At 34.6% G+C, this 121699-nt stretch overlaps 14 protein-coding genes and 1 long non-coding RNA gene across 32 annotated transcripts; 9 read left to right on the forward strand and 6 right to left on the reverse strand.

The window, feature by feature from the left end:
• Window positions 1-896: 896 nt before the first annotated feature.
• LOC7464816 (uncharacterized) lies at window positions 897-5077 on the reverse strand. Its single transcript, XM_002307529.4, has 9 exons — window positions 4919-5077; window positions 4179-4357; window positions 3982-4070; window positions 3758-3896; window positions 2429-2503; window positions 2129-2250; window positions 1970-2045; window positions 1825-1884; window positions 897-1295 (listed from the first exon to the last, which is right to left on the reverse strand). Exons 2-9 carry the CDS (start codon window positions 4290-4292, stop codon window positions 1167-1169), a joined length of 804 nt encoding a protein of 267 aa, XP_002307565.1. The 5' UTR covers window positions 4293-4357; window positions 4919-5077; the 3' UTR covers window positions 897-1166.
• A 7527-nt stretch (window positions 5078-12604) lies between these two features.
• LOC7464660 (BTB/POZ domain and ankyrin repeat-containing protein NPR1) lies at window positions 12605-16749 on the reverse strand. Of its 2 annotated transcripts, XM_002307530.4 has the most exons (4): window positions 15349-16736; window positions 14390-15131; window positions 13687-13890; window positions 12605-13069 (listed from the first exon to the last, which is right to left on the reverse strand). In XM_002307530.4, exons 1-4 carry the CDS (start codon window positions 15895-15897, stop codon window positions 12804-12806), a joined length of 1761 nt encoding a protein of 586 aa, XP_002307566.2. In that variant the 5' UTR covers window positions 15898-16736; the 3' UTR covers window positions 12605-12803. The 2 variants fall into 2 exon arrangements, with proteins under 2 accessions (XP_002307566.2, XP_024456453.1); XM_024600685.2 differs by lacking the exon at window positions 12605-13069 and having other exon boundaries at window positions 13715-13890; window positions 14304-15131; window positions 15349-16749.
• Window positions 16750-23847: 7098 nt separating this feature from the next.
• LOC7464661 (photosystem II repair protein PSB27-H1, chloroplastic) lies at window positions 23848-24627 on the forward strand. Its single transcript, XM_002306720.4, has one exon. The coding sequence runs from the start codon at window positions 23980-23982 to the stop codon at window positions 24505-24507; it is 528 nt and encodes a 175-aa protein (XP_002306756.1). The 5' UTR covers window positions 23848-23979; the 3' UTR covers window positions 24508-24627.
• A 2136-nt stretch (window positions 24628-26763) lies between these two features.
• Window positions 26764-28488, forward strand: LOC7464817 (40S ribosomal protein S12). The gene is made up of 5 exons (XM_002306721.4): window positions 26764-26875; window positions 26986-27037; window positions 27163-27469; window positions 28098-28163; window positions 28262-28488. The coding sequence occupies exons 2-5, from the start codon at window positions 27030-27032 to the stop codon at window positions 28319-28321; spliced, it is 441 nt and encodes a 146-aa protein (XP_002306757.1). The 5' UTR covers window positions 26764-26875; window positions 26986-27029; the 3' UTR covers window positions 28322-28488.
• Window positions 28489-31031: 2543 nt separating this feature from the next.
• LOC7464818 (disease resistance protein RPV1) lies at window positions 31032-36717 on the reverse strand. The gene is made up of 6 exons (XM_002307531.4): window positions 35458-36717; window positions 33610-34705; window positions 33241-33513; window positions 32222-33136; window positions 31481-32109; window positions 31032-31288 (listed from the first exon to the last, which is right to left on the reverse strand). Exons 1-6 carry the CDS (start codon window positions 35943-35945, stop codon window positions 31234-31236), a joined length of 3456 nt encoding a protein of 1151 aa, XP_002307567.4. The 5' UTR covers window positions 35946-36717; the 3' UTR covers window positions 31032-31233.
• Window positions 36718-36852: 135 nt separating this feature from the next.
• LOC7464663 (DExH-box ATP-dependent RNA helicase DExH6) lies at window positions 36853-46065 on the reverse strand. Its single transcript, XM_024601850.2, has 14 exons — window positions 45635-46065; window positions 44793-44883; window positions 44338-44650; window positions 44058-44132; window positions 43771-43815; window positions 42314-42404; window positions 42143-42201; window positions 40820-40978; window positions 40419-40471; window positions 40152-40185; window positions 39941-40030; window positions 38843-39847; window positions 37647-38738; window positions 36853-37501 (listed from the first exon to the last, which is right to left on the reverse strand). Exons 1-14 carry the CDS (start codon window positions 45783-45785, stop codon window positions 37109-37111), a joined length of 3651 nt encoding a protein of 1216 aa, XP_024457618.1. The 5' UTR covers window positions 45786-46065; the 3' UTR covers window positions 36853-37108.
• A 223-nt stretch (window positions 46066-46288) lies between these two features.
• On the forward strand, window positions 46289-53992 carry LOC7464664 (WD repeat-containing protein 26 homolog). 4 transcript variants are annotated; one of them, XM_052453017.1, is made up of 7 exons: window positions 46521-46770; window positions 47440-47614; window positions 48221-48307; window positions 48787-49683; window positions 50745-50846; window positions 51230-51859; window positions 53621-53992. In XM_052453017.1, exons 4-7 carry the CDS (start codon window positions 48886-48888, stop codon window positions 53834-53836), a joined length of 1746 nt encoding a protein of 581 aa, XP_052308977.1. In that variant the 5' UTR covers window positions 46521-46770; window positions 47440-47614; window positions 48221-48307; window positions 48787-48885; the 3' UTR covers window positions 53837-53992. The 4 variants fall into 4 exon arrangements, with proteins under 4 accessions (XP_024457624.1, XP_002306758.1, XP_052308977.1 ...); XM_002306722.4 differs by lacking the exons at window positions 46521-46770; window positions 47440-47614 and adding an exon at window positions 46290-46479; XM_024601853.2 differs by lacking the exon at window positions 47440-47614.
• Window positions 53993-54687: 695 nt separating this feature from the next.
• On the reverse strand, window positions 54688-56337 carry LOC7464819 (oxygen-evolving enhancer protein 2, chloroplastic). Its single transcript, XM_002307534.4, has 4 exons — window positions 55923-56337; window positions 55456-55688; window positions 55239-55289; window positions 54688-55007 (listed from the first exon to the last, which is right to left on the reverse strand). The coding sequence occupies exons 1-4, from the start codon at window positions 56164-56166 to the stop codon at window positions 54747-54749; spliced, it is 789 nt and encodes a 262-aa protein (XP_002307570.1). The 5' UTR covers window positions 56167-56337; the 3' UTR covers window positions 54688-54746.
• Window positions 56338-60961: 4624 nt separating this feature from the next.
• LOC7464665 (reticulon-like protein B8) lies at window positions 60962-64440 on the forward strand. Of its 4 annotated transcripts, none has more exons than XM_024600704.2 (7): window positions 60962-61246; window positions 61622-61785; window positions 61898-62087; window positions 62182-62362; window positions 62459-62600; window positions 63668-63737; window positions 64098-64440. In XM_024600704.2, the coding sequence occupies exons 2-7, from the start codon at window positions 61771-61773 to the stop codon at window positions 64265-64267; spliced, it is 768 nt and encodes a 255-aa protein (XP_024456472.2). In that variant the 5' UTR covers window positions 60962-61246; window positions 61622-61770; the 3' UTR covers window positions 64268-64440. The 4 variants fall into 4 exon arrangements, with proteins under 4 accessions (XP_024456472.2, XP_024456473.2, XP_002306759.3 ...); XM_024600705.2 differs by having other exon boundaries at window positions 60963-61246; window positions 61622-61722; XM_002306723.4 differs by lacking the exon at window positions 61622-61785 and having other exon boundaries at window positions 60964-61246.
• Window positions 64441-65912: 1472 nt separating this feature from the next.
• On the forward strand, window positions 65913-67222 carry LOC127905305 (uncharacterized). The gene is made up of 2 exons (XR_008059200.1): window positions 65913-66588; window positions 66668-67222. It is a non-coding gene; the product is annotated as an uncharacterized LOC127905305 (long non-coding RNA).
• An 8732-nt stretch (window positions 67223-75954) lies between these two features.
• On the forward strand, window positions 75955-78982 carry LOC7464822 (uncharacterized oxidoreductase At1g06690, chloroplastic). The gene is made up of 10 exons (XM_002306726.4): window positions 75955-76311; window positions 76896-76987; window positions 77068-77108; window positions 77214-77378; window positions 77467-77489; window positions 77670-77741; window positions 77973-78140; window positions 78360-78442; window positions 78519-78581; window positions 78715-78982. The coding sequence occupies exons 1-10, from the start codon at window positions 76095-76097 to the stop codon at window positions 78898-78900; spliced, it is 1110 nt and encodes a 369-aa protein (XP_002306762.1). The 5' UTR covers window positions 75955-76094; the 3' UTR covers window positions 78901-78982.
• A 3203-nt stretch (window positions 78983-82185) lies between these two features.
• On the forward strand, window positions 82186-85015 carry LOC7464823 (uncharacterized oxidoreductase At1g06690, chloroplastic). The gene is made up of 10 exons (XM_002306727.4): window positions 82186-82530; window positions 82945-83036; window positions 83133-83173; window positions 83263-83427; window positions 83523-83545; window positions 83709-83780; window positions 83933-84100; window positions 84322-84404; window positions 84492-84554; window positions 84659-85015. Exons 1-10 carry the CDS (start codon window positions 82311-82313, stop codon window positions 84842-84844), a joined length of 1113 nt encoding a protein of 370 aa, XP_002306763.2. The 5' UTR covers window positions 82186-82310; the 3' UTR covers window positions 84845-85015.
• A 2559-nt stretch (window positions 85016-87574) lies between these two features.
• On the forward strand, window positions 87575-92534 carry LOC7464824 (transcription factor PIF4-like). 5 transcript variants are annotated; one of them, XM_052453390.1, is made up of 9 exons: window positions 87575-87981; window positions 88695-88786; window positions 88884-89751; window positions 89832-89936; window positions 90017-90082; window positions 90602-90667; window positions 90752-91048; window positions 91186-91315; window positions 92267-92534. In XM_052453390.1, exons 2-9 carry the CDS (start codon window positions 88716-88718, stop codon window positions 92269-92271), a joined length of 1608 nt encoding a protein of 535 aa, XP_052309350.1. In that variant the 5' UTR covers window positions 87575-87981; window positions 88695-88715; the 3' UTR covers window positions 92272-92534. The 5 variants fall into 5 exon arrangements, with proteins under 5 accessions (XP_052309350.1, XP_052309347.1, XP_052309348.1 ...); XM_052453387.1 differs by having other exon boundaries at window positions 91186-91311; XM_052453388.1 differs by having other exon boundaries at window positions 87575-87976; window positions 91186-91311.
• A 10293-nt stretch (window positions 92535-102827) lies between these two features.
• On the forward strand, window positions 102828-107115 carry LOC7464825 (polyamine oxidase 2). Its single transcript, XM_002306729.4, has 9 exons — window positions 102828-103386; window positions 104045-104252; window positions 104334-104447; window positions 104870-104957; window positions 105241-105326; window positions 105418-105520; window positions 105681-105778; window positions 105892-106321; window positions 106453-107115. The coding sequence occupies exons 1-9, from the start codon at window positions 103344-103346 to the stop codon at window positions 106762-106764; spliced, it is 1482 nt and encodes a 493-aa protein (XP_002306765.2). The 5' UTR covers window positions 102828-103343; the 3' UTR covers window positions 106765-107115.
• A 3009-nt stretch (window positions 107116-110124) lies between these two features.
• On the reverse strand, window positions 110125-121259 carry LOC7464826 (protein DETOXIFICATION 41). 7 transcript variants are annotated; one of them, XR_008059142.1, is made up of 8 exons: window positions 120793-121247; window positions 119928-120472; window positions 119748-119834; window positions 119602-119658; window positions 119195-119433; window positions 118987-119105; window positions 118629-118806; window positions 110125-110385 (listed from the first exon to the last, which is right to left on the reverse strand). XR_008059142.1 is itself a non-coding variant. In XM_052452692.1 (8 exons), the coding sequence occupies exons 1-8, from the start codon at window positions 121102-121104 to the stop codon at window positions 110314-110316; spliced, it is 1518 nt and encodes a 505-aa protein (XP_052308652.1). In that variant the 5' UTR covers window positions 121105-121259; the 3' UTR covers window positions 110125-110313. The 7 variants fall into 7 exon arrangements, 6 of the variants coding, with proteins under 6 accessions (XP_052308652.1, XP_052308649.1, XP_052308651.1 ...); XM_052452692.1 differs by lacking the exons at window positions 118629-118806; window positions 118987-119105; window positions 119195-119433; ... (1 more) ...; window positions 119748-119834; window positions 119928-120472 and adding exons at window positions 110477-110563; window positions 110743-110861; window positions 110951-111189; ... (1 more) ...; window positions 111503-111589; window positions 111686-112230 and having other exon boundaries at window positions 120793-121259; XM_052452689.1 differs by lacking the exons at window positions 118629-118806; window positions 118987-119105 and adding exons at window positions 110477-110563; window positions 110743-110861 and having other exon boundaries at window positions 120793-121248.
• Between the last annotated feature and the right edge of the window lie 440 nt (window positions 121260-121699).

The raw sequence follows: 121699 nt of genomic DNA on the forward strand, positions 1-121699 counted from the left end.
AGATAGTTTAGGCCCAAAACCCAAATTTTAATCTATTATCATCTAAAAACATAAAAAAAAAAAAATTTAACATCACATTAACCTATTTTCAATTCCAAATTAAACACTCTATCTCAATTCTTGAAATCAAATTAAACAAAACAAATTCTAGGGATCCTAATCTACTTTTTCCATCATTATTATAGGTCCAAACCCCTTAAATAAATTTCTTTTTTAAAAGCAAACCAATTAATACCAAGATTATTTTTGTTTTATGGCATACCAAAATCTTTTTATCCTCTACCTTTCCAAATACTTTCTCTCTATCTCAATATTAAGGGAAACCCCATGGAGTTAGTCTAGCATAGAAGAGTTAAGACTTGGTAGTGTATTCCTGTCCAAGATCACAAGTTCGATTATTGTCAGGTGCAAACATTTTCATGGGCCACCTGACTTGGGCAAAGCCATAATCAAGGGTTGCTCATAGTCTCACACATGCCTTAATGCTTTAATGCTCTCTCTTAAATTTCATAGCATCAAGGGTTGCTCGCTCATAATCTCACACATGCCTTAATGCTTGCTCATAGTCTCATGCATACTGAATGGAGAACAAATTAATTTATAGAATACTTGCGAGGTATGATAGTTCCAGAACACGTTGCGATCTTCATAGCTTGCAAAATTCCCTGCTGCATCCCTGATTTTAAGGGCTCTTTCCCATATTTGCCCAAAGAAGAAAGCCATTGCATGAATTGTTTTGACTTCCATACCATTTCACTATTCACTTATCTCTTACCATTGCTTCAAGGTTCAAGCTACTCTGATCCAGTATTTAATATTTTATTGTCAAAGTCGAGCCAATAATACATGCACAAATTTGCCGTCCTCATGTCTCATCGTTTCTGTACACTCACAGCTTCGAGCAGTAAAGTTTCTTATTCAATTTCTTCTATAGAATTGGATCTACATTCAACGGTAAACAAATAGAAAAAAGAATATATATATATATATATATATATACTTTTTTAAGAACGCTTCCTATTGTGGAAAAACCATTTACAAGTGTGCATGTGCACAATAACGGGGGAGAGAACGCACAAAATAAACACACCAGATGAGTAGCACGAGCCGATGTATATGCAGCAGCCTACTTCCTTGTTTGCACAACTACAGTTTAGATATGTTATTCAGTGCCGCTTTGCTAATGTTTTTTTCATTCCTTTGAAAATCTTCCAAAACCACATCAAATTCATGACAGATAGCACTACTGGCACTACCAGTGCCAGGAGTCGTCCAAAGGAGTGCATTTGCTTGACCTGTGGGGAAGGAACAAAAATAGCAATTCACGGCAAATTTTAGTCGTCAAGGAAGCATTCACCTTTCCAACATAAATCATCAAACATTCATCTTAAATTTGTTGATCATGTCGATCTGTGAGAAATTACTATACTGGTAAAATGCGGTCATTCTTTCTCTTTTGTGTTCTTTTCAACAAGATTCTCTACGTTGTTATTAAGCTGTTTGGTATATGGCATGATGAAGCACGTCCTTAGATCTGACAGAAACACAAACCAGCTCCTTCCCATTTTAGAAGGCACAAAATGACCACTTCTATGTTCTAATGAAAAACAGGTTGCTTGCAATATGATGCAAATGGGTTGCATACATCAACTCGACTAAGCCTTGCAAATGATCAATCTTTTGAGTTCTGATCTTATAGTCAAAATTAAATTCAACTAGTTATGTTTTAAATCTGACATTTTAAATTCTTATAAGTTATGCTTCCCAATTCTGCATCACAGTCAGAATCATAACATGGAGAAGTTTTGCAGGTGTGGTTATTACCTGATATTGGTGCAGGAAGACATGGTAAAACAGGTAGATAAACAAGAGTATCCTAGCAACCTGCACATAGTTTTATTGTTAAATAAGCATGTTTAGGAATTAGTAATGCGAAATGGGTGCTTATTTCAATTCACAATTCACTTACAAACCAAGCGAAGAATATCACAACCCCGTTTAAGAGATATGCTTTAGACTTCTTCATTCCAGCTGTGTCAAGATACCTTCACAAAACCAAGCTGAATATCACAATCCATAACAAAATCACAATGGATGGTCATTGAATCATTATAAAATACAAAATTACCATCTCAAATTGATTCCAGGAGTAGTTGTCTCAGAGATAAGAACCATGTAGGTGTAAAGTTGCCCCTCCCCAGTCAACATCGAATATGCCACAGCAATCAGGGAAAGAGAATGATGAATCACCTGACATGATGATGTTATCATCGTATCCATGATCAATTCCAAGTTTAGTAACAACTTCCTAGCTGACATGTCTTTTCAACTAGGTTGTGCTTGCAGAGGAATAATTAAACAAAGCTTGAGGAGAGAGGAAACATAAAGTATTGGGCTCAATTAATCTTTGCACAAAATAATCACTTACATATTCCATCCCACCCAGAGAAGGATAAAACCAAATAATCATCCCAAGGTCAGCAATGAAATAACCAGCAGAAACCTGTCAATATCACATCAGAGAATGAGGTGAAGGAAACAGGACACAGAAGAAAATGATATTATTAGGCAAACAAAAAGCAAGTCTAGACATGCGCATCCAGACTTTTGGCTAGACTAATCTATTGGGTAAAAACAGCCCCACCCACATATAGCAAATAAGTTTTGCTTAAAGCCACGGGAATGGCCATCAAGAGGTTATTTGCAAGCAATGAAATTCCTCCATCAACAATATAAATGTATAAAGAAGGTAATTTAAGATTCAGAACTATGCCATCACTTCCTTGCATGTGTACCATAATGCAGATGAAAGAAGTTAGAGAGATGCTTGAAGACTTTTAAACTTATGCGGTAAAATCCATGTTTACAGAATTCAAATTCGAGAGAGAGCATGGAAATTCTTCGACAAGGATACACTTCAAAGGGATAACTTGTGCAATAAACCAAATAGCCTGGTTGACTTTTTGAATCCAATTTGTGTGTTTAAAAGCTGAAAGATAATCTATGCTGTAAAGATTTGCAGTAACCAATAACTTAGAACATTTGCTTTGTTCTCCATTCAGAAGCTAATTAGCTAAAAGGGACTGGATATTTTCCTGTTGTTAAGTATACAAGTGCAGGAGCTAACAAACTTTCCCAAAGCTGAACAATTGTCTTAAATCAAAGCATACCGAGGGAGGGGGGGGGGGGAGCTCAACTGGGTATTCTGGAGAACTATGTGGTCAAATTAGGATCCGAGGTAGAAAAGAGTGTTTTGTAATCTTTCAAAAAGCACATCAATATAACCATCACTTTCATCATTTTGCAACATCAAACAGTATCCACGGAACAATTCCCAAACAATTTGAAAAAGTTGGTCAGGCCATAGTGTGTTAAATCAACTCTTTTCTGTCACTCGATTGCAGTGCCATCGACACAAATTATATAATATCACCCTCAAGACACTGCAGCTCACTTGTATTGTAAGAAAAAGATACCAGTCTTTCCCATCTATTTGTGGTTTCCCACAAGACATTGCTCTGTCATTTTCAATGGTAACTGAGATATTTTAACATGCCTGAACTATTAGGTCTACAATAAGGAAAATTTGGCCCTGATGCGCGTGAAGTAAATCGTATGTTGATTTCTGCCTACCACTGCAGAGATGACACATCACTAACGTCCCTCAACATGTCCAAAAATCAACGCAGTTTAAAGCATAAACATGCTAATAAACTTGGTGCCAAGGATAAATAAAAGCAATCTGGAGCATCCTTACCCCCAATGCAAATGTAGACAGTGCAGAACTCCGAAATGTAACAAGGCCAGCGTGAGGTTGGTCAGAGAAGAGATCAGAGCAAAATACAAAGTATAATGACATCATTGTAATGAAAACAGCATGGAAAGTGGATATAGCACTGCATTGATGGTTGAAACCAAATTAAAAAAATTCAAAACATAAGGCAATAAGAACGTTAACATTAATCGAAAAGATTCAATCACCGGTTGTTCCATTCAATACGTTGCAAATTGGTGAGGTTGGAATAGCTCTTAAAATAAACAGCACTGAACAAGCTGGTAAGATCATAGACCTAAAAAGGAGCAAACGGCACACAATTAAAGCTGAAGGGAACAAGACCAATACTAGGAAAAAGTAAATTTTGATAGAGGAAAAGAATTCAAGATTAATTAAAACATACCATCTTGCAAGCAAAAATGCCACCTGTGATAGAAGTGTACGGAATCAAAGGACCAGCTAGTAAATATTCCTTCAGCAGCAGCTCCGCGTTAATTTGGTATGATTTCATCGCCATGACAATCAAATTATCCCAGCACCAAGAGTAAAGCAAAATCCTCAATGCAATTCCACTTCCTCCGCCTAAAACACCGATTAACATTAGAAATTAATTAAAAAAACACAAATTACATTATGCAAACAGAAAATTCACGAAACTCGTGAGAACGTGTCAATCAAACATTTCAGACAAGTAAAAAGAGTCAACAAATCATATATCAGAAGGCAATTTTCTTGTTCAGCCTAATTAAACGTGTCAATCAAACACTTGAGACAAGTAAAAAGAGTCAATAAATCATATATCAGCAGGCAATTTTCTTGTTCAGCCTGATTAATAATGATTAAAAAAAAACAAAACAAAACAGAGTAATCCTATTGTTGCCTCACTACTACTACTACTACTGCTTCTCATTGATCACTTATGCTTAATTTTTTTCCAGCAAATAATAGTTAAAAAAAGAAAATATGAACATCCTCAATCACTCCAAACACAGAGCACGTAAGAAGATTATCACGCAGTCACGAGTGTGTTGAACAAGGAAGTAGACATAAAAAAAGAAACAGAAAAGGACAGGTGTTTGTGAATATAAAGAGAAGAGAAGAACAAGGAAGGACGACTTTCCTTTGTGTTGTTGATGTTTTTACCTGAATCGGAAATCTCACCGGATGTTGCGGGAGAACTTTAGTCGAACCGTTTTCTGTCTAAGCGTTTGGGTAACAAAGAGGGGGAGAGTCTTAAGTTTCGTGTCTTTATTATTATGTTTTGTTTTCCGATGGAATTCAATAATTAATTATTGTTTTGTTTAGAAGAGTAAATTAATTATTATTGAGAGGGTATTTTACAGTGATTTGTTTTGAAAGTATTTTTTATTTAGAGAAATATTAAAATGATATTTTTTTTTAATTATTTTTTACATCCAAACATTAAAAAAAAAAGAAATTAAAACTTATTCCCAAACATGCCTTAATTAAGAAGGATTGGAAGGTTCGGGGAAGGATACCGTGTGCAGAGAAACAAGGGAAAGGACCAATCGGAGTTAACCCCGGCTTGCGCGTTACGCTAACTTACTTTAATAAGCTCCCTACAGTGGACTTGGAATTGTCCGTTCTGTTCTTTTCTTTTCATTTCTTTTAATTAATACTCTCTTTTTCTTTTTTTTACTTTTCATTGTTTTTTTATTTAAATTTTAATTAACATCTTCTCTCTTATTTTTTAAAAATGATCTAGCTCATTTTTTGAAATAGCAATTAATTTTTAATTATTTTTTAATTTTAAAATGCTTCAAAAGAATTACTTAGATTTTTATACTTTATGTGAACAAATTATGCAATCTTAACAGCTCAGATTAGCTTCTAAAATAAAGGAATTAAAAATGTATAAAATAAAAAAAGACAACGGGATTAAAAATATTTATTTTGATTTTGTAATTAAAAAAGCAATGATGTCTGAAAAATATTTTTTATATATTAAGAATTAACTATTTCCAACGGATCAGCGTAGTAGTAATAATTCAGAAGAGGGAAGGAAGGAGGACTCACACGGTATGAGTGAAAAGCCAACACACAACACATAAGGCATTACACGTTCAACAAGTCAGCATTGTAAGAAAGCGGCGTTCATTTGTTATCTATCTATCAATCATAAAGCCATGGCTACGCTTCTCTGTTCTGGGGTCCACGTTCGATTTTCGACCTTTTGTTTTTTCTTCCATTTCTGTGGCTCGAACATCAAATTCCAACAAACCCTACTGCTCTAGTTGGACACGTCACATTATTTTGGTCCCACCAGACCAACCTCATCTATCTTCATTTATTTTTTTTCTTTTTTCTTTTGAAAAATAGACAAAGAGACAATAACATATATATATATATATATATATATATATACACACACACCCATATAAGCACTATCCAACAAAGCAACCTTTAGATGATGATGTATAAGAAGATTTCTCAATCATGCACGAGAAGCTGGGGTGTTTGTGGATATAATAAGTACTTGAATTTTAATTCATAATTATATCTTTATAAAATATAAACCTAATCTAGTTAATTTTTTTGAATTTGGGTGGGTTAGATATATTAGGTTGGGAAAAACATTTTGTGAATATTACAAATATCCACGGGTTGGGTATATTAATTTTATTGTTCTTCGACAATCTAAAAAAATATTGGATTGCAACTATTAGAATTAGATAAGATCTCTAAAATACATATATTATGGACAACATAAAAACTATTATAATTTTCACATAAAAACAAAACAATAATCATAGTCAAACATTAAATCAAACAAATAGAGCGTAATATATATGATATAAAGACAGACTAGCAGGAATAGACTATAGAATGCTTTTAGGTTTGTGATTTGAATTGGAAAAATAAAAGTTCAATCTGAATTCTTGAAATTTTTATTTGTTTTCTTATGATCTCTTGGTTACCAAACAAAAAAAATTGGAATTGCAAAATGCACTACCAGATCAAACTTTAAAAAAAACAACTATAATTTTTGTAAAGATAAGAAAAAAAGAGAAAGGAAAGAGATTAAGAGAATGAGAGGTTGTTGTGGGTGTGAAGGCGAGAGAGAAGAAAATAGAGAGAGAATGAAAAATACTATCTATACCAAGTACTCATGCTACTTATATATATTAGGTTATACGAGCTGGGTCAAGATGACTAGGTTTTAAAAAATACAACTAACACCCAACTCTTAATATCTATTTATTAGGTTTTTTGATACACTATTATCTATATATAATATCTACATTATCCAACTTTAACATGTTAATTAAGTTGTGTAAGATAATATAAATATTACATAATAAATTATTTTTTTAACACCCAACCCAAATGAGCAGGATTACAGCACCATGGTCACCAATTGAACTTGCAAACTCAATACCTATCTCAATCTCAATATCCAAATAAACTTCAAAGAGAAAGCTAATCGGGTATACAACACGACAATCCCTGTAAATGCACCATATACAACATATATAATCAACTTTTTTCCACCTACCCATAAACATATATAATCATTATTTTTAATGTGCTTGTATTGCTTGGGCTTGGCCATATTTTAAATTTTTAATGGATGCCAAATGTTACCATCTTTTATAGTAAAATAAAAACGAACCTATAAACATAGTCGCTTTTATTCACCAAGGAAAACATAACTTGCAGCAATCTATATTATATATTGAATATGGTTGAGGCATGACAATGTTGCTGTAAATACATAATTTCTGTTAAGCCAAGCGTGGGATTGGAGCACACGCGGAGCTTGGTTCGAAACAAAAGTGAACGGTGGCGAGAGACACTCTTTGTAGATACATTTGTAATTTGGAGATGAGAGGGAATGTGTTGTGTTTGAATTTTTCCAGCAGCAACAAGTTCTCAGAGAAAATGATAGTCTAAGTCAATATGCTTCGAATGTTTGTGAGACACTGGATTGGAGCTGATGAAGAGAGCACTTTTGTTATCACAAAGGAGACTTGGTGGATTGGAGAGAGAAATACGACGATCGCGAAGGAGATGCTGTATCCAAATGACCTCAGCGGCAGTGGATGCAAGGGTGCGAAACTCAGATTCGCAGCTGGACCTAGAGACTATAGGCTGCTTCTTAGAACTCCAGGAAACAAGATTGGAACCAAGATAGAATGAGTAACCGCTAGTGGAGCGACGAGTCTCTAAACAACCAGCCCAATCCGCATCGGAGTATGCAGTAATGTCAAAGGAAGAGCAAGGATTTAAGGTGAGACCAAATTGAAGCGTACATTTGACATACCGCAGGATTTGTTTGAGAGCTTAGAAGTGCACCTCTGTGCGAGCATGCAAGAACTAGCTCACAGTGTTTACAGCATGGGTGATATCAGGTCTGTTGATGGTCAAGTATTTCAGTGCACCAACAAGCGATAGAGAGTAACAACATCACCTGGAAGAGCACCAGCAGAGGTGAGTTGTTGCCCCACAATCATCGGTATGGCCACTGGTTTGCATTCCAGAAGCTGTGCATGAGCAAGGAGGTCATGGGCATACTTAGTTTGGCTGAGAAAGAGCTAGTGGTTATTGGCAGTAACCTCAAGACCAAGGAGGTAGCTTAATTAGGGAGCCCGAATCTGTGGTGGAAAATTCTAAATTAATTTTCTGAATAAACTGAGTAAGTAGAGCAACATCATTGCCAGTGATGATGATGTCGTCCACATAAAGAAGAAGATAAATTATGTTGCGCTGCTTCTAAAAAACAAAGACAGATGTATCGGCATGGCTGCAAATTAAGGAAACCAAGCTGAAGAAAGAAGGTGTTGAATCGTTGAAACCATGAGCGAGGGGCCTGTTTCAGACCATAGATAGCTTTCTTAAGCTTACAAACATGGTTTGGAAAATGAGAATTGATGTAACCCGGTGGTTGTTTCATACACGTACGACAAAGAGTAGACTGAACAATGGATTGAGGTAAGGTATTTATTGAGGAAATGAGGTCAGTAGGCAGTGACGGGTCTGGAGTACGTAGGGATCGGTGATTGAAATGGTGAATAATCTAGAGAATGGAGGGGCCGCGAAGGGGAACTAGGAAGCATAGGGAAATTGGTTTCATCAAACCGTGCATGATGTGTGATGCAAGCCTTAGAGGTAATAGGATCAAGACAACGAAAACCATTATGAGATGGGCTATAACCTATGAAAATGCAAGGATTACTGCGGGGAGAATATTTATGAGAGGTGTAGTCACGCAAACAGGAAACACTCGACAACCAAAGGGATGGAAAGATATATATTGAGGAACCTTACCGTAGAGAACTTCGAAAGCGGAAATATTCCCCAGAAATGGTGTTGGCAACCGCCTGATGATGTAAGTCGCAGTACTGAAAACGTCTACCCAATAAGAAGTGGGGACATGAGAGTGAAATAAAAGAGCAAGACCCATGTCAGTTACATGGCAATGCTTTCGTTCAGCACTTCCATTTTAGGATGGTGTATAAGGGCATGACATTTGATGGTGGAATATTCCTGATGAGCAAAGATGAGATTGAAAACGAAGACTACGGAATTCAGAATTACCATCACTTTGAAATATCTTAATTTTACATGAAAATTGGTTTTCAACAAATTTCTGAAAGTTAAGAAAAATGTCGAAGAAATCATCATAGGGTATAACCAGGTAAATAGTCGAACAACTCATTTTTTTTTTTTTAGTTTAACGTGGGTGTTCGGGCCAGCTTGCGCGCACTTCGACTAATTCCACGGGCCCTGAAGTTAACGATCATGTAAGCCTCCAGTGGCCATCATATGAGCAACCACAGGGCTCGAACCTGAAACCACAGAGGAAACAAACCTCTTAATTCAAAGCTTTTACCAGGACCATCATCTAGATGGTTATCTATTTTCGATATTACAGGAGCAGGTCCCATATATCACAGTGAATAATGCCCAAAATATGATTAGACTGATTAGTAGTAGTTTTTATTTTTGTGGAAAACTGATTAGTAGTAGTTGTAAATGGAAGCTGATGACTTTTGGCAAGTTGACTTGTAGAACAAAGAGTAGGATTAGGTAGTAACGAGGTTAGATGAAGCTGTTCTTTTTTATTTAATAAAGATATAATGGAATAATGAACATGTCCATGACGTGCATGCCTCAATTCATAGGATGCCTTAAAGGGCAGATTTATTAAGGACAGATATAAAAGCAGCTTGACCACGCTCCAATACATAAAGACCATCATCACGCCTTCCAGTTGCCACCACCTGATTCGTGACGCGATTCTGAACAACAACAAAAGAAGAGTCAGTAAAAAAAAACTTCGAAAGGAAAATCAGAAGTAAGCTTGCTGATGGATCATAAATGTTTGGTTAACCGAGGAACAACCACAACATCGAGTAAAGGTAGATGTGGGATGGTTTGGGAAGAACCGATACGAGTGATTGGTAAGGAGGCCCCATTACCTACAATAACAGTGTCCTTACCAATTACCATCATATTGTTCAGAAGAATCCAGCGATGTCACATCTGGTGTCATGTGAGCAGGGGCACCAGTATCAAGGTACCAATCAGATGCAGAAGAGCCGGTGGTTGAAGAACAAGAACTTTGGAAGGCTTCAGCCAGATGTGCTGAAGAATCTGTCCGGTCATAGCTATTTTTGCATAGAGCAGCAGTATGACCGTCAGACTTGCAAATTTGGCTACGTGGATTGTAGGCACGCCGATTGTGATTTATAGCGAGGGGGGTGGCGATTGTTGCTACCAGCAGGATTATGTCCTGGAGGCCCTCGAGATCGACGATTTCTAAATTGACAACCACGGCCTGAGAAGTTTCGTGTGGCTGTGAAAGCTGCAGGGGCGAAAGAGTTTGATTCCAATGACTTCTGAAAAAGGTCATAGCTTTCTGCCAGCGGAACAAGATCATGGAAGCGAGGTAGCGATGATAATGCCAATTGAGTTGAAGAGAAACCAGAAAAATCTGTACCAAGGTCACGAAGGAAATGAGAATTGTAAGTTTCATCCACTGGACGCCCAATGGCCAGCAGCTGATCACACAAGTTTTTGAAGTCTCTAGAAAATTCAGCAACTGTTCGTGAGCCCTTCTTCATAAGTTGCAGCTCAACCTTCAATCTTATCTCACGTGTTTTTGATCCATGACTGAAAACACGTTCAAGAGCCAGCCAAACATCACGGGAAGTGGTAAGTCCAACCGTGACAGCCATGGCTTCTTCAGAGAGGGAGGAAAGAAGTAGGCTGAGAATTTGTTGGTCCTTGGCTTTCCATTCCAGGAATTTTGGATTTGTTGATGAAGAATTCTCAATGGTGCCAGTCGGCTGCGACAGGGATCCATCAACAAAACTTATATAGGAGGTTTCGACAATCAAGAAGGGAATGAGCCGGCTCTTCCAAAGCAAATAATTAGTAGCTGAAAGTTTGATGGTGATCATATGGACCATGGTATTGAAAGAGAAGGTTTCTGCCATTACCAAGAACGAAAAAATAAATAAATAAATAAAGATGACAGATCGAAAGATCTTAATCTATGGCAGCTCTGATACCATGATAATGTTGCTGTAAGTAACTAACAGTGCTAGGAAACCACCTTACTTTAAAAGAGGTGGAGCTGATCTATTTATATGGAAACGCAGTGAATTTATACAAGGAAAGTCTACAATAAATTAAATGAATACAATCAATCTGTAGTTATGACTAATGCCTAGCGCGGAGATTGACTAATTTACAGGTCTCTTTTTTCCTTTAAATCACACTGGTAAAAACTACATGAGAAATTAGATTAGATGAATGTTATGAAAATAGAAATACTCAATTAAAAAAAAATTAATTCATTTAGTATTCTTCTTAATCTAAGGTTATTTTTTATCATTTTTTTCTGTTTCTTATGTTTTATCTCTTTATGAGTTTCTTTTTGCTAATAATAGTTTTATATAGATTTTTGGTATGAAACATATCGCGGATTATGTATATATACACACACAAAAAATCAACTCATCCACGTATGAAATTAACACAAAGAGAGTCTACAAGCTCTCTTTTTCTCAGGTTTCTTTCATTTTTTTTATATTGATATCAAAAACATTTTAAAAAACAACCGGCAATCATATTTTTAAATAAATTTTAATTTATTTATAGCTACTTTTATTGCTTATCTTTCTCTTTCTTCCTATCCCTTATCTCCTATCTCCTTTATTTTTATCTTTCAATCTCATCATCTTCTCTTTTCTTATTTTACAATTATAGTGGATATGTACTTAAAGTCTCATATTTATTTTGATTCCTTTTTTTCTTAGACACTTCACTCTCTATTTTTTCTTTCAATTTTTTAATTTTTTTTATTTTTGAAAATATGCTAGAAAAAAAATTAAAATATACAAGATTAATAAATCAGTTTTCAAATCTTTGTTAAAAAAAGATATCATAAATATTATTGGTGGATTATCGAGAGAAAAATATGTTATCTATGCGCTTTTAATTATATGACATTTAAACTCGTTTTATTTTTATATTTATTTAGAAACTAATTTTTTACATTGATTAGTTTTAAATCTAGATGTAAAAATCTTTTTTCATTTTCTATTGAAAGAAATTTATATCTTCCAAACAAAACAAAAACAACTGCAAATGCAAAAGAAGTGAGAGGCTCATGTCGAGGGACACGTATGAAATTGATGGGCAATTGGCCAAGCATGCAGTAGCACTCCTAACAAATAATTTTTTTATGCAAGTGTTACCGAATTAAATGTATTTCTAGGGCCTTTTGATTCCGAAACAAACCTTCAAAACTGGCCTGTTGGTTACAGAGATGAAGAAAGTATGAAATTAAAAGAGCTATTGTTCACAAAGATCTTAAGTTTCTACATTGATTTTTCAAGCCACTACGAGATATATTACAACGTTCATGCTACTATACACAGAAAACCTAGAAAATTTGTTGTTAACGATATTGATGAGGAACGCCGTTTAAAAAAAAAACTCAAAGAAGCCTCGTGGGGTTCCTTGGAAGGGAAAAAAACAATGGCGAACGCAAGTTCTAGCACTTCCTCCTAGCCTTGCGTGTTACACCACTTTTTGGAGAAGATGAGAACGAAGAAGATGATGAGAGGACTGATCTATTTTTCTCCATGTCCTTGTTAAATGCCATCTGTACATCCTCTTTAAGTTCCAGGAAGCGCATCTTCTTGGTTTTCTGCTCTGCAGGAGTACCCTTATCTAGGTAGAGAGCATCAGGCACATCGTCATCCAGAAACTTGTCAAGAACTTCTGAGCAATGCGGGAAATAGAGCCGTCCCATCTCCACTGCCATCAAAGAAAAATCAGAGAACGCATCATGCAGCTCCTGTTTATACATACACTAACTTAGGCCTATCTACAGCAAGTTGCATTTGATTATTAGGGTCTTAGTGTTCATCTCGACCGATTTTAAGGATTTAATCCATAATCATTGCCCTTAAAATAGCTTTTTTCAGTAATCCCCCGAAGTTTCGATTTCACAAATGTCTTGTGAGTTGTCAAAGAGAACGTTCTGGGAACTAAAATTTCCCAAAAAGCTATAATATTCCCATTCATGTTGGCTTCATGAGAGCATATTTGAAACCTTTTTCTTATTCGCAAAGGCGACTCTTTATTATGCCCCATGTTTAGACCCGGCACTCATCGTTTTTAGGATTATTTTAGAACCTCAGCACGCAGATGTGATACCTGAAGACTCTAACTAGAAAGATCGATCTGCAAATTCAGATGAATATGGCAGGATCCGTAACCGATTTCTCTGAAATACTCGTCTGAAGACATTTACGGTAAGAAAACAATGCACAAGGAAAATCTTATAGCTTGACTTCTAAACTGGGAGTCACGTACTGTAGACTTTACTGGAAAACAAAATTGGAGTTTCTGACAATGGCAGTAAATTATACCTGTTTTACGCAGTTCTTGTAGTCTCAACTGGAGTCTTTTGTCTTGAACAGAAGGTGTCTCGTTCAAATCAACCTCCCTTGTGTCCCCACTTGAGCCTTTTGATTTTGACGCTGGAAGGCCAGTGTACATTGAGGTTGAATCTGCATTTGCCATGTCCTTAGCTAGCCGGGCCTCAGCAGGAAAAAACAATCGTGCAAACGCCACTGCCACACAGTAGATTGGCATTTAGCACTTACTTTGACGACATCAACCAAAGATTTAAAGTGCATTTTTCTCAAGAAGTTACAGATGACAGAGCTGGGGCTAAAACTAGTGTGTGCCCAATGCTTTAAGGCCCACAATCATGCCTTGCCCTATGGTATCTTTACAAATGTCCACATTTGTGTTCTTTCTTGATTGGAAGTGAACTTGTACTTTTAAGCAGTAAATTGAACCAAAAAAATGGTACGGATGCTGGAACGTAAAAGAATGAATAAAGAGTAAAGTAGAAAATATCTTGACAATTGAGACTAAAACTTGGTTTGGCTGAAAAATGTTCAACAAATTATAAAAACATGCTGCTGCAGAAATTCTTTTCAGACTATTACGAAGATGCAAAGTAACTAGTACTAATTACCCAAATTTGTGGTGCAAAAAAGTGAATGTATGATATCTTCAGCACTGGCGACAGGAAATTAGATGATACAGATAAAGGTTTATCACCTCTATCTTCCAGGTCGTCCGGCTTCATGTTCAAATCTGGCGATATCATCGATATGTTTGCAGACATTGAAGTCCTACGCATCTCTGTCTCCAAGATTTCAATGCATATCCTGTCTTTGTTAGATTCCTGGCCTTGCTTGGTGTTTGCATTATAATCCTTTGGCCTAGTCAAACTACGCCAGATTGAAACTGCATTTCGTCCATCCATTGTAATTTCTGATGCACGGGCACCCTTAGCTAGTAGTGCCACAAGGATTGATGACTCCTTGCGCCTTGCAGCCACGTGAAGTACTGTATATCCCCTGGAGTTCCTAAGATTGAGATCAGCCAAGCCTAAAGCAAGAACTTCCTTGACAACCTTAGGATCGCAGTAGGAAACAGCGTAATGGAGAGCATAAGCATCATCCAACGTAAAATTAGATTCACTCAAGAGAAGCTGCACCAGTTCAACATCATCTGACTCCAAAGCCTTGTGGATTCTACTCATTCTCTTTTCACGCATGGGGTCTACCTCTTCAACGCTACTTTCAGCTTCTTCCAGAGATTTTTTGCGCAGTAATTTAACCTTACTTGAAATTTCATGAGGGAGCTCCTTGTCGATGCATACACTATCAAGATCTGACCTTACAAGTCTTTCGATGCAGAGAGAGAGAAGCTGGTCTAGCTGGCAGTGGAAGGCAGCCATAACAATTGGGATTACATCTTCATCAAGAGCCTTGTCGATAAAACTCAGGAGACGCCGCTGCAAGGATAATTTATATGTTGAATAATATTACTAAAAAAAATAAGATTATCTTGAATATCCATAAAAAGAAAAGGAAACACGCATTTGATCTAGCAATTCAGTGAGTTGTCAATTATTCCCTATTTATGAATCACTGCAAGTTAGGATACATAGGAAAAACCTAACAATTTATCCATGAAAAATAACCTTAACAACAATCGGAATCACAGCTTACCTGAAAAAGCAAAACAAGCTCTTTCATCTGAAAAGTGGCAGAGGCATACATCAATTCCACTGCATAATTAATAGCAGGGCGGCAAGCATCATGGGCACAAGCGTCGTAAACACATTGTGACACTTCTGGCGGAGACGACTTGTGCTTTCCGGTATACAAATAATGTAAAAAAACATTAAAGGCTTCATATCCAACCCCACCATAAGGCATCAAATCAGACATGAGGTACCTTGGTTTATCTCCGCTTGTCGAATTACTATCTACCTTCTTAAAAAGCTCATGAAAGAACTGACTACGAGCAGCCAATATACACCTATGGACACCTACAGGGATGCCCTCAACAACAATTTCTGCATCGCTGTAATCATATTCCCCATCAAGTAATAGCCTTTCCAGATTACCACTAAGCTTGCTTAAGCTAAAGTTTTCAAGGCTTACACCAGGCTCGGGAACATCTGGGATTGGTACGCGGTGGCTGCTAGGCCCTTTTGATAAATAAGAAGATGAATCAAAACTAAAAGAAGATGTCGTTTCAATGGCATTTTCCATGATTTTGGATCAAAACGTCCCTAGTTAAGCCGAGCAAGCACTTCAATTTATCAAGAAACATGGAATTGACAGTATGAGAGTATCAAATTCGAAGGAATGGCCACACAAGAATATTGTTCACTAAAAATAGCCATAAATAGATAGCCTTCTTTAATCAGACAGAAGTCATAAAACCAGGGTATGGTAATTAAAAAAATTGTTTTAAAAGAAAAACCAGATAACAAAACAGAACAGATATGGTCAAGAGCTGTGACAAAAAAAAAAAAAAAGGGGGGGGGGGGGGGGACAGTAACCAAAGAAACTAATTACACAAAGTCACTCCACTCGAGAAAAACTCAAAACTTGCGCAAAAACATTGAAAAGAAGCTAAACCCAGATGAAGCCAAACCCTGAAAGAGCAGATACTCGAAGGAAAGATCAAAACGCAAAAAGTGAAGAAAACAAACTTTGATTCATTTAGAAAGCGATGAAAAAACAGCTCGGGATGAAGAACTACGGACAACAGAGGTTATCGGAGACCTTGTAGCTGAATTGCCAATTTGCTTGCAGTTGATTGAGTAAATTTTGGGTAAAAAAATACTCAAGAGGCGAGTTTAGACAAGATTACTGTGATTCGTATAGGTGTTTGCAATTATTATCAGCTATGGATATCCATATATTTCATGAAATCTAAAGTTGGAAGCTATACACACAGATCAAAAAAAGAACAAATGTACGACGTTTGACTTGCAGTATTGAATTTCTTTTTCTTTTTCTTTTTCTTTTTCTTTTTCTTTTTGCGACTACCCCTGCACGCAAGAGCATGCCAAGGAAAATACTTTATGCTCCACTGCCGAAAAAATTCCTCGCTGCCTTTGCTTTCTTCCTTCCATTATCTAAAAAAATATAAAGTTACTTTAAAAATGAGTATTGTTCTAAATCAATCATATTTCAGTGAATGAACTTATAGAACAGCAGAATTTGTATCGGATTGTTGGCTATGTTCATGGACGTTCATAAAGATATGACGGGACATCACTCTTCAGACTCTCTTTTTAAAAAAAAAACATAAAATATTAATTTTAGAATAATCATAAAATACTTTTTATAGCAGATCGTATTTTCACTTTTTCCTTATAGTTTTTGGAATTACAAATTAATTCAAATCTTTAAATCAGACAAAATGATTAAATCACCATCATATATAATATATCATAAATACCATAATTTTTCCCCCTTTTCCGTCAACACTAGCCACCACCTTTTTCCCTCTTTGTTGTATAAAGATAAGCCGATGCAAATTGATGCATCTTTGATCCCTCACCGGCCACCATCAATCCCAATCTCAATCTCAACTCACCCATGGATTTTGGCCATTAATTGTCAGATCAATTATCATTCACTCTTTAATGGGCATGTCATCTTCTTTGATTGAAGAAGCGGACGGACAGAAGAGAACTAGAACCATATCCTTCACATTGGGTATTGTTTTGGGTATAACCAGTTAGGTCTGTGGGTTTGGTGAAGAATTGCTATATTAATTGGTTTGGTAAATTAAGGGTGTGTTCCCTAGGTGTTCTAATTGAATGGGTCTTTTTTTTTTTTATCTATATTGAATATAATGTTGCAAATAATGATTTGAATGAAAAAGATAAAAAGGTGACCGAGAAGATCCAACAAATTGCAATGAAGAAGAAGAAGTTAGAAATGGTGGTTTGGGTTTTTTTTGTTAAATGGCAAAGTTGTAATAATAATATCACAAGGGATGTTTAGTCATAAAATAAAATATAATCACAAACTTATAAATATTCAAAACATTAATTTTTTTTGCAAGCAAGGTTAAGGATGTAAATTTTTATTTAACATGTATAACTCATGAAGTAAAGTGTAATTTTTTAAAGTATAGAGGGGAAGTGAAAACGCAATCAAGCTATACAAAGTTTTTTCTAGTTATATTTATGAAATATTTTGTAAGAAATAAGGATATATTTGTCATAATATTATTTGATTAAAAAAAAACTAAAATGCATATGGTGTTTCCTGTTAAGTTGACATTGTTCACCCATTCACATAATATTATTTTTGGTATTTGGAGTTGATGAAATGGTTTATAGATATTGGTGAGGTGTTTATGGGTTGAAATAGTTTGAAAATCAGTTTTTTTTGCCAAAAGACTAGCTCTCTAATATTCTAGCTACCACTATGGTGGCTAGAATCTTGACTTGCAAACGATATGTCATCGTCCTTGGTAGATGATGTGTCAACGGTTTATTATTTTTCAAAAAAGTAAAAAAAAAAAAAACTAAAATGACTCGCTAGCGCTCTTAGGCTTTTCATTTTAGTGGCCTAAGCATGTTGGATCATAGGCCCATGAGTCTGAGCTTTTTTTAGCTCTTTTTTAAAAAAAAATGTTAAATGTAAATTTTAAAGAAAATAGATATTGAACTCATTTAAGTTCATGGTTCGGGTTTAACGAGTTAAGCCACAGTAACCAAGCTATTTTTTATATTGCTTTTTTTATTGATATCTTTTTTATATATTTTTTTTAAAATAATTTTTGAATTTTTGTTTTAATTAATATCTCTCCTCTGTGATTTGTTTTTGCTTATTTAACCTTTTTGGATATAGATTGTTTTTTGATGATGTTGTGCATATTTAATTTTTGAAAATATTATTCTGATACATCTATAAAAAATTTTTTATCTTTTGTATACAAGAACTTTATTTTTTAAAATAAATTTTTTTTATTTTTAGATAATATTTCTGATATGTGTAGCCTTGTATATTATTTTTTCACTTTTATTTTATTTAATCAATTTAATATGTGTGTTTATTTTTAATATCATTTGATTGAATAAAAATAATAATTTTAAAAACAAATTCAGTAAACACAATCGGGTAAATGTTTCATCTTGCTAGATTAAATGTCTTTGATCTATACCTGTTTTTTATTTTTCTAGTTTTATTTTAGTTATCGTTAATACCTTTTTTTCAATTGTGGAACCACGCAGCATCACTATCACTGGCGTGTGGAATCACGCAATATCACTTTTGGAGGAGGAGCGCCTGATTAATCTGAAACTCCTATATCGTTAATTTACAGCGAAGTGGAATTATCCAGTGGAGCTTTCATTTTGATTCTATTTGCACTTTAATTGATATATATGGTGCAACTATTATTATGCTTGAAAGTATGGCTAAGGAAGGATATTCTAACTCTATACATGGAGAAGTTGGTGGTTGTTTGATTGTAATAAAATCTTTTAAATTTATATTCATCTTATATTTGATGCATAAAATAATGAGGATTATTGATTTATTTTGTCGAGCTTTGCAGCAAAAATCTCTTGATATCTTAAATGCAATAGATCTTGTATCAACTACTAAAGCATTGCTTCAAACTTTGAAAGATGCCGGATTTGATATTCTCTTTACACATGTGCAATCTATTTGCACACAATATGAGATTGATATACCACATATGAATACTTCATATAAAAAGGTTATAGGTCGTTCATGTCAGCAACAAAAATCAGTGATAGTTTACCAACATTATCATTATGATATATTGTAACTCAATAATAAATTTTATTCTGAAGATTTCAATAAACAAGAGATGTATGATTTGAAATCTCAGCTAGAGCATTATTAGATTAATATAATTCATCATAAGAGCTTTCAAAATATATTTATCATTTCTGAATTATGTCGAGAATTAGTTGAAACTAATAAGTCGCAACACTATCATTTGATTGACAAGTTAATTCGTCTTGTTTTGACTTTGTTTATTTCCACTATCACCACAGAGCGGACATTTTCAGCTATGAAACATGTTAAAACCGTGCTTCGCAATAAAATTGAAGAGGAGTTCTTAGCAGATTTTATGATATTTTACATTAAACGAGAGTTTGCTGAAGATATCGATTCGGATTCGATCATAAATGAATTATATTCTACAAAACAATGAAGGGTACAACTTTGATAGTGTTTTTTTTTTTTATGTATTTTAAATTTTTAAATTTTATGTTATGTATTTGGATTGAAACTTGATAAATTTATATATACAAGTTAATGATTGATTTTGAAAAATAATTTATATATATTTAATTTATAGTTTAGGATAGAAAAAATTCTTGCCTCGCCATCGTATATCGAATATCGTATATATAAAGTGACATATTATGACTGATAGAATTTGAAACAGAGTAGCGTGTTTAGTCTAAAGATCATCAAAGGTGAAATGAAAAAGGAACGAATAAAATATATGTACTTTTACCAGAACACTCTTATACAGTAAGCATTGCTTTTCTCAAATTTACGGCCATAATCCATGCAGAAGGAGTCATGGGATTTGCTTAATTTCCTGTTTTTCTTCAACATTAATCTTCAAGATAATACAGAACGAGCCCCGAAGGCTCACACTGATGTTTGATGTACAGGAAACAAATCAGATGCAGAAGATTTTTCAAATTTAAAAGATAACCATGGATTTTTCAAATTTAAATCTGAAGTTAGTGTTCCTACAAGCCTTGAGATCGGGTTGCTGAGAGACTGGAAACATGTATATTCCTCACGAACAGTATGAATTTCGAGATCGGGTTGCTGAGAGATTATCTGATAAAGACAAAAAAAAAAAACCAGTGATTTTACAATTTATACTGAGAATCACAATAAACAAACGCTATTTAAAATTTTAAATTATGTACCTCGCTTACTAACGGCTAGGCGCAGGCCTATGCCCATGGCCTGATATGTCTTTTATATATGTGTGTGTATATTAAATTATTAATCATTTAAATAGATTATTTAAAAAATAATTTGACAATTTTTCTCATTGGATATCATTAAATTTTTATTTTTTTATAAGATCATAGCCTGTTTATTCAAAAGAAAAAACATGATAGGAGAAATTATACTAAAAAATCATTTTGATTCAATAAAATTATATTTATTTCTCTTCTTACAAAAAAATTAATTTCCATGTAATTAAATAAAGAAAAATTAAAAGATTTTATGTGACCCAAGATTAAATATCTTAATAAATATTTATTTTTTAACTTCTCGACTGATTTTTAGTTATAGTTAACAAATCCTTTTAATATGATTTATATGTTTTGGATCGTTTTGATGTGTTGATGTTAAAAATAATTTTTAAAAAATAAAAAAATATCATTGACATGCATTTTAGCACAAAAAATTATTTAAAAAGCAACCACTACAACATTACCAAACACTCTCAAATAGCTAGTGGTGGGGAATTCGAATACGCAGGGTCAGCCCAACGCTCCGAGAAAGGTAAATTCTCGTTCACAAAACCCATCTCCTCGTAAAAAGATGTCTCATTTCTAGGAACTTTAACATTAATGGTTATAGAAGAGCTTTTTGAAATGATCTGAAAGCGACCACTGTCAACAGCATGAGAATTAAAATGAGACTTCACAGTTGGTGATGGTGTTTTTGGAGGGTTGAAAGTGGGAGGAACATGGTTGGTGTTTTTGGTTGCAATAGCAATGGAAGCCTGAAATGGGGTTGTGAGTATCCCCTCGCCGGATTGGAATTAAGGTCCCAAATTTGACCTAACTCTGGTTTAGTACTGATTCCTGTGTTGAGTCACAACAACAGGCGTCTCCGTGATTTGAAATGCTCACCGATTCAGTTGTTGTACTCTTGCAACTATACCCAATTCAACTAAAATTTCAATCACTTACCAGGCTCTCTCTCCCCCTTACAACACATCCTCGTTCTCTCCCCAGTAAACATCACACTAAAAAAAAATCCATGAATTCCAGCCGGAAGATTCGTTGCTGATATAGGATGCAAGGACCATAGAAGTATAAGGAACCTTGGCTGGCAGGTCCAGAAATAACATTGAGATGACAGACAAATTGAGAATTCCCCGAGAAATGGCAGTCTCATTATCGTTGTTCATAATACTTGTGTTAAAAAGGAAATTATTTGACATTTCCTTACAACTTAACAAAGATTGAGCCTCGCAATATTATGTGATTACCTGTGCTTCTTGGATACATACAGATGATATGACTGAATTGGCTAGGGTTTCATGTTTAGCAAAGAGAAGAAGTTTTTTTTTAACGGAAATTTCGTTATTTTAAAACAATATGGATTTTTTAATCAATAAATTAAATATAATAGCCAACCTATAATTAATTAGATATTTTTTTTGTCAGTGTTATATGAATTTATAAAGTTCAGAATATAAATTATAATTTTTAAAATAACCAAGGTAAAATGATAAAACTAAAATGTATGGTCATTTATCTATAACTACACTATAGACCTACACACAAAGAGGATAAGTGTCTGTTGGAGGCCCCTAAGGTTAAAAGACAAAGGAGTGGCTTCGAATAAAACTGTTGGAAATAATGAAGTTTGAGAGTAATTTCTTAAGGTTTTATCTTATCTTATATTATATAATCAGAGAATAATATATATCATATTTTAAGACCTCATCTAACAACTTAAGTTATTGAGTTGAGATGGTTTTTTGACATGATATCAGAGTCTTGATAATCAAGCGGTCACGAGTTCAAATCTCTCCATCCCTATTTATTTGATAAAAATTAAGTACAATCCTGATACGTTACTTAACAGCTTAAACTATTATGTTGAGATGGTTCTTTAAAGATACTATTTTTAAAAACATTATTGAAGCATTTAAGTCAAAAATATTTCAAATCTTACATTAAAAAAAAAAACTTTCAATTCCACATTTAAAACATAAGATCTTTAGTGTTTATATATTTAAAATTTTAATATAAATTAGTAACTAAAAAAAATGAAGAGGTAAACTTTTGATTTTTTATTTGTGTGTAAGGTAACATTTATACCTTTTAAATATTTTATCTTCAATAATAATTTATTTTTTATTCTTAAACTGACATCACGACAACAACTAATCACATAACAGCCCTTTAATTCTACCATTTATTTTTAAAATAATTGTTATATATTTTAATTCTTCTATTTATTTTTTTGCAGGCTGTTGCAGGCTACAAGCTTATATGAAAATCACCTGGCTTGAGACACCTGGCCTTCCTAGATTTTCTCGTTGCTCTTTTATTTGTTGTTTTTGCATCTCTTTTTTTTTAAAAAAACAAATACTTGTTAAATCCTGTTGAATAATAATATTCTTAATTAAAAATAGTAATAGTTTTATATACGCCTTAAATTTTATATTCTGTTTAATATCTTTCAAACACAAACTCCCAATTTATTCGTCTCTTTACCTTTGATTGAATTCGAAGACGTAAATTGTAAAATTAACCAAAATATATTAATATTAAAAATATTTGATGTAACATCTCAAATTTGGACAATAAACATTTCTCGGTAACAAAAATTTTTTTTCCTTTTTCTTTATAAATTTCATCTGTTTTTGTTTTTCAGTTTTTTAATAAGGAATTGAAAAATATGTTCATTTATTAAAAACAAAATAATATCTCTATTCAAAAAATAAGAATACATCAAGATTATATCTATTTTTTTTTATAAAAATTCAAAATCATAGAATATTAATTTTATTTCATTCAAATTAAAAATCATTATGAAAGAAATTATATCGTTAACTAAAAAGAATTACATTAGATTTATAATAAAAGTTAAATTTATAAAAATATGAGAATATAAAAATAATAATTTTAATATTTTAAATTACTAAAAAGTGTTTTGTGTATAAAATAGAAAATTATAATGTTTAAGTTTTTTTATTCGAAAAACATTGAAACATTTATATTGAAAAATTGTGAAGAATTTTAATTTTTTTTTCCAAACTCGGTATAAATTTGAAAAACTAAAAAACTTTGTTTTGGTTTCTTGAATTTTTTTTTAATAAAATATTACCTTGTTTATGAACAGTTGTCAGATTTCTTTTCTTTTCCTCCCAAATTTTTGGGCAATTACTTACGCATCATATTGGCTGGCCTGCTTATGCACTGTGATTGGGTATGGTCTCATCCATAGAACCAAGAATATGGATAAGGTGATAAGCCTACGTGGCAAAAACCCAGTCCCCTCCTCACAACTCCTCGGTAGAAAACAGAGACTCTCTATGCTCCTCTTCCCCCCCTTCCACCAAAAAACTCCATGGCTTCACCAACACTCCTAACCCCAACCTCCAGACTCAAACCCCTCTCTCCCATCAAACCCAAACCCACTCCCACCACCGCATTCCCACCACCGACACCACCACAGCAACAAATCCGAAACCACCTTCTCCGCCGCCACTTCTTGTCCTTGGCAACCGCCGTTCTGACTTCCCCACTGATCCTACCAGTCACTCCAGCTTTTGCAGCATCGGATGAAGAGTACGTGAAAGACACAGAAGAAGTGATCGGCAAGGTCAGGACCACCATGAACATGGACAAGAGCGATCCTAACGTGGCTGATGCAGTTGCTGTTCTAAGAGAAACTTCCAACTCTTGGGTGGCTAAGTATAGAAGAGAGAAAGCTTTACTCGGTCGTGCTTCTTTTCGTGATATTTACTCGGCTTTGAATGCTGTTACGGGGCATTACATCAGCTTTGGGCCGACAGCTCCCATCCCATCTAAGAGAAAGGCCAGAATTCTCGAAGAGATGGACACTGCAGAGAAAGCATTGTTAAGGGGCAGATAAATTAATTTAGATTTTGCTTTTTGGGTTTTTATTCAACTTCTATCTGAATTTTAGTTACTTTATATTTGTCTGAGATCACATAACGAGAGCAAAGATTCGTGATCTTCTTCTTTTCTTCAATCTTTTTTCTTCATCGTTTTTTTTAACAGATGCGCTCACCGATAATTACTGCTCGCTATAAAGTTTCACAAACTGTAGATTAATTTCATTTTATCTTTTATCAATTACCTCTACGAGGTGATTAATCTTATTACACTTCGTATATAAAAAATAAATGAAATGTTATAAGAGTAAACTTTTTAATAAATTACAATATATTTTTAGAGATAAAATAAAATTAACCCATAAGCTATAGCTTATGTAAAAAATAAAAAAAAAAATCCTAAAAAGTATAACTGGTCATATTCCTAGAAATTACCGGTTCGAGTTTTACAAATCTCAGGGTCACTGGAGACTTACATGCTTTTTACCTTCAGGGCCCGTGGGATTAGTTGAGGTACGCGCAAACTGGCATAGACATCCATGTTAATCTAAAAAAAATAGAAAGAAGGAAATTTTTATTAAGAATATTTTTTAACAATCGGTCATTATATAATTCAAATTATCATATGCAATATGATGAAAAGAAATTAGTGGCCGCTTACATGATTTGATTCAAAGTACCAATCTGTATATTTCATGCTGTCTATTTGATTACATTTATGTGTTATAAAATGTTTTTAAAATTATTTTTTATTTTAAAAAATATCATATTAGATAATTTTGATGTGATAATATTAAAAATATAAAAAAATATAATTTTAATATATTTAATTTGATTATTTTCTTATTCTAAAAAAAATCGAATTAGAAGTAGCCGGGAAGAACACTAGAGGTGTGTTCGAAATGTGTGGCATAATGATCGGGTTTCCCATAGGGTGAAAAACTGGGAATGGGCTGGATGATGATGAGATGGTCAAAGTTGATCTCATTTTCAAATCATTACCGTTTAAATTTAACTTCTTTATAGATGCAGCTTGTAATATTCTTTTTTTTTAATGTATTTTTTATTGGTTGATTTTTTTTTATTTTAAAAAGTAGTTATTATAAAATATTAATTCCTAAAAAAATACTTATTTTTTTCATATTTAACAGTGTTATGAAAACAATTTAAAAAATATTTTCTACCATAAAAAATAAACTGAAAAATAATTTTTTTTTAAATTTATTAAAAGATTCATGATTAAAATAAAAAAATGAATGAATAAAATTAATTTTATAAATTATTTTAAATGAAATAAATAATAAAAAAAATTTAATTTTTTAATTACTGTGGGGATGCTAACAACACATGGATAAACCATTGCTAAAGAACACTTTGACGAAGCCTTGTTTATTTTGTGTTTTAAAAGTGTTTTTAAAAAAATAAAAAAAAATTATATTTTTTGTTGTTTTAAATTAATATTTTTTGGTATTTTCTTATCATTTTAATATGCTAATGTCAATAATAATTTTTTAAAAATAAAAAAATATTATTTTTATATTTTTTCGAGTAAAAAATACTTTTCAAAGGAACCACAATACATTTCTAAATACACGGCCATTCCTAGGAACTGATAATTTCTGTAAACTCACTGTCTCTCTAACATTAACATGAAATTAAGAATCTGCATCTCTTGAACGTTGTTTGTAGGCTGGGATATTGATTTACTTTACATCATATCATGATCAATCCTTTGCTAATTGTGATTCTCCCCATTCTCTTCAACTCCTCGTATAAGAAGCTTGTTTTTCATCCAAAACCCTCGCAGAATCCATGAATCTACACCAAATATAAACTCAGATCTAATATTTTCAATTTGTTATATGACTTTCTTATTTTAATTCAGTTATAAAAATTGGATGATAAAAGTAGAATCCCCTTCTTGTAAACAAGAAGATTACTCCACCATGTTTTAGAAAGAAGAAAAAAAACATGGTTATTAAACATGATTTAATTTAATAGATTATTTTATGATTTTATAAATTTAAAATTTAATTTAATTTGTATTTTAAAATATTGTTTAAAAATTAATATGATATGATTTGATCGACTCTCAACTAATAACTTATAATTCAGTGAATTCTGACATAATTTTTTAATTTTTTCTTAAACGATATTATTTTAATTTTTAAAAAGTTAATTTAACATCGTTTTGATTAAACTTTGAGCCAGGTGATGGGCCGGACCGGTTTCATTATTTTGAAAAAAAGTCCAGGGTAAGGGTCAATATTGTAATTCAGAACTAGAAATAGGGTTTAACGCCCTAATATAAAAACGTATTTTGCTACTGCCCCGACTTCATTTAATTCCCTTCTCACGGAGCCTCCTTCGCATCTCGCCGGCAAGGTACCTCTCTCTCTTACACTAGCTTTCTCTTTGAAACGTTTTTTTTTCAATATATGAACATGTTTTCTCATTGTTTTGGGATCTGAATTGTCTTTATTTTTCTTATACAGCTTAAGACTAATTTAAGTCTCCAGATTTAAAAAGAATCATCATCATGTCAGGGTATGCTTTTTCTATGATTTTCTTTAAAGAAAGTTCAATGACATAAAGGGTTTTGGGTTTTTGGCATGTTATAGTCTTTACGGAATCCGAATCACTATTTTTCAATCTGTTGCATTTATTTTCAGTGAAGAAGGTGCTGTTCCTCAGAATGAGACTCCAGCTGTTGCTGATGCACCCGCACCCCTCGGTGAGCCAATGGACTTGATGACAGCATTGCAGCTTGTTCTGAGAAAATCACTTGCTCATGGTGGGCTTTCTCGAGGGCTTCATGAAGGGGCCAAAATGATTGAGAAGCATACTGCTCAACTTTGTGTCTTGGCCGAGGATTGTAACCAACCTGACTATGTCAAACTTGTTAAGGCACTTTGTGCTGACCACAAAGTGAACTTGCTATCTGTTCCAAGCGCAAAGACCCTAGGAGAGTGGGCTGGTGTGAGTATCTCTTCCGCTTCCTGTTTTTAATCTTACATCTCTTTTGATTAACTAACATGTCTGCAAACTCTGTATTGAGATTACTGTTCTTAATGTTAGTTTTGACTACTTGAAGTCATAGTTGTAATAGTTCAACTCGAGAATAGAAATCACTATCTGAAACGTTAGAGATGAAAATGTAAGTTTCTTACAAAGAGGGGGTTAAAATCGAGGAAAGGGAAACATTAATGGCATGTGTGATTACTGTCTGAAATTAAATGGTCAGATGGTAGATTGTACAAGCTCTTTTGTGTGCTCTTTTATGTTTATTCAATTAGCTTCATTTGGAGCTCTAAAGAAACAGTATTTGCTCTGTTGGTTTGTTTAATTTTAATGCGGTGAAGTCCATATTATTGTAATGCTCTGTAGAATGTTCTTTAATACTTCAAACTTGTTTCTAGCTTTGTTGATAATGGTATTCTAATTGTAGATCCCCTTAGGTTTCAACTCAATAAAAATTGTGCCATGGTCTGTTAGGGTAATTGTCATTTGGATTGATGGGTCATGTTGCTTTCTCTTGTGAAAATTTGCAATGTTTCTCCTTGTATAGTAGTTATTGATTTATCTAATATGGGCTCTTGGTATCCAGTTGTGCAAGATTGATTCAGAGGGGAAGGCCAGGAAAGTAGTTGGTTGCTCTTGCGTTGTTGTGAAGGTAGTAAAAATCAGTTTTGGAGTGCTGTATCTCATTTTTATTTAATTGATTGTCTTTCAAAAGGGATTCGTCATATTCTTTTGCTGACTGGTTTGCAGGATTTTGGAGAGGACAGTGAAGCTCTTAATGTTGTCCAACAGCATATCAAAGCTAACTAAGTCATTATGGATTTGATCCTTTTGGATTTTCCCGGAGTCCTTTAAGGAAATTGAGTGTATTTTGTTTTTCTTTATTGTTGTAGTTGAAACATCATCTATTTGCAGTATATCAAAAAATATTATGATGTTTTTCCCGGTCGCAATATTTTCAGCCTCTACTTGGTTAAGTGTGAATTGTACTAGAGAGGCCAAGTTTTTACTTAGAATGGGATGCTAAAATGTCTAGAGTGACAGAATTAGAGCACTTCTTCGTTCATTTTTCTAAATGATACTGTAGTGGGATATTAATTGTCTTTATTGATTTCAACAGGCAATGTTTTCGCCCAGGATTTTCTAACCTAAGACATCCTGTGAATTGTCCGCCTCTGATTTCCATGCTTATTGTTAATGTTAGTTTTGACTAGTTGAATTTAGGTTATAACTGGATGAAACTTGAGTTGTCACCTGGAAGAGGTGAAAAGAAGATAAATATAAAACAAAATGTGTCAATAATGTCTTTGTTTTTGTTTTAATCTGAGTTCATTAAAAATGGCTCCAGTAAGGGAGAAAAAGGGGGCAAAGCCCACTGTACACCCAAAAGATAACTGTACAAGGAGCCTTGAACTAGACACCGTGTCAATAAAGGGTTGAGTTTCTACAAAATGTGGATAAAGTTAAAGATGATAAGATTCTCGAGTTCCTGCTGGAAGCTTAATAGGTCCTGCTCCCCCCGATGGTCAACCTCCAGCTTGATGCTGTTATATCCAATGGAACATTGTTTTGCTCAGGTGGGGCTGTTGATTTCAGTGTATGACGTTATTCATAAATGAAACTTGTATTGCCATGTGGAATGCATGTCTTTCTATCCTTGAAACATTTTTGGCGTTGATAACAAGGTTGTCAATTCCGTTTTAATAGGTGTTTTGTTTTTTCAATTGAAATGAAATGTTTAAGTTTCGAAGAGTTTCGGCGTACCGTTTCGGGGTTGTACTGTTCATATATATATATATATATATATATATATATATATATATATATTCAACAAACATAATTCAAATTCAAGATAAATTAATTATAAATTATGCAATACAAACACAATGCCAAACAAATATAATTTTAAAATTTAAAATATTTCTAAATAGTCAAGATTAAATAGATCTTTAACTTAAAGTAATTTAACTTAAACAAAATATCAAAATATTATGAAAGTAAAATGTTTTAACACAAATATTTTAAATATAAAGTTAGGTTAATGTTATCAAGGCTAATGGAATCTAAAACATCCTTTGTTTTGCTCAAATTCCTAAGTATAAACATGAAAAAAACAACATGAATATAAACCATATATATTAATGATAAATCTAATTTTAAAGAATTAATATTATTGTTAATGAAAATAATAATAATAATTTTCAATATTATTATTAAAAATTATAATGAAAAAAAACTTTTTATAATTGGGTGGTTTAATTAATTAAATTGAACAAGGTTCAATTTGATTCAATGACTTTTTAAAAGCGGAACGGAACATGTGGAATGAAACAGTTCCGGGTGGAATTTAGCTGAAAAATCCGGAACAGACCAAGATTTAAAATGAGATGAAATTTGTTCCGTTTTGTTTCGTTTTTTGAATTGATATGGAACGTTTCGGCCATTCCGAGCGAAACGGAACAGAATTGACAACCTTTACTTATGTTTATGCAGATGGTAGATAACCTCAGGTTTTTGCCGTCAGAGGATTAACATGGATAGCAAATATAGAGCGGCATCAATGAGAAGCAAGGAGTAACTGAAGTAGATAGCAACTACATCTACGGAACTGAGCATGGTTAAGCAAGACAAACAGCTCAAGAAATCAACAAAATATTATGTCCTAACAAACTAGAAACTAAATGAGATTTGCTTCTCTTTACAAGCGAAGCACAACTCCTTTTTTTAAGAACCGAACTGATCTCCTTTGAACCAACGAATGAATTCCTTCGCTCAGCGTAGAGAGCAACAGCTTATTGTGGATCGACTTCCAACTTGGGTTATACTCTCACCTCTCTAATGTAACGCAACATAGCACAACAGTTGCAAGGTTTATATCTTATGATGCACAATTTGAATCTAGCTCTTTCAAATGATTGTTCATGGACTTGGAGAAAATTGCTAAAATTGAGAACTGTAACTTGGGATCAAATTGAGCATGTAGTGGGCAATGGAGAGCATATCTTTCTCTGGTGGGACCTTCGGTTAAAAAATATGGCCAAATGATCTTTTCTGAGTCTGGGTTGCCCTCAACAGCAAAGCTTTCACAGGTGGTGAATGGAAATGGCCTTTTGCCAGATAAGATGCTATGAAGGCTATTCAGCATGCTATGGGTGGTATTCTATATCGTACTTGTGTACAAAAGGGTAGTGTCACTTGGAAGCTCACCATCGACGGGCAATTTCCAGTCAAAATTTCTTGGGAATAGATCAGGAAAAGGGGGAACAGAGTGGCTTGGTTTCAGTTGATCCGGAAGCCATTACATATTCCAAAACACAGCTTCATGTTTTGGCCAGCTATTTTGGACAGCTTAACTACGAAGAGAAAGGAAGATTAAAATGGGAAGGCGTCAATCCTATTTGTGTCCTGTGTAAAGTAGATGATGAAGATAGGAATCACCTCTTTTTCACGTGAATATTTTCTAAAAGAGTATGGCTGCAAATTCTTCAGTTTTGTCGAAGTGATAGAACACGGCTTCTGGTTGGAGTTCAGAATCTTGTAGGGCAATTCAGAGGGCCCATCATTCTGGCTCATCAAATGAAAGCAGTACTGTTAAGAATATGGTTCAAGCTGTCCAATTAAGGCTACAGGATACTAAATTTCTAGGAAGCAATTAATAATCCAAAGATAACAAGATTTCGTGATCTTTGGAACTTCTGTAAAGCTTAGTTGTTTAAATTCTTTCATCGATAAAAATCAGGTAGCTCGTTCACCCTTTGCTCCCTTTTATTTGACCATCTGCCAAGCAAATAGAGAGAAGCAATTAAAACTATACTCAAACTTTTGGAGACTCTTGAAACTATTGAAGTCTATTAGGACACTCTTTCTAATGTTATTTTTTGGGGGGCAAGTAATAATGAACCGCTTTGGTATAGCGAGGAAAAGAAAATCTCAAAATGATGTAATGAACTTGTAATCTGTTATGCTTACCTCTTGAAACTTTGTACATCATACCACCTTCGAGTAAGTGTTACTTCATGGCAGTTGCGATTGAATGTCAACCACAGACGACTTGACATCATAAACCTCCCATGGTGTCTTGAAAAGGAAGCATGTGAAATAGCAGCTAGTATATCATTTGACTGGGAACCCTGTAAATCGTTGTGATGGTAAAGCAAGTGGATGCCACACCTTTTCACGACAATTCCAAAACCCATGTCAATCAAGACCTCCAGTTGATCCCCTTCTTCCACCTCATCCTGAAATCTCCAGCTCATATCTACCACGTCTTTCTCGTTTATTTCATTCTCAAACAACCAACAGCTCAGCCACATCATATCCTGTTCGACTTCACATGGAAAGAAGGTGACTCGTGGGTCATAAATCCAGTCAAAATTTCTTGTTCTGTTAATAACTGTAATGTTAGGGGATAAATAGCAGGATTCAAGGGAATCTTCCCATGCATAAACTACCGATATAAGAAATCCTGTTACTTTACAACCAGGATCAAGTGCGGGCACTTGCAAGGATATTGTGTCTCCTTCATTCTGATGGCTGAACCGTGTTGGAATATCCTTCACTGGTAAAAAGATGCTGTAAATAGATTTTTCACAAAGAGCCTGTTGCATTAGAACCATAGGATCAGTACATAAACAAGCCAAACAACCATATCTGTGTGTGCTAGCATCGGCATGTGAGCACGCAGTCACATCAGAGGGAGAGATAAGAAACCTGTAGAGGGCTAATTATAGCAGTTCTTGTCAGATTATTAATTATATGCACTTCAACAGCTGGGAAAGGTTTTTCCGTGACCAAGCCACAAGTTCCAAGAATTTTTTCCACAACGTCCACTCCTAAGGGTTCCAAGTTGAAAAATCCCTGCAAGCATTTTAAGTTTCGGCAACCATTCAATTTCAGCTCTCCTCCTCGCCAGAATTTCATGTTAATAAATTGCAGCCTAGGGCAATCATTTGCATGGAATGTTTCCAAGCTTGACTGAAGCTCTGGGATGTACTCCAGTCTTTTGCAGTTGTTTAGCAAAAGTTTTGTAAGCTTAGGAAGGTTTCCAATGCTAGCTGGTAAGCTTGTAAAGTTGTTCCCGCATAATTTCAAAGTTTGCAGAAGGAATAAGCCTCGAAAATCATGCGGAATCATGGAATCAGATAAGTTGCAGTGTCTGAGATCTAGTTCTTGTAAAGAAGCTGGGAAGATGTTCATTGTTTGTGGAAATTTTCTTGGGGAAAAGATAAGATGACAATCATGAAAAGACAATATTTTAAGTTTTTCTAGATTTCCAATGGTTTCTGGAATAGTACTTATTGCAGTTCCATCAGCAAGAAGAACAACCAAGGATTTCAGACTCCCCAAATCTTCAGGCAATCCCTCAAGTTTCAAGCAACCTGACACATTTAGCTTCTTAAGTGAGCTTAGAGCACAGATGCTCCCTGGAAGAGTTTTAAGGCTCTTGCAATTTTTGAAATTCAGAAGAAGAAGACGACCAAGAATTCCAATGGAGTCATGAACCTCTACCAAACTAACGCAATCTTTAAGTATCAATTTTTCAAGACAAGGTAAGCCTTCGAAGTTAGGAGTCTTGGTGAGCTCATGGGAGTGGCTAAGGTTGAGGAATTTCAGCTTTTTAAGAGACTGCGATAATAGAACATAATAAGATATGAGTAAGATGTTAAATGTTTACCCTTTTGAACTAAATAATATGCTTGTAGGAAAATTGAAAAGATATCATAAGCCACCTTTATTTCCTCCGAAAACTGGTGTAGACTGCTATAGCGCATATCTAGAGCAATCAAAGTTTCCAAATAAAGATCAGGTGGTATTGATTTCAAAGGGAATTCAAGCCAGCACAGCCACCTTAATTTAGTGGAAATATATTCATAGCTTCCTTCAAGGCATATGCAATTGAGTTGCAGCAGTCGTAGCTTTTTCATCTTTTTGAATGCCTTGGTACTAAACGACTGTTTTAATCCTGGCAGGTTTAGAATGAGGCCTTCAACTGCTTTTGTACCCTGATTGAAGAAAAATATTGGCTATTAAAACAAGAAACTAATGCATTCATGGATTTATTTTATAGATGTGAAAACCTTTACCAATGATTCTCTTACCATTCGGTCAGTTATTACATCGATGACATCTTCTTGGCGCCACAGTCTGCTACGTTCCCCGGGATCTGTAGAAGACTCTTGGCGAACGATCTCTCTTCCCATGTCCCTAAGCAAATCATGCATCGATAACTTATTATCAGGTCCAACTTTTACAATGCACCTCCTCATGAGAGTATTAATTCCATCAGCAGGAAAGAAACCACAATCTTCAAGTATGCTCATGATGTAATCCTTGTTAAATCCAATGAAGAAACATGCAATATCTAGAAATATAAATTTCTCAGTATCATCAAGAGAATCATTACTTATTTTAAGTTTGTTGTGGATGTCTCCGTTGCCAATCACTTTCAGCTTTTCCAACTTGCTATTCCATACATTGATGGTTTGGCCGCACAAAGAAGAGCCCAAGACTTCAAGAGCTAGAGGAATTCCTCTAACATAAGATACAATTCTTCTCATGCAATCCATGTAATTATCAACGGGATGGTGTTCATTAAAGGCATGTAAACGTAGGAGCTGAAGAGAGTCATCGTTATTCAGTTCCTCAACCTCGTATTGTAGATACAACTCTGATGGTTGTAGCAGATCCTTGATTCTAGTTGTTATTATCACCCTGCTTCCTGGAAAAAGCCAGTCGAAATTTCCAAGAATCTTATTCAGCTGTTCTAGTTCATCAATGTCATCCAGAACAATGAAAATGCGCTTCCGATGCAGCCTGTCTCTTATCACGTTCAATCCTCTACTAATGTTGTCTATCTTTTCATGTTTTCTTTTCAAGGTCTCCGAGAGAAGTTGCCTCTGTAAGCAGGCTATGCCCTTGGAAATTGATTCTTTTCTAACATTTTCAAGGAAGCAGCTACCTTCAAATTCATGGAAGACTAAATTGTAAACCTTCTTGGCAACAGTCGTTTTGCCTATACCCCCCATCCCATATATCCCAACTATACGGACATCTACTAGCTTTTCACCTAGCAATGAAATCACCTCTTTTGCACGAGAAAGCAAACCAACTGGGTGTGTAGTGACACTCAAGATTGTTCGGTCAAGTCTGTCTGAAATCTCCTTAACAATATAGTCAATATTTTTTGCTTCATGCCTGCAATTTTATGAATGAAGTGAATACCAAAAGTAGAGGATATAATGCATGTGAATCCAAAGTGTCCATAGAACACGTATTGCGAGCAGGAGCAACTAGCGAGGCGATAAATCCAAGGCATAATACACACATGACACGACATAGCGGCATAAACCAATAAGCTTAATTATAATATATCACTACATTTCGCTATGTGACAGAATTATATTATATTATATTATATAACACATTAAAACCAGAACACCATTCTGCAGCAGATTGGTTGCTTCAATCCTCACCCTTTGTGCATGCTGGACGTGGACTTCTTAACTCGCAAGAACTAACATGCTATTGCTAAGCTTCTTTGCTAATAGATTTGGGCGGGGGGAGGGGCACAGAACCTGGAGAAAATCGGCAACAGAAGGGGAGAGACGGCATGGGAAGGAGAGAGTGAGCAGAGGTAGAAGTTTGGTGAACCCAATTTTTTTTTAACAAGCATGGGCTAAGGAACAAGAAAGAAAAATGATGGGTGAAATACGAATAGTGAGGAGCAGGAATATGATTTTGTTGTAATAAATATATATCATGTAATTAATTCCTAAAGTTTAAATTCAATGGGTTTTTTCCAACACAAAATAAAAGTACTTGCTGTAATTTCAAAACAGAATGATTGATCAATGTAATTGCATGAAATCTCAAGTGATTAGTGCAAATCAATATTTTCATTTTTGCAAGAGATCAACGATGGCATCTTATAGTTGATAGCTACTTACCCATCCCAATGTTTTTGTAGATCCAGGCCCTTGAGGTAAGCAACTTCTCTGAGAGCATCCTTCCATCTCTGCACTTTATCCATGTCATCCTTGAAACTCTTTTCATGTTCAGCAAAAGCTTCTTCAAAACTCCCTTTCAGCTCTTCAACGTCAGATGGATCTATGTCATAAAAGACAGGCCAAACAGCATGACCTCCTTCTTTTCTACATTCGAGGATGTGCACAAGCTCATCAAGACACCAAGTGGAGGATGCATAGCCTTTTGAGAGAATGACAATAGAAAACCTTGACTTCTCAATTGCTTGAAGATACTCGGGTCCAATTTCTTCACCACTATTGATCTCATTAACATCTCTAAATGTGTGGATTCCATCTCGAACCAAAGCAGAATATAAATGGTCTGTGAAACCTTTCCCTGTGTCTGCACCCTTAAAACTCAAGAACACATCATAATCCCATTTTGATGAGTTGGAGTTGGAGGAAGCCATCGGTGGAGATGGGTTTGTGCTTTCTTTGCAGATCTTGCTTTTAGGTTTAAGCTCTTCCGCAATCTGCCCTAGGGCGTTTACTTGTCAGCCCAGGTATCAGGTTTTTGAGATGGCCAATGGTACTTCTTTACGGATTTATTACATACAACAGGCACCACCACGCTTGCTCGCATGACCAGGGGTGACAAAGTTGTCGGTGATGGTATAAAAGGGGTAGCTTAAAATAAATTCACCGATTAGTTAAAGTAACTAAATGCTTGTCGTCGTCCTCGTCCTCCGTGTCGATGTGATTCAATTTGTTGCCTATCCACCACGCCACTCTGCTTTTGGACTTCATTTTCTAGGTTCTGATTCTATCTCGTGTTCGTTGAGTGAGGTCGCGATGTTACTATCCTTTATTGGCTTTTGCTGCCTTTCAAGTTGTATGTTCTGTAAACCATTCTCTACGTAAAAAAAGAAAAAGAAAAAGAAAAAGAAAAGGAAGACCTTGCATGTACCTTATAGAGGGATGCATAGCCTTTTGAGAGGATGACAATGGAGAAGAGAACTAAGCAGAATATTAATGGCCTGTGAACCTTTTCCTTGTGTCGGCGCCTCTAGAACTCAAGATAGAGCCCTTTTGAGGTAGAAGCCATCGTTACAGATGGGTTTCTGGTTTCTTTCTTTCTTTATTTTTTTTTAAAAAAAACCTTTGTTCAGAAGAACACAAAGCCATTGGTTTATCTGAACAGATTCCTCTGTACTTTCAACCAAGCAGAGTAGGTGCCCCAAATGGCCAGATGATAAAATGATTGAAGGGAAATATTTAATTTACAAACGGACTCCGTTTTGTTTTGTTAGTAGAACACTTGATGATATCTTTTAAGTTTTTTGTATACGCGGTTTCTCGATAACATGGTTTCCAAAGTGGATCAAGCTCGACTATGGAGGGAAATTTATAAGTTTGGTACCCAAAAAAAAGAAACACTTAAAGAGTAGAGAAATTTAATCGACCGAAATGAAAAGAAGGAACAACACTAACAATATTGAGCAACAACTCGGCAACTTGTACATTAGCCCAACCAAAAAACCGAGGGACTGTTACACTAGAATATTGCCGGGACAAAGCCTAGTGAACAAGCCCATATCACTGTCATGAACTTTCTATGAAACAAGCTGAATCCCTACAAATAGCGTACGTGCTGTCTGGTTGCATTTCCACGCTGCCGCTTATAGGAATCTCCCCTTGGACCCGATGGCCCTTGCATACTGTGCCCAGCTGATGTGGAGCCTTGCAATGTAGGCCTTTGATTAGGACTCCTAGCATTGTGATAACGAGGAGCGGTCTGCTGTGTGTTGTTCTTCAGCGAGCTAAGGAAGCTATTTGGATTCTGACTGATCCCTCTCCTTCCAGAACAGGACTCGTCAATCTCAGTTGCATGGACCATTGAAGTCAGTGACTCCACGGATTCTCCTGGTAATGAAATCCCAGATAGCCCATCATTGGACAGAATACAAGCCGTAGTATATGTATAGGCCGCAAGAGCAGGAGGAAGTTCTTTGTGAGGATGTGTCACCTAAAAGAAAATGGATGACATCGTCAAATTAAGGTTGAACAATAAGGTTTGATGAAGGAGAAGACCTAGTATATCAGTGTGTATTGGAACGAATCCTATTCAGACTCAGAAAAGACAAGAAGGAGAAGGAAACTGAAGCACGTACTTTGAATAAGATTGCTGCAGATAATTGCTCTCTCAAGCAGTAAATTTGAGCAACATCAAGGGCTGTTGCTCCAAAATAAAGCCACCGATCCACAACAACCATAACTGAATTATCGGGAGAGGACATGATCCTCTCACCCTGTTGAGTGCCTAATTTGCCATGTATCTCCATTCCATCTTCATCACTTTCAGCTCCATCTGCACTATCATAGTCGTCGTCGTCCTCCTCATCATCCTCGTCATCATTCTCTGCAGGAGCGACTACAATCTCTGTTGCGAGTAGCAATAATGGCAGTGGACCAATGACAGTACAGTTCCTTATGTGCATACCCCCATCTCCTCGAGTTATCTCATCATATATAACCAATGGGTAGTCATTAGATTTCCAAAATGATAATTTAAAATTAAGGGACTGAGGGTGCAACCGAACTTTAGCACCGCTAGTAGTCTCCACAACACGCTTTCCATTTTTAGGTGGAAGGAACCTCCCCACCATTGGATACAGACCAGCCACAAGGACAGCATGGACTATACCTGGAACATGCGCATTTGTATTACAACTAGAGACATTTTCTGGAATAAACCCCTTGCGTATTAGTTCTCTCTGGAGCTGTTTACGCATGGCTTGCAGCATATTCATGGTGCTTGAAGAGATGAAGTATTGTGAACAAAACGATGCTTCTTGACCCCTATTCTTCGCATTGTTCCAGCACTCAAAAGCTGCTAAAACTGCTAGCTGATCACTGTGCCCACCATACAATGAAGCAAGCTCAAACTTAGCAGCAGCAGCTCTCTTCTTTTCATTAGGCAGCATAGGAAGGGTAAATGGATCTCTATAATCAGATGCACATGCCAGTGTCAAAGCTGGGTCAAGGCAATTCATCAATATGGCAAAGAAAATCATCTTGCTCGTCAATGGATGAACAGGTAGGCAACCGATCTTCTCTCCCAGTTCTGTCAATGTTTCATCCACTGATAAAGCCCCAATATCTAGAAGAACAGCAACAGCATTGCGTATGGTTTCTGGAACCGGAGGGTCCAATGTCTTTTGCAAGAAAGCTTCTATCTTGCAATGGGGATCAAGCAACTTCACCTGTAATGACGACAAGAGTTAAAGAAGGAAAGAGAAAATAAGCAATCATAAAAGCTTTCACAACCCATGCCTCCATTTAAAGAGAGAATTTATAGAAAAATTACCTGTAAACAGAGTTCCTCAATTGGCATTCTCTTGATTTCAGGAACTTGGAAATCTGGCAAAGAAGATTCTCTGAGTTTTGAATATAGATGATAACATATTCCAGGCTGACAGCGCCCTGCACGTCCCTCTCGTTGCTTTGCACTTGCTTTAGATACCCAGGATGATTGAAGAGTTGATACATTGTTATAAGGATCGTAACTTTTTTCTTTCATGCGTCCACTATCTATAACATATACCACATCATCAATAGTAATGGCACTTTCAGAAATATTAGTTGAAAGAATGATTTTTCGGCAACCCTGAGGTGGGCGTTTGAATACCTTCTTTTGCTCCACAGATGGAACCATAGAATGGAGAGAGATTATAATAAACTTGGAACCATCTTTAAAAAACGGGTTCGCAAGTAATCTCTCCCGCGTTCTATTTATATCATCCCACCCTGGAAGAAAAACAAGGATAGCACCATCTTTGGAATCAACACATATTTTCTTTATTAACTGCTCTATAAGAACCACATCAATAAGTTCAGGATTAATTGTTGCCATATATTTATCAAGAAGTTGCTGTTGTTCCGAGGAATCAGCCAAGGCATTCTGAGCATGTTTTCTTATTACTTCAGCAGCTTCTTCCTGGTTTTCTCGTTCAGCCCATTTCAGTGCTGTTAATCCACACTTGGACTGTAAATTGCAGTTTGCGCCCAAAGAGAGGAGCATGCAAACATCACCAACCCTACCCTTTCCAGCAAAGACCATCAGTGGTGTCAGTCCACTCACAGAATGCTGATAATCATACACCTTTGGGGTTCCTTCAGAAGAAACCAAATCTAGGAGGGAATCAAATTCATCATTTGACCAAGCCAAGTTAATAGCTTCATCTAAAGCAGCTTTATCTTCCTCTGTTAATTCATGACCTTCATCCAGGACATTTGGCATAGCAGAATCAAGATGATTATCATCTCTGGAATTTAAGATAGAAAGCACATCCTCCAAATGGAAAGCTTTGACCTGAATAATATTAAAAAAAAAAAAACCAACAATAAATGATAAGATTATTAAGGATAAACAATTTTAACTGACACACTATGAAATAATTTTTACAGGATAAGTGAACCCAGGAACGCGGATAATTGGGCAGCCACCAAAATATTGTGAAAATCGTTCAGCATCAAGAGTGGCACTCATCAATATCTGTATGTTTGATTATAAGAATACAATAATTAATTGCTAATCAAAATTGTTGAAGATAAGGAAACAATCCTAAAAGCGTTGATGGATCCTTTTAGAATAGAACATAAAAATTTAAACTAACCAGCCGAAGATGAGAATGTGAAGGAAGTATGTCCCTGCACATAAGGAAGAAATTTCAGAGAAAATAATCCAATAATGGAAAGTATACAAGAATTAGACACAAAGTGATAAAACATACAGTATTGATTCTAAGTATTTCAGAGTTATATCCAATGTAACAAATTTTCCTCAATTGAAAAGATTCGAGTTAAGGCTCAATTATTGTCATAGCTATTAAATTAAAGCAAGATAAAACTGCTTGAAAATTTTAAAATCATGTATTTAGTACCTAATAATTGCCAACATGAAATCAGAGAAGCGATCCCTTTCATGAATTTCATCCTGTACAGCAAAAATTGGGTCATTGGTGAGCAACCTATTGCATATAGATGTATTTATGAAGAAAGTTGAAATAATGGGGATCGAAAGAATCATCTGAGTTCATGGAATTATTCTGGAAAAGGCAATGCTAAAATCAGAGTCTGCTGAGTGCTGTTTCATTGTTCTGTTTATTATTTACATTTTACACACACACACTAGACTACAACAATTAACTATTGCCAAGATATAAAACCGTCAAACAGAAAATGCTAATCAAACAATGTCACCCCAAACAAATATAACATGATCCTAATCAAGTAAGAGACAATGATATTGAAAAGGAAGATTAGGAAGACTGTAGCTAAATACCACAATAATATGAGTTAAGTCGGAAACATTTTCCTTGGCCGCTGTATTAGCTTCATTCTGCGACCCAGTGATGCCCTTGGAAACCAGAATCCTCAATAGAACCCCATTTGTACAGAACACAATTGACGAGTGCTTCCCACCTTTACTTTCCAAACGAATCTAATATTTAAAAATTTAGTCAGCAGCAGTACAGTATATGAATGTAGAACCAATTCCATACATAAAATAAGATGGCAAATGACGAATTTAGGATCCAAGGTGAAGTTTGTTAATGGTTGCTATGCATGAACATGTGGGCAAGATTTAATGGATACAATATTCTATTTTCCAGATTTAGTGTTGCACAAACCCCAAGATAAATTAATAGTTCATGGTGAGACATCCACAAACCCCAAGATAAATTAATAGTTCATGTTGAGAAACAATACCAGGGGTAATTCTGGTGAGAAATGAAAATAACCAATCCAAGAAATACCTAACAGTGGGAAATCTAAAATTTTAACTATCGACATAGTTTAACTTGGATCAAATAGCTTGAGCTACCCAGTACCAACCCCAGTGAACTCCTGATGGCCATTTTGTTGCCAGGAATAAAAAACAGAAAAAACAGGGAATAGAAATAACAAATGAAGTCTCATTACTGCATTTGGTACATGTAGCTCGAAACCATAAAAGACTTGATAACAAAACCATGGTGGTACAGGTAAAGATAGGCAATAAAGAAAGAGTGCTTGTGCTAGTGGTGTGACAATGTGGAGTAGATGGTAGTGCTAGTGAGGAATGGGACATGGTGTAGACAATGTAGCAGGATGGTGATGTGGTTTTAGTGGTGGTGGTATGGTATGGGAAGGGGGTTTGATGTGGTGGTAGGGGAGACTATCATAGTGGTGGTGGCTAGTAGAGGTTTTGTGTGGGCTGCTATGTTAGCAATGGTATGGTCATGTGGGGTGGCTTTCATTCCTGTCCTCCTACACACCCACAACCCCTCCCCCACAAGAATGAAAAATATATTAAAATTTCATTCCCTAACATACACATTTGCATTCCCTATCTATCAGTATTGACTACCAAACACCTAAAGTTGGAATGAAAACTTCATTTCCATTCCCTGAAACCAAGAAGGTCCTTAGGGATAAGGAAAGGACGTGGTCTCTCGGGTATCTATCAACAAAAGTCCGTTAGAGACATTGTCTCCTAATGATTTCCAACCTTGTTGTCACTTTTATGAAGTACTAGTAATTAAGAGAATTTTTTTTACTCGTCTAATTATTCAAATCACCTAGTTCAAGGTTGTGACAGTCATCAAGAATTTGTGAGAAGTACCTTGTATCCAACGCTATCTCCAACATTTTCTCCTCTTTCATAAGAAATTCTCTCAGAAACTAGACAAAAGAATAATCAAGAGCATAAAATTAGGGCATAAAGCGAGGGAAGCAAATATGTTGGAAATATATCAACAGCTAGAACTTCACGTGCTTAGCAAGTGGCACAAACCTGATATTGCAGAGATACGTCGAGGTTGTGTACAAACTATTTTACATGCTTCACCCTTTCCCCACATGTGGTCCAAAAGAAATTGTGGCACCTGCGTCACATTTAACAAGTACAGAACTCAATGATAATGAAAATAATCATAGGTTTATTCAAGGGAATCAATGCCTCATCACATGTGCTTATAAAAGGAGCACCTATTCTATGTAATCATAGAACTTGAATAATGGAATTATGAGTATTTTTTGTTTAGTTTAAGGGGTGGCCTTGTGTTTTTTCTTCCTATTCTCTTTTCTCAAGTGCTCTTTTCTTCTTCCTTTTTCTTCATTTGGTCATTTGCTAGTAACAATCCCAATTCCACCTAAAACACATCCTAAGTGGATCTCAATTCCACACACATCAAACCCCCTAATTCCCACCTAAAATCTCTATTCCTCCAAACCTAGCTCACTATGAATCCTTTGTGGGATACCAATCCAAAGTTGTCCTACATCATCTTTATAGACAACATTCTAAGTTGTAAACCCAAAACCAACCTTTTCAACCAAGCAATTTAAACACATATTTGCCTAACCTATCCTGCAAAGTAGCTAAAGTTGGCAGATCTCAAGATTTTCCCTACACTACTAAAACCTGTACTCTTCTTCCACTCAATAACTAAATATGGTTTGATTGCAGAACTAAATGCTCATTTGTGAACTTTCAATTTATAAAATGCTCAATCAAGTCTTTCAAATTCACACAATTGGTTGTTTCCATATCACAATGACATATGGCAGAAAGCTCATATTAATTTTGAACACCTGAAGCAACAAAAGATGTGACAGGTGGCAGATTATGCCATGATATCAAATCTGTAGCAGTGAGATTCTGACAAAATCTTCAACACTGATTTTAATTAAAACAGAACTATCTTTGCAAACTTATTAAATTATAAACCAAAAATATGCCCCTTCGGAATGATGATTGTATCCACCAATGATCTGGGCTGCGACTATTTTTGGATCATTACCTCTGTAGCTCATTTTTGTAGCTCGAGGGAAAGAGATTTTTTCCCCTTGAGGCGGACTTCAACCTTGTTTTAATATGTGTTTGTCAATCTCAATTCTTATTAAATTTTTTGCAATATTTTTAAGATGGACTGATGCAGAGCAAAAACCAAAGTTCTGAAGCCCAAGGACCTATCCAAGTTTCTAAAGTTGAATGATGCAATCAAACATAGATGTAACATTAAGGAAAAAAATTGTCATTCGACCATTAAAACCAAATGGGACTTGGACATCCAAAAGACTAGTAGCAAAACATACCCAAAGGAAACATGATTGCATATCATGTTCACTACACATGCAATTGTCTATGTGCTGACAACAATAAAAAGCAAGAAAAGCTACTTCTGAAACACAGTTTCTACAAGCCATATTAGATATACCATAAAGAAGACAGAGCAGAGAATTGGTAACCTGTGTTGTCTTTCCACACCCAGTCTCACCAGAAATGAGAACAACCTGCATAAACAAATTGAGCGACCATTAAGTTTTGGAAAATAAGCTAAATTCAATCATCAAATGTCGCTCAAACAAGCAAACAAGGAATCAGTTTTTAGAAACAATTCCTTCCTCCAACTAAATCCACATTCAATACATATTTGATAGACATAAAGAATTGTCAATAATAAAGTTATGTCTAACGCAATTTCAATTGAGGAGCCAAGCAGACAAATCATCGATTCTAAAACTTTAGGCGTTACCTGGTGAGATTCTATAGTGGATGTAATGACATCCATAAAGGATGCAATCGGAAGCTTAGACCTCCCTTCAACAATCTGCACACATATGATGGAATCTCAGAAATCATTTACTGTCAGACAACTTCTTTGAAAAATTTATAAGATCTTTAAAAGGGAAAGGACAATAGAGCTTCACCAATAGCCATCACTAGAATGCATAAATCTTTAAGCTCTACTAGTAGGAGGACAGTAATAAAGATACAGCATCGAAATTCTAAATCAGTGAGTTAAGTTGCATAACCTGTTTTAACTTTACATCCTTTTCTATTCTAGAAGCAAATGATTCAACCTTCTTTGCAATTTCTGCTTTTTTTCTAGAAGGTTTAGAGAAGATATCATCTTTTTTCTCTCGTGTTTTACCAGCAGTTCCACTATGTTTTCCTTCTAGCTCTGCTCCAAAGCCTCCTTCTTCAGGAGGGTAGTTTGAAAATAGTTCTCCCAAAACCATTTTTGATTCTCCTGAAAATGTCAAATGAGTGAGGTTTTCCTTCCCCTTTACATCATCTAACTTCTTTGTGTTCTTGTAAACAGAAACACGTCGCTGCCCCCCGCGCCTATACATATTTCAGGTTTGTTAGAAACTATATTGGAATCAGAAGAAATCATTACGACCAAGTTAAAGATAAGAATTTGTACAGGCATATATTTACACTATTCAATGTCAGATAAAGCATAGACACATAAATAAGCACTCACCCAGAACTCTTGGACTTCATACCCATTTTCTTGCACACCTCATGTACCACAGCACGGTCATAGTTTGATAGGTTAGCTTCGAATGTGTAAACTGCATGCAGCATCCAAACATCAATATACTGATCTTCCAAAATAAATTCTCAAGTGGGCGATATCAAATAACCGCATTTTGTAATATAAGGATAGTAAAGACCATTCATTATGTTCTTCCTCGTAATGATAAAGTTAATGTTCTTCTAATTAATCAGGATTAAATTGAAACATATAGAACTAGACAAAGCCTGCATGATAATTTCTTGGTTCTAAACCGATAATGAAAAAAAAGAAAAAGAAACCTTCACAGCAGATTGAAAAAAGAAAATTGTTTTTATTTCATTACACAAACACTACGAAATTTAATTATATTAGCTTCATGATCAATAGGCATACTTAATGAACAAATACTACCAGGTTTAATTATATTAGCTTCCTCAAATTAAACAGCATATTTTCAAGGAAACAGGAAAAAAACAGAACACACCTAGCCAATATATAGCAACCAAGTAAACGGTATTTGTTTTTCTTTCTAGAATTAAAGAACAACATTCATCACAAAAGTGACAAGTGAATTACTTCTAATGTTTTCTTTAAAAAAAGTGAAGTACCACAATCTATAAAAAAAAAAAGAATTCCACCATTTTCATTACTTCAACTATAAAACAAAGAAAAACCCATATGAAAATTTTCAGTTTTAAACAATTCCCACTATAAGAAACACCCAGATTAAATAATTTAAGGAGAGAAAACAAAACAAGGGAGAGACCTAGACATCTTCAGGAGGTTTGTGGTAAAGTCAATAATACCTTGATCGGGGGCAGCACGGAACCTTTCAAGAATTTTCGAGATTCGAATAAGAGTAGCTTCTGCAACTCTAGGGTTTTGCTGCTGCGCTGCTTTCCTCTGGTTCTTCTTACCCATTTTTCCTTTCTGTGCTTTGGTTTCTTGATTGTTCATGTTTTATGTTTTTGTCTGCTGTCAAAATAAGGAAAGACTAGGTGTGTGACAACAGTCTTTCTTATGCACGTACACACAGTGTCGAAAAGAAGAGGGACGGAACAGGGGTATACTTTGAGGGCTCCCTCTCGATTCTTTTATTACGTTGTTGTTTGAAGGGCTGCACGCCTCTTCGTTTTTAGGGTACCTTCTTCTTGCTTTGGGGTTTTCCCTCCACCCCCACCTCCACCTCTTATTAATACAGGAAGGCTGAGTTTTGTTTTCTTCTTCTCTAGATTAGCTTTTCGAAATTCAGTAATTAGGTTTTGACATGGAAAACATGCTTTAGGCTTAAGAAACGAAGCCTAGTTACTAGTTAGTTTTACCCAATCCTAAACATAATCCTAGTCCAGTCCAGTCCAGCCAAGATAAGAAAATGGGCCACTCTCACAAACAATACCATGCCAATTTCGTAGCAGGGCCACAAAAGGGCTAAGAGTCCATGTGAAAGCAGGATTTGCAGACCTCCCCACCTCTCTCTCTCTCTCTCTCTCTCTCTCACACACGCCCTCTCTCTATATCTAATCTACGTCTCTACATAACCCCATTCAGTTTGTTTCCCCCACGCAAAGAGTTAACCAAACCCCCTCCTCTCTCTTTCTCTTCCTTCCCTTCTCTTTATCCTTCGCTTCTTTCTATAATACACAAAGCAAAGGTACCAACCCATTTCACTTTTTCTATTTTTTTTCATAAAATAAATAATAATATCACTATTTGCTGCTTATAATCACTAACAAGTATTTCCAAGTTTGTATTTAAAAAAAAATAAATTGGGTTTAATCCGGTGCGTGCTTTTATATCCTACTTTTAATGTAACCGACAAAGAAACAAACAGGAGACTCTATTTTACCTTTACCCATTTCTGATTATTTTATATCGGGTCCTCTCAATCGGTTTCATTTTCTCATGATCCGAATCGGCTACCAAACTTGATTTCGATTTCTGGGTATTTCAGATTTTGCTCTTTTAAATCCTAATTTGCACTTATTTTTTTCCTGATTGTGTTATATTTTTTGTTTGCTTTCATCTCTTGTTGTTTGTGATGGCTTGTGAGTTGGGTGCTTGGTTTTTGGAGTAGATTTGGTGTTTTGTGTTATTAAGTGATTGGTGATGGTGTATTATTGCGTTAATGGTTGTTTCTGATCTGGGTTTTAAGTTATTTTTTGCATATGAACTGAGATTAAAATGATTTTGTTATTTTTTCCTGGAAAGATAATTGCTTTTTCATATGGTTTTACGGGTTTTGAGTGTTTGTTGTATATCATTACTGTAATGTGTTGGTTCAATTATTATTTTGTGTTTCTTGTGCAATTAGTGTGGTTACTCGTTAACATTTTTGTTTCATGGCCTTTGTTGATCATGAAAGTTTCGGATTTTTCAGTTTGGTTCCTTGTTAAGGAACCAAATGAGTTTTTCTGGTTCTAATTGATGAACATGTCAATTTGACTTGCTGAAATCTATGCTTTTTGAGCATACATTGTCAAGAATTAATGCTGATAAAGACAATGCTTGGGCACTAGATTGTCTGTGGTCTCGGTGGCACTTTAGGACTTCAATTAGTTATCCTTGGAGATTGTTTAACATGTTCCATGACCGAATCAAAACTTTTGTCCAGGATAAATATTGTTCCTTGGCATTTGGTTTGCCTCAATGAAGACGCAAGTTCCAGGTTTTAGATTTCCTAGTCTCTTAAGAATTTACAATATCGGGTGGAAGTTTCAGCTATCCACACATCAAATGTCTGTCTTTAAATGTGGCGTGTGGATTGGATTTTTGAAGTTAATGGAAGTGTGAGTAATTCATTCCCTCAAAATTTATATAGGAAAAGATTGACGAGTTTTAAGAAAATAATCACTTTTCAAAACTTTAAAATCAAATGTAATTCAAGGACCCAGTTCTTCAAGTGGGGGTGGGGTGGGGGGATGCTGTTTTATTTGACTCAAACAACTGATACAAGTGCAGCATGATGAGCTATTGAATTTCTATTACTTTGGAGTCAATGTATTATCATATTCTGCACCATGACATATCAGAGTGTAACTTGATAGAGATAAAGAATAGTAATCTGTAATGTGCAGCTATCTGCCTACATTATCTGATTCCAGTAGATGGCCATGTTCTTAAAGCCAGCTATTATCTAGTCTTCCATTGCATCGCATGTTTAGATGATAACATATTCTCTAATTGATGTAGCTGTCTACCTTCAAAACCATCATAACAACATATTTCCCAGTTTGTTTTTGCAGAAATCAAATCAGCAGGGCTTGCTATTGATGCTAGGAAGTGAAAATTATAATATACTAAACCTCAAGTTGCAAGAAAAATGAAATTATTAAGTCCATCTTCAATATTGTTACGTGGGAAATTCTTATTCCTTCACTTTTGGCTTGATTCAGATAATGAAAAGTGAAACATCAGTGGAGTTCATTTGAGGTGTTATTTCTTCCTTCAAGCTTCACAGTTATTCTAAACTTATTCTCAAGGTCCGCTTCTTTATCTCTGCACTTTAGTTTTTCCCTCCAAAATGGTTTAGAAATCAGTTCTCTTGCCTATTTAAAACTGTGAACCAGCAGAAGTTACCAATCATTTAAAAATTCTGTCATTCTTATTCTTAAACGCTGTTAGGTTTATTGATGGATGCTCTGCTGAAGTTATACTTGATTCACCAATTTATCTCTTGAACAGAAGCATTTTAAATTTTATCTGAATAGTGAAATTTTAAGTTTCTAAATCTCATAGCAGTGACAGTAGGAGTGATAATTACAGAAGCTTGTGCAAAGAAACCAAGAGATGAGTTGACAAAGACATCTTTTGAGAAAAGTTGACCCATAGAATGACTCGTATAAGTGAGATTGTTGTTGATTGTCCATAAGATCAGATACTCAAGGGGAGAACTTTTTTATGACTCTATGTCTCATCCTTGCTCCCAGTTTAACAAATTTTACTTGTCTATGTTATGCAGGAAAATATTTATTGTGATACATTGGAGGCATTTTAAATTATGTATTCCTTAGTTGTCTAGCTACATTTGCTGTAATATATGGGCTGAGGTGCACATTTCATGGGAGGTGTAGACGATGATGAACCAGCCTTAAAACGCCTGAAATTAGCCTCCGGAAGGTTGACAGGTCTTTCCAACGGTTCATCTTTAACAGAACCCATAGTTGGATCTTCTAGGGATTTGATGGCTCGTCCCCTACAATCTGAAGGGGATGAAGAGGTTCTTGGTTCAAAAGGAGTTATTAAAAGAGTTGAATTTGTCAGAATAATAGCCAAGGCATTATATTCTCTTGGATATAAGAAGAGTTATGCGCGTTTAGAGGAAGAGTCAGGGATACCATTGTATTCATCTTCAGTAGATATATTTACACAGCAAATTCTCGATGGCAGTTGGGATGAAAGTGTAGCCACATTACATAAAATTGGTCTAAAGGATGAAAGCATTGTCAAGTCAGCATCTTTTCTGATATTGGAGCAGAAATTTTTTGAACTTTTGGATGGGGACAAAATTATGGAAGCTTTGAAGACCTTGAGGACTGAGATTACTCCTCTCTCCATTAACAATTGTCGAGTTCGGGAGCTTTCCTCCTGCATTGTATTTCCTACACATTGTGATTCAGATGGGTCTTCGAATCAGGGCTATGGAAGGACAAAGTCTCGGACCAAGCTGCTGGAGGAACTGCAGAAACTGCTTCCCCCAAGAGTTATAATACCTGAAAACAGATTGGAACATTTAGTTGAACAGGCTCTTACCTTACAAAAAGATGCTTGCATCTTTCACAACTTATTGGATAAAGAAATGTCTTTATACTCGGATCATCAGTGTGGAAGAGATCAGATTCCTTCTCGAACTTTGCAGGTTAAGGCATATTTTCATGATTGGGAACAGTAGCTTTATATGGAGGTCTTTTGCTATTTCATTCTTTGGCTTAAGATTGTATTCCATGCTGCAGAGTTTTTCTTCGTTAACTGTTAGTTTTTGCGTGGTTTGAACAAATTTTAGTTATGCAGAGCTATTATCTTCTTAATGTCAAACTGTAAAAAAATTGTGGGGTCAGAAGAGTAATCAAAGTTGAATAAATCTGTCACGTCATCTTTTTATTGGGAAAGTAAAGAGGGATAGTTTGATTAATGCGATTAATTTGTATGTTTTTAGTAATCCTATTCAAGTTTGAAATAAGTGCTTCTTGGTTAGATTTAAAACTTATTTTTAGTGACATTCGTAAAAAATATATATATTTTTGTGGAACTGAAAATCCTGAAAGTTCAATGTCTTATTAGAGAAAAGTGCCTGAATTTGTAATAATTTCTTCATCGAACTAACTAATCCCTGTTTAGCTTAGAGAAAAGTGCTTCCTAGCAAGTTTTAGAAGTTATTTTGAGGGGAATTCTGCTAGGAAGATACTTGAACTTCTATCTTCCATGAAGTTCATTTTATGACCCCTTTCTTCTTCTACAAGGATTTCATAAGATAACCACATTGTGTAGGTATTTCTTGATTCAGTCCCCATGTTAGATTTTTTTAATGCCTTTGTCCTTGGTCTACTCTTCATGCCTTTGTCCTTACACCTGCCAGATTCTTCTTTGTTAGTTCTTTTGTTCTTCCACCTTGTTCTGAAGAGTATAATATATGTGGTATACTCGGTATGTAGAGGCTGATGTACCCTATACTAGTCTTAATAGCATTAAAATGTTAGCCTGATGGCTATTTCTTTTGTGAATGAAGAGCATGCTTGTCTGCTCATAAGGATTGTGAACTGATGATTTTCTTTTATTCTATATTCCTCCTGTTTTGTTTTTGCTTTAGATTTTATTTCGATGGGCAGACCACTCCTTTTCATTTTCAGTTGCTTTCAATTGGCTTTCAATGTATTACTGGCAGCACTAGATTGAGTCTTTCTTTTATTCCCACTGGAACAGATATTAGAAGCACATTCAGATGAAGTCTGGTTCTTACAATTTTCACATAATGGGAAATACTTAGCTTCATCCTCTAGCGATCAATCAGCAATCATATGGGAGGTATAATCATTTATTTTTAGTATTTTATGCTGTTATTCAATTGTATTTTCATGTCCCTTCTCCCATATTTTATTTGGTTTTGTTTGCAACATTCTGCCTGGGATATTCAGTAATAGGTTTTTCATATGATGTCAGAAAAAACTGATCACTCTGTTTATGCATCCATAGTAATCATACACTATTAAAATTCTTAAATAATCAAATATTAATTCCCATTACTATTTCTAAGCTTCACAGGGTATGCCTTGTATACTATGTGCAACTCTCTCAACAACCATTGATTTATCCAAAGAACAAGGGACTGCTAAAGGCCCATATGCATCTATGTCATTCTGCTTATGAAACAATTTTATATGTGCCAATTAATTTGTCATGTTTTCCAGATTGATGTAAATGGTGGAGTTTCTTTGAAGCATAGATTATCTGGTCACCAAAAACCTGTCTCCTCTGTTTCTTGGAGTCCTGATGACCATCAGCTTCTCACTTGTGGGGTGGAGGAGGTTGTCAGGCGCTGGGATGTTTCTTCTGGTGAATGCCTTCAGGTTTATGAGAAAGTGGGCCTTGGCCTGGTGTCATGTGGATGGTTTCCAGATGGAAAATGGATATTTTCTGGCATCAATGATAAGAGCATCTGCATGTGGGAATTGGATGGGAAAGAGGTAGAATGTTGGAAAGGGCAGCGAACTCTGAAGATTTCTGATTTAGAGATAACGAGTGATGGGAAGCAGATTATAAGTATGTGTAGAGGAACTGCACTACTATTACTTGATAGAGAAGCTAAAGTTGAGAGAGTGATTGAAGAGGATCAAGCAATAACTTCGTTCTCATTATCAAGGGATAATAGGTTCTTGCTGGTTAATCTTCTGAACCAGGAAATCCATCTTTGGAATATAGATGGTGATATCAGGCTTGTTGCCACATACAAGGGCCATAAGCGTACTCGGTTTGTTATTAGATCGTGTTTTGGGGGACATGAACAAGCTTTTATTGCCAGTGGTAGTGAGGACTCTCAGGTATGGATTTTTTGGTAGCTTTCTTTTTCTTTAAGTTCAAAGGTATACAAGAAATTCAGAGGTTTTGTTCATCTATTTGATTACTTTTCCTTGTGCATCTTTTTCTTTAAGTTCAAAAGGTATACAAGAAATTCAGATGTTTTGTTCATCTATTTGTGCGTAAACCATAAACTTTTGTGTGGGAATATTTCCTTTTCTATTCTTCTTTAACCCATTTTATCTCGAAAGGTGTTTGGTAATGATCTGGTTAGGTCAATCAAGAGAAGGGCATTATTTGAATCAAATATTGCATGTTAGCTCTTGCCTTTTTTAAGAAGGTCAAGTTTTTTGTACATTTCTTAGGTAACTGATCGTGTAGTTTGTTCCTAAGCAGTTGAGATCTCATGTAGATCACAGCCATAGGATTGCCCATACTGTACTTTCTTTTAAATTTGTATGACACTGAAATTATTTATCCTGCCCCTTTAACCATGCATAAAAATCATAATGTATACTGACTAGTTCTAATTGATAACCCAGAGAATAATTTAGAGAAATCTACTTTTCATAAACAACACTTTCAACCCCAGAAAAAGCTTACAAGGCTTTTGTTTTGGTGTACATGTCCTGTGATGTTTCTGCATATTATTATATCAACAATTTGCCATACATGTATACTATTCCATCCTGTTCTTTTTGGAGGGAAAAAATGGAAATTACATTGACAGTTTTGTGACCAAAAACCTTTAGAAATAGCTCAGATGCGCATGGAGAGTTACAGGTATTTGTATATACTCATGCGTTTTTATAAATTTATCAAATGTCCCTATCATTTTTTTTTTCATAGAATAACATTCCTTTATATGGATAAAAACATACTTGTGAAAAAGTTCGTTCTTCACTAAAAACTAAATCACAAACAAAATGAGTAACCAGCCAAGATTAAGAAATCATAAAAGTTCGTTCTTCACTAAAAACTAAATCACAAACAAAATGAGTAACCAGCCAAGATTAAGAAATCATCCATTATCAAAATATAATAAAATAAAATAAAATAAAATCTGAAGGAATGGAAAAATGTCTTGCATTTCAGTTTTATTTTTGAATATAAATGTGTAACAGGAGGCCATTGGTGGATTTTGCTGTTTTTTTTTCTTGCACAGAGAACACTGATTTATCAGGATTACGCCTTTTTTAGGATATTAATATTTATAGTTAAGATCCTACCATAAACAGCCTCTCATATGAATAACCGAGGGAAAAACACTCCGGGAATTGTTAGACTTGTCGATAAGGACATTAGGCCTACCTCTTTTTGCATGAGTTCTTGTTACTATACTTTTAATAGTACTTATTATTTGACTGGTAATTGTTCTATGGAAATTAGAGTAAGAAATCAAGAGTCTTAAAATATTTAGCCACATGGTGTTCTCTGTTGTATTGTGAAATTTGTTTCCACATAGGTTATGCTGTGTTCATTGTATGGTATTATAATTACACATGTAAGAAGAAGCTGTTGGAACATTCTGGAATCTCATCTCGTAAAAGAGCCTTTGCTTGTCATGCTATTGTCATTTTGGGCAATTGGTTTATAAATAGGGGATGCAGGTAACTAAGTTCAGCACATTTTGATGAATTTAGGCTTGTTGTGTTTGAAAGGTGAATGTTTATTACAAGGGTAGATGAAACTCTTTGGTTTTGGATATTTAATTTTATATTCTAGTGGCATTCTGAAGTGCTGTTATCATTTCTTTTTGAAGTGCAAATTATCTATATCTGCAGATATATTTGTGGCATAGAGCCTCAAGAGAGCTTGTAGAGGCATTGCCAGGTCATTCGGGAGCCGTTAACTGCGTGAGCTGGAATCCAGCAAATCCACACATGTTAGCATCTGCTAGTGATGATCGTACCATTCGAATATGGGGTGTAAATGCCTTGCAGGTGAAGCACAAGAGTGCTCACTGCAATGGCATCCACTACTGCAATGGAGGGAGTTGAAAGATACCCAAGCATGATATTTTCAGATAAATACTCATTTTCCTTGACCATTGCTTTCATGTATATACTTTAATTTGTTTCCAGCAGACATTCATATCAAACAAGCATGTGAACTGTGCAGCGACTTTCTGATAATAAATTCCCTATCATTTTTAACCTTGGATGATTTCTTTCCTTAATTATTAAAAGGCTAAGAAAATAATAATGTTGTTGACGCATTTATTTATATGATGGGGTGGTGGTGTTACAGTTACAGATTAGACGGAGTATTGATTCCATTCACCTGTACGCCATATAGTTTCTCTTGCATCTGTAATTCTCGTTGGCCGAAATTGTTGCAAGAAATTTGCAATGGTTTTCAAGCTCATTGCATTGGTTTTCAAGTCATCTGGGATTGATATCTAATGGCACTATGCCTCTGATGTTATGGTGTAGAAGGCCACCTTAAAGGAATGTAGATTTTGGCTATTAAGGGCATCCATCAAACCGACCTAGCGTTCTTGTGCATTAGATAGCTGGTCTTATTTTTCCCTGGTTGATAAAGAAAACTTTTGGACAGAACCTGTAAATTGGTGTGAGGGTTTTTTTTCCCCCAAGAAATGATTCGATGTGTTCTGTTAGAAAAAACTTTTTGATGTTTTTGTTCTCCATCAAGAAGCATTTTGTGAAGCGTCTTGGGGCAGTAATTTCTATGCTTTAAAGTTTAAACACTAAAGGTAACCCGTAACCTTGCATTATCAAGTTTCTTGAACCCATGGTCCTTTAAATGTAAATATCCATAACCACACTCCACCCAACTCCCTTAATCAGCACTCTTTAAAATCTTAGCGAAAAGGAGAGCTAGACAACAATTCAAAACAAACATCATAGATTTAAATATGATTTACATACAATTCCTTAGTTAAGTCTCTTAAGCAACACTGAAAGAACTTGCAGTGCTCTCCACGAACTTTCTTGCTCCCTTGAACCACCTCTTGTCTCCAGCTTGTGCCTTGCAAATGTAAAGCTTGCCATCTTTCACAGTGGCTGTGATCAGTTGGTGCTTGCCACCTTCATCTCCATCAGCAGTCCTTGTCAGTACTGACAAGAAGAAATATTGCTTCCCACCAACCACTGGAGTTGATGTCTCCAATATGTTAGCTGTTGCCACGGTATTGGGGTCGAAACCACCCTGCATGATCAGTTCAGATTTACATCAAATAAGAATGCATATACACTGCCACTGTGGGCTGATTAAAAACAGAAAATAGCTCGACGTCTGACAATTGCAGCCGTTGTTGCCCTGCTAGAGAAGTTGTTTAGCATTTCATACAAACAACATGAGAAATCAAATGAATTATACTGCAACGTTATCAAGAAATGCTCTCTCTCTCTCTCTCTCTCTCGGTTGTTTCGACAGTACCTCAGATGCGGTTGCAAACAAGGAGGATTGTTTTCCAAGCAAGAAATCCACCTGCAGTGACCAGAGCAAAATATTTGTCAGCAATATTCTACCATCTTTCCAAAATAATTCAGGTTTTGAAACAAAGCTTGATATTAATTAAAAAAATCTTCAACGTAGATTTGAACTCCTATATAAGTCTACTGGATTAAGATTAGGAAAGGGGGTTATGCATTACCTTGGAGAGGAATTCCTCAGGGGAACCGTAGTCGGTGATGGATTTCTTATCGGTTGGGATGACCATGACAGAAACGTTGCTGGTGGCATCGAAGTTGTCCTCGTATCTAAGAACCTGACCAGGGAACTCTCTCTCCTTGCTTGGATTCCATTTTGATGGAACTGACAACTTGAATCCATCTCCATTGTAGGGCAAGAAATCTGTGTCTGTCTTTGGCTTCCCGAAAATATTGGCTGCAAATGACCATATCAACTTATCAGTAAGACAAAATTTGATCAATTCTCGTGGATACTTATTAAGTGTATTGGAAGAAACCATAGCTGGGGAGATTGTCCCCAAAGATATATATGATGCCACCATTTTAAGCAGGAACCCCCGTAGAGTCCTACTTCAATTAAGACGACTAGCGATTAGGACAAGCAGAGTTAAGCCAAGAAATAAATAAGGGCATAGCATGTATGTATTACCAGATTCACCATAGGCAGCATCAGCAGGAGCTACCTTGGAGCCAAGGGCAGCAGCACCAATGAGCACTGTGAGAGCCAATCTGCGAGACACAGCACCATTATCCTCCTCCTGTACTGCCTGCTTTTGGGCTCTGCAAGCCAGCTGGGTGGGCTTGAGGTTAGCCACTTGGCGTTGTGATGATGGGGTTGATCTAGCAGGAGTGGTTAGTGCATGGTGGTGCAAGAAGCATGAAGTGGAGGCCATGGTCTCTTTTGCTTTTCACTCCCTGAAAACCTTGGGGGTTGTTTGTTCTGTGTCTCAACCTCCGTTTGGTGGGCTTTGTGGTGTCTAGAAAACGGGTTTGGATGCTTGTGCTTGCAATAAATGAAGGCCATTGGACGGTTTTGGATATTGTATGATGAGAAGAGATCAGATTTTCGATGTCGGATAAGGTTGTAGTGGTTCCGACTGCTGCCACCTGGAATCAACACTCCAACTTTAACTTCTTCTGGCTTTGGGGTCCATCGTGCTTCGTCGTCGGAATATAGATAGGTTCTTCACTACAAGTAATTTTCGAAGGGATCCGATCCGTTTCTATTTTCTACCTTCGGCCTGTCACAACCAGGCCTGGAATGAGCCCAGGATATTTCGGCTCTTTTCTAAGCCTGGGCTAAGCCCATCAAGATAGCGGACTTTATACCTTTTTATCGAACAATTCTAACATACAAGTATTGTTTAAACGAGGGGCCAGAGGCCCAGAAACAAAAGGATCCATGGTAGAAGTAGTCTGTGCAAAAAAAACAATGTGTCGTTGCCCCAGAAATTGCTAAGCTATTGGAAGTTTTAGCCAGATCTTTATACCTAAGTTTGGACCTGACTTATTATTTATCAGACTCAGAGACATGCCTTGAATGTAAGTCCAAACCAGGATCTCAGGTTATCTTTAAATATATTAAGCAGATAAAGTCATATTTGGTCTATTTCACACAATTTAATTTTTTTATTATAAAAATATAAACAATACCTGAATGTTTTTTTTATATTAATAAAAAAGTTGATTCAACTCGTGATATAACACGAGCCAACGATCTAGCATAAACTAACTGAGAAAGAAAATCCATTGTTGTCCTCCTGTATAACATTGTTCCCTTTAACAATGCTTTGTATTTAAAAAAAAAGATTTAAATTTTTTTTTAAATTTTTTTCTTTTAACATTAGGTTTGCTTATCCCGGTCTTGTGATCTGGGTCATGGATTTAGAGAGTTAACTCGGATTTTTTATGTTTTTTTGTAGTTATTTTTTTTTCAATTTCATTATTCAATATTTAGTTGATTTAGATTTAGACTTCATAATTATTATTTTTTGTTTTGCTTTCTATGAAGTAGCTCGGCCTTATTACTCAGGTTATGAGTTTGGCGAGTTAAACTAAGTTGACTTGGGTTATTATTTATTTATTTATTTATTTATTTAATTTCATCCTTTAATATTAGATTTTCTTATCCCGAGTCACTAGTTAACTCAGGTTTTTTTGTTTTTTTAAGTTGATTTTTTTTCTCTATTATATCCTTCAATGTTTAGTTGATTTGGAATTAGGTTTTGTGTTTTTATAAGTTGATTTTTTTTTCAATTATATCATTCAATATTTAGTTGATTTGAAATTAGACTTTGTGTTTTTATTTACTTTTTGTTTTTTACAAGGTTATCTTTATCTCATTATCTGAGTCATAAGTATCGTAGGTTAACCTAAGTTGACTTATGTTTTTTTCAATTTCATCATTTAACATTAAATTCATTGGAAATTAAGCTTCATAGTCTATTTTGTTTTATTTTCTATGGAGTTATTTCGGTCACATAATCTGGGTTGCAACTTTGATAAGTTAACCCGAGTTTACTCGAGTTGTTTGTTTTTTTCTCTCTTTTTTTAATTGATTTTTTCAATTTCATTATTTAACATTAATTTAATCGAGAATTGAGTTTTATATTTGGTTTTGATTTGCTTTTTATGAGATTATTTTGATCTCATAATCCGAGTCTTTGATTTAGCAAGTTAACCCGAGTTAATCCTGATCGATCCAATATGTTTTCGCCACAATATTTTTTCTTAAAATATGTAGTCTTGAATTGTTTTTAGTTAAACTATGTTTTTAACGTTGTTCAGATTACCTCTAAACCCTTCAAGTTAACCGGATCACATCGAATCAACCCCCAGACAATTTAATTTTTTTTATACTGTAAACAAAGTTTCGGCTCAAATAGCATGTACAGTCCACTAAGATCTAAGAGCTCGTTCTAGGTTTTTGGAGGTGGGTTATTCCAAGTAACAACCCAGTAATACAAGGCGATACTGAATAATTATGCTATACAAAGGATTCATGATACGCGATAGTTTGTGTCGTTTTGAAGCATAAACACATGCCTATGCCACCCCTCTCCCTTGCTCGGCTTGGTGGTTGGGAGTTGGGACCGTTAGTTTTAACTTGTTTATTTATAGCGTGTATGATGGCGGTCCACACGACCCGCGTCAGAGACAACACACGTGGATAGAAACAAAGTGCCTTTCACTCGTATTTTGTCCATGTCCTCTTTGCTTTTCTTCCAAATCCAGCAATGCCCCCATAATTTAAAGTATTGAAAGCTAAGACTCCAAAAGCATCTCGAGAGAGTGATACCCTAAATAAAATGTCAATTGGTCCCAGTAGCAACTTCCATGATTTAGGTCGTTGGAAGTGGATCGATTTGCATTTTTGAAGAAAATAGGGACCGAATTGAACTTTTCTATAAATCCTAGCAACCTCACTGTCGGGATTCTCGCCGTTCGGTCACCATCAACGTGATCTGGGGGCAGGAATCACGGCGAGCGAGTGATTAATAAGCCAATGCATGGAGACAGAAGGTCTCAAAAATAGTTCAACTGGGTACTCATATTTTTAGAAGGTTCAGATTAGCACTTCTCTAACCGCTTATTTGATGATAATTGTTGACCGTGACCAGTTGACCTATTTTATTGATTTCTGTATCAATTGACTCGGAGACAGGGATAAGATGTAGACAGGTCAAGATCACACACACACACACACATATAATAAACTTCTACTTTTTATTTTACTTTTTAAATATCAAACATTTTAAAAAAAAAATATTAAATCAATATTTTTTTAATGTTTTTTTCAGCATTTATTATGGCATTTTGCTCAACCCAACTTTTACATAAGGCATTGGACCTATTGGTAACCGACTTATAAAACTTTTTTTTTCCTTTAAGTAAACTGATAAAGATAAAATATACTAAAATAAACTTTCCAGAAATAATAAAAAAAAAATATCACTGGCACTACCTTTTCTTGAAAGCAATAAAGCAGAGAAGAAAAAAAAAGGATAATAGAGAATGAAACTAGATAAGATTAGATGGTAAGTGTTTGGAAACGCGGTTGTATTCGTGTTTTTTTAAAAAAAATTTGTTAAAAATTATTTTTTTATATATGTTTTGGATCGTTTTGATGCGCTGATCTCAAAAATAATTTAAAAAAATAAAAAAACATCATTTTGATTCATTTCGGCACGAAAAACACTTTAAAAAACAAGCGCGACCACACTCCCAAATAATAATAATAAAAAGGCGTTAACAGGGAAAATCTTATCTTTGCATAAAGTCTGGGATTGTTTTAAATTATTAAATATTGTTGAAATAAATCAGGAATTAATTAGTAAATATCTGTGTACTATCTCTTATAATTCTGCCAGGAGAATTTTTATTTATTTTTTTCAGAATGAAGGGAGATTGAAATTGAAAGCTTGAAAGAAAGAAGCCCACCCTTCCTTTTTTCACCCATTTAAAAAATTAATATTTCTTCACAAACTTTTGTTGATGATGTTTAATTTAACTAGAAGTAATTAGCATGAATATAAAACTAAAGAACTCTTGATTACATAAACTTAGGAAAATTAGCATAAACTCTTGATTAAAATTTCAGTTTTAAGAACAAAGAATGTATAAACAGATTGAATGTTAAGAGAAATTCCTTGCTAAAATACTTAAAATAAATGCAAATAACGATGTTATCAATATTTATTCTTAATACTTTATTACTAATTATCACTTGATACAAACAAAATAAATGAATTAACAAACTTGAAAAAAAAGAAAAGAATTAATATCTTTCTATAAAATACTAGAAATCGTACTCTAGAATAAAAGAGAAATAGAGGTAAAGAAAGCCGTAAAGAAAAAGAAGAATGCAAAAGAGCTACTGCAAAGCTCACGTAATAAATGAGTAAAGAAAGCCGTAAAGAAAAGGAAGAAGGCAAAAGAGCTGCTGCAAAGCTCACGTAATAAGTGAATTGTTTTGGGTTAAAAAAGAGATTAAGAAAAAAAACATTTTTTACTCTAAAAAACCACTTAATTCTTAGCTTTTGTGCTAGCTTATCACTTAATCACAAATTTTTATTAGCTATTGTTTTTTTTTTTTTCACCTAATTCTACTTGGATTTATTCACTTAGGTCTCGTTTGAAAACGCGGTCTAACATGTGTTTTTAAAAAAAATTTAATTTTTTTTATTTAAAATTATTTTTTTTAGTGTTTTTGGATCGTTTTAATGCATTGATATAAAAAATATTTTAAAAAATAAAAAAATATTATTTTAATATATTTTTAAATAAAAAATATTTTAAACAAACCTTTAAAGCTGGACTGTCCACTTCTAATTGAGTTTTATTAATGCAATTATCATTATGTTAAAAAAAAAAACCTTTTATATATAATTATATATAAAGAAAAGCTTCCTAGGATACTTTTGGTGTCTAGCTACCAACCAACCAATGTAAAATGTATATTAAAATAAAATAAAAACCAAAACAGGAAGTAAGAAAAAGACAAGCCATTACCATTTCGTTAATAATTTGTTCGGGAGTGCATTACAAGTTATTTTTTAAAAAATATTTTTTATTTAAAAATATATTAGAATAATATATATATATATATATAATTAATTAATTAATTTAAAAATAAAAAAATATTTAAAACATGGTTGAACCGAAGTGTTAAATTAAAATAAACCTAAAGCTAGATGGCTGTCGGGCAGGCGCGCGCCAGTATTATCTCTCCCTCACCCTCCCCACTCCCGTTTTCTCTAAACTAAACAAGCAAAAATCAGAAGCAGAATCATAATAATACTACCACTATTCGCCATATTTAATCAGAGAGACGGGCTGGTGAGGTTGACCTGTTATTAATTCCAATCTCCCGTACGCAGCAACAATTACATAAATAAAAAGTAAAAAACCCATTCGTTGTTGAGTGCTACTGCTATCTATCTTGTCTAACCTCAACAAGAAATCCAGACTCTGGTTAGTGTTCTTTATTTCCTAGCTTCTCTCAATTTGATCACTTCTTTTATGGCTTTACTGCCTGTTGAAGTTTTTGCTAACTAGTAGTGGTATTAGATTTCTTTCTTTTCAATTGGGCTGTTCTTTAACTTGTAATTACTGCTCCTTTTGTTGAATGCTTGTTGGGGAAATTTGTGTTTATCTCTAAATATATGTTAACCGGGTGTACTCAAGTTTGAGAAATGAATTTTAATGGCATTTACCTGCAAGAAAATTGAGGATCCATGGCTGATACCGTGAGAGATGCCATTTTTTGGATGATACAGATTCTTAGCTGACTTTACTACTGATCTTCTATCAACTGGGTTGAGTTCTTTCTTTTTCTTTTTCTTACAGGCACATGCTTCTTTCATTTTTGTTCTTGTGCTTGGATTGTTGCTCCTGAACTTGGAATGAGACTCAACTTTATTCCTTTTTAGTAGGGATGTGCTTGTTTGGTGACAAATAGTCGCCTCCCCTTTCGAACAATTTATCCACAGATCTTTATGATGCTCTTACTTGTAACTGAATTATTGTGGCTTTGTTTTTTGTTATTACGTGCTAGTTGAATTTGTTTTGAAGTATCCTTTTTGCTAATTTTTTTTTTTACTATAATTTGTATTTCTCTTGAAGATTGCAATCATGCCTGAGAAAATAACAGCGGAAAAACTTATCAACAATCTAGTAGAAACTTTTGCTGAAACTGTTCCAAAGAAGAAATCTGTGTCATTTTTTGAGGAAGAAAACAAATCTGTCACTTCTCGTCTCAATCGTCTATTTGGGCGACAGAAGCCTATCCACCATCTTTTGGGAGGTGGAAAATGTAGGGCCGGCTCTCCCTGTTTCTCTGCATTTGTGTTCAATAAATCCTTATTGCTTTGGTGCTCAATTTCTCACTTTCACCATGAATCATGCAGCTGCCGATGTTCTCTTATGGAGGAACAAGAAGATCTCAGCTGGTGTTTTAATTGGGGCAACAGCCATCTGGGTGCTCTTTGAATTGCTTAATTACAATTTCTTGTCTCTTGTATGCTATGCTGTGGTTCTCGGTATGCTTGCTCAATTTGTTTGGACAAATGCTTCAGGCCTAATCAACAGGTAAGTTAAGTGTTTTCTCATCTTGCTGCTTGTTGTGTTCGTGCCAGTAATATGTGATTATATTTTCTGTTTCACAATGACTTTTCTTTGTCACAGGGCTCCATCTCAGGTCCCCCGCCTTGTACTACCTAAAGATATATTTGTCAGCATCGGCAGATCAATTGGTTCTGAGGTTAACCGTGATTTGCAGTTTCTTCAGGATGTGTCATGTGGAGGAAACTTGAAAAAGTTTCTTGTGGTAGGTCTTAACTGTGTTTTTTTTGTGATAATGTTTCCTTCAGCGCATATTGCAAACCAAACAACAGTTCTTGATTCTTCAACCATCTAAACTTTTCTAGCACATATTGTTAAAATATTCATACAAATCCATGCGTTACAAATACATAGAGATGGATTCTGTTTATGTTTCAGGCTCCACTGTTTCATAACACTGTTAGGGATTTGGGATGTCAATCAATAACCAGGAGATGTGTTCTAACTGTTATGAACTCTAGAACATGGCTTAAAAGCTTTTGTGCAATTGCCTTTTGGATTTTAAATTCAAAGAGAATCTTCATCCGATTCCTTATATGCTGTAAACTGAATGGCTGTCAATAATTAATGTCACTTTATTCATTTGCTAGGTAAATCAAAGAACATTCCTAGGAAAGTTTGGGAATGTTCTCACTGTGAACCTTCTTGCAAGAAACAAGGAATTTAAAATCTTAATGTAGATGGTGATGTGAATCCGGAAGTATGTGGTATAATTTCAGTGGTTTTTCAAATCCAAACAATCTGTTATGCTGATCATCATTTGGAATATTTTGTTAACATTTTCCATCAAGCCAGCATTTTCCCTCCAAATTATTCATATAACCATCCCATCACATGTTTGCCAGAAATTCCAAAACAGAGGATTAGTTGAGGTTTTGATTGCTTTACTTAACACCTTTTTTTTTCAATCACATTCTCCATTCTTTATTTTAGGTGATACTCCCTTATGTGATGATGCATTTAACAAAATATATAGTCTTTTTTCAATTTATATTTTGTAGTTGCCAGTTCATTAGATTAGTTCTGGAGATCCTTATTTGAAGATATTCTTTGTGATTAAAATAGTACTCTACCAGCATTATGACGTCAAGTGGGAAAAAATTCATTTTTTTGCAAAAATTCTGGTCAAATCATGGAAAAGACATGGAACTGTGTGATCCGAAGGATATGGTTTACTAAGTTGCGATAGATCAATGATGATTGAATAATAATTTTATTATGCATCTGCCATTCTAATAAGAGGATTTATTGGTTCACGCAAAATTCTTGCAGGTTGTAGCAAGCTTGTTGGTTGCTGCAATTATTGGGAGCTGGTGCAACTTTCTAACTGTTATATATATTGGTGAGTTTCCAATTGCCATCTACTGATGACGATTCCAAGCTCTGCAGTTGTGATCAATGATGAATTTTGTGTCATTTTTCATTTAAATGTTTATATTCCTTAAATAAAAAGGGTAGAAGACAAGCTATATAATCATCTCTGCTGCCCAGGACAAGTATTTCTTTAAATTCATTGGGGGAATAAAGAAAGAAAGTTGTTTGATAACTTTTGCATGCTTTTGTCCATAACAAGCTTAATCTGATTTCGGTTTCCCTTTTTCAGTTTATCTTTTGTATTTTACTTTCTTTCCTTTACAAATAGCAGATGATGAATGAGTTTTGTGATATGTATGATTTTGAAAACTCTGTTGTTCTTCTCAAGGTTTTGTCGCTGCCCATACATTGCCAGTCCTGTATGAGAGATATGATGATGAAGTTGACGACTTTGTGCACATGGCATTGGATCAGCTCCAATATAACTACCGTAAGCTTGATGCCGGATTCCTCAGTAAGATCCCCAAAGGAAAATTCAAGGGAAAGAAGCACGAATAGATTCACTTAGTGATGTATCAGTGAATTTGGTAGCTGTCCTAGCAAATTTACGTGCTGGATATCGAGTAAATCATTGATGTAGTATGCCATGTTGTTAACTTAAATCTGCCAGAGAATGTTGATATGGCCAGCCTGTGAATTCACGATGTTTTGAAGGAGTATAATTTGGCCAAGCTGATACCAGAAGCGCCCAAGCTTAGACAGAAAGTGTTTTTTTTTTTGGGAAAAATTAAATATAAAGTCAAAGGCACTGAAAACATAGAACTTGAGGAAAATAGGGGCTTCATGACAGTATTTTGGGGGATACAAATACAAAAATGTGTGCTGTTCTATATTCCAGCTAAATTTAAATTTAGTTAAGAAAATGCAGGAAATTAATTCAAATCACTGTTATGAAACCTGTATCAGTCTAGCGTCTACCCGGTAAGGTAAGTAAATTTGAAATGTTGGGTTTTTTAAAAAATAAAAAATAAAAGGAATTAATCTTGTGTTCAGGTAAAAAAAATTCAAGTTAATTCATGATCATGTTAACCGATAGTTTTGAAACCCGGTCCGGTGGGTCGATCCGGAACCGGGCCGACCGGGGCTGGAACTGGGTCGGGTTTAAAAAAAATAAAGAAAGACAAAACTCGGGGTGACCATGCGACCCGGTCAAAAACCCGGTTGCAACCTGTTGATTTTTGTTCTTTTTACTGAAACGACGTCGTTTTGATTTAAAAAAAAAAGAATTGACCCGGGTGACCCGGTCAAAACCCAGAACCCGGACCTTGGACTGAGCCGGGTTTAAAAATTATACAATTAAAATATGTTGAATTTTTTTTAAAAAAACAATGTTTTGATTTTTTTAATTTAACTCAAATTAACACCAAGTATAACTCGAGATATGTAAATCATATATAAATTAGGTTCAATTACTATAATTTAAATCATATACTTGCAAGATTGTGTAACTATAGTTATGTACCCTCTATAAAAGGATGCATTTATTGGCGCAGCATTTTTCAAGTTCAATGTCAAAAAAGTACTTAATTATACCTTTTTTTTCTCGATATCTCATAAAATCGAGAGTAAATTATTCGGAAACCCCTGTGTTTAGGTTTCATCACCCACCCTTTACTCTATGTAACTTGGCTGCGCCAGCACACCATCTTTTTATTGCAGTTTTGCCCTTGCCGTCTTCAGATATTCACGTAAGCTTTAAATACAATTTGGTCCTTATACTTACAAATATGCAATTAGGACCTTAATTAATAAAAAAAAACACTCCCTATTAGTTAGTATCCCCAAAAACAGCTGCACAAAGTGCCCAAGTAGGAACGAGAGATACTCATTCTAGTATAAAAACAATAATAGAACTTATAATACCACTTTCTAACAGTATAGATTAATAAAATTTATAAGACTGATGGAACAATATTTGGATATCTTTAAGTAGTTGACTTTAATGATAAATGAAAATATTTTAGGTTCGAACTCAAAGACAATAAGCAAGGCAATTTTTATAAATAAATTATCTACATCAAAAAAAAAAAAAATTCCCATGAATTTGACTGGAATCTTTGATTAAATTAGTGGTTTGGCTTGGAACTCGTTGGTAATTAGTCAAACACTTGCATTTAAAAATCTTCCTATTTTAGTATTTCGACATACTTATTCACAAGAGAGGCGCAAATAATATTATACATGGGGTGGCAAAGGAGCTTCAGTCTTCTGTCTGGTTTTTCTCTGCTATCGATCCTGGTGACTTTTGCTTCCCGTATGTGCTATATCCAGTTCCTTCGATGTTTTCTTAGGCAGTAAGCCCTCCCTTTTTCTTTCCATGGATTTGCTCATGCATGCTTCTCTTTTGGCTTACATGATTTTGTTGTCTCTGTTGCTGCCGCTTTTGCTGTGGTAGCTTCAATTCACATACTCTTTTTTGCCAGTTTGGCTTCCGAATTGTTGTTTTATTTACGATGATCTATTGACTTATCAAATATATATATCACACACCCACACACACACGGGGTTCAAATCAAAATATAGTTGATGATCGCCAAAGGAAGAATTTCGGCCCCTGCCGGAAAATATGGAATAAAGATCAAACATTTTGGTGAATAGTCGTCACCAGCTGCTAACGGACTCCGCTTGATCGATCAGTAGATACGAAGAGTTTTGAGCGTGAACAGTCCAAGCTCCTCTCTGGGGCCAAGAGTTCTGATATTCCTAATGACCATTCAAAGCCAGCTTGGCAGATGAAAACACGAGACCATGGAACTTCAGAGTGTGCCATGTCTATTGTCAACCACGTGCCGATCGTGAAAGACATAAGTCGAACTCAGGTAATAGGGTCCTATATGCCATTTAGGCAAAATGAATGGAATCCAAGCTAACCAAGTCACTCCTTTTTCGCTTTGCAAGGTATGAAAGGGAAAGGGCAAAGAAAAAGAAGAACAAGATTACGAGTGCATTTCTTGATGATAGCGGCACCATTCCAAGCTATAAATAGGACAGTACACTGTACACTAGCTTTACAGGTCGCAAAATTTCTTCTTCCTTTTTTTTTCCCTAGCATTACCAAATTGCCTTTGGTTCTTTCTTCAATATCTCTCCAATGGTGATTGTTGATAGCAAGAAACCTGGGGTTTTCAAGCTGGTTACCCCCCTAAACCAGTTTGTTATCAGCCCCTATGCTTGTGAACAACGTGAGGGGGATGGCGACGATGACGATGATGGCGTGGATGTAGCACCCGCTGCATAATTACCTACCTATATAATTGGGATTATGGATATGAGAGGCTTTTTGAGCTCATTGGTGAGGAAAATCTGAGGTATTTTAGGATGTGCATGTTATATATGTGTATGAACATGCTGAGTTTAGCTTTGTACTGGTATCAAATGCCGAATAGTGACATTGTAGTAATAATTGTTTTAATGAAATTAATAACATTATAATCAGCTTTATATTATTATATATATTACTATGTTATCTCTCCCCCACTCCCTCTCTCTCTCACACACACTGTGATCAGCATAGAATCCATGAAGATGTTTGCTTATATAGCTAGCTTGCCAAGGGGATGAGCTACTGATCATATTTAAGTTCTTCCATTCTCCTAAAAACTAGTTTTTTTTTAAAGAAAATACACCCTGTGAAAATTGGAAAACTAGGGTTCTTTTGGAATTAATGGTGGGAGACTGGAGACCTACACTTGGCTACTGGGGAAGCCTAAACTTCTGCTCCACAATTATCTCCAAAGTAAATTTTCATGTTGATGAGCACACGTTGTTGCGAGAAAAGGCAGCTTTACATTTTCTTGGCTTCATTATTTTTGCAGCAGCAAATACTTCTCATGGGTGCTATATTGTGAATGATTGATGTTATCTAATAATGAGGCATTCTGGCTCACTGATTATTTTTGCGCTATATATATATATGATAATGGACGATATATATGTTTGTGTATGTTGTTGATGTATGGCCTACTCATTTGCCAACATGAAATCAATCAAATGGATATTGTTACATGGTGATGCATTGGTCAGGATTTACACTCATGAGGCATAGTTAACATGATGCAAGGCTCACAAAACATTCAAGCCTAATGCTCGAATAAGTCTTGAAGTTCCTTCGAGTATTTAGAGTCGAAGGGCAAATCATCTTTGTTTTGCCCAAGCATATCATGCAATTCATTTCTTCATTGAACTCTTAAGGGAAATGTTAACTCTCTAGAAGCTCTGGTTGACCCAACATGTCCACAACATCCATCTCTAGATAGAATTTAGGGTATTTATAGAGCTCAACATAACAACATCTTGTGTAGAACGATAGTTCTGATTCCTTAAATTCATAAGCTCAGACCAAACAAACATATTTCAACACAAATAGTTCAACTCAAGTAGCATCTAACCACTCTACCTGCCTTTTGTATAGTTTGTACTAAGCATTGAATGCTCACATATTCTCCTAGCATAATTATACCCATAGAATGATGTTATGACATATTCATAGCTAGTGGATGCCTCGTGACATCATCCTTTTCCGTTTAATAGTGAACCACTCATTTTTAAAGGCTATTATCCTAAATAATTATCTCTAAGATATGTGCTACAACGTTTACCTCCTTGTCTTATTTCTATGGAAGTTGGTGTGACTCATAACTACATTAATGTCCATGAGTTACTGGGTTAAGGCTTCCAATCTTTCAATTCATATTCTTTTCTTTTTCAAATTCTAATAATCTCTTTTTTATATCTTCTTTACAAAACACACATATAGTGATGTGAAATATCTTGTGGATGCGTTTATGGACCAAATAGACAAGGCAAAGCCTATGATGAAAACTAGACATGTCAAATATACAGTCTAATAACAACAATAATAACTTTTAATTTGACCATTGGATCGGGCTCAAATTCAGTCATGTGGTTCAGCGGGCCTAATCTATAGGGAGTTAATTGACTATAACTAGCTGAGGTTAAGAAGGATCTTAAATTAGACTTATAATATGCTATTATTTGTTGTTTTAATAATTTTTCTAGTTATTTTCAAAGTCTAATAACTTTTTCTACTTAGTTTTGATATTTTTTTGTTAGGTTGGTTTTTTCCTTCCATATAAACAATTAACCTGATTTGTTTTCAAGATATTTATAATTTAAAGACCTTTTTGAACATATAAGGTTTCTCTATAATTTCCATCTATAGTTAAGGGCTATAATTTTAAGGTTTGAGAACTCTAGTTTTTTTTCCTCTAGATTTCAAGACTGTAATTTTTAGGGCTTGAGAAACCTTAATGATATAGGTTGCGTCATATACACTCTATCTTGGCTCTAAAAATCTTATTCCTTTATTAACTTAATAATTAAAGGGTCTTCACTAACTATAAAGATGAATTGTTTTAAAAGTATTTGTGAAATCTAGATCTAATAAACTCAATCTCCTGATTTATCCATTAACCTTAAAAAGAACTTGATTTTGTGCATTTTTTTAACCTCATGAGAGGCACTTTCTCCTTATAATCAAACAAAAGATGTGAAAACATTTTAAAGTGCATAGTATTTTTAGAAGTATAATATCCTTATCCAACTTTTCCATCGCAACTTACTTCTATCTTTTAGAATTTCTATATGTTTGATATGTTGTAATTGAATACTTAATGTTTATTCCATTGAATGTATACATTTTTTTTACCTTGTGATGAAGTCAGAAAAAACCTCAAATAATTCACTGGGCTTTTCCACAACTAATAATAGATTGGGCTGTATTTTTATGGTGGGTGTTACCTGCAAAGCAAACTCTTTGATGCTTAAGTTAATTTGAGTTTGTTTGTTCAAGTGTCAAGCAAGTAAAAGATATTTCAAGAAGAAAAATGAATGTCCATTTCTCTTGTTCTAGATATTGTCTGATCTTGAAGGAAAGACCTCTTATTAAAACTTACAGTAATGGATGTTAATTAGGGTAGCTGAAAGGTGATCATCCATTATTGTGGCTTTTTATCTCCTAGGTAGGGGGAGGTGGTGATTTATCTAATGTAAATGACATTGATATAACTGTAGGGTGATGTTTTATCTTCTATTGACCATAAAAAAAAGGTACCATGTTTTTTGTTAGTAGCACAAGCTTAATTATGGTGACTCATAGGTGATAACAACACTTTGTTTTCATAGCTCGTATAGTGGTTCTTTGTCTTCCACTTTCATGAATAAATGTCGGTCCGTTTAAAAACAAATTATCATAGGATGTATATTTTTATAGAAGAATTCATGTAAAATAATAAAGAGAAAAATTAGGCTAAAGGAAAAAAATTAGGATGTATATAATGCTCACTTTTGAGTTGGGTCAGCTGAATTGCTCGGGCTAACCCCAGGTTGCTCTCCTGATTGACCCAAATAAGATGATGTTCACCTCGCCTAAAGGCCCAAACAAGGTGTTGCTAACTTCAAATTTCAAAAGTTTAATGCTCGCGTGACTTTAAATTTCAAAAGTGAGCAACAAAATAGGTGAAAATAAAAATAAATGCATTGTGCTCATGAGAGAGATATACTTAGTCACATCAGGTGACAACTATAGAGGTATTGCGAGTGCAAGTGCAGGTGATAACTTTTTCACATACATAAAATAAAATGATAATTTTCATCATATAAAAACCTTAGCACTTGTAATTTTAACAATTTGGATTATTTATGAAGTCATGTGATTTTTTTTATATGAAGACATAGAGTTGTGTTAGAGACATTGGAGACGTGGAGCTCATGTGAGGTTATATTGGAGTTATGTTGAAGATCATTGGATGTAGAGTTGATAGAGTTATGTTAAAAAAACATAGAGCGACGTTTGAGACTATGAAGCTCATGTGAAGCTATGATGGAGACCATGATGAGACTAACCATGAGACGTGGAGCTCACTTTGAACTACGTTGAAGATAAAAAAAAAATATATCATTACTTTTATTGAAAAGCCATGGAAATAAAAACATAAATTACATGATTTCTGGTAGGTTTTTGTGGTGTGTACCAACTTCCATCCTTTCTTCTTCTGATTTAGTTTTTTTATATAAACTATTGCAGATAACTATTGGCGACTAGTCTTTTTATCTTTTTTTAGAGTGCATGACAGTCTTCAGTATCATACCCATGATCATGGTGAAAAAAAACACAATTTATTGGGTTTTCTATTGTTCGAGTCACTTTTTATAGAATAAAGATATTACACAAAATCTTTTCCCTCGATAATAACAAGGACCTTAGTACATGTGGTAACTAGAGTTGTAGTCAAGAGTTCTAGGTATGCCAGACGATCACGAATTAACCTTTTAGTGTTTTTTTATAAATGTGAAGCTAGGAGATTCTCTGCGTGGTTTGAAGCATGGGTGTTCTTATCTGATGATACTTGCTTCTTCTACACAAATTTGATTTTTCATGGCTTGTTTCATCGTAAGAGGTTTCCAAGAGTTCTAGGTATGCCAGACGATCACGAATTAACCTTTTAGTGTTTTTTTTTATAAATGTGAGGCTAGGAGATTCTCTGCGTGGTTTGAAGCATGGGTGTTCTTGTCTGATGATACTTGCTTCTTCTACACAAATTTGATTTTTCATGGCTTGTTTCATCGTAAGAGGTTTCTATTAGGAAAAGTGTACAACTGTTTCCATAAGGAATAATTATAAGCTCTTTTAATCAATGCTTCAGTGGTAATGGGTTCGAGATGATCCTTCATGTTAAGCATCTCCTCATTGAATCTCTGGGGATAGGCTCTGATGCTTTCATGCTCACGTTGTGTGATAACAAATAGCTTAGTTGTGCCTTTTTAAGCTAGTATATTTGTGATGAAACATGAGATAAAGCTTGAAAAATAGATCATAAAGACCCAGAATAGAACTAGGCTCAAGGTTGTGATACCATACCAAGCAAATTTATGAAGTGTCGTGGAAAATATTTCACACATGACATCATTTTTTTAACAAATACAGGGTGCTTCTCACATTCTGTATGTGCTCTATAGGATTCGTAAGTTCATCATAGTTATCTAGATTGACCTCAACAAAGATAAATTCTTTGAAGAGGTGAGTGTGTAGAACTCGTTGATAAAATAGATACTCTTCCACTTGATAGGAATGGTGTGCAGGAGTTGTAGTTGGTGTAGTCTTATGTACATCGTATCTAGGTTTTTTACGATGAAAAGCATGTGAATGAGAATACTCAAATTAAGAAGATTAATGGAGATAGTCATGCTTGTGGCTTGTTGGGGAGTGCTGTTTCATTTAGAGAGTTGGAGTATAGTGCCTATTTGGTATTTTTTTTTTATCCAGCTTATTCCTGAAACTATAATTTTTTTTATGCACCTAATGATGCTTGCAAGGTAGTTTGATGTTGTGGAGATTAAAGGGTTCAAATATGTTGTTTAATGGTGTTAACAACATCATTTATCATCTATATTTGCTAAGATAATTGTTGGAGACCAAAGGGAAATAGGGTTCCTGTGAGGTTATAACTCTCTCCTATCTTAGAGTTTTCATGTTGTCAAACATGAAAATTTCAAATCAAGTACCAATGAGGGATGAGAAAGGTTTGGATAAGAAACAAACAACGCTTTTATTTAGTCTTCCACAAATGACACTACTAATGAAGTCGGGAAAAACTTCAAATAATTCCTTGGACTTTTCCATGGCTGATAATAGATTAAACTGTATTTTTTTGATAAGTGTTACCTGTAAAATAAACTCTTTGATGCTTAAATCATTAGTTTGAGTTTCTTTGTTCGAGTGTTAAGCAGGTAAAAAAGATAAAAAAATATTTGTGAAGAAAATGAATGTCTCTTTCTCTTGTTTTATATAATGTATGTTCTTAGTGGAAGGATCTCTGATTAAAACTTACACTAATGGATGTTAATTATGATAATTGGCAGCTAGATGGTCACCCACCGCTTTATCTGGCATAAATGACGCTAATATAACTTTAGGGTTATATTTTATCTTCCATTAACCATAAAAAAATATATCATTTTATTTGTTAGTGGCATTAGCTTAATTATGTTGCCTCAGGTGATAATAACACTTTATTTTCATAGCTCGAGAGTCGTTCTTTGTCTATCACTTCCACGTATAATATTTGTAGGTCCATTTAAAAAATATTATCATAGGATGAATATTTTTATAAAAGAATTTATGTAAAATAATGAAGAGAAAAATTGGGCTAAAGGAGAAAAAACCGTGTTAGTTCCGGTGAATTGCACCGGCTGACCTAGGCGAGCTGCCTGGCAATCCATGCGAGGTGAGCCAGGCGAGGTGCTGTTGGCATTGCCTAGCCCAGGCGAGGTGCTGTTGCTCACCTGGCGAGGCCCAGACGAGCTAGGCTGGTCGACACTCAACTTTATATATATTGAGCATTCAACACTTTGAATATTCATTCACGAGATATCTTCATCTTCTCGAGGTTCGGGTTAACAAAAGGTTAATTTAGGTTTTCTGTTCCAAATAAGGGTTACTAGAGCAAATTGTTTGTGGGAAGGCTGGAAATCATCCGAAGAAGTCGAAATATTATTTGAAGCAGGCCTAGTATATAAGAAAGGAGAGAGAGCAGTGTGGATTATGGCTTGACCTCTTCACGTACGATGTTACAACTGAAGCAATTAAAATTGGCAGAGGACAACCATCTAGGTGGTGGCCTAGTGGTAAGAGCTTGAGATCAAGAGGTTTGTTTCCTCTGTGGTCTCAGGTTCGAACCTTGTGGTTGCTCATATGATGGCCACTAGAGGCTTACATGGTCGTTAACTTCAGGGCCCGTGGAATTAGTCAAGGTGCGCGCAAGCTGACCCGAACACCTACGTTAAACTAAAAAAAAAAAAAAATTGGCAGAGGACATGATCATACCTTGGGAGGCCAGCAGAGCATATTGAAGGGGAGGCAGCGAATTTCGCTTTCGACAATATGGACTTTAGATGACTGTCGACTTTGCTCAAGTTCCTCTGTGCTGCCTGCCTGAGTTTCTTCTGGTAGGATATTTAAGGAGTTCGTAGTTTCCTTCGTTTTTCTGTTGCTTATTCTGGTTTTTGCCTTCTTGATCTCCTCTAATTAAACAAAAAAGGAATAAAATAAAATAAAACACAAGCACAAGCTTTTCCTTTGTTAAACATCTGTGTACTGTTTATACTGTAAAGTGGCATTTTTCTTTTTCTGGGGGTAGGTATAGCTACTTAGCTAGGGGTGCCTAATTAAACAAATGCACTCCATGAATGGGTTGGATTCTTGTGTGCTTCTCCCAAGATAGAAAAGATTGCGATATTAACGTTGACAGAAAAGCAAAAGGCTGGGGTAAACTACTGTTCCCCCACATGCAGTAATCCTAGTTGTTTTTATTTATTTTATTTTTTTAATATTAGTATAATTAAGAATGAGTTTATTAATTTTTTTTTAAGGGTTAAAATGGTTTGCGGGTTTGATAGAATAATTCAAGTTGCCTCAATTTATGAATTAGATGGGGTGTTTTGTCTTTTTAATTGAACTTGATTTTATTATTATCTATTTTTTATCTCCATTATTAAATTTTATAAAATCAATTTTATAAAGTTTGGTTGATTGACATGGTTTGCAGTTTTGACGAGTTTAACTTTTTTTTTTTTCAATTTTATCTATAGATATTAACTTAATTGAGAATTGAGTTATCGCAGTTTCAAAAAAATATCTCAATATTGGGTTAGTGTTTGATTTTATGATCGTTTATTTTTGTTATTATATAGTTTTTAAAAAACAAATTATAATTCCAGTGGAGTCTATAACCCGTTTCGCGGGAGGACTGATGTTGATTCAATCTGTCATTGTCTCGATATCTTTTTAAAAAGTTGTTATCTTGATTTTTTTAAAAAAGCTAAGTAATATTTTTACTAATCATCCAGGTTATCTTTGTATGCATAAAATTAATTAATTTAAGTCAAGTCAGCTCTCATGTGGTATAATTAAAAACTTGAGTTAGACAAAAAAAATTGGGATTGAGGGTTTTAAAATTGACTCATTTGACCAGGTTTAATGACACTGTAAAACTCCACACTTTTAATATTATTTTTTTATATTTTTTAAAAAATAATCTGATTGCCACGAAGCATGGAATAAAACTTAGAAGGATTTTCTGAGTTATCATTCAAAAAAAAAAAAAAAACTTTCTTTATGCCTCGTTCACCCATTTTCTTTTCCCATCCCACTGGTGTTTTAATTTTTCCTAATATTCGTAGCAATTAATTTGGCCCTATGGAAAATGGCAATGGTATCTAGTGGTCACCCAAGAAAATCAGAGTCGTTCTTTCTAAAAACTATGCAAGGAAGCTTCTTTTCTCAACAAGAAAATATACCATGAATTTTCATATAAAATAAAATAAAACTAATAAATGTTGATATATATATATATATATATATATATATATATATATATATATATATATAGACACACACACTTTAACTTGGAAGGATACTGGCCCAGCAACTAAGAAGGTGTTCTTCCATATTAATTAACCAGCAAAATTCAAACTTTAGATCAAACTATGAAAGCAAAATTCTCAAGATGGATGTCCATAACTTGTTACTCTTAATTTTCAAATATGTAAAATCTATAATAATAATAAAAAAATAGATAAAGATTGAAATTACTCTGACTATAAAATAAAATAAAACTCACTTATAAAACAAATATAAATTATTATTATTATTTACTATCAACGTGATAGAAAAATATTTATTATCATCATCATTATCAAATTAAAAAGAAAAAAATATCAAATATGGGAATATGCCATATATTTAAAAACAAATTTGTAGATTATTGACTCTCAAAATAAAATAAGTATTTGATTAGAGTGTTGTAGCTTATGTTTTTTAATATTTTTTTAAAATATATTTTACTTAAAAAAATATTAAATTGATAATTTTTAATGTTTTTTAATAATTTTAATATACTAATAAAAAAATAAAAAAAATAAAAATTTTATTTTAAAGTAAAAATTACTTTTAAAAACACTCAATACAACAATACCAAAACCAAATGTTAAAAGGAGTATATGATCTGGGCTCAGGCTTGTAAGAACTTTAACCGAAGCAGTCGAACCCTACTCAAGAGAAACCCAGCCCATAAACTACGATATTTAATATTTGGACCTTTTTCATAAATGCCAAATTACAAATTTGGAAAGGCCCGCCACTTGACTATTGGATGGTGGCACATACCTGTCGAACGTGGAAAGTTTTAGGACCTAGATACTGTTATGTAATCTTCGCAGATACAGTTCTGTCCAAGTTCAGAAGTGAAAGAAAGGAGAGGAGAGAAAAAGGCCATACAAGTTCTTGAGTCAAAGGGAAGCCATCATCATGGCTATGGCTATGAATGTTAGTCCATGTTTTTGTGTTGCAAGTAATAGGAGATCAGGTAATAGAGTGAGAGCTGTTGCCTCTGAGGATCTTGTTTTTTCGAAGATAAAGGATGATAAGGTGAAGTTAGGTGGGTCTGATTTGGAGGTTACAAGGCTTGGAATTGGTGCTTGGTCTTGGGGTGATACCAGCTACTGGAACAACTTTGAATGGGATGGTACGTACGTATATGCTTCTGCTGCAAAATTTTAAATCACCGATCAATTCTTTTTATAGAAGATGATATGGTAGAATTAATCATGACTAATTTTGGATTATGCTTTTGTTGTTGTTGTTCTTCTTCTTTTTTTATTAATTGCTTTATTCAGTTTTGTATCCTCACATGTTTTTTTTTCTTAAAAATTTTTTATGCATATTGGTTTTGCATTAGACTCCAATTCTGATGTGCAATACAATAATATATGTTGTCGCTGAGAATTGCCATGTTCATTTTACTAAGAAATTATGCAGGTTTTATGCTGGATTTTGTTAATGAAATGATTGCATTTGTTATTGCTCATTGAACTTATGGATACATTCAGAACTCCCATCTGTTTACATTTGCTGATTTCCCCAACTTCAGTACCATCCTCATTTTGACATCTTAGTTCTTACAGATAATGCTTGTTGAATTTTATGGCCTCCCGTTTTATTTATTTGCTCCACAAGTGCTCTACATGTTTGTCTTTGTAACTAAATGCTCTCTGAATTTCTTCTCCATGAAATATGTTAAACGTTTCCTCTGCTTTGCAATGACGGCAGATAGGAAAATGAAGGCTGCTAAAGCAGCTTTTGACACAAGTGTTGATTGCGGTATAACTTTCTTTGACACTGCTGAAGTTTATGGATCTAGGGTGAGAAGTGGATATTATTTTCAATTTCTTCTCACTAAACAGCAATGGGAAACTTACAGACATCAGTGTGTATTTGGCAGTTCTCATTTGGAGCCATAAATTCCGAAACTCTTCTAGGAAGGTACATTATTAAAATTGAGCTATGATGTCCATCTGCTATAAGATCAGTATCAATGATTTTCAGCTTAGTTTATCTTATCATCTGAACTTCATTGGTTGCTTAAAGATTTATCAAGGAAAGGAAAGTAAAAGATCCTGAAGTGGAGGTAGCTGTTGCAACCAAATATGCAGCATTGCCATGGAGGCTGGGACGTCAGAGTGTTCTAACTGCCCTTAAGGATTCCCTCAATCGCCTTGGACTTTCTTCGGTAGAGCTATATCAACTCCATTGGTAGGCACTTTACCAGGCTATGTGATTTCATTGTGCAACTTTTTTGACAAAACAATGCCACTCATAAAGTTTTTGTGCTGGTTTCCAGGCCTGGAATATGGGGAAATGAAGGTAGCTCATCTGTTACACCATTGTTTCATTGAGCACTTGACTGCATTTAGCTAATCACACTCGAATTCAACTCAACTAGGCCTCATTCTTGACTGCATATAGCTAGTATAACTGAATTTTATGGAACTCGATCGCATTCTGTTTCAGAAGAAACTTAGTTCAATGGAAGTTAAATTTCAGGATACATTGATGGTCTTGGGGATGCTGTTGAGCAGGGTCTTGTGAAGGCTGTTGGTGTTTCAAATTACAGTGGTAAGTTCCTAATTCCATCAGTTTGAACTGCGAAAAGGAATTTTAGAGTTTGATAGGTTTGACTATATACTATTGTCTTTTTTTCCCTCCACCCTCTCCTCATAACTACTTTTGCAAAAAGTATTGAAGGCACTTACTATACAGCCCATCTTTAATTGAACATCATGGCCTGCAGTCTTAGATTACTCCTCCTTAACTTGTATAAGATGAGATTTTAATTCCTTAATTCAGCGAGCCGACTTCGTGATGCTTACGAGAAGCTTAAGAAAAGAGGTATTCCACTGGCTTCAAATCAAGTGAATTACAGCCTCATATACAGGGCACCTGAGGAGAATGGTGTGAAGGCAGCCTGTGATGAACTTGGGGTCACTTTGATTGCATATTCTCCTATTGCTCAAGGTGAGGTTCTTATAGCTGTTTCATGCTCTATAATTTTCGTTTGGGTGCTATATATACAATTGTGAGAATTTTCGGGGCATCTGGCCAGGACTAAAAAGTTGCAGGTTCAAGACCTAAGAAAAGTCAAAATACATGGTGGGCATAAAAGGCTCAAAGGTGACATTATCTCTGTTATATTTGTTTTCACTGAGAGGTAATAAACCTTTGGAATCTACGCAGGCGTTCTTACAGGAAAGTATACACCAGAAAATCCACCAACTGGTCCTCGAGGCCAGATTTACACTCCCGAGTTTCTAACAAAGGTAGAGACTTAAAGTTAAAAATATATATATCATCATTAAACCCTACCCTATGGCTGAAGCTCCTTGCGTTCTGCAGCTCCAACCTCTGTTGAACAGAATCAAAGAAATGGGAGAGAACTACAGTAAAACTAACACACAGGTCCACCCTTGTTCTTTTAATCTTTTGACCGGTTCCTTTTTCTTTCGATCTTGTTCAGTAGAAGCTACTTGATTCTTGTTTAGTCATAACTGATCAATGCTTAAATTTTTAAGTAAGGTTTCGGTCTTTACAGGTGGTATTGAACTGGCTAGTAGCCCAGGAGAATGTCATTCCGATCCCAGGGGCGAAGAATGCTCAACAGGCTGAGGAATTCGCTGGTGCACTTGGTTGGAGACTTACCAGTGAAGAGATCGATGAGCTGCGCTCCTTGGCGATGGAGATAAAACCTGTAACCGGTTTCCCCGTTGAAAAGTTGTAAATTTGCACAAGTATAAGGAAAAGTAAAATCAGATCATATACAACAAGTTACAATAATGAAGAAATAGACTTTTCTGGTGCTAGTACTATAATTTTCAAAATAAATGAGCTGATGGTCCCTGCTGATTACCCTGGAGACGAGGGTACTCGTCCATTTTGGTGTCTAGTACTTTTTTAAAATATTTTTTATTTAAAAATATATTAAAATAATATTTATTTTTTTATTTTTTAAATTTTATTTTTGATATCAATATAAAAATATACAAAAATAATTAATTTAAAATAAAAAAAATGTGACCGCAAAAACAAAGGATTCCGACGGCAGAATTGACAATTGCAAGCAAGAGAGGTATTTGTGCCAAGGCTTCCAGTTGGCACATTCTTTCTGGGCTACTCGTAAATGTTAATTTCAGGCACCATAAAATTTTCTATTTCTATATGGTATTCTATTAGAGATTCTTGCTAGTCGTGGGATTCGAATTTCAAGTTGTCTGTTCTTGCTATTAAAATTATTACTACATCAAAATATAACATTTAATGATAATTAAATTAAACAATAATTAAAATTATATTAAAATTAAATATACTTACAATGCTAGCAAATACATCCTCTGATCGATATCGATTGGTTCGATAAGCAGGTACTACATGAATATCATAGGCATGCTCTTCATGCTCATAGCAATACTCACCCTGATTATTGTTTAAATGTGGACGCTCAATATAAACAAACGATATATCATCTCGAGTGCATGACATCCTGTGTAATAATACTCGTGTTTGATGTGAAATTATAATGCTTAAAATATATTATAATAAATCATAACATTATCTAATAAGTTTTATATAAGTATTGCCGATTATGATTTGTTTTTCTTGACATACATGGCATCATTGATTTATGTTATCATATATTTAGGGGTAAAATTAAGGTGTTTATATATAAAATGAACTTATAACCCCAGTTAAAATGGTATCTATAACTTTAAAACATCTCCCAGAATACAGGAACACCTTCCAATTGTTGAGAAAATGCTTCTAAGGGATCTGCTGTGGATATCAGCTGTGCGTTCCTTTCTCTGATTTCCATGTGTGATGTCCTTTTCATGGTGTTCGGGCGTTGTTCTTCATGCCTTGATTTGTCACCGATTTTCTTATTGATCATTGATGGCTGGTCCCCAAATTCTGTCCTCGTCTTTGGTTACTGACCTTGTAGGCAGTAGCTGCAATCTCCTAGCTTTTGGGTCCTAAACTGTACATCCTGTCATGCCAGAGGGAAGGAGGAAAAAAAACAAAAAAAACGGGTGGTGATGGGGGGTCGTGTTTCATATTTTTTGTACCATTGCAGAAGAGTCAATTTTATTTTTATTCCCACTCATAATTTTGTTTATTTATTTCGTATTTTTATATAAATGTCCTAAGATTCTTTTTTTTGGTTGTGATAAGGATTAGCAAGAAATATATATGGTTGTTTTAAGGTAAAAATTTGTCAAGTCATTTTTTACACATCAAAGAAATAAATTTCTTTTTATTTAAATTTTAAGTAAGTCATCCACATTCATATTTTCATGCATTTACAAGAATTATTTTATTATAGGTTCTTAAAAATTGAATTTATGAAAAATAACATGACTAGTGAGTTCACTCACCAAACATGCTAAGCCTTTACGGGTGAAATTAGTAAAGTGGTTAAGATAATCGTTGATGTGATGTTTTTAGGTTTTCTTTACTTGTTTGATGATAAGGGTTTTTTTTTTTTTTTTTTGCAAAATAGTATAGTTTGAAGATATTATTGTTCATAAACACAATATTTCAATATTGTCAAGATTCAAAAAAAGATATTTGATACATGTCGTCTTTCTAAACTGCGATAAATAATGTTGCGGTTATGATTAATGAAATGTCATGTTTTTAAACCTCAATATTATTGAAATGTCATGGCTCGCAATTATTTTAAGAAACAGCTGGACATTTGATAAAACAGCTGAAAATTTAAAGTTGTTTTACCATTACATTTTTTCATATCGAACTTTACCACCAATGTTATTTTTTGTGCAATTGCGAAAGTCAACTACCAATCATGTAAGTTTTGATACTAGTTTATTGTGGAAATAACCCTAAAATCTCAAATTAATTGGCAAATAAAAAAATATAAAAGGGCAAGTACAATCAATTGCACAGTCACAGAGCACATACAAAATTTATATAGTTTGGTAACTTAGACCTACTTCACAAGTAAAATGACTAGAGAAATATACTATGAGAAAATATAAGATTACAAAGTGTCCCACATAATTGCTCTTTTACCTAAATTTTCAAACTCAAAACTTTTTTTTTCTTCTCTCTAGCCATCAAAGTGTAAAGAATAAAAGCACTTATAAATAAACTTTACCCTAAAATATGACAACTTTAGGTTTTTATATGAATTAATTAAGTGCATATGTATTTTTTTTATTTGGACACATAATTAATACAAATCCAACAAGTTATGTATTAAGTATTTCAACAAATAAATATCTTTTATTGTTTTTATTTGAGTATATTTTCAATATATATTTAGAATTCACGCTAGGAGTTAATTTCATTCACTTATGCATAATTTTTAATATGCATGTTAGAAATGTATTTTAATTTTTTATACAAGTTTATATATTTGCTTAGTAAGTATGATAATTTTTTATTATAATCACAAGTTTATCATGATTTTATATATTGTATAAATATAAATTGAACATATATGATGATTTGTCTAATATCAATCTAGTAATATTTTGGACAACAATTTGTTTCTTTCTTCCTCTAAGCTAAAGGAGCAAGGTATATGGAACGTGAGAGAAAGGTTAGTCCCAAGTTTAAGAACGCAAGGAGAGAGAGAGAGAGAGAGAGAGAGAGAGAGAGAGAGAGACTAATAGCATCTGCAGATAAGGTACCCTCCTTCAAAATCCAGCACCAGCCAATCAAACCATTTGGAACGATTTCCTGATGCCAAATGTACAATATATATATATATATATATATATATATATATATATATATATATATATATATATATATATATATATATATATATATATAAGAAAAAAATAATTTAAAATTTTTTTAAAAAAATTTATAAGAAATATAATTTCAACCCGTGTTCTAACCCTAAAATAAACAAAGTATTTAAGACCATGTTTAAATTACGATGTTCTCCTCCGCGAAATTATTAGCCAGGCCAAGAAAATATCAAAAAAGTACAGTCACGTCATGTAGTTTTCGCTTGTCTTCTACCGAGCTTGCTTTCAAGTAACGACGGACATCTGCAAGACTTTGTATCTACCAAACTAGTGCTAGTACTTACCTGGTCTGAAATTTTCAATACTAATTAACTTCAAGTTCTAGAGTCTTGAATATTGGAGAAAACCCACAATTATGGCTACGGCTATGAATGTGACCAGTGCATGTTTCTATCTTGAAAGTAATAGGAGATCAGTTCATGGTGTGAGGGTTGTTGCTTCTAAGAATTTTTCCGTTTCAAAAACAGAGGAAGACAAGGTGAAGTTGGGTGCGTCTGATTTGAAGGTGTCAAGGCTTGGACTTGGTGCTTGGTCTTGGGGTGACACCGGCTACTGGAACAACTCCGAGTGGGATGGTAATTATTATGAATCAAGATTTTAGATCAAACTAGATGAAATAAGAAATTCAGTCTGGTACTTCAAAATCTAAGTATTTTATTGGCTTGTAGACAGAATTACAGTACTTTTTTTTGAGATAATTACTGATTACTATATCTAATAACAAATTCTGTCCTTGTAGAAACAATTATGGAAGTATTGTGCTGGTTTTTGTTAGCAAATTGATGGCATTGTGTTCAATCAAGCTATAGAAACATATAGAAATTCTTTGTTTTCATTTATTTGCCGATTTCAAACTGATGATCCCGGTTTGGTATCTTATACATGACGCCTACTTTTATTTATAACTTCACAAAATCAATTTTGTTCTCCTTTTCTTTCCTCTTGCTGAACAATGTTAAGAGTTCTCTTCCGCTTTGCAACAATGGCAGATGCGAAAACGAAGGCTGCCAAGTCGGCTTTTGATGTCAGTATTGATGGAGGTATAACTTTGTTTGATACGGCTGAAGTTTATGGCTCTTGGGTGAGGCGTCCATGTTATTCAGTTTTACTGTTTCTCCCTGGACTGATAAAAAAAAAACTTGTGGATCTGAAAATGTTATCGTTATTGTACTTGCAGCTCTTAAATGGTGCTGTAAACTCTGAAACTATTCTAGGAAGGTACACTGCTGAGTTCTAATTATAAACTTTCATTGCAAATGGTGTTCAGCTTATTGTTTTTATGATCCGACTTAAATGGTTTGTTGTAGTTTCATCAAGGAAAGGAAACAAAAAGATCCTGAAGTGGAGGTAGCTGTTGCGACCAAGTTTGCAGCTTTGCCTTGGAGGCTGGGACGTCAGAGTGTTGTAAAGGCGCTTAAGGATTCCCTCTCTCGCCTTGGACTTTCTTCGGTAGAACTCTACCAGCTACACTGGTATGCAGTTTTCAACCTGGTTATTTGTTAAAATTTGAGTCTGCAGCTCTTTGGCAAGACATGTTGCTGATCAAGTTTTTTGTGCTGGTCTTCAGGCCTGGAATATGGGGAAATGAAGGTGGCTCATTTGTTGCACCATTGTTCATTGAGCAACTGACTGCATTTATCTAACCCTGTTCCTGAGTGCATATAGATACAGTAGAATTGAATTCTTATAGAACTCAATCTTAATTATTTGGACTCGGAAGAAGCTTAGCTCAATGAAATCAATTCGTTTTCAGGGTATATTGACGGTCTTGGAGATGCTGTTGAGCAGGGGCTAGTGAAGGCTGTAGGTGTTTCAAACTACGATGGTAATTTTCTAATTCCAGCAGTTCAAACTACAAAAAAGATAACGACACACAACATGCAGTTAATTTCTAATTGAACATGACATGGAAGAATTTTGGGTTTTTCCTCTTTTAACTTTTAGATGTGATGAGATATTTTTAATTCCTAAATTCAGAGAGCAAACTCCGTAATGCTTACAAGAAGCTCAAGGAAAGAGGTGTTCCACTGGCTGCAAACCAAGTAAATTACAGCCTTATATACAGGCAGCCTGAGGAAAACGGTGTCAAGGCTGCCTGTGACGAACTTGGGGTCACTTTGATTGCCTATTCCCCTATGGCTCAAGGTGAGCTAGCTTCGTTTGGTGCTTGTTTCATGCTCTATGGTTTTCACTTCGGTGTCCCATATCTCATACAGTTGAAAATATCTATTTGGCCTTCCAAGTTCTAGTCAATGGAGCAATGAAGCCACTTAAATCTCAGTTTTCTTAGAAAATATTGTATCTAACCACCGTTGTTTATTGTTTTTAGTGAGGAGCGATAAGATATCTTTTTGGGATTTATGCAGGTGTTCTTACAGGAAAATACACACCAGAAAATCCTCCGTCTGGTCCTCGAGGCAAGATTTACACTCCCGAGTTTCTAACAAAGGTAGGAATTAAGAACTTAAAATTTATAAAATTTACTATGATCATCAAATCCCCATCTATAAAGCTGAACCATTCTTGCGTTCTGCAGCTTCAACCTCTGCTAAAAAGAATCAAAGAAGTAGGACAGAGCTACAGTAAAACTAACACGCAGGTTCATCCTGGTTCTCTAATTCTTTTTCTGAGCTTTTTTCTGAAGAAGCAGGACCACCTCCAAATTAGAACGCTTTAATTTAAGCGAGGTTTTGATCTGTATAGGTAATCTTGAACTGGCTGCTTGCACAAGAAAATGTCCTTCCAATCCCAGGGGCCAAAAATGCCCAACAGGCCGAGGAATTTGCCGGTGCGCTTGGTTGGAGACTCACTAGTGAAGAGATCAATGAGCTGCGCTCCTTGGCACAGGATATAATTCCTCTAGGTTTTGCTCAAACAATAGGGAAATAAGATCACGTCTCAGAAGTTACCCAGTTAGCTGTAATAGTAGACTTCTTTGTCACGGTTGTCATCTGCATTTTGTAAACTTCAGGATAAACTTAAGTGCATGTTCAAATCCATGATTAATCCAGCAATATGTTTGAAGCAATAAATATATGGCACTGCTACAGATAATGATTAGCCATGGAGTCCATTTTAAAGAAAGAGAAATTAACAGCGATCAAGCAAAAATGATTTTATTGTTTTCTAGGTAGGCATGTCAAATTGCACCTAGGTGCAGGCATGAGAGTAATTAACAGCTAGAGTTCAGAGAGATATTGCATTAGGAGAATTAGACAAGGTAATCATGGAATAAACCTAGGGGCAATTTGAAATTGGACAAAAGGCCATGGGGTACAATTAATACTAGATAAAGATGAAATCAAATTTTAGTTATTTTTCAAAGTATTTTTCATATTGAAATGTATCAAAATAATATTTTTTTTATTTTTTAAAAATTATTTTTGAGATAAACGCATCAAAACGATCCAAAACATACAAAAAAATTAATTTTTTACAAAAAAAAAATTAACATTTTGAAAACACGTTCTAATCAAGTTTCTACTATAAAATAATTAGATATTCATGTTTCTTTTGGGATTCAAGTATTTATTACCTATTTATTATTTAATATAAAATAAAATAGTAAGATATATATTAGATCGAAGTGTATGTTTATATTAAATGATGAAATCATAAATGTTACACACACGTGTATTATGTAAATATTTGTATATATTGTATTGTATTAAATAATATAAATGCTCTTTATATATAAGTATTTAAAAAATATTTTATTTTATTTTTAATTAATTTTGATAATATTCATATCATATCTCATTATAAAATATAACTTTTAAAAAAATATATTCATTCAAATCAAATCAGTTAATTCATCAAGTTGAAATTAAATAATAATTCCTGTGTATGATTGTAGTTTCATTTGACACCAGTTTTGATTTTAAATTAACCTCCGGGCATGTTTGTAAGTGTAGTTGTGGTTGCTTTTCAAAATATTTTTTACTTAGAAATGCATTAAATGATGTTTTTTTATTTTTTAAAAAATTATTTTTATTATCAGCGCATTAAAATAATATAAAAATAAAAAAAAATTAATTTAAAGTAAAAAAAATAAAAAATTTAAATTTTTTCAAAAATATTTTTGATATGGAAAAACAGAACCTAAATCTTTTTGTTTTGTTAGATTGTAATTGCAAACACAACCTTTTGCCGACTGTTGCTATGTGCATCAGAATTATCATGGACCATTTATATTTAAGTTTCGAACGCGAATAGAAGTTCAAAGTCAAATTTTATTCGCAATAATAATATTTTTTTTCTGGTCATCAATGCTTGAAAGTCGAGAGAGATGTATTTGTCGAAATGAGTTGCAACTTTTTTTGTTTTGATCGAATTGAAGAGACATTATTAAAAGTTATTTGATTTTATTGTTTGGATGTGATTGAAAGTAGGGTTTTTTCAAAGTTTCTCTTTAGCCCCTTAAGTTAGAGGATCAAACATTTTAGACCAAATCTTTATTTTATTTCTTGGTTTGAGAGAGAAAAGAGAGAGTTGCCAAATAAAAAAAAAAAAAGGAAAAATTATTGGTTGGCCAAGATTTCAACATAAAAAAAGTTGCTAATAAGATGAGTTGCATTGAGGTATTCTTTGATTTTTAACTTGCTTGAAAAGATAGATAAATGCTTGAAAAGTTTTTAGAATTGGGTTGATTTTATATTGCTTGTTTGTATTATCTTTATACCTGTCAAGTCGATTAAATCAATTTTTATATAGTTTAAATTTTATTTTTTATTAAAAAACAAACACGTAAACAATGGAGTGTGGAGAATGATCTAGTCTACTTTAAAAAAAGAAGAAAGGAAGTTACTTGATGGGTTTCTTTAGAGGCATTCTGTACTCAATTTATCGGCGTTCCATTCCTTGTTTTCATATGAAATCTACCCTGGACACGGAGAAAAGTCACTAAATGAAGAGGCTTTTGGAGCATGATGCCATTCGTGAAATCTTGATATGATTTGTTCTTCTTTCTGTGATATGCAGAAACAAACATAACACTTGACGTCGAAGAACGAAGATGTTTCTTCCTGGTACATACAATCGCTTTAAACTTTCTACAAGAATTACACAGTTTTGTTAAAATAATATTTTTTATTTCTTAAGTATCAAAATGTTTTAAAAATATCAAAATAAAATTATTATTATTTAAATATATTTGAGATTTATCCCAGTGTAGAAAGGTGGATGGAGGGGCCGCTCAACTAGCAAATTAAAAGAGCATGACAGTGATATATATATATATATATATATATATATATATATATATATATATATATATATATATAAAGAATCTAATTCCAAATTTAAGAAGAAGAAGGAGAAGAAGAGAGCTAATAAAATCCAACTGGGCCAATATGAAAGCATATCTAATCCAAACCCAACCAACCACCATATGGATGAGATGCAATAAACAGTGCTTCTGACAGTATTGGTCCCTCCTAAATAAATAAATCAGTCCAAATTACAAGTATTTTTAAAAATTTATTGGTGATATAGGACATGAAAATAATTTAAAAACATTAAAAAATTAATTTAAAATTTTTTTTAAATAATTTTAAAACACAAAAATAAAGGGACTTCTCCACATTTCAGATTACACCCTCTCTTCCTTCCTGGTTATTGATTTCCTAACCCCTCTCCAATTTTAAGGACCATAACATCAAATTTCCAGTAACCCCAAATTTATTTCACCAAACTGGCCCACGCAGAAGAAACTAACTCACTGATCATATGACAGGTGGACAACATGTAAGTAACTGCAGATTAAAAAAATGAGTGGTGTGACTACAGAATCTTTCCCTCAGGTCTCAGACACTCTTGAGAGTCTGTGTCATGTCCTTGTCTTTGTAACTGAGAGTTGAAAACAGACACACTTCATTTATCTCCTCTCTCTGGGTCCAGTCCATTCTCAAATCTCTCATAACACCCATTTCCTCAGTTTTTCAGAGAGAGAGAGAGCGCGAGAGGGAGGGGTCATATTGGAAGTAGTCGAAGAAGTTCAGTCTGTTGTACAAGGGAAGTTTGGTAAGGTCAGGAATGCTTTGATTTCATCTCCCACTTGTGGGATAGGAGTACCTTTTGAAGTCCACTTTGTTAGATTCTTTTTTGCAGGCCAGAAGAATGTTTTTTTCTTTTCTTTTTTCCTTATATTCTTCTCTGTCAAGGTTCTTTTTCTTTACAAAACATTTGTGGGGGGTTTTTTAGTTCTTGAGTGAGTAATTGGGTTTCCTTGAAACCTCTTCTAAAGACTGCACCTTTTTGTTTTCTTGAGGTTTTTCCAATGAGTTTTGTTTTCAAAATCTTCTGTCTTTAATTGGTGCTGATCTTGTTTCTTCCTCCTCCTCCTCGTCTTCTTCTTTCAAGTAGGGTGCTTCATTTTGTTGCCTTTACTTTCCTTTTAGTCTGTTTTATGAGACACAGTTTTGATATTATTTAATTCCATTTCATGGTTATTTTATTAACAAGTCAATTAATTTACTAATTATGTGTTAAATGGTTTGTCCTCGTGTGTTTTCAAGGGTATTTAAGCTTGTTTTTAAATGTGTTTTTTACACAGAAAGCAGTAAAATAATATTTTTTAAAAATAAATAAAATAAAACAGGCTTACTCTCAAGTACCCGTATCTTACTATTTTATAAGAGACAGATAATGACACAAAGTGTTATCTTTGTTTTGACTGATAATAGTTGTTAATGCTTTTTTTCAACTATTTTAGACTTCCCTTTTGTATTGTGTTTAACAGGATATCTGCGTCTTCTCAGCCATGAATCATTGTATTCCTGATTGGAATTTTGAGGGTGATCTTCCTGTCTCCAATCAGAAGAAACCCATAGAGTCTGTACTTTCTCTAAAATTTGATTACTTGATCTTTAAAGCATCTATCTTTGTACAGGTTGTTGATTTTGGTTGCCCCATCTTTTACCTTTTGCAGGCCAGGCAATGACCTAGTAGAGCTGCTATGGCGAAATGGGCAGGTAGTTTTGCATAGCCAGGCACACAGAAAACCAAGCCCTCATGTTCAAAAACATGATTCACCAACAGTAAAGGGCAGTGGGTCAATTCTGAATTCAAGCCATTTGATTCAAGATGATGACGCTGTGTCTTGGATTCAATACCCTCTTGAAGATTCTTTTGAAAAGGAGTTCTGTTCCAATTTTTTCTCGGAATTGCCTCCACCACTTTCTGATCAAATTTTGGAAGGAAAGTCGGCTACATTTGATGCCTCCGCACCTTCACAGCAACAGCATCAGCATCAGCATCAGCGACAACTCAACAACAATAAACCTCATGTGGTTTCTGAATTTTCAGGAAATCCAATGCCCCCTCCAAGAATTCAAGTCCCGGAGAAAAATCATGCTGGTGTAGGAGGATTTGGTGAAGCTGTTAATGCTAACTTTTCTCAGTTCTCCGCCCCCTTTAAAGGAGGTGATTTTAGAACTTCAAGTGGACAATTTGGAGGCCAGGGGTCTGGAAACTCTCCACAAGGGGAGGTCAGGGAGTGTTCGGTGGTAACAGTAGGGTCAAGCAATCAAATTCCACATGATCGTGATATGAGCCGTGCTTCTAGTAATGCTATGGGGACTAGTACTGCCTTTTCTACTGGACCATCCATGGATGATCCACGAAAAATAGTCTCCCAGAGTGAGAGAGGCAAAACTGAGACACTTGAGGCTACTCTTACCACATCCTCAGGTGGATCAGGTAGTAGTTTTGGTAGAACATGTAAGCAATCTGCAGGACCTAGTAGTAGCCAGAAAAGAAAAACTATAGACACAGAGGATTCTGAGTTCCAAAGCGAGGTGGAAACACAAACTCTCCCTTCATCTGCTTGTAAATTTGTTAAACATTTTATGATGAACATGAGTTGTGAATGATACAGGCTGCCGAACTCGATCTCGATTCAATGGCAGGAAACAATCCAACCAAACGATCAGGATCTACCCGCAGGAGTCGTGCAGCTGAAGTGCATAACCTCTCAGAAAGGGTAGGCATACTTGATCTCATCACGTTTTAAGATTCAAGATTGTATTATTAGTTACTCAACTATTGTCCACTTGTATGCAGAGACGGAGGGATAGGATTAATGAGAAGATGAGAGCATTGCAAGAGCTCATACCTCACTGCTACAAGGTCTTCTTTTCTGAACTTTTTAGTTCAAGTTTAACTATCTATCTCTGCTACTCTTGTCTTTGCATGCCTGAGACACTTTTCTGTCTAATCACCTGTGGTTAGCCCAAAATCTTTACCACGGTATGCAGTGTTCGAAAGAAAAGCTTAATATATTTATGAAATAATGATTGAATAAAGAAACGAAGTTAAGATGTATTTGTGGCAAGTGATTAAAGGATAGATTTGGAAATGAGCATTTGTGGGAAAAGTAGGTGTAGATGAGAGCAAGTCCACGATGTGAAAAAAAGGGAATGATCACCTTGGCCTTTTGAGAATATATGACCAAAGATAGTGGCCTAAGAATTGTCCAAAATTTCCTTGGTGTTTAGCCTAAATAATAGTGGAGTTGAATCGAGCACTTTTAGTTGAATTATTACATAACAGGAGTATAACATAGAGCTCATTTTGCTCCAGACTTTTATTCTCTTACTTCCAAAATGTCCCTCCTTCTATGAAGTTAAGCTAGTCCTAATGTTGCAGACAGATAAAGCATCAATGCTGGATGAGGCAATTGAGTACTTGAAGTCACTTCAGTTACAACTTCAGGTGTGGTATCGAATCTTGTAAAACCATAGTTTGGGCTTATCATTCTCCATTAACTCAATTCAAGCCACTGACAATTTTTTCTAGGTGTTTCAGGTAATGTGGATGGGTGGTGGGATGGCCCCTATGCTGTTTCCAGGAGTGCAGCATTTCATGTCTCGCATGGGAATGGGTCCCCCTCTGCCTTCTATGCAAAATCCAATGCATTTGCCTAGGGTCCAACTCATTGATCAATCCATTTCTATGGCTCCGACACAGAACTCGGGAGTAATGTGCCAAGCTCCAGTGTTGAATCCAGTTAATTTTCACAACCAGATGCAAAATCCGGCTTTCGCTGACCAGTATGCGCGTTTCATGGGCTTTCATATGCAAGCCGCTTCTCAGGTTCCATGTTACTCCTCGTTTCATGAGATAATAATTTTTGTTGTATGGCTTTTAAAGTAATATAAATTGCTTTCTGATCTCTTGATCAGAAAATAATTTAGTGATAATGTTGTTGCTGCATTGGTTTGGTCTTGCAGCCCATGAATATGTTCCGGTTTGGCTCGCAAACAGTACAGCAGAATCAAATGATGGCACCAACAAGCAGTGTTGGCGGACCCTTGAGTGCTGGAACCGCAGTCAGTGACGCTCCTCCAAGTGACAAGGTGGGTAAGTCTTTCTATTCTCTTTACCTTCCCGGAAAATACAGTTCTATCTGCTAGAACATCCCAAACTTTTGAATTTCTAGATGAAGAATTCCTTGGATACTATGATAATTTTTATTTTTAATTTTTTTTATTTAAAAATATATTAAAATAATTTTTTTTTTATTTTTAAAATTATTCTTGAATATATAAAAAAAAATTTAACAAAAAAACTCAAATTTAGTTGAAACTACAAGCCAAACCAACCCCGAATACAATCAGTGTCTTAATGTTTGGGCTTTTTTTTATTATTAAGATATCCGGATCACTTATGTGCACCTTAATTAATCTCACGAGTTTTAAAATTATCAACAGATTGTTTGGGTATACTTGTCTTCCCAAGTGGATGATAGTGATCCAACTTGAGGGCATATATTGGATCCGAAAGAAGCAAATGCAGCCAATTACTGGCTTATCTTTAATTGTCATCCTTCCAAGCAACGAATGGTCCAAAACCAACTTGTTGGGGATTAGCCACAAAAATCTTTTCCTGTCATTCTGCCCTACTTACAGCCATATGTCAGGCTAAATATGAACTGTATTAGGTATCATTATTCATGGCTTCCACTAATTTCCCTTTCTAGCCGTCCATGGCCCCAGGACAGAACTGTTCGCTTTATATAGCACGTTCCCTTTTCACGTTCCTTCTTTTTTTGCATGTTTTCTTGTATAACTTGTTGTCGCGAGTAGATACTGCTTAGTGCTTAGCTTAGCTAGTTAAGTCATTTCATTTGGCGTCTTCCAAGTGATCTGCCTCCAAAATCTTTCTCGCACCGGAGATGAGGAAGAGCCATCCTCAGGAGCTCAAGGTCCAAAAGGCTTCCCAAGTAGCTGAAAGGGGAAAAAAATCTGATGTCACAAGTGCGCCGCGCCATCATTTAAAATTGATCTGACAACATTTTTCTGATGTGAACAGGTTAATTGGTGAATGTGCATTCTGATCAGGTGTTTATGGTCCCCTGGATGCATAAATCAGGACCATTGCAGGGTGGTGGAAGCAACTTCCTAGTGGATACGCGAAGCATTTAATCTCTTACCAATCATCTGCCTACTGAAATAGACGCAATCATATTTTCTTTGTTCATATCCTGAAATAGCTGTTACAAGGATTAAATATCCCCATAGAACTTGTTCGTAACCATTTTTTATTGAATGTAATAGTTTTGTTCGCGTGTTGCTGCTAACTGGATGGAGACAGCACCACTTTTGTTCCTTTCTGCTAACACACACACACACACACACAGAAGATTTGTTATCTCAAGATGCTAGTTGAGTCCTGCTCCTGCAGGGATCAGTCTTTCCCGCCGACTGCCTCCAAATTTTCTACAGCAAGGCCCTGCTTCATATTTGTGCTGTTTCATAAGCTGTGTCGACGCCAAGGATATCGTATTTGAACGGAGGAGCATGCTCTTAGACACGAACGGTAACTACATTATGGCAAGATACAAATTTAAATTAAATTATGTAGCTAGGTGGGATTGGAAGCTATTAAGGGCTCATTCGGTGATTGGTGTAAAAAAAAATCTAATTTCGAGATAAATCTACAATCAACATTCTCTCCGTCCATTTTGTTAGCTATACTAAAGCTGTTAATTTCGAAATCTGGCAACTGGAGGAATTCTTTGCAGATAGCATTCAACAATCAACATGGTAAAATGCTTTTATCTTGCTCTAAAACTAGCGAGTCAACCTGCAAATTGACTGAAGGAGTAGAGGGGGAAGTATCGAAATTAAAGATAGCCAACTACTTCTTGATGTTGAACACCACGTATCTGTATCACCTTGTTGCATTGCCAATGGTCCCTCGAGTTTAGACATACGACTTGTGGGGACTCGTCTTTATTACAAGAATTTTACGCCTCTTTTTTCTTGTCAATCTTATTGGACGCATGTGATGCACATAGAGTATGGAGGAGGACGTATTGTAAGATGGGTTTTAGAATTCGAAGAAAATTAAGTTAGGGAAAGACAAAAAGAAAGATTGAAAATGGATGCAATATATGCAATTTGATGCGAGAAAAAAACTTACAGCATTAATATTGATGAATATTGCAATAGAAAAAAAACTGAAAATAACATGTAATTCGATAATTTATCTATATCCACGTTAAAGATGAACTTTTAAACCGTCCAAAAAAACTTAACCACCCCATAAATCCTAATTATTCAAGAGTATTAATAATATTTTTTAATATCACTTTACTATACTGTGAGAACATTGCCCTCACACTCCTCAACCTATTAATTGTTCACATGAAATAAATTCTAGAGAGGTAAATATCGGTGTTCCACTCCAGCATATGTATTTATGAATCACAAACTACAACGCAATCAAATTTTAGATTTATATTCATTACAAATTGCCTTTATTTTTAAAATATTTTATGAGAAAAAAATAGAATTAATATTTCGAAAAACTTCTTGTTTTTTTTTTCCCTTCAACGTTTACTAATTTTTTGAATTAGTTGTTATCATGTGTTACATCCCAGAGGGTCTTCGTTCCATTCAGTAATTTCAATTTATGTGATGATTAATTTTTCTCAATTAAAAAATATTTTAAAATTCATTAAGAATAATATTAATTAAGAGATCTTACTACTGCTAAGTATTCATAGAAGTACAATAGAGGAATATATACTAGAACACCGAACTATGACCATAATTCCAACTAGCCAGAGTAATCGAAGAATCATTTTTTCTTTGAAATTAATGGATAGGTACTGGTTTTTTAATCTTTTTTTTTCTTTTAACCAAAAAGGATATATGTCACTGCATATACGAAGATGTTCTCTTCACTTTCTCCGAGCTGGACGTGCACTTGGAGAGCCAGCATCATCACCACTGTAATCCTTTTCCTTGGAGATTCTCACTCAGCATCATACTATAATTTCTTTCTTGGAGTTACAAAAGATACTGGATTTCTGGTTCCAAACATGTTATGCTTTTGAAATCAAATAATTTCCCCCATGCAAGTTGTGATTCAATACACTGAGAGAGAGAGAGAGAGAGAGAGAGAGAGAGAGAGAGAGAGAGAGAGGCATGGGATCCAGCAGAAGATGTACCCATACAAGGCGTTAATATATAGAAGCCATTCAAAGATGATGGTGTGGACTCCTTTATTTTATTTTATATATCTGCTCCCTATCTTCTTCTTGATGTTGAAAGGTAGAAAATGATTGATGTAACATTTTGGTCCTACCGGCCTTTGCAAACTTGCCTAGTGTTTTGTAGCCGAGTTTTTTTAAAAAAAAATACAAGTCGGAATTAACAGGAAATTATTGAGGGGAAGCCACTATTCCCCTCTTCACCTAACTCTATTTTTTTTAATATTAAATTTAATTTAATTTTATAACCCAAGTCATAAATTTTATAGATTAACCTGATTCACTCAATTTTTCTAGAGTTTTTTATTATAATTATTTTTTTATTACATCCTTCATCATTTGATTTTATTGAAAAACAAATTCATAATTTTATTTTATTTTTATTTCTATGAGGTTTCGAGTAATAGGTTTGACTGATTAAACTGGATTGACTTAAGTTTTTTTTTTTTTTTTGTAAATTAATCATTTAATGTTGGATTTATTAGGAATGAAGCTTCATGATTTGTTTTAATTTTTTTTCTATTGGGTTATATCGGTCTGATGATCTAGATTTATTAGGTTAACTCGGATTTTTTAATTTTTTTAATTGATTTTTTTAATTTTATTATTTAATATTGGGTTGATTTAGAATTGAACTACAATATGTTTTTTTTATGAAGTTATCATGGTCTCATGACTAAGGTCGTAGATTTTATATGTTAATATGGGTTTATCTGGGTCTATCTAATATGTATCGTCTTAATATTTTTTTAAAAAATATAATCTTGCAAAAAAATTTAGTCAAACTATGTTTTTTTTCTCGATTATCCAGGTTGTTTTTAAATTTGTCAAGTTAACCAGATCACATCAGATCAATCTCTATATAATTTAAATTTTTTCTTTTAAAAAATACATTAATAATGCATGAATATTTTTTTAATTTAAAAAAATAATAATCTTACCAATAGCATAGTAGGTAAATGATCTAGTTGAACACTATTTTTGGTCATGTTCAAAGCCCTCGAACCCGATTGCCCAGCCCACTTGGAGCAACCGAGGTGGTAAGAGACACTCCTCGACTGTATTCGTCCTTAGTTGATAGCATAATCAAATCTAAAATGACGTCGCTGCGCACGGAGAAGAGTCTTAATCTCTTATGATTACTAATCCTTTCTTTTAGACAAATTACTTTAAAATGTTGTTCAACTTTTGTGATTACTTTAAGCAATGTCACTCTCCTTGAAAGTAGAAGCACGTGTGTAGTAATAATCCCGACATGGTGAAAAGTATTGACTTTTGAAGAATACGTACGGACGATATAGGTGTTCAGCACTAATTCGTAGTTACGATCGATTTTTTCTTTGCATAATCAATTGATAAAACTATTGTAAATATTATGAAAAATACTCTTTGAATATTTTAAAAATATTTTAATTATCTTATTTAATAACAAAATAAAAATTCAAGGAAAATAAAATAACCTTATAAAGAAAAAAAATGAAAGAGATCTGAAACTTCATTACCAGTAAAGCAAATATTGAAAGACAAACTAGAAAAAAACAAAAAAATTTAACTTGAGTTAGCATGCTAAAATCACGGCCCGTTGTAAGACTGAGATAACCCCATATAGAAGAATTGAATAAAACAATAGAGGTTAACTCTCCAGCAAACTAAATGATGAAAAGATAAATTAAAAGAACATAAAAAACTAAAGTCAACACAGGTTAACTCGACTAACTCACGACCTGAGATATGAGATCGGGATAACCTAATAGAAAAGAAAGTGAAAAAAATCATGAAATTCAAGGCCCAATAACCTAATATTGGAGGATGAAATTGAAATTTTTTTTTTAAAAGAACCTAAAAAGACCGAAGTTAAATCGAGTTAATTTTGAAACTCGTGACCCAAATCATGAGCCTGAGATTACCTCATATAAAGCAAACATGAAAAAATCACGAACCAAAAGTCCTAGTCATCCAAAATAATAATAAAAAATAATAATAACAATCAAAATAATAAAGACTAAATCTGGTATAAAAACTAAATGAAAAAAATAATAAGGGACTAAATTGAAAAATAAAACAAGTCAAGAAAATGATTAAAAAATAGCAATCAAAAGAATGAAGATAAAAATGGATATAGAAATTAAATTAAATAAAATGATGAGGGATGAAGTTAAAATAAATCAGGAAAAGGATAAAAAAATAGAAATCAAAAGAATAAGGTTCAAATTGGATACAAAAATTAAATGAAATAAAATATTAAGAGACAAAATTGAAGAAAAATCAACTTCAAAAGGTATTAAAAGCGAAATAAATATCAATAAAAAGAATGAGGATCAAAATTAATACAAATATAAATTGACATGACACATTTTTTTTGGAAGGGTTGGCGTGAAATCCAAAGCGAGGAGAGAGAAAAGAGGAAGGAAAAGAAAAAAAGTTAATTGGAGCTCAACCACTGCTCCGTAATGCACACGCACCCGGTCATCAAAAGAGAACAACGTGATGTTTCCAATGTTGTTACAGTAGGAGGTGTTTGATCTTCGAGAGGCACCGCACGCTCCACCCAAAGAAAGAGGGCACCTCCCATTCATTACCATTTGTTATGCACACGCCAACAACTTTTATTTTTTTAATTATATTTATATTTGTTAAACGAATGAATTGTCCCTTGTTTAAATTGATAATAACTAAAAAAACTATGATGAAAATACAAAAAATCTCATGGATGTTAATTTTAAGTTTTTGCTTTTAAGGATAGTCATTTCACTATGCAATCAAAGCAAGAAAAGATTGAAAAGCCCATGGATCCTAGTTTTTTTGTTTTTTGTTTTACTTGTAAGGGTATTTAAATCATTTCACTATGTATCTAAAATGTAAAAAGACTGATATGTTATCGATTAATATGATAATGATAAATGGACCCTCTTGTGAAGTTCATCCAAGAGGTAGTTAAATGATTTTGTTTTAAAAAAAATAGTCATTTTATTATTTCAATCCATAGTGACATGTGTCTTGGTGAATAGTGATAAATTTGGGTGTATCTTGATTGTCTGTTATGGAATGTTTTAGAAATGTAAAAAAAAAAGTTCTAAAGAAATGATGGCTTTTTTTTTATTATTAATTTTCCATAGACAGTGTCAATTGATGATATTTCAAAATAAAATAAAATAAAAAGCTTTGGAATAGGGTTTTTTATGGTTGGATAATAGGCTTAAACAATTTTTCTTGCTATTTGATCCATTCTCCATAGCTAAGAAAGGCTTGATGTAGGAATCTTAATACCTGCAGAACAATCCTCATTTGGTGGATTTTAGGACTCTTGAATGCTTAAGTCGGTATCTTTGTAAAGAGAGTGCAATAAATATGAAAAATGTTGTTTGTTTTTGTTTTGATATGAAATAAATGCTCTTTAAGAACATGGTGTTATGTGTATATGGTGAAAATAAAAAAAATTATGAATCATTTAGATGATATTTATGCCTCTGGACTTTGCCTTTTTGCTTGAATTTAGGGGTTGGAAAGTCATTTCATTCTGGTAACATTAATGACACATAAATATTCATTACACATACATTAATAATGAATAAATCTCTTACACAAACATTAATAAATGACAAATATCTTTAACACTTGTATTAATAACAAGAAAATATAGTAGGTCATAAGAGACTCTTAAACACGTAGGGATATAGATGAAATAGAATCAAGGCTAAAAAATCTGGGTCGGTAAAAAATTCCAAGTAACCGTGTGTTAGGTCAAAACCACATGTCTTGACTCAAAAGACTAGGTTCAAGTCACACGACATGGCGTACAAAGCATCAGGCGCTCGGCTTGACACTAGGCCTAGGTGTGTTGTTAGGGCTCAAAGAGCACCTAGTTTTAGGGCCAGGCATTTGGCTTAGGCCCAAATTTATCTTCTGGATTATCATTAAAATAAGCTTAGAATAACAAGAACATGTTTAAAAAATAATAATAAATCTTCTTCCATCAATTTTAAGCCATGATTTTGAGTTCGATTTGAGAAACAGATGTGAAGAGGATTTTATAGGTTCTTTAGTTTGCGTTTGGATTGATAACAAACAATAGTGGGAGTGATTGTAAAAAAAAAAATGGTGCATGTTATTGTAAAATACGGAAGAGAACAAGTTCTTAAAGAAAACAAAATTGGAGGTCCTATGGATGGATTTTCTGATAACGATAAAATGAATTTATTTAATTCAAAAATATGTTGATCAGAGATCTTGCAATAAAATTTAAAATTTGTATGTAAATATGTTGAATTTTTTTTAAAAAATTACATTTAAAATTTATTTACAATAAACTAAAAAAAGTCTAAATCAAAACTCTACCGTAAACTTAAGGGGCCTATTACAATAAAGTCCATGCTTAAGGGCCTGAGGAAGGCCCGTGAACCTGAGCCAATTTTTCTTTTGACAAACAGCAGGTTGTCTATCAAGAAAAAAAATTCCCCATTGTTCAAATTTAAAAAATCCAAAAAAAGTAAAGGAAAAGGCATATAATTATCCCGAGAAAAACATAAAAAAAGCAATCGTATTTAAGAGTATATTAATACCAAAAACATCCACTCAATTATTATTTTGATTGCCAGCGTGTTTTTTCAGTACAATGGAAAGAAAAAGAACAAACTAATCGCCTCTGCGGTAATTGATGCCCATAGAGCTTGCGAGAAGAAGGGGGACAATCCTTGGAGAGGGATAATCCCAGATATGAAACTCAGATCTACTCTCCTCCGCTCCTAGCTTGGCTAGAAAACCGCACAGTGATTGCCTTCTCTCAGAGTATGACAAAGTGGAACCTCCCGTTCCCTAGCCAGAAGATCTTTAATGTCCATGACATTAATTGCTCCAAAATGATGAAACTCAATGTTGCCTTCAAGAACCAAACGCAAAGTATCCATAGAATCTGAATTGCAGAGGACTTGTCTGTAACCCCAATCCCAAGCAATCATCAAACCATGTTTCAAAGCAAGAAGCTCTAGAAGTAAGGTAGGGCCACAACTTGCAAACCCTGTAAGCCCAGCCACCTAATTTCCATCACAGTCCCTGATAAGTCCCCTGAAACCTATTTGACCAGGATTTCCCAAAGAGTTGTCGTCCACATCCAGTTTAACAAAGCCCAGATCTGGTCGCTGCCTTGATATTGAAGTTATTTGTTTGCATGCAACCTCTTAATCATTCCAAGCAACGCGACAATCCTTGGCTAGCCGAAAGAATTGTCTCAACAATCCTGGGGGTTGAATTTAGTGGGAAGTGGCTGGCCAAGAGTTTGCGCCAAGTAGTCTATGTGTGCTGGGCCTTTGTCCCCTGTAAAGAGTGGACTTTAGTCTTTACTTGACGCTTGATTCCACTGATCATTCTATAAGCTTGATTATCCGGCACAGAGCTAATTTTAACAGTCAGCAGGGGTGAAATTAACAGTTACGATACACTAAAAAATATATATATTAAGTTTCATATGACTGTAGCATGGACGCATTCAAGATCCTGAGCCTAGAGTCCAAATTAACGTTTCTCCTCCGGGAAGGCCATCTTCAACGGGGATGCATGAGCAACCAACCATATAGTAGAGAGGAGAGCAACTCACTTATCATCCTGGTGAGAGAAATAATCTATATTTGGTCTCAGACTTCGGTCATCTTCAAATTAACGCTTGAGCCCAATTGAACATGAATTTGGATAGGTCTATATGGACACACACACGTGCTTATGTTCGATACTTTTGGAAAACTATGGTCCAGCTCGTTAGGGCCTCGGTGTGAAAAACATGTATTTTTAACCGATCCTTGTAGTAAGAAAATATTCGGTACGAACAATCCTTGGTCCAGCACTAGATAGGGGCCCGTTGTGGGCCGGATCAGAAATAATTCGAACGTTCAAAAATTTACAGGCTCTGTTTTAAAAATGTTATTCTACAACGTGAATATTTAATAAAAAATAAATCAAAATAAGTTAAATTTCCAACAAACACGAAATGGGATGATATGATTGAAAAAAATGTCATATCACAAAAAATAGGAAATATTATTAAAATCCACGGTAATCATGGATACAAGTCACCGAGTACTTTACAGTAAAACATTAATATGATTTAGTTTTTTATTATAATTATAATATTGACGAGGTCATGAAAAACACTATGGATCTAGTTTCGTTTGAGAATTTTGTTTTCAGTACATGAATTATAATATGTAATATTTTTTAAGCAGTGTTTGGTTATCGTTATAGTATAAAAATAATAGAAATAAAAATATATTTATAAAAACACAAAAACAAATATGTTTTTGGTACGAACAATCCTTGATCTAGCACTAGCTAGTGGCCCTTTGTGGGCCAGATCAAAAAAAAATCGACCGTTCAAAAAGTTACAGGCTCAACTAGCATGTTTTAAAAATGTCATTTCACCAAGAATAAAATAAAAAAATATATTAAAATCCACAATAATCATATATACAAGTCAACAATCACAATGAAACACTAATATGATTTAATTTTTTATTTTAATTATAATATTGATGAGTTCATAAAATATCATTTTTAGAATAATATATAATAATTTTTAAGTAGCATTTAGTTACTGTCATATGATATAAATGATGAAGATAATAGAAATAAGAATATGTTTGACTGAATAGATAAACACATAAAAACAAATGTGTTTTTAATATAATTTTAAAGTGAATTTGTGTACTTGCGAAACATAATATACTTGGAAAACGTGTTTTCAGAAACAATATTCATTGTTTTTTACTCATAAAATATCATTGTAAAAATTTTTCAATTTTAAAATTATAAAACTAAAATATGTAAGGATAAATATGATTATTATTGTAGTTTTAAAACCTAAATCAGGAGTCGATTCAAGACAAAACCCTGGTTGCAAGTAAAAAAGACCAGCTTAGACTGACACATGTCAACACATGAATAAAAATAATTAATATTATAGTTTTAAAACTTGACTTTAGAGTCTACCGAAATAAGAATAGGATCACAAATTAAATTAACCATTAACTTATATCAATATAATAATAATAATAATAATTATTATTACTTAAAATTTTGATTAAAATAAACAATATAAGACAATGTCTAAGTTAGGATCAGGAGGTCATATCATGGGTTCATCGGATGAGCATAAATATATAAAAAATTATTATCACAATTTAAAATACAACATGAGGGGTCAAACAAGAGCAAAACTTAAATTCCGGACTAATCCAAGTAAATATATAAAAATTATGATAATAAAAAAGAGTTGTTCCGGTTCACAAATCCATCAATCATAATGGGCCCACGAAACTTTTTGGCGCATTGGAGCCTTGTTCGTTTTTTAAACTACCTTACCGCAACTAACCGGTAACAGTGCTGTACTTGAAATGTATATTTGTTTTTTCAAAAGAATTTTTTTTATTTTAAATAATATATTTTAAATATTTTTAAATTAATTTAATGTGTTGATATCAAAAATAATTTTTAAAAAATAAAAAAAATATTATTTTAATATATTTTTAAATGAAAAACATTTTAAAATACAACTACTATCATATTCATAAATATTCTAAAACATGAGCCTAAAATAATTAAATTTCTTTTCATCCAAACAGGGTGTTTGGATGGTATTATCAAACTCTAATTAAGATTCAAACCACAAATTAAATTATTAGAAGGAAAAATATTTTTTGAAAAGATTTTCAAGTTTAGATTTTAATTCCATAGCTGCAATGCTTGGAGGTAATATTTAAGTGTTTATTTTTTTGAAATTGTTTTGAAATTATTTTTTATTTTAAAAATATTAAATTGATGTATTATATATATATTTTTTAACAATTTGAATGCATTAATATTAAAAAATAAAAAGAAAACTAAAAAAATATTTTAATATATTATTAATTAAAAATATGTTTTTAAAAATATCCTACACTACATTAAAAAAACAATAAGGTTTGGCCCAAATTTAATGTAAGAAAGACGGTCACTGTCGTGTGCTACAACGAAACGAGCAACATGTCTGCTTATCCGATACGTAACCTTCCATTTCATTTTTCAAACCAAAGAAAAAAAAAGTATACAGTGACGGAAAAGCAATAAAAGATGTTTTCCTTTTTTCGAAATTGAAGTGACACGTCACACGTCATCAAACCTAATAATAATAATTTCCCCTGTTTGCCTTTTTTACTGAACAGTAAAGCAATCACTCCTTTCTCGTTTTAACCCTTCCAATATGGCAACTGCAGAGCACAACTACCCGATTTGATCAATTAAAAACACGTGTCACTATATTATGAGCGATTAGCATTCTTCTTGTACTTTAGCGCGTATCAGGGCCTGGGGTAGCTGGCATACACCAGTCTATAAAGGCTGAAATCCAAACCCCCCGAATCTCAACCAAATCACAAACCAGACAAACCCTCCTCTCTCCAGAAAACATCTTCCCCCCCTCTCTCTCTAGAAGTTTCACCTTCTCTCTCTAATCATCTTCCCTTTTGGCTTTCTCGACTTTCTCGATCTGTTCATGACAGAATCATAAGATTAGGTTTCGAAAATCTCCCTCAATTTCTGTCGATCAAGTTCTGCAAGAAAGGCAGAGAATCGGAAGAGGGGTATAATCGGAGAAGGGATTCTGCATGAGCTGGTTGGGAAAGCTGGGTTATTATTTCGCGTCGTCCAATTCGAACCATTTCATAACTTGTCTTTTGATATTTATTCTCCATTATTCACCTCAATCATCTCCTTCTCTTTTTAAATTCCAAAACAAATCCACTGAACCTTTATTATCACAACCCCTTATAAGTAATAATCTTATTTTTTTCATTTTGAATCCCAGTAATTCTGATTTTAATTCCATCCCCCCATCATCATCATCATCATCATCATCTTTTAACGATCATGGTTTCGGAATTGAAGAGTAATCGCCCTCAGTTACGTAGAGGTTCGTCCTTCCTTTTTTAACCTTCATAATTCTATTCTTTCTTTCTTTTCTTTTTTCTTTTTTTTTTTTTTATTATGGTTAGCTTAAAAATTTGTCGGTGCCAGTATTTTTCTCATCCTTTTCAATATTTTTTATTGTGGCCCTAATTTACGAAAGTGACAGCACAGTAACCTCGCGGGTCCCACATATATAGCAGTGCACGTGTTTTGTTCTGCATTTGCATAATTGCATGTGTTTGGGATGAATGATTTAGGGATGTTTGTTATTAAACGTTAATCTATTTTTCATTAAAATTTAATTTTTTAAATTATCTTTTAAAATTTTTATTTAAATTATTTTGATGTTATAATTTAAAACATAAAAATATATTATTTTAATAAATTTACAAGTAAAAAAAACTTTCAAAAATAATTTCACCACATTTCCATCACTAAAGTGTTGTTTGGTGCTAGTACTGTGGGTTATACAGTGTTTTTTATTTTTTTATTGTGTTTACGTTAGAAATAATTTTTTTTCAATTAATCTTTACCCTTTCTTTGCTAATTAATTAGCTTTACCTATTACTGTAGCAATGTTTAAGTACTATTAAGATGGGAGGAATGATTAATTAGTGACTAATTTTTTTTTTTTTGGGATTAATGTAATGTAATGGGAACAGGTCTATGTTATTCGAATGAGGGGAGGGGGCAAGCAACAAGATCACCGTCAGTTATAGTGATAGGCGGTGGAATTGCCGGAGTGGCGGCAGCACGAGCTTTGCATGATGCTTCAATTCAGGTTGTCTTGTTAGAATCAAGAGACAGGCTTGGAGGTCGTGTTCATACTGATTTCTCTTTTGGTTTTCCTGTCGACCTTGGTGCATCATGGTAATGATGTTTTTTTTTTAGATTTTTTTTTATTAATTTTAGTATTCAGAAATTAAATAATGGGAATGATTGTGGTTCCAGGTTGCATGGGGTGTGCAAAGAGAATCCTTTGGCACCATTGATTGGGAGGTTAGGGCTGCCCTTGTACCGTACTAGTGGTGATAACTCCGTCTTGTATGACCATGATCTTGAAAGGTAATTGATTGATTGACTGATTTAAACATGTATTTGTTGCTTTTATTTTGCATTTGTTGTGTAGGATGTTTCTAAAGTTCCTTTCATGAATTAAAACTTCATGCATGATCCCGATTCTAGAGCATCATTTAGTCTTGAATCATGATTTCTTTTTCTCTTTAAAGTTTGTGATGCAGAAAGATAATTTAGATTTTATGTATCTCCCAAGTTGCCATCTGCTAGTAGAGGTTTTTGTGTGTGGCTGTGTCCTATTAAGAGAAGTCAATGGTTGGGTTGAGTTTCGAACTTTGTTTGTATTTTTTTTTCTTTTTGGGCATTTTCTCAATTTATAGTAACATTTTCCTCAAGTTTTCTCTTTGCCACTACCTTGAATACCGTGTTGAGTTTTTTTTTCCCGTCTAAGTTTTATCTTTTCTGTGCAGCTATGCACTCTATGATATGGATGGGAACCAAGTTCCACAAGAATTGGTCACCAAAGTTGGCGAAGCATTTGAGAACATTTTAAAGGAGGCACGCATTCTTTCTTTTCTTTTTTTGTACACCTCTTCTTTTTTACACTTCCTAGTATTATAACATCACAAGATTTTGTTAGCTTAATCAATCTTTTTCTCTGACTGAAGCCTATTGTATCTTTGAGTTTTCTTAATTGATCTTTGGAGGTTTGTCTAGCATAGAAACCTTGAAGAGGATGGTTTTCTTTGCGACTGTGAAAATATTTCCGTCGCTTCAACACAAGCCCATCCTGTTTGTTTCATGGGCGTTTCTGAGTTGCTGTTCCTCTTCTTGAATGCAGACAGATAAAGTAAGACTCGAAAACAATGAAGACATGTCTATACTCCGTGCTTTCTCAATTGTTTTTGAAAGACGACCAGATTTAAGGTCATATTCTCATAATAACATATTGGAATAGTAAATTGCATGTTTGTTGAACAAAAATTTTTGGTTTAATAAAGTTGATTTTGATGTACAGGTTGGAGGGTCTTGCCCACAAGGTGCTTCAGTGGTATTTATGCAGAATGGAAGGATGGTTTGCCGCTGATTCTGAGACGATATCACTTAAAGGCTGGGATCAGGTAAGTTTTCACTTATTGACACTGTCATTATTCAGAATCCCAAGCATCCTCACTAGCATTTGCTTTCCAGGCTAGAATTAGAAATGATCTTTTATTTGCTGGTAGTAGAGTTTACCCTTATCATGTCTTGACACACTAGTATTTGCATCATCTTTTGTAGGAAGAACTGCTCCCTGGTGGGCATGGGCTTATGGTCAGGGGCTACCTTCCTGTCATTAACACTCTTGCCAAAGGCCTTGACATCCGCTTGGGCCACAGGTATGTTATTTCTTGCTTTTCCTATGTTATGCTTGAGCTTGTACACGCTTACGAGTTCAACACGCCCACTTGTTTATGTCTAGCAATTACAATTCATTGCTGTTATTTTTTAGGGTGACAAAAATAGTGAGGCATTATAATGGAGTAAAGGTAACAGTGGAAGATGGAAGAACATTTATGGCCGATGCTGCTGTTGTTGCCATTCCTCTTGGCGTGCTGAAATCTAAGACCATAATGTTCGAACCAAAACTTCCAGACTGGAAGGAAGAAGCCATCAAGGACCTTGGAGTGGGAATTGAGAATAAGATTGTGTTGAACTTCGAACAGGTGTTCTGGCCAAAAGTAGAGTTCTTGGGTGTGGTTGCAGAGACATCTTATGGATGCAGCTACTTCCTGAATCTTCACAAGGCAACTGGCCACCCTGTCCTTGTTTACATGCCTGCTGGGAAGCTTGCCAGAGACATTGAGAAAATGTCTGATGAAGCTGCTGCTAATTTTGCTTTTATGCAACTCAAGAAGATCCTTCCTGATGCTTTTGCACCGGTAATCTGAGTTCCATAAACTTGCACTTATTGTTCATTGAAGTCGTGAAATTTTCTTGAGCATTTGAACTAGCTTCCTTTGGCTTGCTATGGAACTCATGACATGATGTTAATTTTTCAAAAATTATGCAGATTCAGTATCTTGTTTCTCGGTGGGGCTCAGATATCAACTCACTTGGTTCCTATAGCTATGATACAGTAGGCAAACCCCATGAACTGTATGAGAGGCTGAGGATCCCTGTAGATAACCTATTCTTTGCAGGTGAGGCAACAAGTGTGAGCTACCCAGGGTCAGTGCATGGTGCATTCTCAACTGGATTGATGGCCGCAGAAGATTGCAGGATGCGTGTTCTGGAGCGTTATGGAGAGTTGGACTTGTTTCAGCCAGTCATGGGTACCGAGGAGGCGCCAGTGTCTGTCCCGCTCTTGATCTCACGAATTTAACTCTTTTGCTGCCCCGCTTTCGTGGATGCAATAATTCAGATGTAGATGTGTTAACACGGGAACTGGCTAACATATCATCACTGTTTCGATTGAGCTGTTCGAGAAATGTCGTGGAAAATTAATCTGTCATCCTTGATTGGTTTGATTGGCGTGTCGCCCCCTTCGATGTATACATACTGTTATTGGGCAAGCACAAAAAAATAAGAGTCTAGTCTAGCCCTGTTGTTGAGTGGCACCTGCCTTGTGTAAGTTATCTGTACGAGAATGCTGTATCATGTTCTTCCCACTTTCTCGGTGGGAAGGCACGAAGTTTGCATAATTATTTAAATAAAAGAGTTGGCTTTATCTCTATCTCCATCCCTCCCTCGTTCCATGGATGTCTGTCCACTTGCAGGCGCGTAACCCTTTTCACCTGTTTTTTCTCCACCATTTGTTGTTATTTACAAGATAATGTCATGTATGGATTTTGTCTTCGTTCTTTCGAAGTCCCTGGTGAGGGGAAGACAGATACTGCTGTGCCCTCTTTGAGTGGCGGGCGTGGCTACGGTGTAAAGAGGGCAGGGAAAGCAATATCATGCCTTTTCACCTGTTTTTTCTCCTCCATTTGTTGTTATTTACAAGATAATGTCATGTATAGATTTTGTCTTCGTTCTTTCGAAGTCCCTGGTGAGGGGAAGACAGATACTGCTGTGCCCCATTTGAGTGGCGGGCGTGGCTATGGTGTAAAGAGGGCAGGGAAAGCAATATCATGATATTGCATTCGTCGTGGACAATGACGTCAAGCGTACCTAATTATTCCTTAACAACCGTGTCCAATAACCTTTATTATATGTGCAATTTTGATTTTAAACAAGCACTGACTTGAAGGCATCTAATCGAAGAGGAAGCATATTGCCATAAAAAGGTGTTTTGCTTGCATCAGAGTGAGTGGCCAACTCGGCGTTGCTCCCTTCACAATCCATTTTCTAAGGTCTTTTTTGCTATTCATGAAAGAGTTGCTATATTCTCGAACGATTTAGCTGTATACAAATTGTTTTGGGCAAATATATTATTAAGGAAAAAAACTTGAATACGAGGAATCGTGCTGGAGACAATGATTCTAGTCAATCCACCAAAACTTTCTTGCAAAAGCGATGTGCTTTTATAGAAATCCAGGTGCCCTTTTGACGTGGAAAACAATACTTGAGGATGATGGGAATTCAATGTTAAGTGTAAAGAATTTAGTTGGAAAAAATCAGCTCTATGCACAGACAGTAAATGGAAAACTAGATGTACAGAGAGAGGATAGAAAGGGACAATCTGAAAATGTTCTTCCTCTGCCGACCAATTTAAAAATTAAAAGGCAAGAGTAATCGCCCTCAGTTACGTAGAGGTACGGCCTTCCTTTTTTAACCTTCATTATTCTATTATTTTTTATATTTTCTTAATTTTATTTGGTTAATACAATTATAAAAGAAACCAAAACTACCCAGCGCAGCCCATGGTATTTTTTAAAATTAATTTTTTATTTTAGTATTAATAAAAACATGAAAGATGAAAGAATCGTGACAAACACAAAATTCGTACAACGTTGTTTTTTCTTTGCGTTTGTTGCTTGACGACGTGGGACGGTGGAAGAATGGAAACCATATTTTGTTTCCCTTTTTGCCCCTATCTCTCCTGCTGACAGCAACCATTGCGGTGTTTCTATTTATTTTTCCCGTCTACAGTCCACTTCAGCGACACTCTCTCTCTCTCTTCCTGATGATCGATCTACACCTACCACATAACCAGTCATCCCCTTCATCTCAAAGTCTCTCTTTCCCGTAAAAAACACAAGTTCTGGATGCGCGCGCTGTTAAATTAAACAAGAAGAAACTTTTTGCTTCCTAGCTAACTAGCTCAAACAGCCCAAGTGGTAAATTAATTGTGGAAATTCTGTATATAGTTTAGATAGAGGCTGTGTTCAGTTGACGAGAGTTGCAAACAAGATCAATAGCTAGGTGAATTTTTCAAATTTCCATTTTGATTCCGTTTTTTTATTACTGATTTTAGTGTTTCAGAGAAAGTTTCTAAGTTGCTTCTACAATTTTGTTCCATGATTAAGCATCTGATGCATTGTCCAATGTATTTTTTCTTAATTGCCTCTTCAATTTTTAAGGGCTGTTTCTTTTGCTTTGCTATTGATTTCCTATTCATTTGGATCTGTCTTCGACCATATTTGATAAATTTTCCTGGCAATCCTGCGTCCTATCAATCTCTCTTCCTCTCTGGCTTTCGATCATTCACGATTGACCTATATCTAGATAAGTTAATTTGCATTGTTCATCATTTTTTTTTGTAGAAATGGAACTCTTTCAATTGTTGTCTTTTCAGGTTATCATTATTTGCCTTGTTGTTTGCGTTGTTGAGTGGGTGTTGGGGTTGTTTTTCTTCTCTTTTTTCACATAATCACCTATCATATCGCCCCTGTATAAGAAAGGGTTTGTGCGCTTTGTAGGGCTATGTGCTTCTTAGGATTCCAATCCTGCTGTGTTTGGGGGTTTCATATATTTTCTATTAGAGGCAAGTTTTAGATTATGATCCTGGTAACCCGAGCTTTCTCTCTGTGCAGGTTTTTTTTTCTCTTTTCATGATTCTTTTTGAAAGCCATTGTTGTTATATGGGTTTTATTTGTGATTTCTTTGTTCGAATTATTTTGGTTGGGATTGCTTTGAATTTTGGTTTCGGATCCTATTGTTTTTCATTTGTTGGCATATGAATTGCCTGCATGTGTGCTGAGCTTTTCATGTTCATCTGCATTCTGAAACTTTTTTGTTCCTTTTTCCCCTTTCAATATGATTTCTTTATACTTTTCTTTTTATTCTTGTTTTAATTTACTCATGAAGAATTTTGTCGACTCTTTCCTTCCATCACCTTTCATAGACTTACACATCTGTCAGGCTTGAGTAAGAATTTTCATCTTCGTAGCTCTGCACTTTATGCTTTTGCTCAAACAAGCAAGGCACTTCAATAATTTCCCATCATTTTTTGGCTCCTCAGTTGGATGTATTTGCTACCTGCAATTCATGAAATCTGGTTTTCGTGGACTAGTTAAATTAACTTACTTTTGAAGAACAATCGTGGATGCTTGCATGTAATCATCTGGGTATCTTTAATTAGCTTAATTTCTCATTGATGTTGCAGGTTTTTTGTTTGATCCACTGTGCCAAATTTAATAACAATGCAAAAAAAAAAAAAACATGAGCTAAATATTCCTTTTTTATGTTAAAAAATTTAGTCCGACCGTAACTTGGGCTAGCTATATAGTTAATACCAAGGAGCATGAGGTGTACTATCATGGGATTGTTTCACGGGATAAACTCTCTGTAAATGCCCTACTAAAGAAACTACGTGCTGTTCTATTATTTTTTCTGGGAAGGAAATACACCGACTTAAATATATAGTTTTTAAACTCAGCCCGGTAATTGAAGCCGTCTAAAGCCTGGATCACCGGATTTTAACTGAGTCAACTCTATTGTTTTTAAGAAATTAAAACGATTGAAATGGTGGGAATCGATTGAAATGTCCTTAGATGGCCTCCACCAAGCCAGAGAAATCTTCATTTGCTGATTTCTTCAAACGTTCAGCTGCATTCTGAACCTGTAAACGCATTTTTTAACAATGATGACAACGAATCCCAATTCTATCCAAAATAGAAAGAAGGCCAGTGACACAAGGTGGATTAAGTTACCTCAGTATCCCAATTTGTTCTGGCAGTAAGAATAATTAAAGTTATTGTTTGCAAGAGAACTCCAGCGATCATCCCCCACCAGATCCCCTGAAAGAAAGTTAATACTGGTTCATCTGAATTCTCTTCTATCAGCAAAGTTACAGGAAAATCAAGCACTGGGCTTAGTCCACTGCCCTCTCTCTCTTTTAACAAAAGTTCCCAGGCTCAAATTAATACAGAGAAGAAAAAAGTTGCGGTAAGAAGCTACGCATGGAAGATAAACTTACAGCAACTCCTAAGCTGGTTTTGAAGGCAAGGACACATCCAATTGGGAGACCAATTACATAATAAGTGGCCAGGTTAACATAAGCTACAGTAGCTTGCCATCCACTCCCAATGGCCACACCTGAAACTCAACAAGGAAATGATTATTCTGCTAGATCTTGTAGTTATAGCCTGTAAGTGAACTTGATGTGTAAAATGTAGCTTTCTGACCTGACAGTATAGGCTGAATACCATTTAAGAAAACAGAGATGGCAAGCAGGGGAGTCAAATCAGAAACTGCCTCTATAACCTCATAATCGGTTGTAAAGAGTTTGCTTAATCCAACTCGGAAAATCAAAACTATTGCGCTGAAAATTATACTAATTACAATGCTAGTGCCATTCACCACCATCACTGACAATTTCGCTATCTTCGGATGACCTGCCCCTAGTTCATTACCTACTCGAACGCTGCGATTCAACCCAAATATTCATCGGTATAGATATGATAATATGTATTTTCTTCGTATTTAATGCCGAGAAGTAGCTCAAGGTAATGAAAACAAAATAAATAGGTTCAACTGCATGATAATATCCCTTGATTATATGTCAATCCAAGTGTTTAAGTTCTTGGCAAACCTGGTAGATGCGCTCAGGCCTAACATGAATTCCATGTCCCAGTTCAAGTAGTTCATGCTGAGGATGTTTCAATTTCAAGTTAGAACCTGGAAAAAAACAATGGCAATGTGCAAGTGGGAAATGGAGATGCTAGCTTCTGGCATACCATATAGAAATGGAGTCTAGTGCTACTGTTGGATCAGTGAGGAGTCCTGATATAAGTACCAGTCCCTGGCTGTACCATATCTCCAAACTGCAGTATTAATTTAAAGTATAAAATATTAAATAATAATCAGAATGTAGAACTTGGTACAAAACCATTAATAAGTTTTGTAAATCTTTTTTATACCAGAGCATTACAGCAGACGAGACTGTAAGCTTAAAATAAGGCCAAATTCCTGTGAAAGCACTGGCAGATAAGCCAGTCCAGGTTTCCTTGCAAGAAGGGCTCAGGATAATGTAAAGTCCATTTAAGATGACGAACAACCACCAAGAGAAGCTCAGTGTTAGAGCAGCTCCCAAGAGACCATATTGCAGTACATAAACAACAATCCATGTGAGAAGAATGTGGAGTAGGAATACAGCAACAGACATGTATGCTAGAGGGTTTACTATGTTCTGAGCTTGGAGAAACCTCTGCATAGGGCAGCTAAATGCAAATGCATATAGCTGAGGTATCAGGCCACGAGCGAAAATTTCGCCCTGCTCAGCTATGCTCTCTGTTTGCCCAATAGCTCGCAGAACTGGCCCTGAAAACCAATATAGGAATGTGAGGAGGAAAGCTGCTCCCAGGTGCAAAATAATTGCTCTTTGGCAAATGATGCCCATTGATGAGTACTTTTTGGCTCCATATGCTTGGCCACAGACAGTTTGCACCGCACTGGCCATGCCCAGCTGTTGTTTATTATCAAATAATCACAAAGTTAGAAGATTATAAGGCATGATAACAGCTTGCAGAACAAATTAAAAGTAGCAATCAAGCTTTTAGTTTGTTCTTAGTTAATTCAGCAGGATATGAAACTAACGTCCAAGCGACAGAAACAATCAGTAGGTTCAAAGCGACACTTCTACGATTAGATTTGAGATTTTCATTTGAAGGTCTCAAATTGAAACCCTGTAAATCGGATATGACTACCAACGTTTTGTAACTCGGGGGCTATGCCTCCTACTGAAACAAGGAAAAAAAGCAATTGCCGGAAAGAAATTATAAAGACGTACCATAATGCCATAAGCAAGACCCTGAATTCCTACATTGGCAATAGATGCCCCGGCAAGCTCTAATGCACCCAAATGCCCTGAAAACATCTGGGTCACGAAACTAAGCATGAAGGTGGACACGGAAACAATAATAGATGAGCCAGATAGGATCCAAAGGAGCCTTGATTCCCATGCAACTAGACGTGGCCACCATCGGACAGCCACAGGCCCGTGCTCCAAGAATTCTTCAATTGTAACAGAAGACAAATCTCGAATACGTGAATGAGAGTCAAGTTCTAGTAGCGGTGTTTGATACTCTGATTCTTCGCCCATGGTTATTTCTGCGAGCACTATAGCTAGGTGCTTGTCGAAGAAGGGTTTGTCAGTTCATATATAAATGTCTAGCAGGTTTAATTATATAATTAGGTAGAAGATAAATTAAGGATCATTCTAACAGTGAAGGCAGACATGCTTGCAGAAGAGTAGCTAAGTGGCTGTTTGGTTGCAGAGATACTTCTGCATTTGAAAGCAACCACAACAAAATAAATTTTTGATAAAATTAAAAATATAATTTATTTTTTTATAGGGTCTAGTGTATTTCACGTTTAAAATGCAGGTTTTATCAAAGCTGCTTTTCTTCTTCATTGTTTACTTTTTTAAGTGAACAATATGAATGAATTTTAATCACTCGCAATGTTCGTGAACAATTTTTTTTTTCAAAAAACTTAATATTCACTCGCACTGTTCACGTAAATGTGAATAATATCTTTTTTTTAGAAACTAATTTAGAGTGAATTAAATTCACTCGCAATGTCATGTGAACAATATTTTTTTTTCCCGAAAAACTAGTGTAGAGTGAATTAAATTCACTCGCACTGTAATCTCAATTTTATTCTTGATAATATTTTATCTAATTTTATTGCACGCTCAAAAAATCAAGGAAACTGTAGTTCTTATCGGATTAATTTTGTACGTAATGGAATGGTAGATGGTTTAATGGAATAATAAAAAATATTTTATATAAAGTATTATTTATTTCATGATGTAATAGTAGTAATTAAATCTACAATATTTAAATTTAAAACCATTAATATTAATATATATATATATATTTTTTTTTACTTATTTTATAATCTAAATTTAAAAAGTATTTTTAACCAAATACATTAAATTATTTTTTATTCAATCTTAATTTTAACCAAACATATATAAATATTAAACCAATCTCAACTAAAAATACTTTTTATAAAATAAATTTTTTAAACTACAACCACAAAAACTATCACATTACGAATACAAAGTTCATCTCATAAGCATGGTACCTGATTTTTCATGGACTGCGGCGTGGTTGGTAAAAGCACGTGCACCTGACGGTCCTAAGATTTAATTAGCATACAAGTAGGAGCAATTAACAGTATTTCTGGGCATCATTTAGCATGTTAAGGCAAATTTTACTAGTTGGCGACCCCATCAATGGAGGCCTTCTCGTCATTCTACTTGCTCTTGAAAAAGAGATAACAAGGATGAGCAATTGCTATATGTTTTCCGAAAAGGAGATTCTAAAACGTCTTTGGTCACTCTTTATGCACTTGCTCTTTTGGTGAAGAACACGTCAACCTACACGAAGTAGAGTCGAGCATGTTCTTCCTCTTTTATGTTGTGGAGCATTTCCTTTCAGCGTTTCTCTTCCTCATTTTAATGGACTTGGGTGACTCTCTACACCACCCTCGATTCCTACTAAAACTAGTAACAATTTACAAGGTAGAGCAACCCTAAACTTCCCCTTTAGTTAATTGGAGAGAGATTTTCTTCCACGAAAGGTGTGGCCCGTTCCCTTTCGTTGAAGCATACAAGCATTAAACCCACCACACCAGAAAGAAAAGACGAGCAAAATTTGCACATAAGCATTTAAGAAACCCTATCCAGTGGACCAGGAGCATGATCTCAAGCTTTTCAACGGAGTCAGATTCTGGTGGGTGGAAGACTTGCCTAATAGGTTAATACCACACGCATGCACGATTAAGCATCTGATGCATTGTCCATTGTATTTTTTCTTAATTGCCTCTTCAATTTTTAAGGGCTGTTTCTTTTGCTTTGCTATTGATTTCCTATTCATTTGGATCTGTCTTCGACCATATTTGATAAATTTTCCTGGCAATCCTGCGTCCTATCAATCTCTCTTCCTCTCTGGCTTTCGATCATTCACGATTGACCTATATCTAGATAAGTTAATTTGCATTGTTCATCATTTTTTTTTGTAGAAATGGAACTCTTTCAATTGTTGTCTTTTCAGGTTATCATTATTTGCCTTGTTGTTTGCGTTGTTGAGTGGGTGTTGGGGTTGTTTTTCTTCTCTTTTTTCACATAATCACCTATCATATCGCCCCTGTATAAGAAAGGGTTTGTGCGCTTTGTAGGGCTATGTGCTTCTTAGGATTCCATTCCTGCTGTGTTTGGGGGTTTCATATTTTTTCTATTATAGGCAAGTTTTAGATTAAGATCTTGATACTCCGAGCTTTCTCTCTGTGCAGGTTTTTTTTTTCTTTTCATGATTCTTTTTGAAAGCCATTGTTGTTATATGGGTTTTATTTGTGATTTCTTTGTTCGAATTATTTTGGTTGGGATTGCTTTGAATTTTGGTTTCGGATCCTATTGTTTTTCATTTGTTGGCATATGAATTGCCTGCATGTGTGCTGAGCTTTTCATGTTCATCTGCATTCTGAAACTTTTTTGTTCCTTTTTCCCCTTTCAATATGATTTCTTTATACTTTTCTTTTTATTCTTGTTTTAATTTACTCATGAAGAATTTTGTCGACTCTTTCCTTCCATCACCTTTCATAGACTTACACATCTGTCAGGCTTGAGTAAGAATTTTCATCTTCGTAGCTCTGCACTTTATGCTTTTGCTCAAACAAGGAAGGCACTTCAATAATTTCCCATCATTTTTTGGCTCCTCAGTTGGATGTATTTGCTACCTGCAATTCATGAAATCTGGTTTTCGTGGACTAGTTAAATTAACTTTACTTTTGAAGAACAATCGTGGATGCTTGCATGTAATCATCTGGGTATCTTTAATTAGCTTAATTTCTCATTGATGTTGCAGGTTTTTTGTTTGATCCACTGTGCCAAATTGAATAACAACGCAAAAAATAAATAAATCATGAGCTAAATATTCCTTTTTTATGTTAAAAAATTTAGTCCGACCGTAACTTGGGCTAGCTATATAGTTAGTACCAAGGAGCATGAGGTGTACTATCATGGGCTTGGTTCCCGGGATAAACTCTCTGTATATGTCCTACCAAAGAAACTACGTGCTGTTCTATTATTTTTTCTGGGAAGGAAATACACCGACTTAAATGTAGTGCTGATATGTGTGTGTGTGTGTGTGTGTGTGTGTGTGTGAGAGAGAGAGAGAGAGAGAGAGAGAGAGAGAGATAGTAACCTAACGCGTCATGAATAATATAGAGGTCCATGCAGCGATCATCACACAATCAAATGGTAAAAAATTTTGGCAATGCTGGTCCAGTTCATGACTCTTATTTTGAAGCCTCAGAGGCTGAGACCTTAACCATGGCTAAGGAATCTATGTAGCTAGCTAGAATAGTAAAGATTCAGAATGTGGTTAATTTATTTTTTAAAAAAAAAAATTGGTCATTCATTGTACACCGTGACGTATGTTAATGTTTGATCATTTTATCATTATAAAATAAAATCGGTTAATTATCTACTAGGAGCAATAGAATCTTTTCTATAATGTTCATTTGTCATTATCATATTTAAACAGCATGTGCGAGTTTTCTTAAGGCTAAACACCACCTTTCATAATAGGTCTAGAAGCGTCATAATATTTTTTTTGCGGTGGTCATGCGTGTGTGTATAACGGTGAAGTGGTTGTGCTCCTGTTAGGATTTTTTTTTTTTTTTTTTTTTCTCTCTTCTCACCTCGGGTCACCCTTAACCCTTCAAAAATTTAAATGTGTCCTCTCAATTTGTATTTGTATTTTAATCAATTTTGGTTTCATTCTTCTGTTTTTGCTATTTTTTTCTTTTAATGCCTTTTGAAGTTGATTTTTTTTTTAATTTCATTTCTCGATATTTTGTTTCATTTAATTTATTTTATCCAATTTAATCTTCATTATTTTAATTGCTGTTTTTTTTTTATCATTTTCTTGATTGTTTTTTAGTTTCATTTCTCGGCATTTTATTTCATTTAATTTTTTATCAAATTTGATTTTCATTATTTTTATTGCTAATTTTTTATTTTCTTGATTTATTTTAATTTTCAATGTAGTCTCTCATTATTTTATTTCATTTAGTTTTTATACAAGATTTGGTGCTCAATCTCTTGATTACTATTTTTTTTTTTAATTTTGAATGATTTGGAATTTTGCTTCATGATTTTTTTTATATTTACCTTCAATAGGGTAATTCTAGTCTCATGACTCGAGTCATGGATTTTATTAGCCTAATTTAACTTCAGTCTTTTTTAGTTTTTTTTAAATTGATTTTTTTTTTCAATTTATTCTTCGACATTAAATTATTGGGCCTTGAGTTTCATGATTTTTCTCTTTATGTGGGGTTATCATAATCTCATATTACGAGTCGCGGGTTTGTTGATTTAACCCGGGTTGACTCGAGTTCTTTTTTTTATTTTTTTAAGTGAGTTTTTCAATTTCACCTTTTATAATTTAATTTGCTTAAAAGTTAACTTCAATTGTTTTATTCAATTTCTTTTGTATGAGGTTATTCTGGTCTCATAAATGTGCCACGAGTTTGGCATGCTCAAGTTAAGTTTTTTTATTCTTTTTTAAAATTGATTTTTTTATAATTCATCTTTCAACGTTTGATTTATTGGTGATTGAGTTTCAGATTTTTTTCTTCATTTGTCTCCTTATGAGATTATTCTATTTTTGTTTTGTTATCAAAGAAGATCTTTTTAGATTTTTTAAGAATATTCAGAGGGTATCTTTTAATAGTATTGACAATTATTTATCTTTTCGATTAGTCATTGGCTTTTTTTTATTGTTGTTTTTTTTTTTAATTATATTATTAAATTAATCTAGATTATTTAACTGATTTGAATCAAATAACCCAAGTCTTAGATTTTTCATGCTCTTTTAAAAACACTATAATCATGTGGACATCTTTTTTATATCAGAAAAAATTTAACTCATTCTATAAAACAAAAACAGGTTAAGTCTACATCGGTCAATGGATTGGGCTCATGGTACTTTAAAATAACTCAAATTTTGAAAAACTAGAAAACTATAGTATTTTTGGAAACAAATCATATTTAGAATTGAATTTAGTTCTTGATAATTTATTATAATTTTTATATTTGAAATAAAATACTAAATCACATAATTGAATCCAATTATATTATTTTAAAATACATGTGGAAATAAATTGAATTAATAATATTAATTATTTTGCTCTTAATTCAAAAATAAAACTGATATGAAAACAGCAGCATAGATAACACATGGAGTGAAGTTGAAATAAAAAAAATAATTCTGTATGATTTCATGTGTCACGAGAAAATTTTGTTATGGAAACAGCAACATTGGAGCTATTTATAGATTATTTTGTGGTAAAAAGGCCGTAAAAGTGGAATATTTCCATGAAAGGAAAAAAAAAACCTCTACAAGCCGATGACTACAAAATGAAAGGAGCCCATGGATTTGATTCCAGTATCCATCTTCCACAAGGAACTCGAAGTAAACCCTAATGCGTAGAGCATGCAGACTCCAAGCAAACCAATAGTTACATTATATTTGTGCAATTCGGGGCTACATTGTGCAGTGAAGCATTTGCAGGCAAAAATCCACATCGCAAGCATTGTTGTAAAGGATATTCATAAAATATTATTTTTAATGTCAAATTACTCTAACAAATTAATTCTATTCAGAATTCAAATCAATACCTCTCTAGAGAATTTAAAGCTACAAAATTGATTATTGGAATTAATTCATCTCCGAGAACTCTAAAACAAAAAAGAAAAGGTGGGAATCGATTGAAATGTCCTTAGATGGCCTCCACCAAGCCAGAGAAATCTTCATTTGCTGATTTCTTCACACGTTCAGCTGCATTCTGAACCTGTAAACGCATTTTTTAACAATGATGGCAACGAATCCCAATTCTATCCAAGATAGAAAGAAGGCAAGTGACACAAGGTGGATTAAGTTACCTCAGTATCCCAATTTGTTCTGGCAGTAAGAATAATTAAAGTTATTGTTTGCAAGAGAACTCCAGCGACCATCCCCCACCAGATCCCCTGAAAGAAAGTTAATACTGGTTCATCTGAATTCTCTTCTATCAGCAAAGTTACAGGAAAATCAAGCACTGGGCTTAGTCCACTGCCCTCTCTCTCTTTTAACCAAAAGTTCCCAGGCTCAAATTAATACAGAGAAGAAACAAGTTGCGGTAAGAAGCTACGCATGGAAGATAAACTTACAGCAACTCCTAAGCTGGTTTTGAAGGCAAGGACACATCCAATTGGGAGACCAATTACATAATAAGTGGCCAGGTTAACATAAGCTACAGTAGCTTGCCATCCACTCCCAATGGCCACACCTGAAACTCAACAAGGAAATGATTATTCTGCTAGATCTTGTAGTTATAGCCTGTAAGTGAACTTGATGTGTAAAATGTAGCTTTCTGACCTGACAGTATAGGCTGAATACCATTTAAGAAAACAGAGATGGCAAGCAGGGGAGTCAAATCAGAAACTGCATCTATAACCTCATAATCGGTTGTAAAGAGTTTGCTTAATCCAACTCGAAAAATCAAAACTATCGCGCTGAAAATTATGCTAATTACGATGCTAGTGCCATTCACCACCATCACTGACAATTTCGCTACCTTCGGATGACCTGCCCCTAGTTCATTACCTACTCGAACGCTGCGATTCAACCCAAAGATTCATCGGTATAGATATGATAATATGTATTTTCTTCGTATTTAATGCCGAGAAGTAGCTCAAGGTAATGAAAACAAAATAAATAGGTTCAACTGCATGATAATATCCCTTGATTATATGTCAATCCAAGTGTTTAAGTTCTTGGCAAACCTGGTAGATGCGCTCAGGCCTAACATGAATTGCATGTCCCAGTTCAAGTAGTTCATGCTGAGGATGTTTCAATTACAAGTTAGAACCTGGAAAAAAAACAATGGCATTGTGCAAGTGGGAAATGGAGATGCTAGCTTCTGGCATACCATATAGAAATGGAGTCTAGTGCTACTGTTGGATCAGTGAGGAGTCCTGATATAAGTACCAGTCCCTGGCTGTACCATATCTCCAAACTGCAGTATTAATTTAAAGTATAAAATATTAAATAATATTCAGAATGTAGAACTTGGTAAGAAACCATTTAGTGCTGTAAATCTTTTTTATACCAAAGCATGACAGCAGACGAGACTGTAAGCTTAAAATAAGGCCAAATTCCTGTGAAAGCACTGGCAGATAAGCCAGTCCAGGTTTCCTTGCAAGAAGGGCTCAGGATAATGTAAAGTCCATTTAAGATGACGAACAACCACCAAGAGAAGCTCAGTGTTAGAGCAGCTCCCAAGAGACCATATTGCAGTACATAAACAACAATCCATGTGAGAAGAATGTGGAGTAGGAATACCGCAACAGACATGTATGCTAGAGGGTTTACTATGTTCTGAGCTTGGAGAAACCTCTGCATAGGGCAGCTAAATGCAAATGCATATAGCTGAGGTATCAGGCCACGAGCGAAAATTTCGCCCTGCTCAGCTATGCTCTCTGTTTGCCCAATAGCTCGCAGAACTGGCCCTGAAAACCAATATAGGAATGTGAGGAGGAAAGCTGCTCCCAGGTGCAAAATAATTGCTCTTTGGCAAATGATGCCCATTGATGAGTACTTTTTGGCTCCATATGCTTGGCCACAGACAGTTTGCACCGCACTGGCCATGCCCAGCTGTTGTTTATTATCAAATAATCACAAAGTTAGAAGATTATAAGGCATGATAACAGCTTGCAGAACAAATTAAAAGTAGCAATCAAGCTTTTAGTTTGTTCTTAGTTAATTCAGCAGGATACGCAACTAACGTCCAAGCGACAGAAAAAATCAGTAGGTTCAAAGGGACACTTCAACGATTAGATTTGAGATTTTCATTTGAAGGTCTCAAATTGAAACCCTGTAAATCGGATAAGACTCCAACATTTTGTAACTCGGGGGCTATGCCTCCTACTGAAACAAGGAAAAAAAGCAATTGACGGAAAGAAATAAAGACGTACCATTATGCCATAAGCAAGACCCTGAATTCCTACATTGGCAATAGATGCCCCGGCAAGCTCTAATGCACCCAAATGCCCTGAAAACATCTGGGTCACGAAACTAAGCATGAAGGTGGACACGGAAACAATAATAGATGAGCCAGATAGGATCCAAAGGAGCCTTGATTCCCATGCAACTAGACGTGGCCACCATCGGACAGCCACAGGCCCGTGCTCCAAGAATTCTTCAATTGTAACAGAAGACAAATCTCGAATACGTGAATGAGAGTCAAGTTCTAGTAGCGGTGTTTGATACTCTGATTCTTCGCCCATGGTTATTTCTGCGAGCACTATAGCTAGGTGCTTGTCGAAGAAGGGTTTGTCAGTTCATATATAAATGTCTAGCAGGTTTAATTATATAATTAGGTAGAAGATAAATTAAGGATCATTCTAACAGTGAAGGCAGACATGCTTGTAGAAGAGTAGCTAAGGCTAACTCATTTCAAGCATGGTACCTGATTTTTCATGGACCTGCGGCGTGGTTGGTCAAAAGCACGTGCACCTAATCTTCATTCTACATAAGTTGTTAAGGCCAGAAGTATCTCATATATAAACCCTTCACCACCTGACGGTCCTAAGATTTAATTAGCATACAAGTAGGAGCAATTAACAGTATTTCTAGGCATCATTTCACATGTTACAAGGCTTCGTTTATTTTCTGAAAAGTAATTTTTTAAAAATTATTTTTTAAATTTTTCTGTGTTTGTTTGCCATTAAAAAAGTTGGTCAATGGAATATATTTTTCAATCAAAGAAAAATTTGGCTTGGTTTCTAGAAAAGTGTTTTCCTTTTATTTTGGGCGGAAAATAATTTACGGAAGTTGTGAAAAATTTAAAAATATCATATTATTTGCTGATTATATCAAATT

This window comes from Populus trichocarpa, chromosome 5, assembly GCF_000002775.5.
Source record: "Populus trichocarpa isolate Nisqually-1 chromosome 5, P.trichocarpa_v4.1, whole genome shotgun sequence".
Classification (NCBI taxonomy): Eukaryota; Viridiplantae; Streptophyta; class Magnoliopsida; order Malpighiales; family Salicaceae; genus Populus; species Populus trichocarpa.

Bases quoted from the DNA above. Each gene is read 5' to 3' on its own strand.
- LOC7464816 (XM_002307529.4), bottom strand. From the start codon at position 4,292: ATGGCGATGAAATCATACCAAATTAACGCGGAGCTGCTGCTGAAGGAA. The intron at 2,046-2,128 runs GTAATTTTGTAT...GGTTTTGTGAAG, and splicing joins CCTGGAATCAATTTGAGATG to GTATCTTGACACAGCTGGAA. The intron at 1,885-1,969 runs GTAAGTGAATTG...AACTATGTGCAG, and splicing joins TGATATTCTTCGCTTGGTTT to GTTGCTAGGATACTCTTGTT.
- LOC7464660 (XM_002307530.4), bottom strand. From the start codon at position 15,897: ATGGAAAATGCCATTGAAACGACATCTTCTTTTAGTTTTGATTCATCT. The intron at 13,891-14,389 runs GTGATAAACCTT...ACTGTGTGGCAG, and splicing joins GGACGACCTGGAAGATAGAG to TGGCGTTTGCACGATTGTTT. The intron at 13,070-13,686 runs GTATAATTTACT...CTTTGATGGCAG, and splicing joins ACAAGAACTGCGTAAAACAG to TGGAGATGGGACGGCTCTAT.
- LOC7464661 (XM_002306720.4), top strand. From the start codon at position 23,980: ATGGCTTCACCAACACTCCTAACCCCAACCTCCAGACTCAAACCCCTC.
- LOC7464817 (XM_002306721.4), top strand. The intron at 27,470-28,097 runs GTGAGTATCTCT...CTTGGTATCCAG, and splicing joins CCCTAGGAGAGTGGGCTGGT to TTGTGCAAGATTGATTCAGA. The intron at 28,164-28,261 runs GTAGTAAAAATC...ACTGGTTTGCAG, and splicing joins GCTCTTGCGTTGTTGTGAAG to GATTTTGGAGAGGACAGTGA.
- LOC7464818 (XM_002307531.4), bottom strand. From the start codon at position 35,945: ATGGCTTCCTCCAACTCCAACTCATCAAAATGGGATTATGATGTGTTC. The intron at 32,110-32,221 runs GTTTCTTATCTC...CTAATGCAACAG, and splicing joins CTATAATTAGCCCTCTACAG to GCTCTTTGTGAAAAATCTAT. The intron at 31,289-31,480 runs GTAAGCATAACA...TTTGCTTGGCAG, and splicing joins GATGTACAAAGTTTCAAGAG to ATGGTCAAATAAAAGGGAGC.
- LOC7464663 (XM_024601850.2), bottom strand. From the start codon at position 45,785: ATGAACAATCAAGAAACCAAAGCACAGAAAGGAAAAATGGGTAAGAAG. The intron at 44,884-45,634 runs GTATTATTGACT...TGCTGCATGCAG, and splicing joins CCGTGCTGCCCCCGATCAAG to TTTACACATTCGAAGCTAAC. The intron at 37,502-37,646 runs GTACGTGCTTCA...ATTTTCTTTTAG, and splicing joins CTGCAGCAATCTTATTCAAA to GTGACACATCCTCACAAAGA.
- LOC7464664 (XM_024601856.2), top strand. From the start codon at position 48,886: ATGGGAGGTGTAGACGATGATGAACCAGCCTTAAAACGCCTGAAATTA. The intron at 50,847-51,229 runs GTATAATCATTT...CATGTTTTCCAG, and splicing joins AATCAGCAATCATATGGGAG to ATTGATGTAAATGGTGGAGT. The intron at 51,860-53,620 runs GTATGGATTTTT...CTATATCTGCAG, and splicing joins GTGGTAGTGAGGACTCTCAG to ATATATTTGTGGCATAGAGC.
- LOC7464819 (XM_002307534.4), bottom strand. From the start codon at position 56,166: ATGGCCTCCACTTCATGCTTCTTGCACCACCATGCACTAACCACTCCT. The intron at 55,689-55,922 runs GTAATACATACA...GGTCATTTGCAG, and splicing joins TGCTGCCTATGGTGAATCTG to CCAATATTTTCGGGAAGCCA. The intron at 55,008-55,238 runs GTACTGTCGAAA...CTGATCATGCAG, and splicing joins TGTTTGCAACCGCATCTGAG to GGTGGTTTCGACCCCAATAC.
- LOC7464665 (XM_024600704.2), top strand. The intron at 62,363-62,458 runs GTAAGTTAAGTG...TCTTTGTCACAG, and splicing joins GCTTCAGGCCTAATCAACAG to GGCTCCATCTCAGGTCCCCC. The intron at 63,738-64,097 runs GTGAGTTTCCAA...GTTCTTCTCAAG, and splicing joins TCTAACTGTTATATATATTG to GTTTTGTCGCTGCCCATACA.
- LOC7464822 (XM_002306726.4), top strand. From the start codon at position 76,095: ATGGCTATGGCTATGAATGTTAGTCCATGTTTTTGTGTTGCAAGTAAT. The intron at 77,742-77,972 runs GTAAGTTCCTAA...TCCTTAATTCAG, and splicing joins TGGTGTTTCAAATTACAGTG to CGAGCCGACTTCGTGATGCT. The intron at 78,582-78,714 runs GTCCACCCTTGT...CGGTCTTTACAG, and splicing joins ACAGTAAAACTAACACACAG to GTGGTATTGAACTGGCTAGT.
- LOC7464823 (XM_002306727.4), top strand. From the start codon at position 82,311: ATGGCTACGGCTATGAATGTGACCAGTGCATGTTTCTATCTTGAAAGT. The intron at 83,037-83,132 runs GTGAGGCGTCCA...TTGTACTTGCAG, and splicing joins CTGAAGTTTATGGCTCTTGG to CTCTTAAATGGTGCTGTAAA. The intron at 84,555-84,658 runs GTTCATCCTGGT...TGATCTGTATAG, and splicing joins ACAGTAAAACTAACACGCAG to GTAATCTTGAACTGGCTGCT.
- LOC7464824 (XM_052453387.1), top strand. From the start codon at position 88,716: ATGAATCATTGTATTCCTGATTGGAATTTTGAGGGTGATCTTCCTGTC. The intron at 89,752-89,831 runs GTGGAAACACAA...TGAATGATACAG, and splicing joins ATTCTGAGTTCCAAAGCGAG to GCTGCCGAACTCGATCTCGA. The intron at 91,049-91,185 runs GTTCCATGTTAC...TTGGTCTTGCAG, and splicing joins ATATGCAAGCCGCTTCTCAG to CCCATGAATATGTTCCGGTT.
- LOC7464825 (XM_002306729.4), top strand. From the start codon at position 103,344: ATGGTTTCGGAATTGAAGAGTAATCGCCCTCAGTTACGTAGAG. The intron at 105,327-105,417 runs GTCATATTCTCA...TTTGATGTACAG, and splicing joins GAAAGACGACCAGATTTAAG to GTTGGAGGGTCTTGCCCACA. The intron at 105,779-105,891 runs GTATGTTATTTC...GTTATTTTTTAG, and splicing joins GACATCCGCTTGGGCCACAG to GGTGACAAAAATAGTGAGGC.
- LOC7464826 (XM_052452692.1), bottom strand. From the start codon at position 121,104: ATGGGCGAAGAATCAGAGTATCAAACACCGCTACTAGAACTTGACTCT. The intron at 111,590-111,685 runs GTATAAAAAAGA...TTAATACTGCAG, and splicing joins TCGTCTGCTGTAATGCTCTG to TTTGGAGATATGGTACAGCC. The intron at 110,386-110,476 runs GTAACTTAATCC...ATGCGTTTACAG, and splicing joins GAACAAATTGGGATACTGAG to GTTCAGAATGCAGCTGAACG.